Source organism: Perca fluviatilis, chromosome 24 (assembly GCF_010015445.1).
Source record: "Perca fluviatilis chromosome 24, GENO_Pfluv_1.0, whole genome shotgun sequence".
In the NCBI taxonomy this organism is placed as follows: domain Eukaryota; kingdom Metazoa; phylum Chordata; class Actinopteri; order Perciformes; family Percidae; genus Perca; species Perca fluviatilis.
Genome location: NC_053135.1, coordinates 19,881,736 through 20,025,914, shown reverse-complemented (window position 1 = coordinate 20,025,914; position 144,179 = coordinate 19,881,736). Strand labels below are relative to the sequence as shown.

At 41.2% G+C, this 144,179-nt stretch overlaps 1 protein-coding gene across 2 annotated transcripts; it reads right to left on the bottom strand.

Moving 5' to 3' along the window:
* Nucleotides 1-39,185: 39,185 nt before the first annotated feature.
* Nucleotides 39,186-128,823, bottom strand: nlgn4xa (neuroligin 4 X-linked a). 2 transcript variants are annotated; one of them, XM_039793626.1, is made up of 7 exons: nt 128,435-128,823; nt 111,902-112,620; nt 106,097-106,156; nt 97,561-97,713; nt 51,536-51,721; nt 47,233-48,022; nt 39,186-43,216 (listed from the first exon to the last, which is right to left on the bottom strand). In XM_039793626.1, exons 2-7 carry the CDS (start codon nt 112,320-112,322, stop codon nt 42,310-42,312), a joined length of 2,517 nt encoding a protein of 838 aa, XP_039649560.1. In that variant the 5' UTR covers nt 112,323-112,620; nt 128,435-128,823; the 3' UTR covers nt 39,186-42,309. The 2 variants fall into 2 exon arrangements, with proteins under 2 accessions (XP_039649560.1, XP_039649561.1); XM_039793627.1 differs by lacking the exon at nt 106,097-106,156 and having other exon boundaries at nt 128,435-128,819.
* Nucleotides 128,824-144,179: the final 15,356 nt, after the last annotated feature.

The following is a 144,179-nucleotide window of genomic DNA, read 5'->3' as shown; positions in this document are numbered from 1 at the left end:
TGTTCAGAATCTTTCGATCCAGTGCCAATTTCGATACCGATTCCTAACGATACTTTTTTTCGATACCATATGTTTTAAAATCCATTTCAACATCAACAAAAATACATTAAACACAAAGCTTTTATTTTCAACCTTAATTGTGAATCAAAACAGTTATCAAAATAAAAAAATTCTGGTAAAACTGCTCACTCAGAGTAACATTAATAAAAGTGCCTTGCCTTGCAAGCTCAGCCTGTCAGTCAGTCATCAGGGCAGAGAAACCACCGTTGTGGCTGCTTGTTAGAGGAAGTGTAACGTCAACAGCACCGCGACCGCTTTCGGCTCGCCATTAATATCATATTACATATACAAACGCTGTCTGCGTGAAGTTTAAAAAAACACTAACCACACTTGAAACCAACCGTGACTCTGTGACTTCAACAAAACTGCAGACAGTTTACTCCGTCCGCACCGCTCCGTGTGTGTGTGTGTGTGTGTGTGTGTGTGTGTGCGTGCGTGCGTGCGTGCGTGCGTGCGTGCGTGCGTGCGTGCGTGCGTGCGTGCGTGTGTGTGTGTCGGTCGGAGCTCCGCTCTGTGTCAATATGCGGAGAGGACAGATAAGCTTGCGCTTACGCGCTCAGGCGCTTTTGGAACCGAAATTTGGCACCGAAAGATAAAGAATTTTTCGACGTTCGGTACCCAGCCCTACCTCTGACCCAAAAAGACTTTTCATAGACTTGCATGGAGAAAGAGACGTCTGTAAATCAGGGGCAGAGCTTCTTTTTTTAAACCCTTTTTTGACACTTTCATTGACAGTTTTTGACACTTCTTTAACGCTTTTATTGACACTTTTTTGGTGCATTTTTTTGTTGCTTTTTTGATGCTTTATGGAGACTTTTTGAAACCTCTTTTGACAATTTTTGATGCTTTTTTTTACTCTTATGGTGCTTTTTTGATGGTTTTGTGCACTTTTTGATGCTTCTTTTGACGCTTCTTTTGACACTTTTTATCGCTTCTATTGGCGCTTTTTTTGACAGTCAAAAAAAATTCTATCAAAGGTCTACAGTCCTGTTTCCCAAGTACAATGCAAAGAGAACAGCATCTACAGTGAAGCTGTTGACTAATTAATTAGTCAGAATCATTCAACATAATGAATAATGTCAAGGACGGACACTCCAGGGTGTTAATGACCGAACATTTACAATAAAAGCTGCTCTATAATAATGAATGCAAAGCAGCCTTTGGAAAGATGACAGCGATCCCGTTGGGCCGAGATGATCCAGCAGCTGAGTTACACAGCCAGACAGAGTCGTCATTATGCTGCTGTTCTGCCAGATGGGTTCGGACAGCCTGCTTAAAAGCATCTATTATGCAATGGATATACGACTAAGTGATAGCCAGGCAGATTGTTCTGTACATCTGTTTCCAGTTGGAGATGATTATGATGTTATGGAAAAGTGCTGCAGTTATACAGAAAGGGCCCATAAGCAGAAAGGATGTTTGTATCATGGATGTATTATAAGAACTGGATACTGTTCCGGTTTAGCGATCTGCTAATTTGAATGGGGATTAAATGATTCAACTGTGCCAGTGAAATGAAAAAAATGAAATCACCAAAAAAGTGTGAATAAAAGCATCAAAGTAGCGTAAAAGATAGAAGATAACTAAAGCTACAACATTACTCCTGCATCGCTTCCGCATTTCCCAAACTACGGAGCGACCCAAGGCCCAAATCAAAAAACGTGTGTGCGTTATTCGAACATAAAAAAACATTAGTGGCATTAAAAGGATTTTGTGTCAACTCGTTATTAATTTTGACAGCCCTAATGGAGATGCAAGGTTTCTGTGCGACAGCGACATTATGGTATTTGTAATCTGGATGGTCAACAGTTTATTTCAACAACCTTCAAGCTGGCAAGTTACACAGCATTACACTGGTAGGCGCAAATTAAGTTTAACCATGTATCCATGATGGGACAGGCCAGATAGAAAGTAATAGAAACGTATCAACACCAGTATTTTATTGTGTATTGTTCTTGGGCTTATATATTATGTCTAGTTTTGGATGGGTTATTATTTGGTTGGATTTAACTGACAGATGAAACACGGATAGGGAATAGCTGGAATACATGGAGGTAGGCTTCCTTTGGAGAACCAATTGGAATGCCAGGCTGCAGAATCCAGGCTCATTTCTCTGCAACTTTTAAAGACACATGAAGCTCTTTAATTCAAAAGCAAGAACACACCTCAGCCAATGCTCCAGAACAGATTTTACACTTGAACTAAGAGCCTTGCCGATACGCCAAGGGCCCAATTACAATACTTGCTCTGCTTTGTCGCTGTCGAGAAATTTCCGAAGCTCCGAGGCTTGATCCTTCCAGTAAAAATATGCTCAAACAGGCAACACTTGGGGACCCCCCCCAAAACGTTCGCAAAAGCTGCTGAAACTTAGATGCCACCATCAAATATTTAGCAGGAGGTGAATATTTCACACGTAGTGGGAATACGGGTCAGGTCCTGTGGATGTTTGCAGGATAAATATTTAAAGATCAATATTTTATGGGTGTGAAAGAGAGCAGGGAGTTCTTGGGGGAATAGCAGGGACGTACAGATGAAAAGCAAACATTGACTTAGAGACGGCTCTTAGTTTGACTGTAAAATCTGTTCTGAGGTAGAGACTCAGGTGTTTTCTGCTTTTTGAATTAACAGATCTTCACCTGTCTTTAAAGTTGGAGAGAAATGAGTATGGATTCTGCAGCCTGGCTTTCCAATGCCATCTCACAAGGAAGCATTACCTCCATGTATTATAAATGATTAGGTCGTCTTTTCAAAGCCAGCTAATAAAACGGAGGTGCAAGGCTGAATCTACAAACCCTCTGCCGGAGACTGAAAGCAGGGATGAAGTCTTTCCTCGCCTTCTTTGGCTTTGTCTCAGCTTTTGTGTCACTTGATATCGGCATGCTGCTGAGAGGTTTATCTGCGTGTAAACTTAATTAGAAATGAAATTGATTGGATCAGGAGCAGATGTAGGTCTCGGGCTGGAGGTAATCTGAGTGGACGCGGTATTTGACGGGCTATTTGTTCAGTTGTTCACTCCATAGCAGATGTTTTAATCCACTTCTCCCGTTTAGTTTCACACAGCGAAGCGTCGTCTTTTGTTTCAGACTTTGTTTGAGTGGTGGCTGTTTATTTAGGGGATTATTTCTTCAGAGGTGTGGGGTTGGGGTTATTCGGGGTACTTGGTACTGAGTTGGACAACATGTAAGTGAAAGGATAAAAACAAAATAACAAAATGAACGACAAACCTTTATACAACAAATATACATAAAGGGGTGATAGAATGATTATATAGGGTATTTCACACTGTTCCTTATGGTCTCCTAATGGGGTATGTAACATTGGTTGGGCTGAAAATTGCCTGGTTGATATTTTATTGGCCCTTATGCATCCCTGTGTTTTGGCACTATTTGTAACAAGAGCTTTTCTTCCAAATATGGTATGCTCATATTTAGATGAGCTGCACACTGATTGGTTGAGCGAATTGCCATGCGCACACATTAGAGACGCGCGCTGATTGGTTGAGCGAATCCCCCATACACACACACATTAGAGGCACGCGCTGATTGGTTGTGCGAATCCCCAATACACACTCATTAAAGAAGCGACAGAATCTCATATTCCAAACACTGCAATGTTTCATTACCAAATTCACTTCTGAGACTTTTTTATGTGAGAAATCAACGATATAAAGCTCAAATATGGGCCGTTTTACAAAAATTTATGGCTAATTGCAAATTTGGTAGGCCGTGTCGGACTTTAGGAGCTCCACACAGTCTGACGAGAAAGCAGCAGCCTGCTGGGCTCCATACCCAGGGCAAAGTCACCCTTTGTGGATTACTGCACTACGGGGCTCCGCGGCCAGCTGCCGGCATAACTATAATATATTTACAGTTTGAATTTAGTCACGCCACTTATAGCACAGCTACCCCAAGGTCTTACAAAGCTAATGTTGTGTCCGTTTTCAATGTAAGGCATTTTTCTGAACGTCAGGCGTTTCTTTTAGGAGGAGCAGCTAGCTAGCTATATGTCCCATTCAATACAATGGGAAAAGATCGCTGCTAGCTAGCTACACTTTCAGCATAACTATAGTAGCTATATTTACAGTTTGAATTTCATCACGGCACTTATATCACAGCTATCCCAAGATCTTACAAAGCTAACAATGGTGTCAGATTTCAATTTAATGAATTTTTGTGAACACTAGCTAGCTAGGGGTTTCGTTAGCTGCAACTGTCCCTTCAATCCTATATGTACATTTTCGGCATAATTCGAGTATATTTACAGTTTGAATTTCGTCACGCCACTTATACAACATCTACCTAAAGGTCTAATAAAGCTAACAACGGTGTCCGATTTCAAGTTAATGTATATTTATGAACTGTAAGGGTTTCGTTAGGTGCGGCTGTCCCTTTAATCCTAGCTATGTGTAGCTACAAATCACAGATAGTTAGCTTCATTTTTGGCTTAATTCATGTATATTTACAGTTTGAATTTCGTCACGCCACTTATGTAACCTCTACCCCAAGGTCTTATAAAGCTAACAACAGTGTCCGATTTCAATTTTATAATTTTGTGAATTTCAGAGGAATTCTAAGAGGAGGCTAGCTAGCTCTCATTGATAGAGCTCCATCCAGCCGCAGGCTCTATCAATGAGACTCACGGACAAGAGGCGTTTATTTCACCGATCGTTTGTTTAAATAACTCAACACATTATAATTACACACATTAAAAGATTAACCGGAACCTGTGGTAAGAGATTGCTGGCGTAACAAGCTCGCTGACCGCGCTCTCACTCACATACACCGGGCATTTAGCTAGCAGGAAGAGGGGAGCTGCAGGCCCTGGAGCTCTGTCCAGGCAGCGGCGTTTGGTAGTCCATTAGCCCCAAAAACGGTGACTTTGCGCGGGTATGGAGTGCTGTGGGCTGCCAGGCGCTACGGAGCTCAATCTACCTCACAGCAGGCCAGGGTCTGTGAAGGAAGGCAGGCCAGGTGGCGAGGCAGCTACACAGGCAGCACCGGCCGCTGAACTCCGACACACAGTCGGACAAAATTTGCAATTAGACATCAATTTTCGTAGCCTATGCAAATGTTGAGGCGTGACAAACAGAGACTAGAGCCAAATGAGGAGGAGCCACCGAGTTGACGTCAACTAGGCGGCTTGTTGAGATTCGCCCGTTTTCAGAGGCAGTTTCAAATAGTGAGATTTGCAGAGAAAAGAGGTGTCAATGGGATTTAGAGGTTCTATGTATGTCCTAGTTACCCACTAAACTGTCATTATTCAACTATGACAAGGTAAAATCGGTTTTGCTTTTTATCACCCCTTTAAGATCAATTTTTTATTTATTTTCCATTTAAACAACAAAAACGGAACAGACAAACACACTTGAACAAGAACAACCGCCCTCTCCCACCCCCACCCTCCGCTGTCTCGAGGAAAAGAAAGAAAAAAAACAAAAACAGAAATCCCACCTTGCCTAATCGCTCTCCTCTACTTCTTGTGATGCTGAGGTCATTAGGACTGATACCTGTGCTGCTGCACCTTTCCATAGGTCTATAGTGGATGACTTGGCTTTGTTAATCCTTGCTGTAGAGAGCTCAAGCATAACTATGTCTAGAAAATACGGCAACCACTGTTTTATACAAAGTGAGTGGGGGGGGGGAACCAGCATTGAGCTATCATTTTCTTGGCCGCGGTTGATCCAGCTAACCAAACTCTCTTTTGTCTCCCAAACAGATGTAATTTAGAGTCGTCATTAAGTAACAAAACAATCGGGTCAGTGGGAATTCGACATCCTATCGCATCAGATATTATTGATGTCGTTTTATTCCAAAACTCATGCACCTGTTCACACTCCCAGACCATGTGCAGGAAAGTTCCAGTTTGTTCAGGTTGGCAGAACGCGCAATAGGGAGTAGGAATGCCTTTGGAGACGTATCTCTTCTGTGGAGTCCAATATGTCCTATGGCATATGTTGAAGTGGATCTGCTGGTGATTTGGGTTCTTGGAACAGTGGGAAATGTTGTCCCAAACTGTCTCCCAATTAATTACATTACCCTCCGGGCCCAGCTCTCACTCCCATTTTCTTTACTATTGGGAGTTCCCCTTGACCCCTAACCCTAACCCCGTGGTACCTCATAACATTTTAGGGCTGACCTTAAGCGAAGATAAAGGAAGAAGGATGTCTTAGGGACCTCAAAGCTAGCTCTCAGGTACTCAAAGCTCAACATACCTTCCCCGTTGAATAACTGGTCTAGAGTATAAAAGCAACAAAAGGTTTGTTACCAGACATTAAGTGTATGTTGTGCCAAATTGGGGTGTTCAAATGCCACTTATTGTTGTAGCATAGTTGCTCCTCCACCTGTTTAAAGTTTGTCAATGTGTTGGTGATAATAGGGCCATAGGCTAGCATACACTTTTTTGGACACACACCTGCAAAGTCGAGGTCTTGCAGTCTTAGACTTCCAATGAGGTTTTGCTCTATTTCTCTCCATGGGACTGTAGATGAGGGGTCCATCCACACTCTGAGGGCCCGTAGGTGAAAGGCTCTATGGTACACTTTAAGGTTGGGGAGGGCCAGTTGTACGTTGCAAGGTAGAGTATTTTAGCCTAGGTTTTTTACTATTCCAAATATACTGCCGGATTACAGTATCAAGTTTCTTCCAGGGGGTAAGGGGATCATTGTAAGTTCACACAAGGAACTATGTTCATTTTAACCACAGCAATCCTGGACCATAGTGATGCCGGCAGCACAGACCAATTAGAAATACACATACTTTAATAGCTGTACAAAAACAAGTTTCTTTATATTAATTAATACTTTCCTCTTAAATTAGAACACATGCTACAATAGAAATACCATAGCCTGCTAAGCAGGGCTCCAGACTGCGACCAAATAGTCGCATTTTGCGACTGAATTTTACATCCAGTCGCACATGTGCGACCAGTAAATGTGCCCCCTTTTTTACACGTTAAACGTTGAAATTTCTGTACTTGAGAGCGCGTAAGCGCAAGCTTATCTGTCCTCTCTGAAAATTGACAGAGAGCAGAGCTCTGACACACACACACACACACACACACACACACACACACACACACTCGCACACACGCAGAGCTGCAGATGATGCAAACTACGTCAGCTCTGCAGTTTTGTTGAAGTCACAGTGAGTCACGGAAATGCCGATAAAGTGGTTTCAAGTGTGGTTACAGTAACTTCACGCAGACAGCGCTTGCTGCTATATGATATTAATGGCAAGCCGTAAGCGGTCGCGGTGCTGTTGAGGTTACACTTCCTCGGAGACAAGGAGGCACAAGAGTGGTTTCTATGCCCTGTTGACTGACTGACAGGCTGAGGTTGTAAGGCAAGGCAACTTTATTTCTACAGCACCTTTCAGCAACAAGGCAATTCAAAGTGCTTTACATGAAACATTGAAGAGCAATTAAAAACGGTCATGCTAAAAATAAAAAAGGCAATGAATTTTACTGTCATGACAGCGATGGGGCTGTTAGTTTACCTTATATGTTGCATCTTGCAAAGTGACACTGAATTTGAAACAGCACATTGTAATTTCTGCATCTATTATCAAAGTATTTATTAGTAATACAGTGGAAATTAGTAGAAATGTGAATATTTGGTTAGCATGTTGATTTACGGTGTGTGCCCCTACATTTTCTGGTTGTGACCCTAACATTTTCAGTTGGGGGCCACTATGCTCCTAGTGAAAAAAGTTAGTCTGGAGCCCTGCTGCTAAGGCTGCGCAATTTTATAGATTCTGCGATATAAATGGATATTTTTTTTTTCCAAGAAATCGATTTTTAAGCCACGAGTATCGATACATAAGTCCCATTCAAATCCCCCGTGTTTACCCCCGTTCGCGTTGCAGGAAGAGCGATTTGGTCAGCCAGCCGCTAGTGTTGCTGTAGAGCAAGTTACCCGTACTAACTTCACACAGACGCCGGCATCTACCTCTTCCTGTTTACGGAGTCAGAGTGAGGAGATTCAAGAAAATGGCGGAGAATATAAATCCAGCACCTTCATGCTTAAAAGCAGACGTGTGGGAGCACTTTGGGTTTAAAAAGAAGAAGGAAAGCGACGACTTAGACAAAAGCATCTCGGTTTGCAAGCTGTGTGACACAAACGTGAAATACTCTGGAAATACCAGCAACCTACGAGCCCACCTAAAACGTCACCACCCGGACAAGGTAATGCTAATGGAGGACCCCAAGAAGCTGCGGCTGCGTGACCCAAAACAAACCATGCTGGACATCGATGGCGGTTGTTCCCACAAGTTTCACCAAGGTCGCAGAAAATTACAGTCAATTGCCTACTTTATTTGTCAGGATTTAAGACCGTATTCGGTGGTGGAAAACGCCGGCTTTAGGCGCATGGTGAACGCGATGGAGGCCCACTATCCTATTCCAACCCGTGAACACCTCACCAAGGTTTGCATTCCCAGGCTGCATGCTCAGACAAAGGCACACGTCAAAGCCTCCCTGGCCAGCGCGGAGAGAGGTGCCCTGACGTGCGACGGCTAGACCTCGCGCACAACTGAAGCATATGTCACCATCACAGCCCACTTTATCAACGAGGAATGGGAGCTCGTTACGTAGGTTTTACAAACCAGGGACATGCCCGAGAGCCACACCGGACACAACCTGGCAGAACATCTGAGAAAGGCCCTCGCTGAGTGGGGAATCACAGAAAAGGATCCAGTAATCGTCACTGACAATGCGTCAAATATGACAATCAAAGCTGAGAAGGCAGCATTCACACTTCATGTCAAATGCTATGCTCACACACTAAATCTGGCTGCACAACCTGTCCTGAAAATCACAGCAGTTGCACGCCTGCTGGGAAGGGTGAGACGCATTGTGAATTTCTTCAGACGGAGCACCACAGCCAAAAACATGCTGAAAGAGAAACAGAGGCTTCTACGACTACCAGAGCACAAGCTGATGACGGATGTGGTTACCAGGTTAATAGTTTATTGTGTTTTTTATTACTAATTTGTTTTGTCATTTATGTAAAGCAGCATTCTGTGCATCCATGCAGTGAAGTGTGAAGGGCGCTATAGGTCTATAAATAAAGTATGTTTCTTTTATTTAACTACAGGTGGAATAGTGCGCAAGACATGTTGGAAAGATTCCTGGAGCAACAAGCGGCCATCTGCACAGCCTTGCTCTCGAGTGAAGTCAGGAAGACCAAGAAGGATGTGTGCACACTGACTGAGTCAGACGTGACAACAGCTGAAGAAGCAGTCAGCGCGCTGAAGCCCATGAAGGAGGCTACACAGTATATGTCCAAGGAGAAGACCCCCACACTGTCAGTCGTCGGACCCCTCCAGGACACACTGATCAACGGACTGAAACCGATCGAAGGTGAATCTGCAGTCATAAAAGAGATGAAGGCTGCCTTGGCTGGGGATCTTCAGAAGAGGTACATTGACCTCAAGGCAACTCTGCATGCATGTTCAGCGATGGATCCAAGATTCAAAAGTCTTCCCTTCTTGACTGAAAATGAAAGACAGGAAGTTTATGATGGATTGATTGTAGAGGCTACAAGACTGAGCATGCAGCCATCAGAGGTAAGGCAGTGATGGTACTGCTAGGTTTAACCTTTGGCCTTGTACCCTATCTGCGATCTCCTGGCGAAAGTAAGTATATAGGCCTAAAAAATGCATTGTTCAAAGCTTAAAAAGGCAAATCCTACAACGTTAACAGTCTAAAATGGATAAATATTAAATAGTTTAAAAAGCATAAATACTATAATGTTAACAGGTTTAAAGGCGTATATTAAATATAGTAATTAAAAGATTAATACAATAAAAGCTCATGAATTTCATTTCATTTTGACTTATTTAATTTAGTCACTTTGGAGTGTGGATGAAGAGGGGACAGCAAATGCTCATGCTGATGATGAGGGGATGGCATCTAAAGAAGACGAAGACGCTGTAGATGAAGGAGAGCAATTCATGGAAGGAGAGACCAGTCAAGGTCAGTATCACCCATTGTTATCCAGTGAAGCACACTGTGTTGTCTGAACCTCTGTGTAGGAATTATGGAATGTGCTTAACTATAAGTAATGCGTTTTTCTTTTTATTGTTTATTTATTTGAAAGTCCGCGTCCTCCACCCAGGAATCGAAGACGGTCTTGTCCACTGGCTGCCCTTCTTGGTGAACGATACGGTGGTGGTGCAGCACGACCCAAGAAAAATACCCAAGAGGACGAGGCCAAGGAGCAGATGACCTGCTACAAGGAGGCAGATCTCCTGGAAGTGAAAGAAGATCCACTGGTCTGGTGGAAGGAGCACCAGTATCAGTATCCACTCTTGTCACAACTTGCTAAAAGGTACCTCTGTGTCCCCGGCACTAGGGTTTCCTCAGAGAGGGTCTTTTCTACCGCCGGAGATATCAGCACTGCTCAGAGACGTGTACTTCTCCCAGAGCACAGTGATCAGATTCTATTCCTGAACAACTCCTACAGGCCTTAAACTACTCGGATAAGACGGGTACATTTTAAGTTAAATGTTTAAATGTTTGTCTTAGTGACTTGAATTATTGGATGTTTTGGAGAAGCCATGGTACTATGTTTACTTACCTGGTGGCTAGACTGGCTACCTCATATGTTCAGTGTCAAGCTAAAAAAGCTGTCAAAGAAACTGTTCAGAACAGGCCACTTGCTGCACTTTTTAACTCTCCATTGTTAATTGCAATACTGCACTTTATTTACTTTTCAAAGGCTTGTAAGCTACAGTTTGCACTGTTTCAATAAATGGAACTAATTTTCTCAACACATCTTTGATTCATTTTGTCCAGCATTTGCAAGCTGTAGACTCTCTGTCAAGTCAGAGACATATATTGTGTAATTGATGTTTTTAGTTTTCAGTTCAATTAATTAAATCCAAGTAAATGGAGCTAGGGCTGAAACGATTCCTCGAATAATTCGATTACAAAAAATCCTCGATGCAAAATGACTTGCCTCGAAGCTTCGTTAAATCAATGTTACCAACGTTGTATCGCTGATGGACGGTGTTTCCGCACACATCTTTATTACTGTCGCACACCAGACGCTGCTCAGTCTGCTGCTGGCGACACATGTTAGATATATCCGTAAATAGTGAGGGGCTAAGAGGAGAGACAGGCTGGAGAAAATGACAGAAAGTGTCTAAAGTTTGGAATCAGTTCAAACGTAATTAAAACGAAAACTCTGTACCGTGTGTCTACTGCAAAATCAAACTAGCTTACCACGATAATACCACGACGTAAGTGCTTTAGCATCTCAACAGAAAACGTGGAGTCTAACTTAATCCTCCGTTCCACGAAGCGGACCCGACAAAAGTAAATCACAGAGTCGTATGGACGATGAAACTACACCAAACACAACTACTACAAAGACAAGAAAATATGTAGTGGTGACCACAATTTGATCTAAACAGCTGATTGTTGCGCACCTCTCTCTCTCTCTATATATATATATATATATACGGAGAAACAGCTGATCAACGACCTACTAGCATAAGTGTAACAGAGCTGTTTAGCATTGTAATCAAATATATAAATGAAACTAATATTTACATATAGGCCTATATACAGATTAGTCTCAGGTTGAAACTGAAAGTTAAGTTGCACAACTTAATGTAATGTTTATGTATGTTTATTGTATGCTTATGCCTTAGTTTGAGGTTGATATCATTTAAAAAAATGTTTTCTTTAAAAAAAACAATGTAATATGGCACTCTAATGCACTTAATATGTTTAGTTTTTTGAGATATGATATTGTAAGCAATGTAGGCAATAAAAATGTTGCTTTTTCCGAAAATTTAACCAAACTATTGTTAATTATTGCTCTTCAATAAAACAAAAGTATTTCTTATCCGATTACTCGATTAATCGATGGAATAATCGGTAGAATACTCGATTACTAAAATAATCGATAGCTGCAGCCCTAAATGGAACACTCACAAGATGTCACCAAAATCACTCTGTCCCCTTTAAATCTTTCAAAAGAGCGTTACGTTACTGCTAATGAATCCCCAAAATGTCCAGATTTTGCTGCTTCATAATAAAAACATTAAAATGCAAACATAACGGAGGACCTTTATTGTGAAGAACTTACAGGAAATGAAACCGTTCACAGCCGGGGCTTTGACCACACATAGTCGAGTAGCTAGTTTTCAGCGCTAGTCTGTGACACATGTAGCTAGCTAGCTGAGCTGAGGTACAGACGAAAGGAAAATTATCTGTTAAAAAATGTGGCGACATATCCCCGGTGTTAAGAGGCCCGCCACGGAGTCAGCAGTAGCTATGGCTGTACAAACAGTTGAGAGCGAAGTAAAGAAAAAGAGAAGGTACTTCTCGAACAAGTGGCGCATTGACGTACAGCGAAAGACCGTTCAAAACATTTCAGACCGTCCTGCCAACCTGTAGACATTTTAACATCAATGTAGACTAACGATGTTTAAGGAGCTGCTGCCGTTTTAATCCTGTCAGCTCTCTGCTGCTCAGTTCTACCACACACACACACACACACACGAAAAACCGGAGATGAGACTACAGGATGACCTAAATTGAGGACAGCTACACTTGTTATTGTAAGATAAATGATAAGTTTAAGTCCAATAAGTCCTTTATCAAACCGTATGAATGTGTGTCTCAGGCCAGGATAGGAAATTAACTAACAATGTAAAGATCAACAAGCTACTGACACATAATAAATAAATTTATATTAATAAAATATGTATTAATAACAAGTAATTTATTAAAGCAATTAAAAGTATAACAGTGCACTTTCTTTTATCAATTTGAATTCCGGAAAAAGCCCACTTTGGCTAGTGGGCAAAAAAGTTAATTTCCCACCCTGGTGGAGAGGCAGCGGATGCTTGGATGTTAGGTGCATCGGTGCGACCTAGGAAAAATCTTAGTGGCACCCTTACAAATTTTGGTCGCATTAGTGACCAAATTGGTCGCACTTAAAGCCCTGCTCATGATAAATTTGTCGATTAATCTAATGATACATTTTTCGATTAATCGAATGATTAATTTTTCGATTAATCGAATGATAAATTTTTCGATTAATCTAACGATTAATTTTTCAATTAGCGATTTTTTTCCCATTGCTCAATTATTAACAATTTAAACAAAGCAAATTTCAATAAGGTTCAAATCTCTATTAATTAAAATTGTTTAACACTGCACTGTTCAAGTAAAATGACACAACCTGAAGCCAGATGTAGGCTATCAATCCAACCACAAAATAAAGTCACTTTCAGGAGGAATACAAAAATAAAAACTTAAAGTAAACAGAGCAAGTGCAAAAAGAGTAGACTGTATTTGCTTTTTTGAACAGTAGTAGGTAAAGTAATGAATAAGCTCTTGTTTAACATCAAACCTCTTCTCCCTTTAATCTTACAGTAATAAAAGTGCAATTTTAGCAACATATGAAATCAGATGTATCAAATAAATCCAACAATAAAACTAATTCACCCTTTCAAGTCACTTTCAGGAGGAATACCCAAATACAAAACTTAAAAAAAAAAAAACGTTAAAAAAAGTGCTATTTTTTTCTCTCCTTTCTAAGGGAATTAAGAGCACGAGCACGATTTAAAGCCGACATTTTTTTTAACACGTGGGCCGTTAGCTATAACTGACGTTATAAAGGACTCGTGAGATATCTGAAACAATCTGGCCTGGCAGTTATGGAAGACAGTGTTACGGTGTTTTGCTGCTGTTATCCTGATTCAGGGATCCTTTTGACAAAGTCTACAGACTACCACGTTGTTGCTGTTGTTGGCATTAAGAGTAAAATACTCCCACACTTTAGAAGACCGTGTGGGAGCCTTTTTCCTCAACGGGTTGTTGAACTTGCGAGGAATCCATACTTTCGCTGTAGCTGGAGGCAGCCATGTTATTTTTAGATTTCTATGCGTGATGCGCATAGACAGTTAAAGACGCGTCGATGCAAATTATTTGTGTCGACGCATTTACGTAATCGATGACGTCGACTACAACGACAAATTGTCCCAGCCATATCTGGCACCAATCTTGTTGTTAATGTTTTCTCAATAACTGTAAAGTTTTAATCAAGGTTTTGCTATAGAGAAACATACTAAATTTGTTTGGGAGGCTGTGGCTCAGGTGGTAGAGCGGTCGCCTGCCAATCAGAAGGTTGGTGATTCGATCCCTGGCCCTGTCGTCCTTGGGCAAGACACTGAACCCCGAATTGCTCCCAATGCTGCTCCATCGGTGTGTGAATGTTTATCTGATGAGCAGGTGGCACCTTGTACAGCAGCCTCGGCCAGAGTGTGTGAATGTGTGTGAATGTGTGTGAATGGTGAATGGTTTCTGTACTATGTAAAAGCGCTTTGAGTAAATGTTAACACTCAACACAGGTTTGTAACAACAGCATTGAATGCCTCAGGCAGGTAAGGGGGAGGGAGAATCATTAAAAAAACAACAGACAGGTTATGACGTCACTGATGTTTTTTTAGACTTGGACTGAAGTTATAAGGTTGTGACAGGGTCACTCAGATCAGACGCTCACAGAACCCAGGACTGATGAGGAAGAAATTAACAGCTTTGTTTCTCGACACTTGATGGTGAAAAGAGTCTGTAAATCGACCTGTAGTGAGTTCAGCAGGTGAGAATCCGACCAAAGTAATCTGTAAATGTCTGATAATCACATTGTGCTGTGTCACTGTTTTAACTGGACAGTACAAAGTTTTCTTTATTGGCAGATTCAAAATATCTGTTTAAAATTTGTAGAATTCCTCTGTGAGTTAAAGAACAATTATTTTAGAAAGATTTACATGTAAAGTTGTTAGTGTTTCTCAAACGGAGCAAACAGCACTTTGATTGTAATCTGAGGGGCCATCCACACGGAAACGTTTTTTTGTGCAAACGCACGTTTTGCATCGTTTGGGCCGACCGTCCAGACGAATCCTGCAAACGCACTGCCTGAAAACGCACTTTTTTGAAACCTGGTCTCAGGGTGAAAAAAATCCGAAAACGGCTCTCGTTTGGCTTCGTATGGATGGTGAATACGGATCCGTATCGATGATGTCATCGCCACACCCCTCTTTTACACCCTCTCCCACGGCCGCTGACGCACACAACTGCGTTGAAGCTAAGCGAGTATGGGATTAGTTTTGTGACTTTAATTCCAAGCAAAACTTCTCAAGTATCAAACAAAAAACACTAACTCAAGCAAAAAAATTGTCACCTCAAAGGTAAAACTTAAAACTTGCAAATAAAACATTTGTGTAGTTGTAAACTATTGGTCTTTTATTTGTTTGATATTTTGTCCTTTTGTTTACAGTTCCCTCTGCTTCTTTCTCAATGATCAGTCTTTTGCTCTCTCCATCACGTTTGCAGTCATGCTCTTAGCTTTCTCGTTTGCGCTTCCTGACTTTTTGCTTGCGATTCTGACACAAACATCTCGCGTGGGCGGGTCTTACAGGGGTGCGTCCCCATTGGCTAATGAGACTTAAGGGGAAAGTTTGAGTGACAGCTCAGCCTCAGTGCAGGTAAACTAACGTTAGAGACTCAGAGTCTGGTCTGGAGGACACACAAGCCACTCCACAGGGGATTCCTACAAGATTAATAAAGTGTAAGTATTATTAATATATATATTATCTGTGATCTATGTTGCAAGCATGGTTACTAGACATTTGTTGTTTCGTTGTGTTAAGTGACTAGCTAGCTAGCTAGTAAAGCTTTTTTAAGTTAGCATTTAACATTAGCTATAGGCTACTGCTAACGTTATCTAAGACTTGTAGCCACCGGCTACCTTACTGAGCTAATAATTTACCATGGGAATCATGTATTCTTTGTGAGGCCTTACTCAATGGAGCTGTATTAATTATCGTCTTCTCTCTGTAGAGACCTGCAGGACCCGAGCAGAGCTACGATGCTCTCCCAGGTAACCTAAAGGTTAGTAACGTAGCTATATTATGGTCTATTAGGAAAAATTATTATCCAGCTAACTACTAATTGTTGTGGTTGCTATTGGCCTGATAATACACAATGCTAGGGTATTAAGTTGCACCAACAGGGGTAGTACCCTTTAGTTTATCTAAATATAGTGCACTAAACAGTGGGTGCTGCAGCACCTCCGGCACCCCTACTTCCCGCGTCTATGAACCATCTTGATGTCTTAAAAGTTTATAATTATCAGAATGTATTTTAACATCAAACTCACCAGTTTTATTTCTTTGTTCGTTTAGGAACTAATGCTTCAGTGAGTCACCGTAAACTCAAATGTAACCTGCAGAGGATGTTCCAGTGTGTGTTTGAGTGGATTGCTAAAGCCGGAAACCCAACCCTACTGAATCAGATGTACACAGAGATCTACATCACAAAGGGAGGGACTGCAGAGGTCAATAATGAACATGAGGTTAGACAGATTGAAAAAGCATCCAGAAAACCAGACAGACCAGAATCAACAATCCGACATGAAGACGTCTTTAAAGCCAAGGGGGTAAGCTTCGCTTCAGAACTCGAACCTCCTATGGCGCCATTTTGATGCTACAAAGCCATCACCTCCCGTCCATTGACTCCCATTCATTTTGACGTCACTTTGACAGCAAATAACTTTACATCTGAAGCGTTTAAAGACTATTTGTCCATTGTTTATTTCTAAAGAAACACGACAATGTATAAAAGGCTCCATTACCTTGTACCTCACGTTATGGCTCCGTAGCAGTAAATCTCATAACCACGAGATTTACTGTCGCATAGTAGAGGAATTACCATATAGTACAGGAGAAGCTCACAGGCAGTTTGAACTTCCATGAGCTGTTAAGGTTTAATTACTAATGTTAACTAGCATGTTAGTGATCAATAATTAGCCTGTGCCTATGTTATCTCCTTACATATACCTACGCTCTCCGTCTCTGTAAGATTGGGAATGATTGAGATTTCTCTCGGCACAGCTACCAGAAGACTTCACACTTTCAGACAGGTTGCTCACGTCACATCTACGTCGTCTCTCTCAGTTGGAGGCTGCTCAGAAACGCTCAGTGCTTACCGGAAAAGAGACTTCTAATGTCCTTCACTGGTCTCCGTCCAGAGACACGGAATCTGTTGGTCCATTCTTATATACTGTCTATGTTTAACCCCTTAACACTCCTGTAAAATTAGCCAAAAACGCCTATCCAAGGCATACCCATAGTAAATTGGAAGCTGTTCTTGAACCATTTGTTCTACATGCATGTTTATGGTTTCATTTGAAAGGTAACACTCTGAGGCTTCTTTCCAGGCTTCAACAGTTAGAATTACTGTAAGTGCTTTTGGCTTTGAATAATAGAAGTTTGAATATACTGGAAAATATTTTTTTTATGTCCGTCTGCATTATTTTTTTATAGAAAAATGCCTGTAGATGACTTTTGCTGGGACCTATTAGTCTGAAAACATAATGGGGCTATAGCAAGAAGGCTCACATAGTCCCAGTTGAAATTTCATATCAATATCTCATAAAATGAATATTTTACACCCGTTTTTTTGTATGGGTATATGTCTAGGCGTTTACGAAAACGGCCATTTTGGTGACCCTAAAAGGACCCTTGGGAATGATGGTCACATACCTAGACTAAAAAGACTGCTACCCATGAACATTTGACATTACAGTTATCATTCAGGGCTCTATTGAAAGGTTACATTATGAGCTATCCTATCTCATATCCAGAATCACTGTCAATATTTCTGACAAAGAGTAACAGAAGCATAAACACAATAAATTGCAGTTTTGTAACTTTGTGTGTAAAAAAAGTCAAAACAAGTGGTAAGGTGGAAAAGTAGTGTATAAAAGTGTATAAACAAAATATTTACAGCTATTAACATATCTAAATACACATATTTACAATTATGTATGTACAGGTTATCTGCTACATGAAACAAAGCACAAAGAACGTTTGAAAAAACAAAAATGACCTTTTGGTAAAAAATGTCAAATAAGTGCTATGGTGAAAAAGTAGTGCAAAAAAGCATTACTATATAACTATTTACACATCTAAATCCATATATATTTACAGGTTATTGGCAACATGCCAGAGATTGTAAAAATCGCAAGTGACAAAGCACAAAGGACATTTGAAGACCCATAAAGGAACCGTTGGTAAAAATGGTCAACAAAGTAAAACAAGTGCTATGCTGAAAAAGTATTCCGGGTACTACTTTATAACTTTTTACATATCTACATACACATATATATCTATAAATTGCAGGAACCCAGCAAATCAAATCCATACTTCACTGTTAACCGTCAAGCCACTAAATAAACCTGTATGGAAAATGAGCACCTCTGCTGATGTGTTAAATTTGTTAACGATCATATGACATGAGACTACACCATCTCTCCCTCTCTCTGCGCTCATAAACAAAAAAGTCCCATGTATAACCGTTCCTGGAGTCTGCCAGAACAAAGAGTTTATAACCCCAGCGAACAGGCTTGTTTTTCATATACTGTTTCAGACCAATGCAGGCTTTTGAGGCAACCATTCGCTCATCAATGGCGATTTTCTGGCCAGGGTGATAGTTTCTTCTGCAGGAGTCCCTCATCTCTCCTGCGGAGAAGCGGCCAAAGGCGGGGGTCGTGTGGCCTCTCCTTTTCATCATTAGCAGCATCACAGAGCTGCTGAGGTGAAGGGACTGGGAGATCCTGGGAGATCCTGAGGAACTTTTACCAGTCATTAACAGTCTCGGGAACGGCAAGCTATAAAGATGACCCCCACGCCAGTAATCAGTGAAAGAAAAGCATTTGACTACACCCATGTAAACAATTAAAGACATGAATGCAAACATGTCCTGCAATGTCAGATCAATCCATGGGATAGAGGGTGTTGAATGATGTGTTGAGCCACAGTTGTTGGTGTTTTTTGAAGTATTGTCTTCAAAACAGAGTTGGTAAAAAAAGAGTTGAAAAAACTGTAGGGCTGTGTACGTAGCAGTACGTATGAGCTGGGGTCCTGGGACATTTCTGGGTCAGAAGGTGGGCTGTGGTGGTGTGATGTCTGGAACTGTCCTGCTGCTCCACTCCATGTGGCCACTTGCTCACTGGTGCAGATGTAGCTGGCTCCCAATCCATATCTACATCACATTTCCTATAATGTGAAAATAAAGAAATAACAGTAATGCCACCGAAAAATATTAACAAATGTGTAGATATTACCATAGATATTTACATAAATATAATACATAAATATAATAATAAAAGGTGCAAACTTGTAATGCAGTATTTACTCAAACGTTTTCTTTTGCAACACTTCTTGCAGTAAATGTGGTGCAACATAAATGTGTAACATTAGCTGTGGAGCTCTCAGCGAGCAGAGTAGAGAGCAGGGTTGCCTTTAGATGAGAGACAACTTTGTCTGGCTCATTTAGTGTAATGTTAGCATGATAGCTTGGTGAAATTAGCAAGCTAAGGTTAGCTTAGCGAACTATCCATTCTCTAAATTAGTAAACATTGAAATCATCTAAACACTCTTCAACAGTCAAACTGAAGCAGACGGTGAGCTCCAGGTCACAGCCTGTCTAAATATACAGTAACGTTATATACGTAAAATACTCACTTGTCGAGAGTAATGTCTCCTCCCTCTAGGAACATGTCCTCTGCCACGGAGTCGATGCAAGACATTTCACTGTCTTTCTCAGACATTTCCTCCTCTGACTTGTCGCTTTCACGTTGCCGAGTACATTCCTCTCCGCAAATTTTCGCCATTCTCAACTTCTCGTTTGTTTTGGTTTAGGATGCAGAAAGTGGTGGGGTGGCGTGTTTTTGCCGGTGTTTGCACTACACAGATAATGTTTAAGATTGTACTCATTGAGATATATAAAACTGTACTACCCGCGAAAGCATCAGTTCTCCATATTAAAAAGTTCATTGGCTATACAAAACGTCAGTTATCGGCACAACCGGTTGCGATTGGCACAAAATAAAAGGGCGTGCACCTTCTTTCACCGCAGGCACTCGTTGGCTATTCTAGGCTGTAGACGAGACCAGGAAGGTCCTATTGGTTCAAGTGAGGTGTCAATCGAAAGGTCAGAGTGCAGGGGCCATTTTGATAGTAGATACCGGCAAAAAAATATATGCAAACAAGATTTACTCCAGGAAATACAGTAAAATATTAAATAACTGCCGCAAAATTTGAAATTTAAAAACAGCTGTCCGTGGATATATTTTAATGTCATAATATGTTTGGACTAAATTGTTTACTGGATTTGATCGTCTGGACCTTTGTCAATGTAACAAGAATATTATATTATGGATCTGTGGATTACAATGAGGCTTCAAAGGTGAGTTACCTCAATTTTGTAGTTGTTTGTTACTCTTGAAATAGTTTGTATCAGTGAAATCACAAGAGTTGTAGCTTTCCAAAGATGTGTTGCATGAGTAACTACTTAAAAATATGAGTTGTATACATAGCATCACGTGTTAAAAAGACGGAACGTTAAGGGGTTAAAGCCCCACCTGGAAGAGAAGAACCAATCAGAACAGTGATGACAATGGGAGTGGCTGGCATCGGGAAAACACAGAAGTTCACTCTGGACTGGGCTGAAGACAAAGCCAACCAGGACATCTAGTTCATATTTCCATTCGCTTTCAGAGAGCTGAATGTGCTGAAAGATTAAAAAAAAAAAAAAAAAAAAAATACAGCCTTGCGGAACACATTGATCGCTTCTTTAGTGAAACCAAAGAAGTAGGAATCAGGTTTGAAGATTTCCAAGTTGTGTTCATCTTTGGCAGTCTGGATGAGTGTTGACGTCCTCTGGACTTCAACAAGACTGAGATCCTGACTGATCTGAGTAACAACAACCTGCAGGACTCAGTAGTGAATCTGCTGTCTGCTGGCCTGGGGAATCCACACTGTACACTGGGAACCCTTAGGTCAGTTTTTAGCTGTAACAGTGCTCTGGTTTCCCCTACCATCAAAACATGTAGATTGGGTTATCCAGTCAGTGGCCTTGATAAAGGCACTGGCTCAGATCTTGAGTTGGTCCCTGGGGGACAGTTGAATCATTGCAGTGTCTGAAAATGTGGTTATGAAACAGGATAGTCCCCTTCGGCCTATATAGGGGTGCTAAATGTCTGATTTTACATTAGTAAATTGCTTGGTTTTTCGTAATAAATCATGATATACAGCCTATTTGGTATGAATATCAGCCTGTTATATATTAATAATATTGTTAACAAGTAGAAGTAAGGGTACTCATGTGGACAAAAATCAGAAGTATTGGTATTTGGTACTGGTGAGTACTGGCCCATTTCAGGCACTGGTTTCTCTACATAGCATTCATTCAAGCAGCCCATCCCTGCAACATGATTTTAAGGTAGTTACATGTGTCTTGGATATATTTATATTCATTCATATATCCTGAAGGGGTGACCCCGAATAGATCAAGGGTTAAAGTGTAAAAAAGCTTCTGCCAAAAGCTTCTGTAGCATAAAAAAAGGCAAAAATCATCAAAAAACACATCAACATTTTTTTGTTTGTTTATTAAAAGGATCCCCATTAGCTGATTCCATAGCAGTCAGCTACTTAAAAGCATCCAAAAAGCATTAAAAAAAGTTTTACAAAAGAATGGCAAAAGCATCAAGAAACGCATCAAAAAAGCATCTAAAAAACATTAACAAACTGGCAAATAAGCATTGAAATTGTAAAAAAAAAAAAAAAAGACAAAGCAGTACACTTGAGTAGAATAATTCTCATTTCTAAAATAGCAACGAATCGAAATGCTTCAATGAAACGTGACAATTAGGTGTCTGTGAAAACTGTGTTCACCGAACACTGTACGAATTACCATTCAAATTTTCTTACTTCCTAGTGCCCTTCTAGAAATTAGTTTATAGTCCCTTGCAACAAAATGATAATCCACAAAGGTTTGAAGGAGTTATTACTGTACATCAGGAAGGTTCATGAATAATTTCTGTGAAATGAAGAACTGGGACACTGTCTCTTGCTGCCAAAAGTGGGGAGGAGAATCTTTGTAAGGTAATTTAAGTGGATACAAGAGCCATGTCATTAAAGCAGGTCATTACACTGCTGCCTGGATCGTCTGCTGAGATCCAAAGATGAGGTAATGTTGGACCTAATGAAATGCTCATGAAAAGAGTACCAGTATTTCTCATTTCTTTCTTAATATATGAGGCAAACTACTGGGGCAAACATGGGACTCAGAGAATGCAGGACTCAGACACGCAGTTAAAGTCACAAAAGGGGATTTATTGTACAAAAGCGGTACAAATATCAGGCACGGGTTTCCAAAAACAATAGGCAGAGACTTTGGTCAAAAACAGGCAGAAATGGTCCGAAAAAAAACACTTAAGAAAACCACAGGGGGAAAAAAGGATGGTACGCAAGACACAAGGGTACAAGACGTTCTGGCAGCGAACGAAAGGCAAAAGGAGTGATTATATACACATGAGGGAGGAGTGGAGACAATTAGACACAGGTGCAGGACATAAGGGTGATCAGACAGACAAAGACTGGAAGGAAAGTGACCTGCAACACAAGTAGTATCAAAATAAAACAGGAAGTGAGCAAAGTAAGAATGTGAAAGACAACTAACAACATGAGCTGGGCGTGACACAGGAGACAGTTGATAATAAGATTTGGGCAGTGTAGGAAGCTTGGTTACTGGCAGGGTTAGTTGATGAAATGTAGCTGACGAGCTAAGCCCTTTTCCAGACAATGTCTGACGACTCAGGTCCAAACATTGTTCCTTGTCGCCATGTTTTGGTATGTGCGGTGTATGACACATTGTACATTAACCCTGTAATCAACGGGTTTCATAATGATAGAAATAGCTCAGTTTTATTGTAGTCCAAAATGGGATTAAAGCTACAGTTTTGGATAAGAATGAGAGGGTTCTCAGTGAAAGCACATCCACGGCCAGTGCCAGTCCAATTAAAGATCTTAACTATTTTCTATGAATCGCCGGACATTGAGCTCTTAACAGCCAATCTAAATGACAAACAAGCACATTCAACTGTATATTCCTGCAGGATTCATTGCGTCTGATCAGTCCTGATACGTGACGTGCACATCTCGCCGCTTAACAGTGTGTCAAACTGTCGCTGCCACAGAATTGGCCCTGCAGGTGTCGCATTAGAGAAGTCAAGGACAGGATTGTGAGCCACAGAGAGCCATTTTTAAATTAACGGGTGGATGACACTGAGAGAGCTGCCTGCGTCTGACACTTACAACATCTGACACTTCATCTGTGGGGGTAGCGGGAGAGGGGAAGGGAAGTTTGAGCCAGAGTTGGCAGCGTTCTTGGGGAACAAAGGCGATGTGGTGCTGAGGGAGGCCACCCAAAGAAAAGGTCAAGAGAGATGATGAAAACGATGAAATGAGGAATGGCCCCTCGCCAGGAATTGACAAGACATAAAGACGAGGAGAAGGAGGAGGTCGGGATCTTCAACACCTCCATTGCTAACCCTTTTATCTATCCTTCCATCACACACACACACACACACAGATTTTTATCCTCTTCGACAATTGCCAATTATCAGATATGCTGACTTGGTTCTGTTCACTTAAAGCTGTCAGTCTCTGCAGACGGGTGGTTAACCGGCCCATTTAGCCAACGTTGTCAGTGCTGTGGATGGGGGAGGTTGGAGAGCACACCCGCTCTGCTGTGTTCATCTGCAGACATTTCTCTTGAACATTTCAAGAGGTTTGTACTGTGGCTAAGATGGTTAAACATGAATCCAAAAGCCTTAACGCAAACGCAGAAGCCTCAACAGAAGTCATTTTGTTTTAGCCACAACAGAAGTGAGCGTCTACGGAGCCCAGTGTCAGTGGTTAGGGTTACGGAAAAAATAAAGAGTATTTCCATATCTGTGCGCAAAGTTTTCATCCATTGTTTTTTTCATTTTGACAATATACAGTCGTATGAAAAAGTTTGGGCACCCCTGACAATTTCCATGATTTTCATTTATAAATGGGTGTTTGGATCAGCAATTTCATTTTGATCTATCAAATAACTGATGGACACAGTAATATTTCAGTAGTGAAATGAGGTTTACTGGATTAACAGAAAATGTGCAATATGCATCAAAACGAAATTAGACAGGTGCATAAATTTGGGTACCACAACAGAAAAATCACATCAATATTTAGTAGAGTCTCCTTTTGCAAAGATAACAGCCTCTGGCTTCCTATAGCCTCTAAGGAGTCTCTGGATTCTGGATGAAGGTATTTTGGACCATACCTCCTTACAAAACATCTCCAGTTCAGTCAGGTTTGATGGTTGCCGAGCATGGACATCCCGCTTCAAATCATCCCACAGATTTTCAATGATATTCAGGTCTGGGGACTGGGATGGCCATTCCAGAACATTGTACTTGTTCCTCTGCATAAATGCCCGAGTAGATTTTGAGCAGTGTTTTGGGTCGTTGTCTTGTTGAAATATCCAGCCCCGGTCAACTTTGTGACTGATTCGTCAACATTATTCTCAAGAATCTGCTGATATTGAGCTGAATCCATGCGACCCTCAAATTTAACAAGATTCCCAGTACCGGCACTGGCCACACAGCCCCACAGCATGATGGAATCTCCACCAAATCTTACTGTGGGTAGCAAGTGTATTTCTTGGAACACTGTGTTCTTTTGCCGCCATGAATAACGCCCCTTTATGACCAAATGACTCAATCTTTATTTCATCAGTCCACAACACCTTATTCCAAAATGAAGCTGGCTTGTCCAAATGTGCGTTTGCATACCTCAAGCGACTCGGTTTGTGGCGTGTATGCAGAAAAGGCTTCTTCCGCATCACTCTCATGTACAGCTTCTCCTTGTGCAAAGTGTGCTGAATAGTTGAACGATGCACAGTGACACCATCTGCAGAAAGATGATGTTGTAGGTCTTTGGAGGTGGTCTGTGGGCTGTTTATGACCGTTCTCACCATCCTTCGCCTTTGGCTCTACGATATTTTACTTGGCCTGCCACTTCTGGCCTTAACAAGAACTGTGCCTGTGGTCTTCCATTTCCTCACTATGTTCCTCACAGTGGACACTGATAGCTTTCACCTCTGCGATAGCTTTGTGTAGCCTTCCCCTAAACCATAATGTTGAACAATCTTTGTTTTCAGGTCATTTGAGAGTTGTTCTGAGGGCCCCGTGTTGCCACTCTTCAGAGGGGAGTCAAAGAGAACAACAACTTTCAATTGGCCACCTTAAATACCTTTTCTCATAATTGGATGCACCTGTCTATGGAGTTCAAGGCTTAATGAGCTCACCAAACCAATTGTGTGTTCCAATTAATCAGTGCTAAGTAGTTACAGGTATTCAAATCAACAAAATGACAAGGGTGCCCACATTTTTGCATAGCCTATTTTTTACATCTGATTTAATTTCATACAACTTAATATCCCTACATTAAAAGTCTTTGTCTGGAAAATACCCCAGTACTCAGCTTTTATTAGAAAATGAATGGCATGCCACTGTGATACTTTTCTGTGACAAATTATTATGCAGCCTCAGGGGGTGCCTAAACGTTTTCATATCACTGTAACTTGTGACAGCACATGGGTTAAGTTCTTAAGGGGTATGTAGTTGTAATGGGTTTTGGCCAAAAAGCATCACAAAAGCCACACAAAAAGGCAACAAAGATGTTGGAAAAAAGCAACAGAAATGTCAAAACAATTGTGAAAAACCTTGAATAACCCGACAAAAGCATTGAAAAAGTTGTCAAAAATCAAAGATTTTCCACTTCCTGTCACAGAGGAGAGAAGAAACTAGAAAACATTCACATTTAACAAGCTGATATCACACAAGATTCACTGTTTTTACATAAAAAATGATTATTTAAATAGTTGGAGATTAATTTAAAAGTTGATAACTAATCCATGAATCTTTGCAGCTCTAGTTCCCTTGGTGCTTTTAAGTCCCTGAACAGAACCATGAAACACATTTGCTCCTACACCGTTTTCCTCACTGTGGTTTCTGTGGTTGCCATGGTCACGCGGCGAGTTTAAAAGGTTGACCATCATCAACTCGGACAGCAGCGGCAGATAGCCGTGCATGTTCACAAGAACAGCAGACATCTCTCCGTTACCCCGCCATCTGCTAGAGCAGATCCAAACATTTCTTTATTTAATATTTAATTGTACATTAAAGCAGGAATTAATAAATTGATTTTCAAATTCATTCATTAATCCATTATTTCATAGAGGAACTATAAAAGGAGTTTCAAATTGTTAAACTTAAAAACAGTTAATCAATACATCAGGGGTTCTCAAACTTATCACTCAAAGGTCTTCATCTGATTTTCATTTCAGCTCTATTTTAGCAAAATGTTGAAAAAGGCGATAAAATAGGCGATAAAAAAACCCGACGGAAATGTTGAAAAGGCCGCGAAAAAAGCGCCGAAAAATGCAAGAGAAAACAGAAAAAGGCGAAAAAAGGAAACAGCATATAAAAGGTTCCCTTTAAGTTACTCCACTGCATATGTCAACATTATTCTGATCCATTTCGAATTTCTTACTTCTAAAACCTTTCACACCCGAGTGTCTCGAGACCTTCCGTATAATTAGAAACCAATTCCACTCAGCGTCTCCTAGACTCCTGCTGTGTCTGAAACTCTCTCAGATATCGCTATGACAGATGTCTTTGTAATTTCAGAACCCATAATCCATCACGGGGCGCTGCGGGCGTCTGGAGAAACAGCTTCCTTGTTGCCTTTCAAGCAATCACTTTGGTAACTGGCAGCGGGTCTCAGGTCAGCTAGTGTTTGGATTGCAAATTTGCCGAGACATAACCGCATAGTTTGTGCCGAGACTGGCTGATGTAGACGTTAAAACTTTGATACACTTTTATCAATTCTTCTCCAGGTTCCTGGCATTAAAAGCTCCCCCGCCCAGAATGGAAATGATCCAAAAAGAAGAATAAACTTCTTCTTTTTTAACTAACGGGCAGCCGTGAAACAAGCTGTAATGTAACCCTACAGGACAAATGTTCAGCATCAGTTAGCATCCACTAAAAGTTCTGTATTGCCGCTGACAGACTCAGATTATTATTCTAAGTGTCTGACAACATTATGAAAAGGATCCCTACAGAGATAGACCTTTTAGTTAAAGAGTAAGATCCGTTTAGTTTAACATGAAACAGCCCCGAAATCATCATCTACAAACTCCACTAGACTCCATGTAAATAATCAGTACTTTTAGCGTGTATAGAGCCAGCATATCTCCACCAGACTCCATGTAAATAATCAGGACTTTTAGCGTGTATAGAGCCAGCATATCTCCACCAGACTCCATGTAAATAATCAGGACTTTTAGCGTGTATAGAGCCAGCATATCTCCACCAGACTCCATGTAAATAATCAGGACTTTTAGCGTATATAGAGCCAGCATATCTCCACCAGACTCCATGTAAATAATCAGGACTTTTAGCGTGTATAGAGCCAGCATATCTCCACCAGACTCCATGTAAATAATCAGGACTTTTAGCGTGTATATAGCCAGCATATCTCCACCAGACTCCATGTAAATAATCAGGACTTTTAGCGTGTATAGAATCAGAATCAGAATCAGAAATCACAATCAGAAAGGGTTTTATTGCCAAGTACGTTTTTTAACACATACAAGGAATTTGTTTTGGTGTTGTTGGTGCACATCACACAATGTAATATTAAACAATATAAGTATAGGTATAAACAATATAAGTATAAGTATATGTACACAGTATGTATTAAATTAAAAAGAAAGATAGAAATAAAATAAAATAAAATAAAATAAATAAATAAATAAAGAGCAAAGAGCATTACAGCAGAGAGAGCACAGTGGCATGAAGAGCCAGGTGGAGAGTCAGGGTGGTTTCCGGGCCTTGTTAATAAGGCTAGTGGCGGAGGGGAAAAAGCTGTCCATGTGACGTGAGGTTTTGGTCCTGATGGACCTCAGCCTCCTGCCAGAGGGGAGTGGCTCAAAGAGTTTGTGTCCGGGGTGGGAGGGGTCAGCCAAAATCTTTCCAGCACGCTTCAGAGTCCTGGTGGCGTAAAGGTCCTGGAGCGGCGGCAGATTGCAGCCAATCACCTTCTCTGCAGACCGAATGACACGCTGCAGTCTGCCCTTGTCCTTGGCAGTGGCAGCAGCGTACCAGATGGTGATGGAGGATGTGAGGATGGACTCAGTGATGGCTGTGTAGAAGTGCACCATCATTGTCTTTGGCAGGTTGAATTTCTTCAGCTGCCGCAGGAAGTACATCCTCTGTTGTGCTTTCTTGACGAGGGAGCTGATGTTCAGCTCCCACTTGATGTCATGGGATATGGTAGTTCCCAGGAAGTGGAAAGATTCCACAGTGTCAATTGTGGAGCCACAGAGGGTGATGGGGGCAGGTGGGGCTGGGTTCTTCCTGAAGTCCACAACCATCTCCACTGTCTTTAGAGCGTTGAGAGCGTTGAGAGCCAGCATTTCTCCACCAGACTCCATGTAAATAATCAGGACTTTTAGCGTGTATAGAGCCAGCATATCTCCACCACACTCCATGTAAATAATCAGGACTTTTAGCGTATATAGAGCCAGCATATCTCCACCACACTCCATGTAAATAATCAGGACTTTTAGCGTGTATAGAGCCAGCATATCTCCACCACACTCCATGTAAATAATCAGGACTTTTAGCGTGTATAGAGCCAGCATATCTCCACCACACTCCATGTAAATAATCAGGACTTTTAGCGTGTATAGGGCCAGCATATCTCCACCAGACTCCATGTAAATAATCAGGACTTTTAGCGTGTATAGAGCCAGCATATCTCCACATGTAAATGGGTGAATTAAGGGTTTATTTCAACCAGACCAGAGTGGTGATTGTTGGAACAGTGGAAAGATGAACCAAGACGGCTTTTGATAGTTTTATTTTGTTTCTGTCCACTTTGAATGAAGTGTGTTTTACGATGATAAAAGTCCTGATTATTTACATGGAGTCTGGTGGGTTTAGTGATAGCAATTTTGTAGATGTTTTTATGTTTAAATAAGGATCTTACTCTTTAACTAAAAGGTCTATCTCTGTAGGGATCCTTTCCATAATGTTGTCAGACACTTATAATAATAATCTGAGTCTGTCAGCGGCAAAACAAGAACTTTTGTGGATGTAAATTGAAGCTGCGCAATTGCCCAATAACTTACATTGTAGCTTGTTTCATCTCGCCTACTACTGGACCAATGTCAAAGATTGTTGTTCACATCAGTCACTTAGACACAAAAACAGGAAAATAGGGTCCAGGCTGAACCCCCCGCCCAAAGTAACCCTGAAAGTAATTTACCTCTTAAAATCAGTTATCAGCAGGCGTATAAAAGTTAGGCCTTATAAAACACCAGATTAACTCAGATATTGACATATCTTTATGTCCTTCTGTCAATCTGCTGTGTGCAGGCGATATGAAAACCACCAGACCGGTAACTTTGTTCTTTACCGGAGCATCGTCAGGGAGTTCGAGGTCCACTCTCGCCAGTGGGACTGCGGCAGCCGACACTACACGGTCGCCTGCAACTGCGGCGTTGCGGCGCGAGAGGGGAACGACATCGCTGTCTTCGACGTGCAATGGCTGACCCTGAAGAACCTCGGTGACGCGGAGGGGAGTCATACATGGAGTCTGGTGGGTTTTGTGATGGTGATTTCGGGGCGGTTTTATGTTTAAAAAAAGGATTTAAAACCCTAGTTTGAAGTATTTTTTAAACAACAGTAAATCGGGACGTTGTAAGGAACAACCCAAACAAGGGTAGAAGTTAATTTTCTATTTCATATAACAAAAAATAAAATCACTAGAGAACAGAAATATTCATATTCTGTGGCAACAGCGCTGTTAAACAAGTGTTGCCCTTGCCTTTTTTTAGTTGTTGTCAGGGCAACGAACAGAGTGAGAATTTGCACACAAAGCACCACGTAGCCTACTGGAAGATGTAGAAGGAGACAAAGAGACTGTTGACATGGCGAGTGTCGAGTCGATTATATTAGCCCCCTGTTGCTGCCTCCCGATGAAACAACTCTTCATATAAAGTGTCACCTGGCCCGGTGGAGAGAAGGGAGAATTAAGGAGATTATTTCTGAAGATCAGTCACACAGTCTGTTGCTGTTTTTACGCTGAGTCACTCTTTATTCTGTTCACACATGGCCAATCTAAAGCAACAACAGATATCACAAAAAAGGCCACGAAAAAGGCAATGAAAACACTTAAATTGCGACTGAAAGGCGACTGAAAAGGTGATGGAAACAATGAGAAAAACAGACAAAACCCTGGAAAAGGCTACAAAAATGTAATGAAAAATGTGACGAAAAAGGCAACGAAAATGTTATAATACTGTATACTGTAAGTAGGTGACGGAAAAGGGGACAAAAACACTGACTAAAAACCTGGAAAAGGCAACTAAAACAGTGACCAAAACACTGAAAAAGGCGACTGAAAATGGGACAAAAACCCAGTGAATGGCGTAAACATTTTGAGAAAAGGCATTGAAAAAGGTGACGAAAAAGGCGACAAAAATGTTGAAAGAGTCGACGGCAGAATTAGACTCTGAGGGAAGACGACAGGTGGAGGAACTGTGACGACTGGAGGGTTACTATTCCTGCTAGGCAGATTCACAGCGGCCCAGTGGGACTCATTTACCCCCCACCACCACCCCCACCCCCCCCACCCCTCCCCCCCGTGGCTCTAACCGCCCGGATCAATGATTGATTGACGGATTGATTGATTATGATTCATGCGTTTCAGGCCCGGTGTGTGTGCGGCGGCTGGCAGCTCATTTGTTAACATTAGAGCTACTTTGCATTTTAAGCAGAAAGCTGTTGCAGCTCAGATCAGCTGTGGCTGGCGCTCACACAGTGTTTCATCAGATTCACCAGATTCAGGGTCGCTGGGCCCAATGGAACACGTCATTTTTTCCAAACATGGTTTTGTTTAAATCATGTGAAATGTTAAAAACAGGTAGGACACCTGCACTGTACACAGTAATACTGACTGGACATTTTTGCCGCTATTTTCGGCGTTTTTGTTGCTTTTTCCGACATATTTGTCTTTGTGTCTTGATAGGATTGTTGCAGATGGTGATAACGTCACCCTGTGTCTCTCTCGGCCTTCTCTGACTCTGACACCATCTGTAGCCTGATATCTCAACCCCTCAAAGTCTCGGTCTAGACCCCTCAAAGTCTCGGTCTAGACCCCTCAAAGTCTCGGTCTAGACCCCTCATAGTCTCGGTCTAGACCCCTCAAAGTCTCGGTCTAGACCCCTCATAGTCTCGGTTGAGCATTTTTTATAGACCGTGTTTTGCTGTTATCACCTTTGTAATGCAGAATGTTGCAAAGTAAAATTTTTCAGTTTGCTTTGCTTCTGTTCTTTTTAAGGTTAAAGTTTTTATAAATCAACGTTTTGGGCTCTTGTTACTACAAGCGTTGCTTGCAAGCCGCGATGCAGAAAGTCTTCCCACTTTGTAAAGCCGAGCAGCTGCCATTATATATTCTTGTTTTGTAAATAATGTCAGCTTGAATAAAACCTCTCAAACACATTATTAATAATCCCTTCTACGCCTACTCCGAGTCTCGAACTAAACTATGTAGGATTCAGGTAGTCAATGCAAACATTATAAAGACTACATTGATGAAATAAAGCGATGTATTCAATCAAATGTATGTGAATAAAATGATGTGACACTGAAAAACTCACCCGTCCACCCACTTGTCTCCCACAGTAAAGTGTTAAATGGTAGACGGACCACATTAATGTAACGTTAGCACCTTTTCTACCTTTACAATCTCTCTCTCATTCAAACACAAACACAAGGACATTTAGCATACAGACAGGAGGTGTCACAACATGCTCCGACACACAGCGAACATCATTTACATGTAAATAAACAGTACAGTAACACTACCATTTGTCCTATAGGGTTACATTGCAGCTTGTTTCTTGCTCAATACTGGATCAATGTCAAATACTGTTGTTCCCATCAGACATTAAGACCCAGAAACATAGGAAAACAGTGTCCAGGTTGAAAAAACAATCACAAAAACATGCAAAAAGACTAGAAATAGATGCAAAACGACCACAAAAAGATGCTAAATTAATCAAAGTACTCTCTTTAAATGTGTGTCTTGTTCCTCTTCTCCTAGGGAAACCACTCCTACTTGTCAACTGTGAAATGATCATGGCGTTTATTGATTTCTCCTAGCAGTTTTCCCTGATGAAATCCTAAACAGGAGTCGACGTTTCACTGTTCCTCAGCTGCACGCTGCTTGTTTCTGAGGCATTAAAGTCGCCGCTACCCTCTGAAAATTGGATTATAACGGTATTTGCTATATAACTATAACTGCAGACGGCGTTAACAGTGGCAGAAACCAAGTCGACTTAAAGGATCAACAACTGAGTGGATTTCACAGCGAATGGGGAAAGAATAGCGGCAGCACGGTTCCTCATGTGATAAGACTTTCTCTGCCATGTTCTGATGAGCAGGGAGAGGAACAGAAAAGCTCCAAAGTACCTTTACCCTTTTATTAAAACTCAGCACTTTTCAACCTTTTGGATGCTTTTACTGACATTTTTTTATTTTATTTTTGGACATTTTTTGACGTATTTTGTTTACCTTTTTGACACTTTTTTCAATGCTTCTGACCCACTCCCTTTTTTTGACAATTTTATTGTTTGTTTACGTTTTTCAACGTTTTTGTCAGTTTTTGCATTTACCCCTTTTTACATTTTTGGTTTTTAGACAGTTTTTTCACATTTGTTTATCCATTTGACGCTTTTTTCCATGTTTTTGTTGCTTTTCCGACATTCTTCTTTTGGACAATTTTATGTTTTTTCACCCTTTTTTGGAAATTTTCTTATACCGACATCTCTTTGGACAAAATCGCATCGTCTATTATGTGATGTTTGCATTATGTTTCTTCTTTCTCAACAATAAATGTATCCTAACAAGTATTGTGAATAAGCTCCATTGTTGTCTTGAAATATTCTAGGCATTAGAGATCTGAACTTTTGGTAGTTAGACTGCCATTTTTTCGTGTTTTGTGCCCACAAAAACAACTCCAATGCTCCTCAGAGAATGCTGTTTGTGCTGCTGAAACATCAACAGGACTACATCTGCATCTCCCATAATGCTTTGTGTTTCTGTGACAGAAACATCGACAGGACTACATCTGCGTCTCCCGTAAAGAGGCCCGGTGAGATGAGAGTCCTCTGTAATCTAGCAGTATTAAAACAACCTGCAGAGGAGGAAGGCCATGATTAAATTTGTTAGTCTGAGATGGACCCTTTACATTTTGTGAGTAACCCAATTTCGGCGGTGTCTGCCGGGACCGGAGAACGTACGGCTCCCTGCGCTGCTGCCATCCAGCCAGCCACCATTAATCATCCGTGCTGTTTCATCTGGCGAGCCAGCGGTAGGGCAAAATATCATCCGGCACTGACCTCCACGTCCTACATGCTATGGTTTCCATCAGAGAGAGACTCACTCTCTCCTCTGTTTTCCAACAACACGCTACACAGTATATATATATATATATATATATATATATATATATATATATATATATATATATATATTTGTTTACCACTATTTTCACTATTTGTGATGACACTTTTCATGGATCTTTTGCACAGTAACAGATTTTTCAATCCAGCTAACACATGCTTTTCAAAGTATTTCAAGTATTTTTACAGACATTTTCTACGCTTTCATCAACATTTTTGGTTCTTTTTTCGACAATAGTTGCTAGCCATTATCCACATCATTGGTTCATGGTTCTGTATAATATCCTGCATGCACTGTAGAGTATTATTGCCACTTATTATTTTTATTCAGTTATAAAACTCCAAAGACTTCAACCTAATGAAATATGGAACCTCTGAAGGCTTTAATTAAATTTAAATCAGATGGTTGACAAGCAGCTGAAGATTTTGCTAATATTGAGCCCAATTGGCTCCAAGCCCAAAAATGATTTTAATATTCTGCTCCAGATGCTTTTACTGGGCTGAGAATCTGTCATTGTTTGTTGGCACACCTTTGACTTTTCCTCTTCTACCAAAACTTTGAACATGAATTTCACCTGATTCCCTTACTCAAAAACATGAGAAACAGTCATACAAACAATGATCTGGCTGCAATTTCTTTGACTAGGCAAAAAATGCTTAAAAGGCTGACTCCATCTGCATCCTTTTCCGTGTTTTTCAAATGGAAACGTCCACTCAGCAGAAAGCAGAAAGCATTGACGTTTATTACGTACGTGCTGTGTAGTTGGATGGGAGCCACCGTACAACAGCACACAAGATGGCCGTACATCTGCTCAGCAGTCACACAGCCACATTCAGCAGTGTAATTACACTGCAACCAGAAGCCTGTAAAGTCAAAATCTGTACATTATTTGGGAGAAACACTTATAACATACTATTTTTTTCGACATTTTTGCCGTCATTTTGTGCCCTTTTTCTCCTTGATATTCTTGTCAGTTTTTCGATATTGTGTTGCTTTAATTTCTTCAACTTTTTTGTTGTTTTGTCTGCCACAGTGGAGACAGTACCTGAATCATTTCGCAGCATTGGTTTGGTATTCCGTATAGTATCACTCAGGCACTGTAGAGTATTTATGCCATTAACTCTTTTCATTCAATTATAAAACTCCATAGACTTCTCTCTTTGCTTTCTCAGTTCACACTGTCGACTGTAAACATTTTAATTCAACGGCATTGCAGTCACTTTTTAAGATGTCGTATTGTCTGTACATTCATGTGTCCTTCCTTTATGTCCTAAGATGCTTCGTTGATCTTATGATCTTTTGTTTATGTTTTTATGTTGATTTTAGAGAGGTTTCTCTGTTAAATGTTTGTGTTGTGAAGCACCAGATTGTAACACTATGCTCAAGACAAATTTTCCCTCTAGGACAATGAAGTGTATTCTATTTATTTCTTTTCTATCTGTTTGATGTGATGAAAAAAAGTCCAAGTGAACAGAAACAAGGCAAGCTGCTCCATCACCAGGGACCTGCTGGCCAGTAGCCTGACAAGCCAGACCCACACCCAGATGTTGGGTCTGGGAACTCACCATTAACAGGGCTCAATCTGAGGGGCGGGATAAACGGTTGTCTTTCAAATTCCCTCTGCACGCTACAACCAGGCAGAGCAACGAAGAAGATAGCCGAGCTAGTTGATAGATTAAACTTTTGCCGTATCCAGTCGGCAAAACTCCGAACACATCTTCCTTTTTTAAGAATGACTTCAGTGCCGTTCTTTGTTCTTTTCTCAAAGAAAAGTTTAACTCCAAGTCTTCCAGAAGACCGCTGTTCCCAGCAGCAGCAGCCATAAGCCCGCCCACCGACTCTATACATGATGTGATTGGCCTGACCAGAGTTTGGTTTTTCCAGCTCACAAGCCAATGGAAAGTGCCTAGACCCCCCCTGGCTGCAAAATACATTTGCTGCCCCTAGGGTGCGTCTAGATTTCTAGGCTAACTGGCCAGGCAATTACACACAAATAAAGCTCATACAAATGACTGGATCAAAGTCCAATTTTAGTGCAGCAAATTGCAAAATAACATAATTTCCAATTGAAACCAGCACAAACAAATATATAAAACAGGCCACCAGCCTGTATGTTTAGCCAAATCAATCTTATTTATACACAAAATAAATATTTCTGCTAATCACAAATCTCTAGTGATGGCCAAATAAAGCTTCATGAACCATTTTATTTATTTTATGAGCCCACTAGATGGCGCTCTTGGTTTAAACCATCATTTTCTTAGCCAAAGTTTTTAGCCTGCGACGGACGATGTGCAGATGTGTTGGTTTCCAGATGTCCCAATGACAAATGGGGGCTTATTCCACCATTTAGGAGCCAGGACAGCAAACAGTCTGGGTTTTCGTTGAGTCATTAGGTGAGTTTTATGGTAGCCGCGGTGTTCCCAGTGCGAGGTGCGCCAAGGCTCTGCAAGCTGTCGCGGCGCATGGTCGTGAACTGCTGAATTGTTGTCACTATGCGCCCATCTAGTGCGCCATCTACGGTGTCACGTGCGAGTATAACCAAAGCTTTAGGTGTTCCTGGCACTGAAGATGTAAACCAGGGGGGTCACAGTATAGGACCACATGTTGGGTTTGTTTTTGGGGGGTCTGGGTGAAATATAATAGAGCTCCCATGGGAGGACTGCTGTGCCTGATATTGTGCTCGACATAAACACAATCAGAGTGGGAGGAATTGGGGATAAAAATGGAGCTCCATTTGACTCTGGGACCACCTACCGTGTTAATCCAGCCCTGGATAAATTATATTTATACATATTTATATATTTAGGTATTTTAAAATCTCTGGTTATGACAAATAACCTGCTGTCAGGAAGCTTGATGGCAAAAGAAATTCTAATGGCACACATTTTGGATTCATTAATACCAGGCATGCATGTTGTAGAATATTTTTGTAGGCCCATGTTGTGGCAGGGAATATCAAAATTCAGCTGGCATAAGACCCATAATCCTTTGCTGCCTTCACCTCTGAATCACTTCATTTACATGGACAACAAGTGATGTGGAAAAGAACGATTGAGGAGGCCGAGGATGTGAGTTGAGGGGCAATACTGTATTTTCCAAAGTAAAAGACATTGAAGGGGGATTTTCTGCAGGCCATTACTGCTACATCGCTTTCTCAACACTTAAGTGCATGGATATATTGACTCTGAAGATTTCATATTCATCTATTAAAGCTCCAGCTACCCAGGGAGGGGAATGCAATCAACTGGCTTTGCCGCTGAGGTATTTACGTGCATTTTAATTTGTGTTTGTGGAACACAGCAGAGGTTCTTTCTGCAGCTGCAGGCTTTTGTGTGACGTTCCAACCTGTTCTCACTCCCAAATCATAAAATAGTGACGCTTGGTCAGTGGCTCTCAGCATCGGATACCAACAATTTGCACCTTTTCTGCATCAATTTATGGTGTAGTCTCCTGTATTGTTCAAAACATCACACGTGTTTCGGGATGCTTTTTTAGGAATCCTGTACATCTCAACAACAAATCTGTAGAGAATAAAACCTTTTTAAAAGGCAGAAGCTTCAAAGTTTAAGTCTATATAAATCTATCTTTATTTTTCATGCTCCTGTTCTTTTCTTTAACCCCCTGATGTTGCACACTTCTTGTTTTTCGTACATGCTTTGAACCCCCTGAATGGTTATTTTTACCTCTTTTGGAGAGTGAATTGTCCATATTTTTTGAGGTGGACAAATCTACCTCTTCTAAATATTGGGCGGGACATGTCCCCTGCTTCCCCCCCAAAACAAATCTGCGCCTATGCTCACACGCACACACAAAACCTGCATTTCTGCACACTCCAATTTGGTGCACTACCTTGTCACCGTGGCGATCGATATGCCTCAGTAATGGCTGCTTGGAGAGCCGTGCTCTTGAATGACAGCTCTGGGGCGCCGTGGTTGAGTGATGGAGCGCGTCTGCCAGGTTAATTAACTTCCAGTTGAGTCTCCAGTATTCGAATTCAGCCACCGACACCTCCACAGCATTACCCTAAGCATAAAAAACACGCCAATTAAAGAGGGTGCCTGCACATTCACGCTGCTTTGTTGGCTCAAAATAAATATTCATCTCAGAGAGTATAAGGCTTGTTTTCTGGATCATATATTATGGATCAAACATATTTTTGCTAATTAAAAAGAGAGTGTTACCCCCATCTGATGAAAATAATTTTATACATCAGCCTTCACTTATTTGGGAGCTTTGCAAATGTCACAAGAGATCATATAGAGACATCGACTGCGCCTCAGTAACTGTAGATTACTATTAAAGATTTCAATTTTCCCCCTGTCACATCAGGTTTAAGTCAAAGGCTAATTTGCTTGGCTTGTTGCAAAAGGGATCGATAGATTGAATAGTGAGAAGGGAGGTAGGGTGGTGGTAGTGGGGAGGATTCTCAGAGCTTGGATGCAAGTATTACGGGGAGGCACGGAGGCAGCACTCTTTGCTATTCAGCTCAGAAGTCTTGTTTTCCCTTACGGAGCACAACAGCAAATCACAAAGGGACGAAACAGTCAAAGAATTTAGCTTAGCTGGCAGAGCCCAAACTGTTTGCAGATGCAATCCAATGTTTCAAAAAGTTCCAAGTGCGAGATTGCTGGCATTGATCGAGTCAAACTCAATAAGGGGCAAACAGCTGCATCGCAGCAACGAGAGTCAATCTGCCTTCTTTGAAAATGAGGGTTTTCATTGAGTCATAGGAAAAGCTGGAATGCAAACATTCAGCCTGATCAATACCCCACACATGGCTCATGTTAGTTAAACTTACACTGTCAATTCTCAAATGCAGGCTGTTCTCATGAACCACTTGTACATATATCGAATATGTAATGCACTGGTATTCCTCATATTTATTACTGTCAGCAGCACATTGACTGCAGCTGTATAAGAGGGTGAAGATCCTTGTAGGGGTGGGGGGGAAGCGGAGTTCATGTCCCAGAAGAAGTTAAGGAGAATACATGAGACTTTCACCCAGGAAACGGCTCTTCATTGTACGTCTGATATAGTCTTCTTACTTACAGTTTGGTCCACATGAAGCCCTAAAAAACCAAAAACATTTTTTTAAATCTTAACTAGTCTTTTTGGTGTCTAATCTTAACTGTCATCAGCGTTTAATCGGCTTAACTTAACTGTAAAGATCGCTAAACTTAATGCGTCTGTCGTCACATGACCGTAATTTCTTAAGATATACGAATTGTTGTGCATACGTTTTCATTCAATATCATACGAACCCATTAGAATGAGTTGATACTGAAATACAGACTTAGCAGACCACAGAATGCTGTGATTAACCAATCAGAATCAAGTTTTCAACCCAGCCGTGTAATAAGAAATTATAAAACAGGGAGACAAGTATAAATATCAAACTGACATTAACACGTTCAGACATCCAATCCCATATACAGTACAGGCCAAAAGTTTGGACACACCAAGGGTGGCTACTTTGAAGAATCTAAAATATAAGACATGTTTTCAGTTATTTCACACTTTTTTGTTAAGTACATAATTCCACATGTGTCCATTCATAGTTTTGATGCCTTCAGTGAGAATCTACAATGTAAATAGTCATGAAAATAAAAAGGAAACACATTGATTGGCCTGTACTGTACACACACAACCATTCAAATCAAACCCAATTCAATCTTCCATGTTTGTTTTTTCTCTTTTTTTTTTTAGAAAATACTGTGATATTTTATTCAAAAATGTTGCAGAAAAAGTTTATACAGGTGTCCAGCCAGAAATATCTCTATCATCACTTAAGGCAAAACCGCAAACAAAAATAAGACAAACTAAGGATTTTTAAAGTCTACATTTAAACCCTTGTTAAGTTGACTGGTTTAGGGACCAAATGGCAACAACAAACCTTTTATAGAATTTACAAATGTAGCTTAAAATCTTCTGGATGTACTTCCATTTTCTTTTTGTAATAGGATGCAAAACGGAAAAGAGAATTAATGGTATACTCTTGTTGTAATTTTATAATAATATTAATATTTACACTCATTCACTTGCTTTTGTAACCCAAAATATCACAAGCCTGGCACAATACTTTACATATTGCTAGCGTATGACAATTTAAAATATTTAACATATATTTCTTTACAAACATCTCCAACTAATATTGGTACAAAAAATCCACTGCCTTTTTTATTTCTAAATAATACATTGCTGGTCACATTGTAAGCTCAGGCAGTGCTGAGATTGCAAGACAGAAACAAAGCCCACAAAGAAAACTATCAGAAGTGTAACAGGATGATAAAAGGTGATGGAATCAAGTCAGTCCACATTCTAAGACAGGAGACGTGTCTGAAAATGAAGAGTAAAGCTCTTCCTTGGACGTGCAGTGTCTGAAATGAGGAAACAATACACCGCATGAGACAGTACGGTCTGATGTTTGTGATAGGACCTACAGGCGCAACAGTGTGCAACTCTCCGAGGATGGGATTGTGTTCGCATTTTGGTCGTTTTGTGAAAAAAAAATAATGAAACACAGGTTGTGATCAGGAAAAAAAAGAAGACTGTTTGGATATATTTACACGCAGCTAAACAGAAAAGCACAAGCTGTTAAAACCCAAAAGATCTCAGCCAAAATAAAAACAATTATAGAAGGTATGGAAACTGAGACCGGCCGTGTTCGCAAGTATGTTTTTAATATCATCAAAAGATCACAAAAGATAGTTTTCTCTTATTATTCATAATGTATATCAGCATTCAAACGGCCCAGCCAGATGGAGCTGACCGGACTTTTACTTTGGAAAATCTCTTAACTGATGCAATAAAAATGCTTCTTTTTTTTCTGTATGTAGTCAGAGATGTTCTCGACTCCATCCTTTTTTTTGCATTTCAAAATAAAGTCAAAATGTCGAGATTAAAGTTGAACTTTCAGTGTAAATATACGTAAGCATAAGCATAAGAAAAAACAATAAACTTAAAGGAGGGAGTTGTTTTTTGCATTTAGAGAACAAGGTTGAAATGTCAACAAAGTAAAAATTAAATATTGAGAATATAGAAATACAATGTAGAATAAAATCAGAATGCAGAGAATAAACTTGAAAATTTATATTTTTTATGTTTTTAAAATGCAAACTAAATAAAAAGTCCGTCACCGCCACCTTGATCTGGCACATTTGAACTTCTGATCTCTGATAAACATTTTAACTAATAAGAGGAAACAATCTTTGGATTTTTCTCGAATTAAAAAAAATAATTACAAGATAATTACAAGGACGGCCGTTCTGGGCTTCCATAAGAAGAAGCTCTTTTAATACAATTTTCTCTTTTAGATTTTTAAATTTCCACGCACAACTATATACTTTTTTTTTTTTTTTTTTTCTTTTTTTTTTTAAACAAAGTTTTCATAAATACATTTCAGGCTGGGGTGTAGAATTCTGTGCCCAAGTCAGGAGTCTGAAGCATGAAGATTGTTTCAGACGGTCAATTGTTGCTTTTCAACAACAGTTCTTCCTGTTGTGTATTTATGGCACAAAAGCCTCTCTCACAAAAAAGTCACACTGAAACTGTTCACATCATATTTTAAGAATATTAATAGTCATCCCCTGTTCGCCTTTTTCTTTTGGTAAAACTCCTCGACAAACCTTCAATGAAGCTTGGCTCCGAGTAGAGTTATTACTATGGTAACATTCACTTTGAATAAGTTCAGGATCAGTTTATATATGCTTTTCAAGAAGGCATGGTAGCAAAATAGCATCTGCTAAGTCTGTGCTTCCCCACAGTCAGTCACTCATATTTCCTTTGCGAGGTTACATCGAAAAGGACACGCAGCGCCATCCAGTGGACAGGGGCGGAGCCAGATGTTGTAAACATTGGGGGCTCAGCCAACAAAACATTGGGGGCTCGGCCGAAAATCTAGGGTGGGGTAGATTTTCCCCAGTTACGGCAGCTATGTGCCCTATTTTTCAAGCAATTTGATAAATAAATGCCTAAAAGTCTGTACATCATACAGAAAACCAGATTGTAAGATAGTTAGCCGAGGAAAACGTTCATCCTGTCGAGCCTATGTCCTGTTTTGTATCTAATTGTTTGCCAACTGTCTTCATCATTCTGAAATCAGAAAAAAACAAATGTTGAGGATGCAATACAGTCTCTCTCCCAGCACAAAAAACATGACACTTGGTCAGGGTCCTTTGGTGTTAGTTAGTTACTGACGCAAAAAGTTTGCTTTAGCGTCTCAGTCAGACACAGGGGTCTTTCAGCTAATTCAAACGTAATCCCATCCGATATTTGACATTCTGGGTAAGTCTTTGCCATCATTTTTTAACACGCTTTGTCTGGACCCTTGGCAGTTTAAAAGGAAGAAAAAGGGTTTACGGTGAAAACAGATTAAAGGAGTCAGGGTTAGGATCAGACGCTAAAAGGTGCTTTTTGCGTCAGTATCTGACGCTGAAAGCCACTGACCAATGTTGACGAGTATTTAAAGAGTTGGGAGTGAGAACAGGTTGCAGGATGACACATTTTTCACTCCTGCCATCTAAAAAGGGGCAAGAATTGTCTGATGTTACCGTTTGTTAAGGCTACATATCGTCGGTAGGGTAGGAATTTAGCGTAAACAACATTACCAATCTTGAAACCTATTTTTAGAAGAGTTTACAGAATGAATGCTGAACTTTTTCTGCATTGATTTTGCCGATCCAGTCTGAGAGACTGAGGAAAAGTGACACAAAGTTGAAGTTATTTTAAAACTCTAGGTGTCAGGGCTTTGGAAAAAACATTCTGGGCTGATCCCCCCCGCCGCCGCTGCGCCCCTGCCAGCGAAGCTATACCCGCGTGGTGGAGTGGCCGTGGGGTAAGTTGGTACTGTTCTGGCTGCCCCCGAAAGCATTGAAGTTGTGCAGAGGCTGCATGCCAGCCAGCGCGTTGGGAATCATGGTGATGGTGCTGGGCGCCATCAGCGGTATGTCGTCGGGCGAGCGGCGCAGCGTCAGCGTGTAATCAGGAGGGCAGGCGAGGCGCAGCGCGTCGTGGCTCTGCAGCGACTCACACTCGTGGTGGTGCTCGTGCTCCAGCTGCTGCTGCTTCATCTGCAGAGACATCAGCTCCTCACTCTGCAGGTGGGCCACGTCATTGGCGTTGGCGTTGGTGGTGGAAGGCGTGTTGGTCGGCGCCAAATTGCGCTGCGGCGTCGGGATGCGCCGGTTGGTCTCGTGTCGCCGCTTGTCTTTCTTGTAGTAGAGCGCGGCAAAGGCCAGGATGTTGAGAAACAGCAGCGAGGCTCCGACTGCGATTGTGACGCTCAGCTCTGTAGAGTAGTCCCGCTTGGTTTCTATAACAACGGTCGACTCGTCGGTCAGATCGCCGCTCTTTCGCTGGTCAGTGGTTTGTTTGGTGTTGGCGGGTGGGACCCCCGGGTGCCTTGTGGTTGACGGCCAGTTGTTTTTGCCCGGGAAGCGTTTGGTGTAAGGGTATGGAGTGGTGTCCTGCGGAGGGATTTTGGTCGTGGTGGACACGTATTGGAAGAATTCGTTGATGTTGTGCAGATGCGGAACCAGTTCCAACCAGAATGCCACCTTGGTTGCGCGGTAGTGGTCCCGCACTCGCGGTTTGAGGCCGATGTGAAGGTACAGCTGGTCTTTGGGGTTGTACTTGGTCCAGGCCACCTCCTCGAAGCGGTTGGGTTTGGTGTGGATGAACTTTGTGTCCTGCGGGACCGGTTGATTTGGATCCCTGAAACAGAAAAAAATAGAGAAGAGATGAACATCAAAAAGGAGACAAAATGCTTTTTATGTCCCTGTAAACTATGGAGTCATATGAGTGGTTTCAAAGGTGAAAATGCGACAAAAACGTTGGAGAAGGCAACTAAATTGTCGAGGAAAACACGACCAGAACACTGGAAAAACTGGAGTCGTTAAACGTGACAGAAGCGAACGTCAGAAAAGGTGACAAAAACGGCGAGACAATGTCAAAAACGTTGGGTAACTCTTTTTTATGTACCTGTAAAAAAAATTTAAAAATTAAAATACATGATGAAATATAAAGGAGTAAAAAACTAAACAAAATGAATAAATATGAAGACAAATATAGGATACAAAATATTACAAATACAAAATACTTGAAAAAATATTTGATATAATTTTTTTCTGTATATTTAAAAAATACATTTTGATATAATATTATAAATTATAAATTATTATTTTTTTCCTGATTGTTTTTGCTTTCTGTCTTTATGTTTCCACATTCACTTAATCTTTTATTTATTCCTATTTATATTTCCACATTTATTTTCTTATTCTTTTACAGATGTATTCTTTTGTTGGCACTCTTATGACTCTATATTAAGCCTGGGCTAGATAATATAAGGTGGTACTTTACTCCAAATACATTGCGACACATTAAACTTTAATTTTAAATTTGTTAAAGGGGCATAAAAAAACAAGAAACTAAATATTACATTCACCTTCATCCCCCTTTTAAAACACAATCATTATTCTATTCACTTAGCACTAATTCCTGACATTTCCAGATGAGTCATTACTCCGAAAAGTCAAAGCCTTTCTTCTTGTTCCTTTTCATAGCTAATGTGATTTGACGCGACTCTGAATCTGAATGTTTGAGCTGACAAAATGTTCTGCGTGTTTTATATGCAGATGACACATTTCCAGGTGTTTTGTCACATTTTCTTAGTCCTAAATCTCAGCCTTGGTGTTATTTTCCTGCAGTTTGGAGGAGAGCTGCCTCTCCGGTGACTTTGTTTCATTAACTCTGGAGCGGTGAGGGGGAGGGAAGGCTAGACAACAACCTTGGAGTCGACACACTGGAGGGTTTGTGTGTGTGTGTGTGTATGTGTGTGTGTATGTGTGTGTGAATACTCAAGAGGAGGGACTCATTTTGAATCATGCATTGCATTTTAGGGGGCACCAAGGAACACTAATGCACTTCTGCCTCTTTTTACTCCACTACATTCATCTGAGAGTTGAATGATTTAATGATCAAAACAGAAAAAAACAGAAAAGTAGGGACAGGCAGAACTTCTGGACCTAAAGTGAGACACATAACTGACAAAGAGAACTCAGACTAAACACACGAGGTAACAAAGTGTTTGTGTAACGAGAGACAGGTGACACACATCGGGGACTAATCAGACCCAACAGGGAACAAAGCTAGACAAAGACACGAGAAACCCAACACTACAAAATAAAACAGGAAGTAAAGCATGCAAACATACAGAGGAATAGATCTAGGAAAACAAAACAGAGAACAGGGAGCAAAAGAACATTTATATCACGTCTGTTGAATACATGTTGTGTAGAGTTTTTAAAAACGGCAATTAATTGTATTTTAATTGTGATTTCTGATCCTAACGATCACAAAATGTAAGTAAATGTAATCAAGAAAAACGATAATTTTGCACGGTATGTTTGGCAGGTAAATTACAGTTCAAGTTGTTATCATTGTTAATTTTAACACACTGGAAAATGAGAATCACATTGAGGGCCAGATTGACATGCTTTGATTTCATTGAAAAATATCTAATACCTTTGACTCTATTACTGCATGTTGCTTTTTGACCTTTTTGTATTTTTATTTTTTTTAAATTTCAGCAAGCCAGCAAAGAAGTTCCTTAGCCATCATAGAATTAACAAATCCCGTGGGCCTTGAGTTTAACACATGTGGTTTAGGTGCTGAAAATGTTCAGGGCCCCAAACGTTACAAGTGTACCAAATGTCATGCTTTTTCACGTATCACCTGGGCCTTATTCAGTCTTAAAGTGATTCTCTCATTAAAAAAAGCTGGGCTGCCTTTCAACTGGTGGCTACATATGGAAGCATACATATGGCTGTGCTAGAATGTGGTGGGCCTGTCATCTCAGCGCAAACATATGCTGGAACAATATGTACCTCACTCAGCTCGAGGCCTTCCGTGCTCATTGAAGTGCAAAATACGTGTTTAGCTCGCATATGTTTCCATCCAGCATCCAATCTGTTGATAATAACCCTGACTCTTGCCATAGGTTGAGATACTAAATATGTTCTCCTTTCAGTTTGACCAGTGTAAGAAGACAGAAAATGCACAGATGCAATATGTGGAACAGAGGCTTTCATGTACTTACCAAGGTAATGTATTCAGTGTTAGCGTGTGCCAACAGAGCAGCTTTTACGTTGGCCAAAGCTAAACTGCAAAGCTTTTAATTTTTTGTCATACGGTGTGGATGTGGAAAGACAGCAAATTTCCATGTTATGTTGTCAGAGCAGCACTTTGCAGCCTTAGGCTGAGCATGTATGAGTTTTGTTGACTTTTTCAATCATAAAAATACATGTCAGAGCAGCACTTTACAATCCTTTTCACTATTACTTTTCGCAGTACGTTTCACGTAGATGCAAGGGCATAACTTTGGGTTCAACATCGGGGGGGTTGAGTTCTCCACTTTTTGAGTCAAACACTGAATTTCCTGCATTCCAGCGAATGTTTCTGCAGCAACTTATGGTGGAAATGTCTTTATTTATGTAAAGGCCAGTTTTTATTATTGGGGGGGATGTAACCCCCCTGCACCCCCCCCATCAGCCCTGTAAATATGCCTATCCGTAGATGTATGTAATTGGTTGGGAATATGTCCAGATTTGTTGAAAAATGGCCATTTTCACTCGCTGCTTTATTGGAAGCACATTACAAAAAAAGAAGCAAGATAAAAGAGCCTTCTCAAAATGTCTGTAAGGCAGCCAATCCCCCCCGATCAGGCAACAGAGACAGGGGAGTGAACGCTGCAGCCTCTGAAGCTGATCAAGACTTTATTTATTCAACTAAAAGTGAATTTTCAGTGTGACTGGGCTGCAAACACCCTGATACGTAATATCAAGGTGCGTGAAAAGAAAACGTGATCCAAATATAAACAGTGAGCAAATCCTCTCATCAAATCCTGCGTTGCCGCAGCACCAGGGGAAGGATTTGACTTGTTTTATTAACCTCCACTTGATCTCTTTGACTCATGAGTTCATTAATAAAACACTAATCATAACAAAACCTTCTGTTGATACCCAACTCCAGATCTATATTTGGAATACCAGATAGTTATTCCCTATAGGTGTAAAAGGTCATTTGTACCTCCGCCAAGGAGTTTATGTTTCTGGATCGTTTGCTTGTCTGTCAGCAGGATTATGGAAAAACTATCGGCCTGATTCTCATGGAAAGTGTTGGCAAAGGTGCAAAGGAAGAACATATTAAGTGTTTGAGTGGATCCGGATCACTTTCGTTAACATGGCCAGATAGGGCATGGCCTAGGTCTGTGCTCTCCGAGCGTCCTAGTAATAACTAGTATTCTCCATGCAATCGAAGTTAGTCAAGCAAGAGCACTGTAGTTTCCATGATTCTATTAATTAATACATTGGAACGTTGAACCTGAACAACCAAAAGTATCTGCAACAACCACTGGAATACTTTTAATACTAAAGAAACACTGAAACATGATCATTATATAGCAAGGCCATTTACAGGATTTCTAAGCAGATCATGGATGTTTGTTGTGACAGTGTAAAGTGTAAGTTACACTAATTCCAGAAGTGTGAGATTTTATGTTTGCATTTCAACTTTATGCAAACAACGCCCCGCTTCTCGAAAGTTGCTGCAATGCTCCCAGAATGCATTGCTCGGCTTGTAGGAATAGATTGTCATATGAATGATGATATAACATTCATACAAAATGCAAGAAAACCCAACGAAAGACAAGGAAAAAGAAAGGGAGCACTCACCCTGTTTTAGCAAAGTTCGTCCAGTAGGTCATGACGACAGCACTCAGCATCACGTCGTTCTTCGAAAAGTTGCAGTTGAAAAGATCTGTGGGGCCGATCATGGGGATCCCAAAGACGTAAGGTACTTCATCGCCGTGCGCCGAGTCGGCCCAGCTGGGCTTCATGTCGCTCTGACAGTGGTGGTAGAAGGCGTAGAAGTAAGTTGGCGAGCCGTACTGAGCGTGCAGGTCCGCCGTGGCCACCGCCGGCGCCACCCACTGGTGATCGGTGAACAGAGCCACCAGAGTCTTGCGCCGGGTCTCCGGGTTCTCCTTGTCCGCCCAGTCCGTGTACATGAATTTAATTGTCTCGCGCAGAGTGTCCTTGCCCTCCGGGTAGCCGTAAAGATGATCCACAAAGTCCGACACGGCAAAGTCAAAATCATTGGCAGACACGCCGTCCTCGCTGTCCACGATGCCGTCCACAAATTTAAACCCCTCGCCCTGATTGACCCCAAGCATGATGTCGTAGTTGAGGAACTCGCCTTGCTCCATTAGGATTTGGGGGTCGTCTGGGATTACGTCGCCGTCAATCACAGGCCCGAAGGCGATGTGGTACTTTGCAGGTGTGATGTACTGCTCGATCAGCTCCTTGTAGTTCTTGTTCTGCAGACACTCCACCAGGTCAATTGTGTCCAACATGTTGCAGCCCACCTTCTCTGCCAGGGCCCGCGTGTACTTGGCGGGCTGGTAGTTGACCGCCCAGCTGGACAGCGCCGTGCCGCTCTGGATGATGGCTTTCTGGAACAGATCTGAGGTTGGAGACACAAAAACAAAAGAAATAGACACACACGTTCTTTGTTCAAGCAGCAATTAGGCCTTATATTTAGGTTTATAAACGAATAAAGTGACAAAATTGTGACAAAAAAGTGACAAAGACATCGGGAAAAAATGTCAAAAACAACAGAAAAAACCCTCAGAAGCTTAATTTTCTTTACACTTTACACTATAGGTCTATATCATTTACAAAGACACAACAATTCCCCCTAACGGCAAGCATATGGTGCGATAATAGTTAGGAAAAACTTCCTATAAAACAGACAGAAACCTCGCTGACAGCCCACAATGTAAAATGTTTGCTGTTTTGTAAAGCAAAACCTGAGGCAGTTTTTTACATCCTGGAATATTGATAGCACAGCTTCCCGGACTGTCAATCAGCAAGTAGGCCACAACACACTGGGAACACTGGAGTTCTGGGTGGTTTTTGTTTCAGAGAGCTATTTATACTTGTGCAAACACACCGCGGCGGTGACTCAACCAGGCCGACTTGAAAAGTATGTTTTGAGCACACATTTCCCACAAGGCCTAGTTAGCAGTGTCTGCTGCCGCAGTTAGTCGAATGTGGAATATCTTCGAGTCAGATTACAACTATACATACGGAGTGAGAGCTTTTTCATCATCTTGGTATGTTTGCCGTCGTTATTGCTGGCGGTAGTCCTGTCTTCATGGCACCCTAACAACAACAGAGCTCAAATTTTTAAGAAACAAATGCAAAAAGAAGCATTTACAAGAATTAGGGCTGTCAAAATAAATGCGATAATAACGAGTTAACACAATTTTTTCTTTTTTTTTTAAGATTACTTTTTTGGGGCTTTTCCCTTTATTGACAGTGGATAGACCAGAAAGGGGGAGAGAGACGGGGGATGAACCGCAGCAAAGGGCAGCAAAGGGCAGCTGCAGGACCAACATGGGGCGAACGCTCTTGCTGGGTGAGCTAGAGGCCGCCCAATGTAACACAAATTTGTCGTTTGCTCCGAGGATCTGTTGCTTTTTTTAGACATTCTTTTCATTGTTTTTTGCGTGGAAATGACGCTTGTCAGTGAACACGTACCACAACAGTTTTTATGATCTTGGTTTGTCGGTAGAGCTCCAAGTTGAAGGAAGAAATACAAAAGGATCGCTTAAAAAAAAAAAAAAAAGAAAACCTATTTTTTTGACACTTTTGCCGTAATTTTTCTCGTTATTTCCCACTTTTGTTGCTTCTTTCGACTTTTAAAAAGTTAAAAAAATATCACAGCTTACTCTGGCAGCTAAACAACAACAGACATGATTTCTTTTGAAAATATTTTTAACAGCAACCTTAATATGAAAACTCGGCTTCTGGGGCAATTTCTGAGTCTCAAAGTCAGTTAATCTGCCAAATTCTGCCTTTTGTGTCACGTAATTACAGTTAGATGTTATAGTTTCCTGTCTTTTTGGTTTGGCGCACGACTAGGCGGGCCGAAATGTAGTGTGAACCTAAATTGATATGCAGGCCGGATCTAAATCTGCGAGGGGTCAGATTTGGCTCGCGGGTTTGACACGTGCATACAAAATTTTTTTGTCAATTCTTTGATATTTTTTTCTGCATTTTCCGACACTTCTGTCACTCTTTTGGACATTTTTGTTACTTCTTTCGACTTCTTGGTCCCTTTTAATCTGAAATTTTTCATCTTTTTTGAAACAATTTGAGGCTTTTTTACGTTTTCAGCGCATTTCCTAATGTTTGACACTTTCATGGCACTTTTGTCGGGTTTTTTTTAAGTTTTTTGTCATATTTTCTGACGTGTGACACTTTTGCTGATGTTTTTCTCCCATTTTTTTCCCTGTTTCTCCCTTTTTTTTTCCTGAGGAAAGAACATGGGCTCCTTTAAATGAAAGGGGTTTATTCGCTGTGCACGCTTGTGCTCAGCAGATTTAAAGCTAATCCACTCATTAGATTATATCTTGGGTTGCAAAGCTGCATTTCTCCCTGAAGGGTTTCTTCTTCTTCCGTAGCAACATGCAAATTACGTTTCATGGCAATTTGCCTAATACATTTCAATATTTCTTGAGCACAAGTAGAAATGTCTTCCTGTTTTCCTGATGGTCGATCTACAAGACCACAACACAGTCTGGTTTGGGATTTAAAGAGATATTTATACATAGGGCTGTAGTTTACGATTATTTTCATCATTGATTTATCTAATTATTACCCCCAAAGATGAATCAATCATCTATTACATAAACCGCCAACTATTGTGACAATCGATTAATTGGTTTGGGTCATTTTCTCTGATTCCAGCTTGTTAAATGTGAATATTTTCTAGTTTCTTCACTCGTCAATGAATCCATTAATCCAGAAAATAATCCGCAGTTTAATCAACAATGAAAATAATGAGTCGCTAAAAGTAAAAAAAAAGCAACAAAAGCATCAAACAAAATTGTCGAAAATCAATAAAATAAGCTACAAAAGCCACAGAAACTTCGGAAAAAGAGTCAAAAACGTCACCATAATCGACAATGGTCAAAAAAGGTTCAATTTAACTTTAGCGCATTCCCTTGATGAGCAAATATATAACACAAAATGAGAAGATTGGCGTGTGAGCGTATCTCCGTGTGAGCGCATCTGTGTATCAGCGTATCTCTGAAACAATGCAAAAAAAAACAGACGAAATGGCAGAAACAACACAAACATTGGAAAAGGGTAAAAAAGAAAAACGTAAAAAAAAATTTGAAAAAAGCACCAAAAATGTAGGTGAAAGCACTGAGAAAAGCTTCAAACAAACAACACAAATAATTTATTTTTACCTCTAGTTTCATGTAACTTCTTCTTGCTTTTAGTTATACTGTACATTCCTTGATGAGCAAATATATAGCATAAAATTGTGTGTGAGCGTATGTCTGTGTAAGCGTATCTCACTAAACTTTATGAATTAAATGAATTATGAATTAAACTTTATGAATATGATTAGAACTCTGTACTCTCTCTATCTATCTATATATATATATATATATATATATATATATATATATTTTGAGCGTATATAGAGATATGCTCTGTGTGAGCGTATCTCTGTGTGAGCGTATCTCTGTTTGAGCGTATCTGCATTTGAGCGTATCTCTGTGTGAGCATATCTCTGTTACCGTATCGGTGTGTGAGTGTTTCTGCATGCAAGTGTATCCCTATGTGAGCATTTCTGCGTGTGAACGTATCTACGTGTGAGCGTTTCTGCGTGTGAACGTATCTACGTGTGAGCGTTTCTGCGTGTGAACGTATCTACGTGTGAGCATTTCTGCGTGTGAACGTATCTACGTGTGAGCGTTTCTGCGTGTGAACGTATCTACGTGTGAGCGTTTCTGCGTGTGAACGTATCTACGTGTGAGCGTTTCTGCGTGTGAACGTATCTACGTGTGAGCGTTTCTGCGTGTGAACGTTTCTACGTGTGAGCGTTTCTGCATGTAAGCATATCTCTTTGTGAGCGTATCTGCGTTTGAGCGTATCTGTTTTCAGCATGTAGACTTACCTTCTGAGTAATGTGAGAGGGTGAGCAGGCTGACGCACGACGCTCCGGCCCCCGAGCCAAATATGGTCACTCTCTTGGGATCTCCTTTGAAAGCCTGGATGTTTTCTTTGATCCAGCGTAGAGCGTGTATCTGATCCAGCAGGCCGTAGTTGCCCTTGGCTGCCTGGTCTCCTGTGCTTAGAAACCCTGTATGGATGAAAACAAACAGGATAGAAACAGATCGCAATGTTACCCCTGAGAGCTTTCTGACATTGATTTATTGTACACTAAGAGTTCAAAATAAGAGTCTCCAGGCCTAAAAGCCCCCTAACATGTGCCCTTGACTGTTAAACTTAGTTACATTGATAAAAATGAAGAACTCTCATCTTCAGTATTTTATGAAAATTTAAGGTTGTACTCTCTATATAATAGCTTTATTATTGCATTAGAGTTGTATTTCTTTGAGGGTTTTAAAATAACTTCAACTTTGTGTCATTTCCCCTCAGTCTCTTTTACTGGAACGGCAAATCAATGCAGCAACCCAAACTATGTTATGGAACTTAAAATAGAAACATCAGGCAAGCGCAAACAATTTAGAAAAAACGGCAAGTGTCGAAACAAACTTCAAACAATCTTTATTTTGAACGATTACAAGAAAAAACTATCTATCTATCTATTATCTATCCATCCATCCATCCATCCATCCATCCATTCATCCATCCATCTATAGGGAAAACTGGGGGGCTTGTCCGTTTGCCAGGGCCATTTTGTCCCCAAACTTGTTGACAAATTAGCAAAAATGTGCCTAAAAGCCATTAAGTGGCTTTGTAAATGCTGCCACTTGGGGAAAACTGGGGGCTCGTCCGTTTGCCAAGCCTGGAGGCTCAGTCGATGGCCAAGCCTGGCAGCGACAGCGCCTGTCCCCAGCCGAGACAGAGTAAATGACAAATCGGATGCTGGGTAAAGAGAGGAGAAATAGAGGGAGCCTGTGGCTGTTGGATAGAGAGCCAATCTGGTTTGTCATGGTGAAGTGGAGGGGATGATAGAGAGTAAAGGAGGGCAGGAGGTGGGGTAAGATTACAAGGCCTATGGCAGCCTTATTCACCCTGTAGGACAACCACAGGTTCTCTTTATCGCCCTTCTCTTCCCTCTTTACCTTAAAGGAGTCGAGTAGAGGAGATTGCCAGGTGCTCCACCGGGATTTGAGATTAGTCAAGGCTTCATTTCAAATCATGTCCCTGAAATTAGACCGAATACATAACTAGCCAATGGAGATCCCTTCCAGTCCATTGCCAGACCAACCAGCGTAGCATCGAGCTCAACATCCCAAAAACTCGTTGACAAATTATCAAAATGCGCCTAAACCCCATTGAGTGGCTTTGTTACAGTTTTTTCCAACTGCTTACACACAAAATCTTTTCATGTCACACGATTTTCTAAACCTCTCACTCAAAGTGCAAAACTACACAGCAAATCTCCAAAACCATAAGCTATTTCTCAGCCTTTCACTCAGTTTTCTATTGCATAAAAGACTTTTTTCAAAACACTACACACAATTCTCTACCTAAGACACAAAAATCTAACAGGAAGTGACTTGCTTTCCTTTTCTAAACACAACCAATCAAAATGCTACACTTATTTACCAGGGCATACACACACACACTCCTCACATTTGCAAACACATTATGTCATAACTGAACACTAACCAATAACTGCTTTAGTATAGGCCTATACAGAGGTCAAAGGTCAGATTACCTGTTTGGAACAATGGATGCTAACTTTCAGACTTTGTTTTGCACAAAGTGCATACACATTTCCTCCGACCAGTGTTTGGAATAACGCCGTTTAAAGAACGGCGTTATGTAACGGCGTTATTTTTCAGTAACGGGGTAATCTAACTAATTACTTTCCCGTCGTTATAACGCCGGTGACGTTACTGGACGTTCAATGCGGTGCGTTACAGGCACTGATTGAATAAACTGTGTAATCCAAACGCACCCCTGGCTCGCAGCTAGTGAGGAGGTGGATTAATAACGAGGTAAGCGATTATGATTGGCTAAGGCAGAGTCATGTTTCATGGTAGCCAATCAGAGCCAATGTTTTTACACACATGCCAGCACACGCGCCACATACACACAACAGCTAAACAGATTCAGCAGAGATGGCGAGTCAGGAGCAATCCGATGAAAAATTGGCGTTTTCAAGGTGGAGATATAAGCACTACTTCTAATCCATTGTGGTCAAAGGCAAGAACGTGCATGTAATGTGTACATTATGTCCAGGAGCGAAGACTTTGTCGACATCCGTTGTAAGCAACTCTAATTTAATGAAGCATCTCACAACGACACACGCATCTACAAAGCTAGTGGCCAAAACCAGCGATACCTCTACCACAGATGATAGCTCGCCATCCACTAGCAAAGAAGGACTCGGAGCAAAGTCCTCCAAGCAGCAAAAGCTAGATCTGTCTGCCTCACAACAAAAACCTATGACACAGGCTGAAGTCAACCGTATGATAGGCAGGTATGTTGTTAAAGTATATGTGTCATATAAGTTTATATGGTGTCACTGTTTACTTTTCTTACCAAGATAATACTTGAAGTGCAGGATAAACCTCTTGCTGTCTGTCGACGTGCTATAAATATCGAAAGTTATGTACGTTAAACACCTGTCTGTTCTACTCATTTCAACTGACTTGTGAAAACTGCTAAAAAAAATCAAAATTCTTTGACATATAGCAACTTTTTTTTAAAGTAACGCAAATAGTTACTTTCCCTGGTAACGAGTTACTTTTATTATAGAGTAATTCAGTTACTAACTCAGTTACTTTTTTGAACAAGTAGTGAGTAACTATAATTAATTACTTTTTTAAAGTAACGTTCCCAACACTGGCACCGACACACACACACATATTCTTTATTCTAAAAATGATACCTTTGGTTTTCATGTTTGTACTTTGGTTTTCTAGTTTCATACTACTGTATACAACCCTGTGCTCCTCTTACTAACGTGATGTTTTGCCCAATCAATATTTTCTGTTTTACTGTAACATTACATTGTTTTTTACAGTGCACTTTTCAACCCCTCTCAGCAGATGACTCTCTCTCTAGAACATTGTAAATGTAGATATAAGCCTATGAAAGACAAAAGAGCTTTAGATTTAGAACAACGTGTACATGGTATATCCAAAAATTTACTATTATGAAAAAAGTGTTTGCCATTTGATGCAAATGCTTTATTTTGAGATGTGTTTATGGTATTTTGAATGCATTGTTTCATTTTGAAGGAGATGTGAGGCATTTTGCATTTTGTGTGTACAGTTTTAGGAATTGTGTGTAGAGTTTTGAAAAAAGGAGACATGGTTTTGAAAACGTGAAAGCAGTTGGAAAAAACTAATACATTGAAACAAATTTGTTTATACATCCTTGCTGTGATAAATGTTATATACAAAACGACATATACAACACAAAGGTTTTTATTTGTACACCACAAACATGTAGTTACGTTTCTAAAAGATTATTAACTACATACTTTCCTCAGATTGTTCAGCACTATATGCAAGTGTTGGATGGCAGCACTTTAAAGTATTTCTGTGTTCTGACATCAGACTGGTATTTATTGAAAAAGAGCCGTACAAAGTGATGAAAGTCATTGAGTCCACTGACAGGTTCATAATTTAAAAAGACTGTTTCATATGTAAAGAGGGGAGCTAGTGAAATATGTGCTGCCTGGAGATTTGCGCCCTGCTGCGTCTATCAGAAAGTCCTGAGTGAAATAAAACCCAGAGGAAAGCTGTCAATACAGAAATGGAAAAGCACTCTAATGGTACATGTTACAAATATGCTGCAGGGTTAACTACATGAAGGAAATGCATCCAAAATCCATCTACCCTATCAACTGGATTGCTCAAACAAATGGTGTCAAGTTTTAGTTTCACTTGACAGGCGCCGACAATGCTTGGCTAATGTGATTTTATAATAATACTTGAGGAATGAATTCTTCTTTGGCACAAACTGAAAGGTTAAGGCTCTTTAGTTCAAGGCTCCCATAGTTTCCCAATTCATTCACATGAAGTGACACATTTTATTGTTCTTCAGTTTGGTACTTTTTATACCTGCAGAGTCTTTACATCAGTGCACCGGTTAGCTAAAAAAACATGTTTGTTGTTTAGTTTAGCTAAAAGTAATGAATAAATGGTAGAAATAACTAACTGAAAGTAATGACTAAACAGTTTGCATGATTAGCTAAAGTAATGGAGAAAATAGCTAAAAGTTAGTTAGCTTATGGTTGAAACTAATGGTTGAAATAGTTAGTGGAAATAGTTAACTAACAATAGAAATAGTTAGCTAATGGCTGAAATAGTTAGTTGAAATAGGTTACGGATTATCGCCAACTAAATATTTCAACTGATACCTAAATATAACAGTTAGCAAATGGTTGAAATAGTCTTTCTCCTGAGCAAATTGAAGATCTTAGAAGGATATAACCAACATAGAAATATAATCTGCTATAAAAAAACGTTCCCCCTCAAAAAAGCTCCAGGAATGGACGGCTTTCCTATATAATTTCACGCCACATTCTGGGCTAAGATTCCTTATTCACAGAAGTGGTTAACTCAGTGCAAAAAAACAATAGTCTTCCTGAAACAATGTACCAAGCGACTATATCTGTTATACCAAAACCAGGTAAGACGTGCGAAACACCTTCTGATTATGGGCCTACAAGCTTAATAAACTGTGATAAGAAGATCATAACTAAAGTCTTGAATAATAGACTGGTACAAATTCTACCAAGCTTAATTCATTACGACCAAGCTGGTTTTATACAACATAGGGATTTAAGAACTAATACCAGAACATGTATCTCCCTCACACAATATGCAAAGAAACATAAAATAGATTTAACATTAATGGCAGTTGATGCGGAAAAGGCCTTTGATAGACTAGAATGGTCCTACTTGTTTAAAGTATTGGAGGTATACAACTTCCCATTAAACTTTATGAATATGATTAGAACCCTGTACAAATCTAAAGCATATGTATATACAAACGGAATTCTATCAAAACCTTTCTCATTAATTAGAGGTACTGCCCAAGGATGTCCTCTTTCACCATCATTGTTTGCATTAGCAATTGAACCCTTGGCTCAAAAAATTTGAGAGACAAAAGAGATAAGAGGTATTGAGATTGGTAAGAAACTGTTTAAAGGGAGGTTATTCGCAGATGATTTATTACTTTACTTAAGTAATGCAATCACCTCAGTTCCACACGTTATGAAAATAATTACAACCTTTTCAAGGATCTCAGGTTATAAAATGACTATTGCAAAAACGGAGCTGTTGGCAATAGACTCTTGCAAAAAGGACTTGGAGAATATCACACAATTTTGGATACAGAAAAAAAAAATATATATGTTAGAACTTATATTAGCCATGATAAGACCCAGTTGTATAATGATAACTTTCTTCCAATTGTGAAGGACTTTAAGAAGGATGTTAGGCAGTGGCAAGACTTGCAGATTATTTTAATAGGAAGAGTAAACCTCTTTGAGATGATGTGGCTACCGAACTATTCCTATAACGCCTCCTAAAACCTTTTTTAAAGAGGTAAACTCAATAATTTCTTTGTTCATTTGGTCAAATAAAGCATGTAGATTGAAAAGGAAACTTTTGTATCACCCAAGAGCAGAAGGGGGTCTTAATCTCCCTAACTTAGAGTTCTCTCATGTAGCAGCTCAGTCATTTTATATGGAACGCATAATAAATAAAACAAACGAAGATCCATGGATAGATATAGAAAACAATCAATTACAGTGCAATGATTTACTGCTAGCACTCTTTTCTAAGGACAACATCAAATCAACAAATGTTGTTATTAATAGTACATTAAAGGCCTGGAATAAAATAAAAATTCTCCATCAAGAAAGAGGGCTTCCCAGGCATATACCTATTTGGAGCAATCCATCAATAAATATACAGCGCACGCAGCTTTACTGGGAAACATGGATAAAAGGTGGAATAAAGCAGTTGTCAGATGTCATAAACCACGACACTGTTGCACCATTCACTGAATTAAAAAGCAAATATAACCTAAAAGATACAGAATTATTTAGGTATATGCAACTGAAAAACTGGATTACTTGCAATTTTGACTTGGAAAAGAACATCAGCCCTGAAATGTCTAACATGTTAAGCCAAAGCAACAAAAAAAGGAGGCTGATTGTCTCTATGTACAATTTACTGATAAGCATGGAAAGCAGTGATACATTATTACAAAATATATACAATAAATGGACGGAAGACCTAGGGGTTGACGTTAAAGAAAAATGGAAAGAAAGCTTGTCACTAACATACAAATTAACTACTAATGAAAATCTGCGACTAATACAGTTTAAGATAATGACAAGAATATATTACACTAGAGATAAAATAAATAACACATCATCAGATATAGGTTTAAAATGTAACCATTATGGTGACTCCCTTATGCACGCCTTTTGGTACTGCAAAGGAATTAAGAAGACTTGGAAGAGCATAGAGATTTGGTTATCTAAGTATACTAACAGAAAAAAATCATATTCTCTCCAAAAATGTGTATTTTTCAAGATATAGAGGGAATAAGATATCCAACTAGCTGGCAGATACCATTTTCCTCTCTTATCTTATTAAAAAACTAATATTGCAAAACTGAAAAAATAAGGAAGCACCTTCAATAAGGATAAGCGGACGAAGATGGATGGATGGATGGACGAAAGATCAATGTCAGAGGACAAAAATAAAAATAAACAATTTGATAGCCAATGGAGCCAAATTTGTAATGCCCTCTAGAGCAGTCTTTAGAACGCCCTTTATTATTTTATTTTACTTATCTTTATTTATTTTATTTTGTTGTTGTTGTTGTTGTCATAGTGTGTGTGTGTGTGTGTGTGTGTGTGTGTGTGTGTGTGTGTGTGTGTGTGTAAGCGTGACCTGTCTTGAATGAGGACCAGCAATGTGAAGGGTTGGCAGGTAAATGGGGACGGGGGTGCGAGAGATGGGCTGGGGGAAGGGAGGTTAGTTGGTAGGGGTGGGTCGGTATAATCAATAATAAAAAGTATTGAGGGAAGCATAGTATGTAAAAATAGAGATGAAATTCTGACAAAACTCTGATTTTGATGAAAGGATTTTTTTGTTGTTGTTTCGCCTTGATGTATTTCCTGGTACCTAATCATGATGACCCACAGAAATTTATAAAAATTAAAAATTAAAAAAAGCAAATGGTTGAAATAGTTAACTAAAAGTGATGGCTTAAAGTAACGTTAATAGATAAATGGTTGAAACATTCAGTAGTAGTCGCCTAGAAGGATAGAAGTAGGATTGCTGACCAAACCATCCTTAATATTGACAGTTTAATTAAAAACCTTTATATAACAATTACTGTTCTACATTCAGAACATACAATGTGAATTGATTAAGGGGTACATGAGTTCATCTGACAGAAATGTGGGGGGACCTCAGACCAAAAGCGGATGGGAACCACTGTTGGGATGCACCCATAAGAATTGTGTGTTCGACCAAGCATGCATCACAAAATATGTTGTTATCAGTAACTGCTCCACTTAAAATAGGTTATAAACTAATGAGTGAGGTCTGTCGTTAGACCTCCTGTAACAACACATTATGTAATAACAACGGATTATGTAATAACAGCGCATTATGTTCTCCATGAACCATCACCTTATCGTGGTGGAGAGGTTTGTGTGTCTCTGTGAACCTGAGGGCTGTGTTGTCTGGAGCTTTGTGCTCCTGGTAGGGTCTCCCAAGGCAAAGTGGTCTCAGGTGAGGGGCCAGACAAAGAATGGTTCAAAAACCCCAATGGAAAAACAAGGTAGAAATGGAGTGACCCTGCCCGGAGGAAGCCCGGGGCCCCCGTCTGGAGCCAGGCCCAGACGGGCGGGCTCGTCGGGCGAAGCCTGGTGGCCGGGTTTGCCACGAGCCCGGCCGGGCACAGCCCGAACAAGCTACGTGGCTCCCATCTCTCCAGCCCATGGGCCCACCACCTGTGGGAGGAACCGCTGGGGTCGTGCGCTGCCACATGGGTGGCAGTGAAGGTCAGGGCCCTCGCCGGCGACCAGACCCGGGCGGCAGACGCTGGCTCTGGGGACGTGGAACGTCACCCTCTGTGGGGAAGGAGCCGGAACTGGTGCGGGAGGTGGAGCGCTACCGGTTAGATCTGGTGGGGCTTACCTCTACGCACAGTCTCGGTTCTGGAACTGTACTCCTGGATAGGGGTTGGACTCTTTTCTTCTCCGGAGTTGCTCAGGTGTGGCGCGCCGGGCGGGTGTGGGGATACTAACAAGCCCCCGGCTGAGCGCCGCGCGTTGAGTTTACCCGGTGGACGAGAAGGTCGCCTCCCTACGCCTGCGGGTTGTGGGGGAAAAATCTGACTGTTGTTTGTGCATATGCACCAAACAGGAGTTCGAGTATTTGGCCTTCTTGGAGACCTTGAGTGGAGTCCTGCATGGGGGCGCCAGTGGGGGAATCCATTGTTCTGTGGGGGACTTCAACGCACACGGGGCAATGATGGAGACACCTGAGAGGGCGTGATTGGGAGGAACGGCCTCCCTGATCTAAACCAGAGTGGTTGTTTGTTGTTGGACTTCTGTGCTAGTCATGGATTGTCTATAACGAACACCATGTTCGAACATAGGGATGCTCATAAGTGTACCTGGTACCAGAGCACCCTAGGCGCGAGGTCAATGATCGATTTTATAATCGTTTCATCTGATCTGAGGCCGTATGTTTTGGACACACTCGGGTGAAGAGAGGGGCAGAGCTGTCAACCGATCACCATCTGGTGGTGAGTTGGGTCAGGGGTGGGGAAGACACTGGACAGACCTGGTAAGCCCAAACGTGTAGTGCGGGTAAATTGGGAACGTCTGGAGGAGGCCCCTGTCCAACGGACTTTCAACTCGCACCTCCGGGCGGAGCTTTTGGTTTGCATCCCTGTGGAGGCTGGGGGCATTGAACCCGAGTGGACAATGTTCAAAGTTTCCATTGCTGAAGCTGCGGCGAGGAGCTGTGGTCTTAGGGTCTTAGGTGCCTCAAGGGCGGTAACCCACGAACACCGTGGTGGACACCGGTGGTCAGGGAAGCCGTGCGACTGAGAAGTAGCCTTTCCGGGATATGTTATCCCAGAGGACTCCGGAGGCAGTTGCAGGGTACCGAAGGGCCCGAAGGGCTGCAGCCTCTGCCGTGAAAGAGGCAAAGCAGCGGGTGTGGGAGAAGTTTGGAGAAGACATGGAGAAGGACTTTCGGTCGGCACCAAAGTGCTTCTGGAAAACTGTTCGCCACCTCAGGAGGGGGAAGCGGGGAACCATCCAAGCTGTGTACAGTAAGGATGGGACACTGTTGACCTCAACTGAGGAGGTAATAGGGCGGTGGAAGGAGCATTTTGAGGAACTCCTGAATCCGACTAATACGCCCTCTATGTTAGAGGCAGAGCTGGAGGATGACGGGGGATTGTCGTTGATTTCCCGGGCGGAAGTCACTGATGTAGTCAAACAACTCCACAGTGGCAAAGCCCCGGGGATTGATGAGATCCGTCCAGAAATGCTCAAGGCTCTGGGTGTGGAGGGGCTGTCCTGGTTGACACGTCTCTTCAACATTGCGTGGAAGTCTGGAACAGTGCCAAAGGAGTGGCAGACTGGGGTGGTGGTTCCCCTTTTTAAAAAGGGGGACCAGAGGGTGTGTGCCAATTACAGGGGTATCACACTTCTCAGCCTCCCTGGTAAAGTCTACTCCAAGGTGCTGGAAAGGAGGGTTCGGCCGATAGTCGAACCTCAGGTTGAGGAGGAACAATGCGGTTCCGTCCTGGTGCGGGGAACAACGGACCAGCTCTTCACTGCTCCAGGATCCTGGAGGGGGCCTGGGAGTATGCGCTCACCGGTCTACATGTGTTTTGTGGATTTGGAGAAGCGTATGACCCGGGTCCCCCCGGGATACTGGGGAGGTGCTGCGGGAGTATGGGGTGAGGGGGTTCTATTCTACCAGGGCCATCCAATCTCTGTACGACCAAAGTGAGAGCTGTGTCCGGGTTCTCGGCAGTAAGTCGGACTCGTTTCAGGTGAGGGTTGGCCTCTCCGCCAGGGGTGCGGCTTTGTCACCAATCCTGTTTGTAATATTTATGGACAGGATATCGGGGTATCGAGGTGGGGAGGGGTTGCGGTTCGGTGGGCTGGGGATCTCATCGCTGCTTTTGCAGATGATGTGGTCCTGATGGCATCATCGGCCTGCGACCTTCAGCACTCACTGGATCGGTTCGCAGCCGAGTGTGAAGCGGTTGGGATGAGGATCAGCACCTCTAAATCGGAGGCCATGGTTCTCAGCAGGAAACCGATGGAATGCCTTCTCCGGGTAGGGAATGAGTCCTTACCCCAAGTGAAGGAGTTCGAAGTACCTTGGGGTTTTGTTGGCGAGTGAGGGACAATGGGAGCGGGAGATTGGTCGGAGAATCGCGGGCGGGGTGCGGTATTACATTCCATCTATCGCACCGTTGTGACGAAAGAGAGCTGAGCCAGAAGGCAAAGCTCTCGATCTACCGGTCGTTTTCGTTCCTACCCTCACCTATGGTCATGAAGGCTGGGTCATGACCGAAAGAACGAGATCCAGGGTGCAACGGCGAAATGGGTTTCCTCAGGAGGGTGGCTGGCGTCTCCCTTAGAGATAGGGTGAGAAGCTCAGTCATCCGTGAGGAGCTCGAGTGAAGCCACTGCTCGCTGCGTCGAAAGGAGCCAGTTGAGGTGGTTCGGGCATCTGGTGAGGATGCCCCTGGGCGCCTCCCTAGGGAGGTGTTCCAGGCACGTCCAGCTGGGAGGAGGCCCCGGGGAAGACCCAGGACTAGGTGGAGGGATTATATCTCCAACCTGGCCTGGGAACGCCTCGGGATCCCCCAGTCGGAGCTGGTTAATGTTGCTCGGGAAAGGGAAGTTTGGGGTCCCCTGCTGGAGCTGCTCCCCCCGCGACCCGACACCGGATAAGCGGACGAAGATGGATGGATGGATGAACGCATTATGTAATAAAAAACCTGAATACAATATGGAATACATTTCACAGGAGTTTGTAATAACTGATTTCATAATGCTGTTCTTACAAAATGTGGGGGTTGCACAAATATTTTATAATATGGTGCATGATGTGTGTAATATCAAACCAAAATGAAGGTCTTCAAAAGGTAATAAATATAGTGTCTTTATTACAAAAGCAGCAGATTATTACATAATGCGGGTGTAACTACATAAGTGAAGTGAATACATACATTTCAGAAGTGAACATGTATTACATTTTGACATATTATTACATAATGCGTTGTTAGTTTTAGTGACACTTTCCATGTTTTATTCCATTTTGCAACGATTTTGGTGTCTATAGGTCGTAATTGCTGCTTGAACAAAATGACATATTTGACCGTTATTCAGGGGAAGCACAGTCTCGCGTGTTGAGTTCGACCACATATGCCCACATCAAGCAAACGTCACAAAATATAATATATAGTTTCTAATCCCCACTTATAGTAAAATAGGTAAAAACCAATGAACGCGTCCACTCTTTAGACTTCCTGCCTCAGTGCTGTTCAGACCGTGGGGTTGTGTCCATCTGTGCTTTGTCATGACTGACCTACATTACACTCTGAGCCCCTGTTAAGGCAGAATTAATACAAACAGGGGGGAGGGGAGGGACTTAACGCTTCCTCTGTGCTCATTGACAGATCACAGTGTCACTGACAGCACAGGAAAACAATCCTCTATCAGTTATAATAACTACATCTTGTGTTCAAGAGTATTTTGGTCCAGACATAAATGGTAACAGGTGAAGAAATGTGTTACATTCTCATACTATTAAAGAACTGCTCAGACACCAATATTATATGAAACACAATGGTGACCAGTGTCTAAAATTAAAGGGCGGTCAAAGAGCAAAAATGCCCCAAGAAATCTCAGAATGTCCTTTTAAAGGGGTGATAGAATGCAAAACTGATTTTACCTTGTCATAGTTGAATAATGACAGTTTAGTGGGTAACTAGGACATACATAGAACCTCTAAATCCCATTGACACCTCTTTTCTCTGCAAATCTCACTATTTGAAACTGCCTCTGAAAACGGGCGAATCTCAACGAGCCCCATAGTTGACGTCAACTATTGCTGCTCCTCCTCATTTGGCTCTAGTCTTTCTCTTTGTCACGCCCCAACATTTGCATAGGCTACACAACTGACCTGAGATCAGTTAGTCTTCTGAATCTAGGTCGTGCAGATCTCAGAAATTGTATACATTGTTCATATGCTATTTTACCATTAAATTCACTTCTGAGACTTTTTTATGTGAGAAATCAACTATGTAGAGGTCAAATACGGGCCGTTTTACGAAAATTTATGTCTAATTGCAAATTTTGTCCGACTGTGTGTCGGAGTTCAGAGGCTGGTGCTGCCTGTGTAGCTGCCTCGCCGCCCGGCCTGCCTTCCTCCACAGACCCCGGCCTGCTTTGAGGTAGATGGAGCTCAGTCACGACTGGCAGCCCACAGCACTCCATACCTGCGCAAAGTCACCGTTTTGGGCTAATGGACTACGAAACGCCGCTGCTCTGACAGCGCTCCAGGGCCTCCAACTCCCCTCTTCCTGCTAGCTAAATGCCCGGTGTATGTGAGTGAAAGCGTGGTCAGCGAGCTTGTTACGCCAGCATTCTCTTACCACAGGTTCCAGTTAATCTTTTAATGTGTGTAATTATAATGTGTTGAGTTATTTAAACAAACGATTGGGGAAATAAACGCCGCTTGTCCGTGAGTCTCATTGATAGAGCCTGTGGCTGGATGGAGCTCTATCAATGAGAGCTAGCTAGCTAGCCTCCTCTTAGAATTCCTCTGGAATTCACAAAAATTCATTAACTTGAAATCAGACAGCGTTGTTAGGTTTATAAGACATTTAGTTAGATGTTGTGTAAGTGGCGTGACGAAATTCAAACTGTAAATATAATCGAATTAAGGCGAAAAGGAAGCTAGCTAACTATCCGTGGTTTGTAGCTACACATAGCTAGGATTGAAGGGACAGTCACAGCTAACAAAACACTTTGTCTTCACAAATATTCATTAACTTGAAATCAGACACCGTTGTTAGCTTTATAAGACCTTTAATTAGATTTTGTATAAGTGGCGTGACATGTGTGTAACATGTGGTAACAGATTGCTGGTGTAACAAGCTCGCTGACGGCGCTCTCACTCTCACACAACGGGCCATTTAGCTAGCAAAGAAAGAGGGGGGGTGAAGGCCCTGGAGCTCTGTCAGGGCAGCGGTGTTGGTAGTCCCTGCTGTGGGCTGCAGCCGTGACCGAGCTCCAAGTACCTCATAGCAGGCCGGGGTCTGTGAAGGAAGGCAGGCCGGGCGAAGAGGCAGCACCGGCGGCTGAACTCCGACACACAGTCTTACCAAATTTGCAATTAGCCATCAATTTTCGTAAAACGGCCCATATTTGAGCTTTATATAGTTGATTTCTCGCTTAAAAAAGTATCAGAAGTGAATTTAATAACGAAATAGCCCGATAAACAATGTATAACTTTGCAGTGTCTGAAATATGAGGCCTGCTGCTGTCGAGTCTCCCATGTGTTTCTATGTAGTTTTTGGTCAAACCAATCAGCGCGTAGCTCATTCTGAATATTCATTAGCATACCATATTTGGAAGAAAAGCTCTTGTTCCAAATAGAGCCATATTCACAGGGTAGTTAAGGGCCTAATAAAATAGTATTCGGGCAATTTTCAGCCCAACCAATGTTACATACCCCATTAGGAGACCTTAAGGAACAGTGTAAAATACCCTATATAATCATTCTATCACCCCTTTAAAAAAATTATCTAGGTGCAAACATTGCACCCAGGATTTTAAAAAACAGGAAAATTACATTTACTAGTTTAGGCCAATATCCTAATCCGACAATAAACCATAAATTGGTTTTCATTCAGTACATTTTAATCTCCAACACACACTCACACAAACAGCAAGGTTACATAAAACTGCACTGATAGGATAATAGCAATAGTGTGCTGGGATGCAGTTGTATGTTAGTTTTTACTTTTTACTGTACACATTTCAATCTGGGCTCATTTTACATTAAAAAACCAACCAACTATTAATGTTTATGCCCCCAACATTCTGTTAATTCATCAGATTTTTTAGACATTGGGGCAAGAGTTGTCCCCCAAATATTCTTCAGATTCCCTACACTGATAGTGAGTCAACATTACTTTAATTTCGTGATGTCCAACTAAGAGTATAAATCCTTTTTGTTTAGTGTCCAAATTGGCAGTAAAACACTGATGTGGTTAGTACAAAATGGACAGCAATTTGGACAGTGCTTTATTCCTCCAAACCTGCAAATCCCACAGGATAACATCCCAAATCCATGTTGAACAAATTGAACAGGTTAATGAAATGTTGGCATTTTGGTGACACGATTTTTTTACCTTTACAACAGAAATGTGTTTTGCAGAGCCAAATATACGAGCCCAGTCACTAAACTAAACCGCCTTAATCTGCATAGGACATCTCACATTCAAAATGATTTTTTTCCTGGAAATACCATTAGCGTGTTATCTAAATGCCACAGCGTGTTATTGTGCAGGGTTTAATGTTAGGGAGTAGCAGCCTTAGACGATGGCAGAGTAGTGTGAGCGACACAGATGACAGAGTGAAATGGCACGGCAGAATGCCAAACGTTCAAGTTTTATGCACAAAACGTTCACAGGGCAGAGAGCAACTTGAGCCGATGCCTTTAATTACATTACATCACTCACTCACCAGGGGCAGAGAGGTGGGGGGGATTTCTGCTGGGGCTCCAGCCCTGAATGTTTTCAACCGAATCGATTCAACATTGGATCAAATTAGGGCTGTCAAAACTGGCCAAAAATTACGTTTGAATATTCCTTCTAAAAAAAAACAGAGGTTTGAATACATTCATATATCTATTTTTGCGCATTATGTCCATAAGAGGGCAAACCAATACAACGGGAGAGAGACAGGACTCAGCAGATTACAATGCCATCACAGAGCCTTAAGTATTTGGGCCATAAACAACCAAGTCTCTTGCCGTTCCATGTACTGTATTTTTCCAACGATATTTTCTCATTGTCTCCTAACCCTCTTATAATATTGGAATATACATTTTCATATTCAAATGTTTGTTTCTTTTTTACTATTTGAATATATAATCGAAGCTGAAGCACTAGCTGGTCCAGCAGAAAGCGGAGGCAGCGGCGTGGAGTACCTGCCTGCAGTCTGGAAAAAAGCTACGCTGCACCTTACACTCTAGTTTCTAGTCAGCAGTTTATCATTTAGTTCTCTGATTCATAATGTACGATGCAACCAATCTCTGGAAAACAGCTAGGGTTGGTTTATACTGTCACATATCTTTGATAGTTATGTTAAAATCTGGCCCCTCGCAGATTTTGATATGACCCACATATAAATTTAGGTTCACAATCATTTTTGGCCCACCCAGTTTGTATTTCTGAAGTTTTTTCCTGACTTTTTTTGGTTCTTTTTATCCAATGATTTTTTTTTCAATGATGTTGTCACTTTTTTCGGCATTTGTTGGGTTTGTAAAGTTTTTGCCACCATTTCTAAAGTTTTTTTTTCCCCACTCTTTCCGACGTTTGTTTTGCCGCTTGTTTTGCCGTTTTTGCCACTTCTTCCAAAAAAACTTTTCAACGTTATTGTCACTTTATCTTTTACTTTTTTCTATGATCGCTAAGGAACTTTTTTTAAGACTTTTTTAGGCCTTTTTATCGACTAAGCTGTGAGTGAGAAGACTTTATAAGATATGCAGTAATACAGTCAAAGATATTTTACTTTTTTGATGAAATAAAAGCATGTCAAGCAACTAAACATGTCTGTCAGGGCAAGCATCGCTTAAAACTTATAATTATCATTCCTTGAGCCTTTTTCTTTAAACCAAGAGTGCCATCTATTGGGTGCAGTAAAAAAAAGAAAAATGGTTCATGAAGTTTCATTTGGACATCACTACATGTTGACAAAGATTTTGAAATTGGGCACTGTCGCAGAATTGTAAAACACCCTATATTGACTTATTTGAATCAGTATCAGGAGAGAAAAAGTCTAATTGTTGCCCTACCCTAATATGCCTGTCCATTTGCCACATCACAAATTACAATTTACACTTTTGTCAACATGACGTGCACAACAAACACTTCCCAGACTCTTCCTAGCTGAAACAAGATACTCCGGTAAAACGGTTTGTTTGGACTGTGATAGAAACCTCGGGGGATTTGTTTTTTAGGGTTATGGACACTTTTCAGTTGGCAGCACTCGCTGACATGAGACATCATCATCTGGGTGTAACTGCTCAAACAAACACCCTGCAAGTCCGCACAGCACAGTCGGTGGCTAATTAATTGTAAATGGAGCAGGCGTTTGCTTTTCCCAATGTCTCAATTTGGAAAAAACAGATGGTTGTAATCACAAAAATAAAGTGACACCAGCAAATGGTCTGCGCATTTTAATGTCATCTATCGCTGTAATTCAGCAGGAAGGGAACATTCGGCGGTCTTTTATTACGGTACGGAGAGAGGCAGAGCACACTGACAACATGACAGTAATAGTGCTTAATTGTGCTCCCTGTCCAGAAGATAATCTCCCCCGTGGCATCCCAGAGGAAATCTTAATTATCAAAAGGGAATGGTGGGAAGGGGATGGTTTGGGATAAGCTCAGCAAGGTCACAACTTTGTCAGGTATGAAGTGGCCCACCAGGCTTTAAGCATTCAGCATTCACCTGCAATTTCTGCTGGAAATGCATTTTCTAGCTTTTTTTTTTTTTACATACTATTTTGCTTAGTTTTACTAAATTTTTTGGGATTTCTTAAGCTTATAATATTTGTTTTTACTTTTTTTTATGTAAGTGGTTTTCTTATGTAAGTGCTCTCCAACTGTCTTCATCATTCTGAAACCAGAACACAACAAATGTCATTTTCCCTCCTGCCACCTAAAGACAGGCAGAACATGTCTGATGTTTCTATCTTTAAGTTCCATAATATAGGTAGAAACGGTCTGTAATTAGACTGAAGCATTGACGCACAGCTGCTGTTAAACTTAACCTCCGCACAGCTGGCAGAGGGCGTCACATTATGTGGCAGATTTTGGACAAATCCCACTAAGATTGACACTTTGATAATGCCTGAGAAAAGTAAAAAAAAATGGACATTACTCTGCAACTTTTCTTTTTTCCACTTAAGCTGCAGATTAGCGGCGGTTGGCTGGGCTGCGTCCTGTCTCCAGAGACTAGACGGTATTTCAGAGGATGACACCAGTGTCATTTTTTTCCTATCATCATCATTAACGCCCGTGAAAAAAAAAGAAAAAAAAAAAGAATGTGTCAGACGGAAAAGCAGGTTCTCTTTACCGCACAAAAATCCATTAAAACAACTCCCAAAGACAAAGCTGCCTCCACTAATGGCATCAATCATGTTTAACAACACATGCTCTGCAGTCTTGTCTTGCTGCGACTTTATTAAGCAGCTAATTACCAGTTTAATGGGACTGTTTTAACTTTTTTTCCCATTACTGTGTGCTCTTACTTGTTGTGGCAGTGACGAGGCCAAACATCTGTGCACAAGTTCTGTGTAATCTGTAGAAAACTGCTGTGGCAGAAACAATACATGTACTAATATAATGGTATGGGTGAAAATTGATTGGTGAATTCTGATTGGCTGCAGAGTGTCCATTGAAAATAGGGGTGTGGATCTCTCCCTTATTAGACGATCCAATCAACACATTCTCACTCTCATTACGTCAGAAAGCGATGCTTTGTCAGGTATCTTTGGCTTATGTTATTGACACAAAAAGTCTCCTTTAGCGTCATATTTAGACATGCTTGGTCGGGACTCTTTGCATCACTTTTTGACACTCTGGGTCGGGACATACACTAGCGGTCAAAAGTTTTAGAACACCCTAATTTTTCTATTTTTTTACTGAACTTTTAGCAGTTCAAGTCCAATGAATAGCTTGAAATGGGACAAAGGTACGTGGTGAACTGCCTGAGGTTAAAAAAAGTAAGGTTACGCAAAACTGAAAAATAATGTATGTTTCAGAATTTTACAAAAAGGCCTTTTTTTGAGGGAACAAGAAACGTAAAGCTGACACCAGAGCAGGGGGAATGAGAGGGGGAAACACGAAGAGCAGGGGGAATGAGAGGGGGAAACAAGAGCGGGGGAATGAGAGGGGAAACGCCAGAGCAGGGGAAGTAAAGGGAAGCACCAGAGCAGGGGGAATGAGAGGGAAAACACCAGAGCAGGGGGAAATGAGAGGGGACACAGGGGAGGAGAGGGGAATGAGGGGGGGAATGAGAGGGGGGAATGAGAGGCGGGCAGAGCAGGGGAATAAGGGGAGCGGGGCAAAATATTGGATAAACCTTTCAAAACCTAAACGTAGTTGTGAATGTAGAGTTTTCAGCCACATAAAGATGTTGCCCAGCTTTTAATCATTTTCAAGGTGAAAAACATAAATCTGTTGTCTGGGTTGTTCTCATTATAGTGAGAAACTCTTTGATGAGATGTGACTTCTCTCCCAAAAACAAGACTTCTCCCTGTTGTTTCCTTTGACGATGAGAGATGTTTGTTTCAAGGCATCAAAGGAAAAAATTGCTGATCTGGGACAAGCCATCTTTTGGCACAGATATACAAATCTGTCTGTATTCTGTGTATGTTCACTGGCTGTATGACAGTATCAGTCTGGGGGTATGAAGGCTGCCTTTACGTAAAGATGTTAAAAACTAAAAGGAGTTGAACAAGCTAACTTGGCGTCCTCATTGCCCTCGGCAACATGCTTCCTGGGATTCACATGCAGAGTGAAAGTCATGGACATGCGGTGGAAAAAGAGAGTGTGGTAGCGAGAAAAGAGTGATTGGTTACACATCACATTAAGCTAGGGCAGGGGTCTTCAACATTTTTTAAGCCAAGGACCCCTTAACTGAAAGAGATGGAGCAGGGACCCCCTACTACATGTATTGTATAAAATGAAGTTGCATATTAAATTGGGCCTACAATAACTGGTAGGGTGGCCTAAAGCCTTTATACATAGCTATTTTGGAGTATATGGTATAATAAGCTATTAAAATTGTTGGAACGATTTTATAAATCATGTTTAAATGTTAAACAAATACATGTGGTACAGTGAATCCTTAGGATGAACTGGATCTGTGGATAGCCTTAGTGACTACCTTACCTATAGGCCAGTAAGCCTATCAGTAGTCAGATTTATAATTTGCTAATAATATGTTGGATTCATTTAGGACTTTTTAATGTTATGAAAAACTTAACAATAATTAGGAGGCCCCCCTGCATTGACTCTGAGGACCCCCTAGGGGTCCCGGAAGTTGAAGATCCATGAGCTAGGGCGCTGATTCAAGAAGAAAAGGCAACAATAACATCGAACAAAGTGACAAAAATGCTGCAAAAAAGTACAAACATGTCAGAAATGTTGAAAAAAGTATTTTAAAAAACGTTAAAAAGAAATGGGGAAAAAAAATAAAAAAGGAGCCAAAGACTTAAGGTCAAATGACAAAGATGTTGGAAAAAGCGGGTAACACGTAAAAAAAAAACATTGAGAAAAGTGATTAAAGGAGAATTCCGGCCAATTTTTACGTTAATCTTGATCGCTATTCACCTTATTCCGCGCGTCAACAAGGGGGGCGCCATGTTTGTTCCGTTTTGTCTTGGAACTTCCGGTTGAGCAACTCTGTCCATTGCAGTAGCTACATTAGCAAATTAGCTAGCTAGCTATTTCGGAGAATATGTCCAGCATTACGTGTTCGGTGCGGGGCTGTCACAACAACTGGATAAAAAGTCCACGGGAAAACCAGGGAAGAATGTTGTGGGCCAGCTATTCATCTTTATCCTCCGCCATCCAGCGATGAGGACCGGCGTATGTGGCTGAAGGCGCTAAACCTGAAGAAACCTCCGAAAAAGCCCTACGTCTGTTCCTATCATTTTGTGGACGGCAAACCATCAGACCAACACCCATACCCCGAGAAATGGTTGGGGTATGTTACTCCTCTGACGAAAAAGGCTTGTTGGATACTTGTTAGGCTCCCAGGTAAGATAACATTTTGCTAGCACTAACAGCTATCAATATTGCTAGTCGTTAGCCAGCTAGCGGCTAATGAGTATGATCAGCAATATCACATCAGTACTTTTTTTCCAAAACTATGTACAGGTTATGCTGTCTAACATTTTCGTTTGGTGAGGGCTTGTTACGACGTATGGCTTGAAACCTCCTAGTTAAACCGAGCTGAATCCATACCAGTATGCTCGCAAAAAGCGATAGCAAATGCTATCGTCTGTTAGCAGTTGTCTGTTGTTAGTGATTGCTACGAGATTTAGTGATACAAGTTCCTAGTTACGTTTCCTCCCAGTTAGTCACGTAGACACACTGAGAATAGTAGCCTACGAAATTGCACAGAGCATTGTTGTGGGCAGACTGACAATTTCTCCTTAATTGCCTGTTTGTAGGCTTTGGGATGCTGCCGTGGGGAAAATATTCAGAATAAAACTCTCACTTATTCAGATATGCAGACATCATAGGCTACACCCGTAACTATGCCTTGACTTGACCTCAATAAATAAACAGCATTACAACATAGGATCAGGTCGAGGCTTTATAATTTGATGTCCAGCACTGGTTATGTTGGAAGGCAGCAAAATGATTAACCTTATCATTGGTTACTTACTGATGCTGTGTTATTTCTACAGAAACACCCTCAACCAGCTCTGCAAGCCAGTAGACGGATGGGATAAATGAGGAGATGACTGATAAGACACACCTTGATGCTACTATACAGTGGGAATGTCTACACATGGAAGATCACGCCTATGCTGTCAGTGACCCACTCCATTGTCCTCAATGACCAGGCAACACAGTGTCCTGAATGTCTAGTACACACCGAACTTCTCCTTCTCTTCTAACCCTAACCCCATGGTTAAAATGTTTCTATTGTTGTTTCTATTGTTCATTTTTACAAATCTATACAAAACTTGGAACATAGATTTAGTGTTAAAGTACAATGTTGTTTCCATTGTTCATTTTTACAAATCTATACAAAACTTGAACATAAATTTTAGTGTTCAAGTACATTGTTGTTTCTATAGTTCATTTTTACAAATCTATACACATTTCAAACAATTGTAAGCATCCACCATAACTTTTGTCTGCTCTTTCTACTTTGTTGATGTGAAAATAACAGCACCTTATGCACACCATGTATGTACAACTTTCTTCTTCAAAATGATCACCTGAGTATGACTTGTACTAGACTCCGCCTGGACGTGTAAGTGTAGGTGCTTACACAGGGATACAACAGCAACAAATATGGATGAGCTCCAGGTTATAGTTTTTCCTTTTAATGCAGAAATGTGATGTACATGTTTTGTGAAAAGGAGCATTGCACAAGACTAGAATTAATATTTTTTAGAAGTTTTTCCATGTTTACAACGCTATACAAAACTTGAACTGATACCTGTGTATTGTAATATACAAACATGTCTTTGTCAGAGGGGGTCAATAAACGTGACATTTGCAGCATCTGTTATTTTATTTCATGTATGAGTTAATGCTTTGACAGAGTACAAAACAAATTGCATTAAAAACGATAGGCATTAATAATTACAAGTAGTTTTAAATAGTTAAGTAGCATAAAGTAATAAAATGTAAGGCTGCAGCTATCAATTGTTTTTATAATAGAGTATTCTACTGATTATTACATTGATTAATTGTATAAGAAATACTTTTGTTTTATTGAAGAGCAATAATAAACAATAGTATGGTTAGTATGGTCAGGCGAAGTGGAAGAGAGCGTGTCATGGAGGATAATGGGAGCCATGAGAGTAAAACAGTAGAACTTTTTTTTAATAGTTTAATGAGCTTAAAATTGAAAAGTTATTTATTAATTATAAATTATTATTGAAATGTAATGCTTAGTGTATTAGTGTAACTTTCATAAAAACATATTCCTCAACCTCGCAATGCAAAACACGACCGAACTTTCCACTGTGTAGATATTAATGCGCATCCGTGCTCTTGTAATTTGTCATGGCCGCCTCATCGATAGCCATCGATAGCACAAAATAATTAAAAATATCCCCATAAGGCACCTGAGTCCACCGCCGCATGTCATCTATCCACTCGGTGGAGTTCATTAGCCTCGGGTGGCTAAGTATAATCCCGCCATCCGATCTTTTTATGATGATTTTCGTCTCTTTCCATGTTAGCCTCTCCATGCTAATTTGCTGGGGTTTTCAACGTAGCTAACTAGCCGTAGCTAGCCAACCGGAAGTTTAAAGACAAAGCGGAAGCCAAGACATTTTAAAGGGGTGATAGAATGCAAAACCGATTTTACCCTGTCATAGTTGAATAACGACAGTTCGGTGGGTAAATAGGACATACATAGAAGCTCAAAATCCCACTGACACCCCTTTACTATGAAAATCTCATATTTTGAAACTGCCGCTGAAAACGGGCGAATCCCAACAAAGCTGAGTTGCTTACGCAAGCGTCTCAAAATCCGGAACCTTAAGAGAACAGTTACGCCCCAACATTTACATAGGCTACACAACTGACCTGAGATCAGGTAGTGTTCTGAATCTAGCTAGGTCACGCAGATCTCTGCTATTCAATTACAAAATTCACTTCTGAAACTTTTTTATGCGAGAAATCAACCATATAAAGCTCAAATATGGGCCGCTTTACCAAAAAGGATGGCTATTTGCAAATTTTCTCCGACTGTGTGTCGGAGTTTAGTGCCGGTGTTGGTGCTGCCTGGGTTGCTACATCGCCACCCTGACCGCAGTGTCAGCGAGCTTGTTACGCCCGCAATCTTTTACCACAGCCCGCAGGTTCCAGTTAATATTATAATGGGTATGTGTGTTGAGTTATTTAAACAAACAATCGGGGAAATAAAGACTCTTGTCCGCGAGTCTCATTGATAGAGCCGCGGTGAGATGGAGGCCATCAATGAGAGCTAGCTAGCCTCCTCCTAACTCTGACATTCACAAAAATACATTCAATTGATATCTGTTAAGAATATTTACAAAATGACGTGTTCTTCGATTTCTGAGGACGAAGGAGAGGCTAGGGTCGAATTTGAAAGATTAAGCAAGATGGTTTAATAAAACAACATGAAAAATGACAGTCAACAGAAAACACAAATATTACACTGCAGCTGACAGCGGACTGCTCTCATGCTTCTCTTGTGGAGTCACAGAAGAACAGTCCTGAGATCGTCTGAGGAGCCCCCATTTATCCTGTCCCTCAGGATAAAGACACACCTGAATTTAGGTTTACTCCAGGTCACAGACAAAGGTCGTTTCACATGGTAGTGCCGATTCGGTTCAAGTTTACATTTCCTTTGTTCTAATCACGTCTGGCCCTAGCAGGGAGTGGCTCCCCAAAAGCAGAAACAATAGTTACCTTTCCTGTGGGGACAATGAGTCTTCTTCATATGCTAAATGTCAGACATGACCTGATTAATTCTTTAGAAGCTAGATTTTGGGTGAGGCAGTCAAATGCTGATTAGTGTAGTTATTTGATTAGATCTACCTGCAAGCTGCATAACCAAAAGTACATTGTTTTAACTTTTTTAACTTCAACATATCCGAAATCGGGCAAGTGTTAGCTAAGCTTTGTAAGACCTTGAGGAACCTGTAATATTCATGCCGTGACGAAATTCAAACTGTAAATATACTTTAGTTATGCGAAAGTGAGCAAGCTGCGGTATTTACCCATTGTAATGAATGGGACATATAGCAAGCAGCTGCTGGTCCTACAAAGACGCCTTGCGTTCATAAAAATGCCTTAAAATCAAATCGGACACAACTGTTAGCTTTATAAGACATTGAAGAATGATGTAATATAAGTGGCGTGGCGAAATTCAAACTGTAAATATAATTTAGTTATGGCGACAGTGTAGCTAGCTAGCTGCGGTATTTCCCCATTGTAATGAATGGGACATATAGCAAGCAGCTGCTGGTCCTACAAAGACGCCTCGCGTTCATAAAAATGCCTTAAAATCAAATCGGACACAACGGTTAGCTTTATAAGACATTGGGGAATGATGTTATATAAGTGGCGATCGAAATTCAAACTGTAAATATAATTTTTTATGGCGACAGTGTAGCTAGCTAGCTGCGGTATTTCCCCATTGTAATGAATGGGACATATAGCAAGCAGCTGCTGGTCCTACAAAGACGCCTCGCGTTCATAAAAATGCCTTAAAATCAAATCGGACACAACTGTTAGCTTTATAAGACATTGGGGAATGATGTTTAATAAGTGGCGTGACGAAATTTAAACTGTAAATATAATTTAGTTATGACGAAAGTGTAGCTAGCTAGCTGCGGTATTTCCCCATTGTAATGAATGGGACATATAGCAAGCAGCTGCTGGTCCTACAAAGACGCCTCACGTTCATAAAAATGCCTTAAAATCAAAGTGGCGTGACGAAATTCAAACCGTAAATATATTATAGTGTGTGGAGCTCCTAAAGTCCGACACGTCTTACCAAATTTGCAATTAGCCATCAAATTTTTTAAAACGGCCCATATTTCAGCTTTATATAGTTGATTTCTCGCTTAAAAAAGTCTCAGAAGTGAATTTGGTAATGAAACATTGCAGCTAGCAGCTAACAGCTACTACCGCACTACTGTTTTTTTTAGGGGGGAAAACACTTCAAGACGTGACATGACCTGTTCTCTGGAGGACATAGCCACACCACCGCTGCTCCGTGGATTGTTATTGGGATGATTATCACAGAAGCCTGTCAGAATACACTCACCGGACGGCAGCTAGCAGCTAACGGCTATCAGCTAGCAGGGCAAGCTAGCTACCGGCAGGATCGAGACAGGGACCAGGGTAGGTGAATTTAAACAATGTCTGAGTTGAAAACGCATATTGTTGACACGTAAGGGCCCTGTTCATGTGGCACAGACATATTAATTGCATTTTGTGTCTGTTAAGAGGCACAAAGGCACTCTAAAACTTGCCCCGACCACTGCCGTTTTAGCTCAGGGGACGCTTGTAGTACGTAGCTGCAGCTTCTCCGTGTTACCTGCACTGATTCGGGTCGGGGTTTTTTCTATCGAAAGTACTCGCGTAGCTATAGCGATCAAGATTAACGTAAAAATTGGCCGGAATTCTCCTTTAAAAACGTTGCAAAAAGTGCCAAACATTGTAAGGCATGGACATACAGCAATGCATGTTCATGAATGGGTTTGTATGATATCATACGAAACTAGAAGACCGCCGGCTGGTCACGTGACATCGGCTACAGAGCTTCCTGCCGCCAGCTACAGACCTCCGTCACAGCTCGTCATATCAGCAGCAGTTAGTAGATGTGTAGCCGCTACAGAGCTCTGCAATGCCGGCTACGATGCTCTGCATGGTGCTGACAGCAAAACAAACGCGGAATGCTTACTAATTACAGTGCTTAACTTTTCATAGCTTTTTGAACGAATGGTTCATGAGAACAGGCTGCATACAGTCGAAAAATAGAGAGTGTGAGTGTGCCAGAGAGACATTCTGCTGCAGCGAGCCTTCCTCTCAACGTTGGAAAAGTGTGATTGGTTACACATCTATCTATCCATTCAGCTGGGGTGCTGTGATCACCCAGCGTATGCTCATTTACTCTGCAGAGATAATTAGAATCTGTTTGACATCCGTGGGGAGACATTTGAACCGCTCGCAGAAGCTGCACAAACAATTCACGGACACAAGCAGCCGTGCACACTGCGGGTGTTTTAAAATGGGAAAAGATGTCACAACAGCATGCAAGGTATGGTTATGTAGGTAAAAAGAGTTTACTCGACTTGAAATGTCTCGTTAGCCATAGCTGTGCATGTAATAAAAGTGCTAGTATTCCTCCCTAAACAATATAAGTCAGCCTGACAGCCAATAGTTATCAATGTTCATTTGTCTGACTGCTGACTCGACTCCTCACTGAACGACCGCTACGTGATTTTACATTTCTCAAGCCTTGTTCACTCAGATCTTCATTTCAAGCTTTAAATTTGGACCGACACAGGTGGAAACGCCTCGAGGTCTGTATCTGTAGGGTGCAGATTCCAAAAAAACACCTTGCAATTAATCAAATTACCCAAAATGCAGCTGACATACAGGGTCAAGGGGCCAGGGGGAAGGTTAGCAACCTGTAACGAAAAAAGAGCATTTTTTGGCAGGAAAAAATTAAAAGAAATCTGTCTAGAGCCGCAAAACATGTTTGAGCCTTAAACTGAAGGTAACACAGATAATTTAAAAGTAACCTATCAACATTACTTACAGGTCTAAATGAACATGTATTAGTTCAATGATGTTTGTTGCCGTTTTTATGGCACTGGATGGTCCTTGCAACACAACCCCAACGTAATGATGTAAGCATGCTCTGGCCCTGATTGTTTAATTGCAGTTTTCTTTATGGCATTAGTTTTAGGTGAAGGGAGTGTAAAGCGTCCCATGAAGGCATGCCTAGTGTTGTGATAGTGCCTGTCGTGTGTGTGAGTGTGTGTGTGTGTGTGTTAGCTGTGAGTACAAGTGTGTTGGGTGCACCTTTTTTCGGCATTCAGTACAGATTTTTCTTAACAATACACTTTCATATTATAGACAGGTAGAATTCTGAGTCAATATGTTGGGAAATAATTATAAACGTGCTGAGATCCTGCCAAAAAATGAGAACAGACATGAGATGGGACAGACAAACATTTGAAACAAGTAGCCAATGGAGACGTAACAGTACTAGTGTCCATAAAGGTTAACAACACAAAATGAATCCACATTCACATCCCCAACATATGGAGCTTTGGAGGATTTATTTTTGACTAATTGCTAATTTTAATTTCTTTTTAAACCTGATCTCACTTCAAATCTGTGTTAAATGACAATACTCTATAGATTGTAGTTTTCTTGTTTGAGTTGCAATAACAGAACAAGTTTTTTTATTTGGTTTCGCAGTTACAGTAACTCATCCAACATCAGCACGGTCCATTTCCCCCCAATGTTCGTGGGAGTGCACAAGTCACATTCTGCGACTGTCCTCACCACATTTTAATCAATCACTCATCACCTTCAAATGGAAAATATTAAATTCCACACACATGTCCCTATGTCATTTCCTCAAAATATGTGTTTGTCCACATAATGGGCCACTTATGTTGTACGTTTCTGCGGGCAGCACACTGTGGGTAAGTGGCAGCCATTTCCTATAAGTGTTTCAATTTTAGGCATGATTGGTGTCTGTATGAAACAGGCATCTAACTGTGACATTGTTGTCTGCACAATACCTCACACTCAGCCTAAATAACAACACAATTTACAATGATTCTGACTCAATAAACCATGAATAAACACATCTGTCAAATCCAAACCACTAATACATGCAGCTTATACATCTGATTTAGTCAAGGACATTTCTGCAAAACCCCAGATTTATAAATTATTAGGTCTAAGGGCATTTTCACGATTTTTACATATCTTCTTAAATTCACCTTTTTAAAGGCACTTATATATAACCAATCCCCATGTGTTTCATATCAAAATGTTCAAATTTATCCTAGAGTAACTTGTGAAGAGATAATTTGGCCCTGAAGCTGAAAAGTTTGATTCTTTAAATTCTTCAAGTCTCTTGTTAAAATGAAAATCTTCACTCATCTGGACGAATCGTCTTGGTGCAGTTCATAGAAGTAGTTTAATATATGAATAAAATGGTAGATAAATGTATAATAACTGTAGTGATGTCTAAATGAAACTTCATGAAGCATTGTCTTTATTTCTGAGCCCACTAGATGGCGCTCTAAAGATTTGACTATAAAGATAAAGGCTCAAGGAATGCCATTCAGCGTGCTTTCAACTGTTCGTTAAACAGAGAGCACCATCTAGTGGGCTCAGAAAATAGAGAAAATGCTTCATGAATCAAACTCAGCTTACTTTTAATGAGGCCCAAAAAATGTTGGCAAATGTCGAAAAATCACTTTAGACGCTATTCTGAAGCGCCTTTTCAAGGCTTCTGTCGCCTTTTTGTCATTTTTTGGGATGTTTCGGTCAACATTATTGTTGACTTTTTTGTAGTTTTTCGCCCTAAAGCTGAAAAGTTGAACATTTTAACATTTGAGTGATGGTCCTCTTAGGTTTAGGATACTTTCTCTCGTAGTACTTACTCACTTCAAACAGTATCTGATACCACTACAGCTTGATCAGCCCAGTGAACAAAGCTTTCTTTGTACTGGTTTGTTCTACACTTGGGGACTAAAAACCTCCGTCCGTTGGGAAGAAGCTTGAAATCACTGTGAAAAGGGTGGGAGTCATCATTTTAAAATAGAGGTAGCTATCCTATGTAACAGTGGGACGCTGAATAAAGCTGTGGCTCCCCAATCAGCTGACTAACAGCTCTCTGTTCAACAAAGGGTTGAAAGCACTCTCAATTGCCATTCCTTGAGCCTTTTTGTTTTTTTATTCAAGAGCCATCTAGTGGGCTCCAAAAAAAAGAAAAAAGAAATGGTTCATGAAGCTTCATTTGGCCATCACTAAATAATTGCTACCATAATCCAGAACTCTTGGTTTAAAGAAAAAGGCACAATGAATGGCAATTCAGTGTGCTTTCAATCCTTTGTGGAACATGTAAAATCTTAATTTATTTTCCTGTGGTCAACCTTTACCTTCAGTACTTTAGTTTTTCTGCGTCACAATTTAGCCATTAGCCTGACAAAACATCTGATATGTCAATGATATGGCATTTTATTTTCAAAGCACATTCATCTGCGCAGTTTAAGATGTCACTGAGCCCTGGAATCTCAACGACAACTTATGTAACAGCCATAATGTGAAACGTTGAAGAGAGATGACTTGGCTTGCAGCTTTGTTCCAGACGACTCAAAATGTGTCAACACACAACTGTCATTGTGAAGTTTAAAACCACACTTGCTCTCTGTTGTGGCTGAAGATCAGGATGTCTGCACAAAGGCTCGGTCTACCTTCATTCAGCTCCCACAGACAGTTAGTACATCAAAGAAACTCGCAGGAAGGCTAAAGCTGCCGTCACAGGATATTACTGAGGTTCTCTTATCTGCAGGCTGTCATATCTTACATTAGGGCGGAAGAGGTATGGAAATGAGACAGAGATAGAAGGAAAAGAGATGAGGATAGGCAACCAATCTCACAGTTTAGGGATTAAATGATCAGCCAGTGAAATAATAAGTTATTAGCATACAAGCAAAACAAAACCATTTTCCAATTCAAACAGGGTTTCCCACAGAAAAGTTGTTAGGCCTGGTTGGCAAGTGTCTTTTTTTTTGACGAGGGCCCGTCTGGGGCCAGTCACAGACTGATAGCAGCATTAATGTAGAGCCCAATAATTTCTGCGATAAAAGAATCATGGACGGAATCGCGAAGTTGAGAATTTAAAAAAAGCTAAAAGACAGATTCCATAGGTCCCTACATTTAGTCAGTGCTGAAAGCTAACTGCGGTATTGCAAATATGACTACATTCTGTAATGGAAAATGTCTAATCTGTTAAACTGTTGCTTAGACTTTCTTCTGAATCTGCAGTTTCTACTTTTATACAAATGTTTCAGACAGAATGTTCTGATGTAAGCATGCCCTGTTGACCCTGCTCACACCACAGGTTTTTTCCTACATGACAACTGCAGAGCTGGTTCAACCCCCCCCCCCACCCACCTTTCTTTGACCTTTCAGTTCTGTCACAACCAGGCCTTTTCTGCCCAGCAACAGGAGTACATAAGTACCCTCTGCTTTCTAGTTCCTTTGTTCATTCCCTCAGACTCTTCTGTGATGTACTGAACATTCTTTGGCTCAATTGCCTAGAATAGCTAAGAGGCTAACTACAACTCTTTACAAGTTGTAAAAGACAAAAAAATCAATACTTTCTAAATGACCGTTCAGAACCATCCGTTCTTTCGCCAGTTGGACATTGGGGAGCCTTGGCAATTTGCAGGTCAAAGTTCAAAGACATTAAAAAAGAATGAGACAGGGATCAATTCAGGAGAATAAGCGAGTCTTGTCTTAATTGAAATCTTGACAAATGAAGTCCTGGATGAACTAAACACAGACAGATGGTCTAAGAGTTTTTGTTATATATATATATATAAACTATCTTCTGTTTGTTTTCTTCTGATGACCAACATTTTAGAAACAAGATTGGGATTCACTCTTTCAGGCCACAGACACCAGCCACCAAGACTTTATTGAAAAAGCTGTGGTGAATGTATCCAGAAGTAAGGCATTCAGTGACCCACAGAAAAGATCACTTTCCAGCTCCATCCATCTGGAAACAAAACCACAAACAAATGGGCTCTCGCCAAAACTGAATTGAGGCTTAACCCTATCTTCCCATGCTTTTGTGTCTAAGTGACTGGTTACAACAATCTTTGAAATTGGTCCAGTATTGAGCATGAGACAAGCTGCAATGTAACGTTAATGGGCAATTGCGAAGCTTCTATTTCTATCCACCTAAAGCTCTGAAAGGATACCTACAGAGATATTTTCTTTAACATGAAACAACCCACATATGTTGGCTCTATACACGCTAAAAGTACAGATTATTTACATGGAGTCTGGTGGGTTTGGTGATGGGGATTTTGGGGCTGTTTCATGTTAAACTAAAAGGATCTTACTCTTTAACAACAAGGTCTATCTCTGTAGGGATCCTTTCCATAATGTTGTCAGACACTTAATAACAATACATAATAATCTGAGTCTGTCAGCGGCAAAAACAGAACTTTTAGTGGACGCTAACTGATGCTGAACATTAGTCCTGTAGGGTTACATTGTAGATCAGTTCACGGCTGCTGGTTACAGCGTTCTCACACAACACTGGACCAATTTCAAAGAGTTTTGTTCACATCATGTTACGTGGACACACAAAAGGGAAAATAGGGTCCATGTTGAAAAATATCTTCACAAATCCAATCTTACATAATGATGGCATATTCCAGCGTTGACTGCAGAGGAGCAGACCCCCAGAATGCATCATGTGCTGCTCCAGCAAAGAGGAGCTGGCTCATTTGCATGATGTCTTTGGGGCAGAGCGTTCCCCAGATGCAGAGATGATTAAAGAGTGATGTCACTCAACAACTCGAGGGCAGAGAAAGAGAAGAGCGAGATGGCCGAGCACTAAGCTTTGATGTTCTGAAGACACGAGCATGGAGGTGGCAGCTGCTGCGTCTCTACCTAATTAACCCGTATGAATCCTGATGAATGTGCATGAATATAAGATCCTCTACCCATTTCCCAGGTTCTCAAGTCTGTAATAGCCACTGTTTTTTTTCAACATGATCTCTAACCTCCCAAACAGTCGCGTTAGATGACTGTCCACCAAGAACACCCTGTTCTCATGAATTCGTACATATAGCTATGAAAACAAAAGCTCTGTAATTGGTATGTATTCCACGTAGTTATTACTGTCAGCAGCAGAAGTTAAGGAGAAAACACAATACTTTCACCCAGGAAACAGGTGTTCATGTCCCGGGACTGTTTAACTCCAAACCAGGATCCTTTTCCTAATCTTAACTAGTCGTTTTGGTGTTTAAACTTAAATTTCGTCGCCGCCTGACGCTCACTGTAATGGCCTCAGTCACCTCACTGTGCTCTGTACCTGGCTCATAGTCACCTTTTGTCGGCTAAATTTAACTGTAACGACCGCTCTTTAACTGTTGGCGGTCGCCTAATTTCGTAGGATATCTTACGAATTGTTGTGCATAACTTTTCGTTCCATATCATACGAACCCATTCATGAGAATGCATTGCCAAGAGCCAGGTTCTGCCTGTTAAAAGGAAGTTTTTCCCTCCGTTGTCACCTTTTGACGTCTAAATTTAAAAGGCAGCGTTGGCAACATTGAAAGCTAGCAAGACTTGAAAGTAGCATTTCCTCGGGGCTCCGCTGCTTCAGAGCGAAGAAAGGACCGCATCAAAGCAAACACCTAATATTATCATACCAAATCTTTAAAACAATCATGACTACTGTTGGCAATGTGGCGACCATGTGCATTAAGCTCAGGCTCTCACACGGGAGGGGTAGAGTGCGCACAGCGTTTCATTGGTTCATTCCAAGCAGAGCGCGAGGCAGTGATTGGTGGGCGTTTTCAGAGGATTACAGCAGCTACGGATGATGGATCTTTTTCAGTTTTTTTTTTTTAGAGCCCATAAGTTATTTATTGCTGTTAGGGTGTAAAGACCAGTTCAAATAATATATAAAGAAGTGTTGGAAATATTGGAAATAGTTACCAACCTTGCCTTTAACTTTAAGGGCCGCCACCATGTGGCTGAATCAGGGCGTTAAACTGTATGGCCATATATGTCATTTTTAGGAGTCTTTGGCAATTTACCAATTGTGTCATTTAGGTGTGTTGTAAGTGTTGGTTGAATTATAGGATTTAAAACAAAAAGGACGGTTTGAGAGTTGTCAGTGTGCAGCTCCTCTTTCATTTGAGTTTCAGAACATTAACAGTAAGTTAGGAGGACATCCTCTTAAAAATAGCCCGTCACCTGATGTCCCGTAATACCTGAGTTCCTCCCGTGTGCCTGAGTTGAGTGATGTCCTGTTCTCTGTTAGCACCCGGAGGAGTTCACCTGTCACAGCGCCGCACTTCACTGCACTCATGTGTGATAATTACTAAAGCAGCCAGGAGAAACTCAGGGAAAATGCATTTCAGTCATCCCAGGGTCAGAGAAAAGCTGCATATTCGGTCTTATAACAGTAACTATGACAACTTCAATGCATTTAAAAGAGAAGGGCTCTCCACTCAGACAATTAAGATCCATTATTTAAGAGTGCAGTAAAACATTCTGAGCAGGTTTCTTGAGTCAAAGAAAAGAGAAAAAGCTGCATATTCCTTTATAGTAATAGTAGTGTTATAGTATGCTGTAAAAAACATAAAACAAAAAAATCATAGTACAGTTTGCCATAAAATGTCAAAAGTCTGTCTGCTGTAGAAAAGTTATAGTATGCCGTTAGAAATGTTAAAAAAGTTAAATCGTCAAACATTATACCGTAAAAATGTGAACTACATTGTAAACCTTTGATGTAAATTTACAGCTAAAATCTCACAGCATCTTTCTGTTTTAATGCGTTACAGGATCACACTAAATGGCAATGCATTCTGGGAGAAAATTATAACATTACAGCACTATCTGCGAATGCTACAGATTACAGGAATTTCCTATTAATACCAATGCATCTTGGGAAAATAAAGGAAAAGGCGGGAATTACAATGCAGACAGAATATTACTGTAAATTCAAATAATACAGTAAGAAACTATTTACAGTAAAATAACAAACTTTGAAACCAGTAGGCATGCGGTTAATAAACAGTAGTTTACTGGCAACGCAGCTGCCAGAAAATTACTCTCAATTTACAGTAAAATGTTTTACAGTGTATGACAAACTCAACGCGTTAAAACGAGCAGGCCTCGCCACTATTTAAGAGCGCAGCAAATCTCTGAGCAGGTTTCTTGAGGCAAAGATTAGCTGCTGCTTTGACATGCTTGTGTGTTTGCTTGGTATTGATTACTTGTGTTATTTTTTTCCTGCTTTGCAACCGATTTTTCTGTAGACTTAGCTCAAAGTTTTTTACATTTTTGTCAGGTTTTTGATGCTTATGAAGGAAGCAGCAGTCATTTTGATGTGTAATCACAGATCTTGATTGTTTACTATCACAGATATTGATTTTTTATACTATAGGATGTCTACCCTCAGCATATAAAGCTGTCGAAGCCTGAACACAACAGGCTGCATTGCGATTGGCTTCTCCAGAAGTGTTGAGGCGTTTGTTGAAACGGCTCCGTGGCTCCACATCACCAATAAACGGGCGAATGCTCAGTTGAACAGAATGTCTGCCGGTGTGGCGCTCGGTTTGTTTTCTCCTTCTTGTTTTGTACTTGAGGTCAGTCTTCTCATCTCCCTTGATTGATTTTCTGAAGTACGAATGAACATCAGAACAACTGAAGCATTTTATTGTGGAGTTCGATGGACCGGCTGGAAAAAAACACCAGCCATGCTGCGGTTTTATCTGAACATACACCAAACACGGCTGCTTCCTCCTGATGTCCTCTGTTGGGTTTTCTTCTCCTTCAAAGAGCTTTTATCTCTCCATCTGTTCTGCTTTTTATGGCTGCTTCCATCAGCCTGACGACATTACTCTACAGCAGTCTAACCAAGAATGGTAAGGTTGTAATATGCAGGCTTTCCTCTATGGAAGATCTTTGCTGCCAGAAACAACAATTTAAAAAGCAATGGAAACTATTTTTCTTTGCAGGTTTTCCGCCAAATTTTCCACAGATTTTTCGCAGAATTTTCGCAGAATCTATTAAAAAAAAACTCTGAATGTTAAGAGATAAACAGTCCGCATTCTACTATGTAAGACCATTGCTCCCAGAACATTTTTTATTAAAGCATTTAAGGAATTTAACCCTTTAATATCTTCACTCATTTTTATACTCAATAACCGGGGCCACACCGGCTCGGCGGATCCAGAATTCCTCTGAATTTCCTCGCCGATGTTTCAGCAAATTCTCCGCAGATTTTCAAACAAATTTTAAAAAACAAAAAAACAAAACCCAAGCAGAAAAACTGTCCAAATTCCCACTATGGAAGATCATGCCACCAGAAAAGCAAATTGTTATTAACCCGTTAATGTCCACACTAAGAAAAAAGCAAAGGAAACAATTTTTCTTTGCATTTTTTAAGTTAATAACCAGGATCACACCAAATCTGTGGACGCAGAAAACTTTCAGTAGATTATTCAGCAGGTTTTCAGCCAAATTTCCCAGCAATTTTCTGCAAAAAAAGAATGGTAATTGTATAAGTTACTGATGTTATTTTCCTGCAAATGTAGCATGTGCAAAACATCCTGAGTTGAAGGTCTTAGCAACATCAGATTCTCTTCATACCACAAACGTTGGATACGTTTTTATTGTTTTACATCTCTATTACATTATGTAGTATTATACATATATAATAGTATATAAATTACTTCCCCCAAAAATCTTATTAAAGACCGCTCCATCCCAAAGTCCCATGACAAATGTTTGTCCAAGTATACTATCCCTGGTGATCCCATCTACTAAATATAACTAAATGTTATGAAACACGTCACCTGGATTGCCTGCTGTTTTCCAGGGTTCAAGAATGAATTTTCATGCTCACTTAAATTATGTCGTTATTAGCATACGGAGGAAACATTTAGAGTGGACGGAGGTGAATTGTCTTCCCTTAAATTACATTTTTTTTGTAGGAACAATGAAAATGAAAAATGCTCAGTATCATCTACTAAATATAGCTACATGTCACCTGGATTGCCTGCTGTTTTCCAAGGTTCAAGAATGAATTTTCACACTCACTAAATAATAAAAACTAGACTAGAAACGCTTCTGGTAGTTTCTGTGTAATAACAGTGAATCAGTGCTGCAAAATGCAAAACTACCTGTTTCTATTTCATTTCATGGTAATAATAGAACATTTCCAAGTTCAATTAAATCATGTAGTTATCAGCATACGGAGGAAACATTTTCTAGTGAATATACATTGTTTGAGAGTTGTTCCCTGGCTGTGGTGAAGGGCGTTTCTGTCAGCAGGCTGGTTGACCTGCTGGACCCTGATGGATCTGACAGCCGAGCTTTAGGAGGACAGATGGTGTGTGTGTTTGTGTGTGTGTGTGTGTGTGTGTGTGTGTGTGTGTGTAATGGCAGCTGATGAACAACCGGATTTAATGACTGTTGACCCAGATCCAGCCGGAGCAGTGATGTGTGTCTGGTGTGTAGCTCCACATGCTGCAGGACAGTATTTGTGTACACAGCATTATCTGCGTTTACTGCACAACAAACAGGCCATTACTTTAACAATGAGGCGATTGAACGATTACTTGGGTTTTTCAGTTAAAAGACAATCTGTCAATTAAACTTCATATTGAATGTCTTAGGAAAAAAACTCAGAATAATTAATTGAATTTTGATCGTAACAAGCACAAAAGCACCTAGCACAAAAAATTGCACATTACTTATCGCAAGTAAACTCTGTTACAGTGGTTTCACACAAAACTAAGTGGTAATACGACAAACCTACGACAAACTGAGACTTTCCCCGTTTACTACTGGACATAGATTTTCTGAAATGAAGTCCAATGGCGTTTCACCGAAAGGGGAGAACTTTCACCTCTGTGTATTTTCTGGTAAAATAAAGGTAAAATACATAAAACCTTCAACCTTGTCAGCAGTGTAGAAAGTCTACAAGACAGCAAAGAAAAGCAGTGAGTAGAGTGTGTGTTGGAGCTACTCCCCAGCTACTCCGACTGAGACCTCCCCCCCTCTCCTTTCCCCTCCAGCCCCCCGTTACCTCCCTCCGTCTTCGCCACAGTCGGGGGATTTTGCGGCACACAGGCTTGATACCTGTGACAGCTCTGTCACACATCATGTCAGACCCCTCCCATATGAGAGGGGGGTCAGGGGGCATACTCCATTTACAGCAGCTATAAGAACTATTCTTCAAGATATCTGATAAGAGAATGCCTACAAATCTGAGAAAAACATGATAGTTGTTACACTTTACTTTTATATACGTTCTTTTGATGCTTTTAACAGTTTTATTTGACATGTTTGTCGCTTTTTCTGAGTTTTTGTGATTTTATTCAGAGTATTTTTCATTATTTCCGGCTTTTTTGACGCTTTCAAAGTCTTTTTTCAACATTTTCTGTCTTATTAACGGTTTTCTCAACATTTGTCGAATTAGTTTTTTGCTTTCTTGGACATTTTTGTGGCTTTTTTTACATCCTGTTTTGGGGGGAGCTAATTTAAGAACTACATTTTTTTTTTTTTCAAAGTTTGTTTACGATGTTTGTTGAATTTTTCAATGTTTTTGTCACTTTTTTTACACCATATTTAGTTTTTCTGATGTTTGCCCCTTAAATAGAGGCAAAAATTGTCTGATATTTCTGTTTCTATAAGTCCCATAACATAGGTAGAAACTGTCTGATGTTTTTTATTTTTAAGTTCCATAACATAGTTAGGGTTACTGTATTGATTTGCCGGTCCAGGGGAAATGACACAAAGTTGAATTTATTAAAACCCTCAAAGATCCAGGGCTTTGGAGGAAACATTCCCGTAACTTCCCTCTGTCCTCGCCACAGTCGGGGGATTTTGCGGCACACAGGCTTGATACCTGTGACAGCTCCGTCACACCCCCCTGCCATATGTACGCCAGCGGCTGACGGAGGCGTCGGGGGAGCGGCCGAGCACAGCTGGGGTCGGAGCAAAAAGCTTGTTAAGCCTCGCTGCCGGCTCCACTGTCGACGCCACAGCCTCGAATTTCCGACAATATCCGCCAATTTCCTTCTTTGCTGCCTGCTGTTTTCCCCAAGTGTAAAATGTCGAGATGACATCCAATCTGCACCTCGTTGTCACAACGTGTAAAAAATGACAAAAGGTTCTGATCTTTAGGAGTTTAACTATTAATATCACTGAGGAAAAAATACTGTACAAGTAAAATGTTTCCTTGATAAAAAAGAAAAGGAAGAAAAGAGGAGTGTCAGATTTTCAGGTTTCACCTTGGGTGACATTAGTCTATGCATTTAGATAAGTTGTAGAAAGTCACCCAGCGTTTAAAAAAAGACAAAAGTCGGAAAAAACGTTGAAAGCATCAAAAACAAATTTGTCGGAAAAACTAAACAGGATGTAAAAAATAAATAACTAAAAAAACATTGAAAAAAAGCTACAAACACCGAAAAACTAAATGTGAAAAAAAACCTTCGAACATCGAGCTATCCGCCTGTGTGACAAAAAGGGGAACACATTACAAAAAGGAAGAAAGAAGGGAAAGGTTGAAGGTACAAAGAAAGAACGAAAGGAAAAAATGAATGATTGCAAAAAAGGAAATGAGAAAGGGCATGGGTTTCACCATAGGGTGACAGAAAGAAAAAAGAGAAAAAGGGAATGGTCAGGTCTTACATCAAATGGAAGGAAGGAGGAAGGCAGAACAGAAGAACGCAAGGAAATGGAAAGCGGGAAGGATAGAAAGCAAAGAAGCAAAGCAAAGGGAATTGAAAGGGAAGGAAAGGACACAAGGAAAGATGAAAGAATAGGAAGGACGGTGGAAGCAAGGTTGGGATTAAGAAGGGTAGAGAGGAAGAAAAAAAAGTTCTGACTTTGATTTGAATTCTCATGTTTTCTATCAATCCTAAAGAGGCTCCTTTACATGTTGAAATGCCCACACACTGTACATTGGTGCAGCAATAATCAAATCATTGCAAGTCGCATCCTCGTCCTTGCACAAGTATCCTCAAGGTCTGCTTTTATCCGCCCGGTATGACTAAGTGACTCCTTCACCCTGGTTTTCCCCGGGAGGGCTATGATGCAAAAGAAACATCTACATGTTTCATTTTGGGAATGAATTCCTTCTCCGTGTGCCCTCATTCCGTCCGTCCTCTGCCGAATGCAGATGTGCCACGGCTGGCTAGGTTTCGGGAGCAATTTGGACAACTTAGAGGAGGCTGACAGCCTCGATCAACTCAGGCGCGTGACGGGAGATGGGGGTTTATGGTGGGCAAAGGCAGAGGTAGATGGAATATATTTAGGAGGGGAACACGCCATGTTGGCCTTTTTCTTCCCTGCACCAGGCACAGACGTAGTAAACATTGGCGGCGAAGCCAGATGTTGTAAACATTGGGGGGCGGAGCAAGACGCTGTAAACATCGGGGGCGGAGCCAGACAATGTAAACAAAGGTGGGGAAGCCAGACATTAACATTGGAGAACTCATTTTAAAGATATTTGATAAAAGAATGCCTACAAATCTGTACATCATTTGGGAAAAAACATAGTTGTAATTATTTATTAAACATTCCTTTGATAGTTTTAACATTTTTATTTGACATGTTTGTCGTTTTTTTATATACGTTTTTGTTTTCAACATTTTTGTCGCTATTTCCATTGGGGAAATGAGAAAAAGTTAAAGTTCTTTTAAAACCCTCACATATTTGGGGCTTTGGAGGACACATTTGGGGCTGGAGACCCAGAAGCTCTGGCCCTGAACAAGACAGCTTTGAATTGTAGAGATTTACTCAGCTGCTGACAAAAAAACAAACATTTTAAACACTGTCCTACTTTTAAGCCATTTTATTTCATGTCCATGTATAGGTTGTGCCCGACAGGGAAAAACCATCTGCCCCTTAAATCCATCCAGTGCATCTGTTGCGTTGTGTACATGATGGTCTGTATACTCCCAAAGCCACTTAAGGCTAGAAAACATGGGCTCCAGCGTCGAATGTTTTCTCCAAAGAAAAAAAGAATCTTTGATGGTTTTAAAATAACTTAAACTTTGTATCATTTTCCCCTCAGTCTCTCTGACTGGACCTACAAATCAATGCAGCAACCCTACCTATGTTATGGAACTTAAATAGAAACATTTGTTTCTGCCTTTGGACAAAAATGTTTACTAATTGAAAAAGCAGCAAAAAACGTAAAAAGAATAACGACAAAAACGCTGACTGTATGACAAAAATATAGAGAAAAGCATAAAAAATCTTTAAAAAAAAAAAAATAAATAGGATAATTTATATATATATATTTTTTTAAATGATGTACAGATATTTCGACATTCTATTATAAAATGGCTTGAATAATAGTTTATATAGCTTCTGTAAATGGAGCTCTGAATGTTTACAACTTCTGGTGTCACCCCTGGATAGAAAATGCATTTCCTGCAGAAACTGCGTGTGAATGCTGAAATTGTAACCTTTCCCCAGCCAACACTGACTCCGCCAAGCAACATTTTCATTTTTCTATCCCTTCTAGTGCATCTGTTGCATTCTGTAGATGACACGATACGGACAGCAGCTCCCAAAAGCTAATAAAGGCTAAAAAAAAAAAAGCATTTTCCTACAGAAATTGCGTTTGAATGCTAAAATTGTGACCTTTTCCCGGGCCAACACCGACTCCTCCAAGCAACATATTTGTTTTGAACCAACATTTTTTCTAATCCTTCACAGTTATTTCAGACTGCAGAGTTAGGAGAGAATACACAACTTCAATGTGAATATCAATATAGTAGTTTCTGTGTGGAATCACAATGAAGGCTGCGTGAAGGACTATGATAACGCTGACCTTTAAAAGACAGAGATGCTGGGGTTATATAAGGAAAGGCTTTCCAGCAAGTTATAAAAGAAATAGAGAGAAGTAAGAGATCGCTCCACAGAGAGGTAGAACCACACTCTACTGCCACCTACTGAGGTTTAAAAAAGGCTCTAATGGCCGACAGTTAGCGTTTGTTGCCCTCGTTTTTGCGGTGTCTCACCGTTGGCACTAGTCAACCCTAGTCTGCTTTCTTTGGGCCAATTCAGCATGTAGGTGAGAGGGATCACTCTTATTGGCTTTCACTTGCAATCCTCACTCCACTGCCCCAAAGTGGTTTCAAAGGGGTAATGAGCTCTTCTCAACCACAGCTGTCCTTGCAGAGGCCGAGGAGTCATGAAGGGTAAGGAAGAGGAGGCTGCTGGGAGTCTGAGTTCCTGCCCTACGGCAACTAAAGCGGCCACTATCAGACAGCAGTAAAATTATGCAGAATGACGTTGTACTAAAATATACCAAAGAATGCAATTTCTGAATAAATTTGCTGCTCAGTTAGTAAATTTCTGAAATGAAGTCTGTTCTTTAATTATTAACCCTCTGAGGTCTAACGGCATTTTTAGATAGCTTCTTGAATTCTCCTTTAAAGGGTTTTTGCATATAAACTGATCCCTTGGTGTTTCATATAACAATGTTCAGAACAAACTCTCCTTTCTGTATAGTGATGGCCCAAATTTTACCAGAGTAATGTATAAAGAAAAATAAATGTCTAAAATCAAATTTTGTAAAATTGCTTGGATTTCTGGCTTGAATTGTAAGAAGTAGGTAAAGTAGTATGAAAAGTTGAAAAAGTGGGAATGGGTTTAAATAGTATGAAAGTCATTGAAAAGTAGAATACCAATACCATTTGATGTTTCTTTTATGCTACCGACGCTTTTTTTTTTTTTAAAAAGGTTTTTGGTGGGGGTTTTTCTAACAAAGAAAGAAAGGAAGTAAAAGCTAGTGAGCTGAGGCTGCAGGGTTTTATTTTTTTCTCTCCCAACACATCACTAGTCATTTCACGTCTGGCAGTGATGGCCGGTGGGGGGTTAGGACGAGAGGAAACGGAGAGAGCCATCATGTGCCTCTGACAGATCCGTCGCCGTCACTCAGCGTATGTGACGGCCAGATGGCCCTCGCCCCGTGTTATCCAAGAGACCTCCAGCCCAAAATCTGATGACCCTCTGCAGACAAAATGTGGACAAATATATTCACGTGCGACAGAGCGAGAATGGTCCGTCAAATGCCATAAAATGGACGCAGCACTCCCCTCATCTCACTAGATTTCTGGCTGTTTTAGATTAGATTAGATTGTAGATAGACTTCATTGATTACAGATTGGGAAATCTCAGTGCAACAGCAGCAAACTATAAGACCCACAGCACACATACAGAATATACAAGAAATAATAAATAGGATAGAACACAAGTACAATTATTTAAAATAAAGATTAAAAAAAATACAATACATACTACTTCGATAGTATGCTAATGGTAGTTTTGAGGTTCAAATGATTCAGTGGTTCAGCTGCTGGGGGGATGGTGCTAACGTTGCAGTGAATGTGAAGCAGACATTTGTGTGAAGAGACAACGAGGTTTGCAGGCCGAGCAGCCGGCGGGCTGATTCATGTGTGAGTGGAGTGAGAGAAGTCATCAGACACTCATCACCCTCCATCACTCCCTGTTGGACAGCTGTCACACGGTTTCCCTCAGCTCACTTGCCTCCGGTTTATTCAATTCAATTCAATGTACAGTGTCATATCATGACAGGAGTTATCTCACGACACATTACAGATATGGTAGGTCTAGGCCACTCAGTAATTTACAGTGACACAATAATACCCCCAAGACCAAGCATTTGGTGCGACAGGGGCAAGGAAACTGTCACTAACACTCAACCCCCCCCCAGCCACTAGACTTTGCACTGACCTCCATCCTGGACTATACATCTGCCCATTGCACACAGTGCTTAGAGTACTTAAACAGCCATTTTGTATATACAGTACAGGCCAAAAGTTTGGACACACCTTCTCATTCAATGCATTTTCTTTATTTTCATGACTATTTACATTGTAGATTCTCACTGAAGGCATCAAAACTATGAATGAACACATATGGAATTATGTACTTAACAAAAAAGTGTGAAATAACTGAAAACATGTCTTATATTTTAGATTCCTCAAAGTAGCCACCCTTTGCTTTTTTGATAGCGCTGCAAACCCTTGGTGTTCTCTCAATGAGCTTCATGAGGTAGTCACCTGAAATGGTTTTACCTTCACAGGTGTGCCTTGTCAGGGTTAATTAGTGGAATATTTTCACTTATTAAAAGGGGTTGGGACCATCAGTTGTGTTGTGCAGAAGTCAGGTTGATACACAGCCGACAGCCCTATTGGGCAACTGTTAGAATTCATATTATGGCAAGAACCAATCAGCTAAGTAAAGAGAAACCAGATGAATGCCACACAGAGTTCTAGCAGCAGACACATCTGTAGAACAACTGTTAAGAGGAGACTGCACGAATCAGGCCTTCATGGTCAAGTAGCTGCTAGGAAACTACTGCTAAGGAGAGGCAACAAGCAGAAGAGACTTGTTTGGACCAAGAAACACAAGGAATGGACATTAGACCAGTGGAAATCTGTGCTTTGGTCTGATGGATTCTACATGCCTGGTTCCCACCGTGAAGCATGGAGGAGGAGGTGTGATGGTGTGGGGGGGCTTTGCTGGTGACACTGTTGGGGATTTATTCAAAATTGAAGGCATACTGAACCAGCATGGCTACCACAGCATCCTGCAGCGACATGCCATCCCATCCGGTTTGCATTTAGTTGGACCATCATTTATTTTTCAACAGGACAATGACCCCAAACACACCTCCAGGCTGTGTAAGGGCTATTTGACCAAAAAGGAGAGTGATGGAGTGCTGCGCCAGATGACCTGGCCTCCACAGTCACCGGACCTGGACCCAATCAAGATGGTTTGGGGTGAGCTGGACCGCAGAGTGAAGGCAAAAGGGCCAACAAGTGCTAAGCATCTCTGGGAACTCCTTCAAGACTGTTGGAAAACCATTTCAGGTGACTACCTCTTGAAGCTCATCAAGAGAATGCCAAGAGTGTGCAAATCAGAGCAAAGGGTGGCTACTTTGAAGAAACTAGAATATAAGACATGTTTTCGGTTATTTCACACTTTTTTGTTAAGTACATAATTCCACATGTGTTCATTCATAGTTTTGATACCTTCAGTGAGAATCTACAATGTAAATAGTCATGAAAATAAAGGAAACGCATTGAATGAGAAGGTGTGTCCAAACTTTTGGCCTGTATTTGTCTCAGTTTCGGTATTTATTGTATTGTATTTAAATGTTTGTTTGTTTGTATGTACGCACAAAATCAGCAAGGCAAATCCCATAGAGTTCCACTACTGTGGCAATAAGCTGCTTTCTGATTCTGAAAAACTTTCTTTAAACCTCTGAGAGAACCAGACTCTTGGTGGGCGGCCATATGAAACAGAGACACTGATAAAGATGTGCAAATATGATTCATAATAATTATAGCAGTTGGTATGTAATGTAATTAGTCGTGCGATAGTTTTCCTTGTGTCTCTCTCTCTCTCTCTCTCTCTCTCTCTCTCTAACAAAGAGACTGGAGGACCACTCTTGGTTCCTTAGCGTAACGAGGAGTGAACCCTCTTGTCAGTCACATGGTCTTTGTGTGGGGAGGCGGGACTCCTGGCGGAGAGAGAGAGAGAGAGAGAGAGAGAGAGAGACAGAGACAGAGACAGAGAAAATGCTAGTTGAGAGTTGGAGCAGGGCACTTTGCAGTTAAGTCGCCTTAAAAAGAAAAGTATTTGAGCGATATCCGCCGTGTTACTCGGTGTCCTGTTTTCTCAATGCTGTTTTGGCTCACAGTCTTGAGTTTTGTCACTTTTCTGTGCACAGATGTCTTCACTCGAGTGACATTTTAAAACGTTTTTCTAGCAAACAGTACTTCAACTTGTAGACGGCCAATGCCAGTTGTTTAGTTTCCGGTTAGCAACCTCTACTTCTTCGAAATATATAGCGCCAACTTCTGAGCAAACAATGCGGTATCCCAGTTTATTCGCTCCAAACCAGTTGATGGAAACATATCTGCTTTACATTCCTTTTTTGCAACATTTTAAAGGTTCCTTTGAAATTCGCGTGACGATTGAATTAAAACATGGCTACTGTTTGGATCCACACTCCTCGATGCCGTTTTGGCTCACAGTGTTGAGTTTTGTCAATTTCCTGTGCACAGATGGCTTCCCTCGAGTGACTGTGACACCACAAGACAAGAATTTAATATGAGCACACTGTGTGTCAATTAGTGGAGATGGAACACTCTTTTCCTGTCAGAGCCACGTGCACTTTATGATTGACTTTGCTTTAACACAGAAATCTGCAGCCTCTCTCTCTCTCTCTCTCTCTCTCTCTCTCTCTGCGGTGCACACTTTTCCAGAACACCTTTTCCCCCCGGCTCTCAGGCAACTAAATATAGAGACTGGTGCAGACAGCTCGGCCGTCTGACAAATTGTAAGCAGAGCAGAGCGGCGGCAAGTAGCAGGAGCATAAGGATCTACTGCTGCTTCACTTCAACAATGAACCACATGCAAACAGGCAGATACATCCAATTTTAAGCTGCAAACAATGAAGATAAACAGAAATTCACAGGTAATGCCAGGACAAGTGCTGCATAGGAATTAAGTCAAGTCTTTCCAAGTACATTTGCCTTGAAAGAGGAACATAAGTACATGCCAATATCATCATCGTACAAATTTAATGAGTGTCAGTTACTTTGCACTTGTTACATGTGCAAATATACTTTCTTAGAAACATTTTCAAATGTTTATTCCAGCCACCATTTCCAGCACACAGTGGTTCAACTTGAACAGAAGTGGAGCAATGCTCGGTCAGGAAATGGCCACAGATATGCTCCCTCCAGCTGGAATCTCAAAACGTTTGATGATATCAGCCTCCTCTCAGACTCAAGACATTTATTTGGCCAACAGACATTCAGAGCCCCAAAAACCTTTACGTCAAAGGCAAGATAAAGTATCTCTGCGTGAACCAGAAACCACTTTCATCTTCCAGAGGGAACAAAAATAAGATGCACAGCACTGCGGTGAAGATACCGACTCAGATCACAACGGATCAATTTTCCCAGCATGGGATATTTTGATGATTAAAGTAGATGAAAAGGCAATGTATGTGAGTCTTCACTTAATTTGCATTCACTTATCTCGCGCTTTGGGGGTCATTTTGAGGCTGCATTTTAAAAAACTATTTGAAACAAAGCGATGAATGCAGAAAACTATGTCCGACACATCAATTAGCAGCTGAATAAGAATGAAATGACAAAGAGCAGCATGCATTTTGTCCACCCTAGCTTTCCTTTACACCAAAACCGGCCATTTGATGAAATAATGGGACTCAACTAGTCTTTTAAAATCACTTCCTGAATCCTCATCAGCCTTCTGCAAACTAATCAAAGGGTAGCTTCATTTTTTTCCAACCTGGACCCTGTTTCCCAGTTTTTGTGTGTAAGTGACTGATAGCAAAAATGTTCACTGTCAGTTAGTGTCCACTAAAAGTGTTGTTTTTTATGCTGACAGGCTCAGATTATTATTCTAAGTGTCTAACAAAAAGGTCTACTCTGTAGGGATCCTTTCCATAATGTTGTAATCTGAGTCTGTCAGCGGCAAAAACAGAACTTTTAGTGGACAAAAATTACCAATGTCCCAATTCCTAAATGTTATGTTCCCATCAGTCACTTCACGTCATCACAAAAAAATGGGAAAATAGGTTCCAGGTTGAAAAACAATTAAGTTGCCATTTAAAGCCACAGATTGGAGGACTCACCCAGAACGCCGAGCCGGTAGTTGATTGTGATGACAATGACGTTCCCGTAGCTGGCCAGGATGCTGCCGTCAATCATATTGCCCGTTCCCTCCATGTAGGAGCCTCCGTGGATGTAAACCATGACTGGCTTTAACCCGTTCTCATCGTGGATATCTGCAAAGAAGAACATGGAAATGTTTGCGTTTAGTGCTGCCAAGAATAATCAATTAGCTGTCAACTGTTACATGAATCACCAACTGTTTTGATAAATCGACTATTTCTGCAAAGCCGAGGGCAGAGTTCATAAACTTTGCATAGAGATTTGGAAATGCTCTTTATTTTTCTCAGCTGACACGGCTGCATAGATGCTCACTTCCATTGTTGCTTTTGTATTTGTGTTGTAACTTTTTTGTATTTGTGTTGTAGCTTTTGTATTTGTGTTGTGGCTTTTGTATTTGTGTTGTAGCCTTTGTATTTGTGTTGTAGCTTTTGTATTTGTATTGTGGCTTTTTTGTATTTGTGTTGTAGCTTTTGTATTTTAATTGTGGCTTTTGTATTTGTGTTGTAGCTTTTGTATTTGTGTTGTGGCTTTTGTATTTGTGTTGAACTGTCTCAGCCATGGTTCAATCCCAATGTTGTAATCAACAAGCAAACACAGTTTCAGCGTCTACCCAACAAGGAAAATTGTTTGACCTTTCCTAATTTAACACAGATCACTGTTACAGTGCAGCTCATGAGAGGGATAGATGGCTTTAGACACTCCGATAACTTTAACCCCGCCATCTCTACATCTGCCTCCATCCGTTTGCTGCAATTAAAGCCAGATGAAAACGTTGTTTATGAGGCTCTCCAGTTTGTGATTAAGCTGAGTGATTAGTACATGTGTAGGTGGTGATTATAAATTTAGAGTGGGCTCCTTATGCATGAGAGAAGATGGAGGGGGAAGATAGAAATCCTCCCAACAAGCAGGGTTCACAATAAATCAGCTGCCAGCTGCATCTTCATCATCAGAAACCCTCGGCTGATTGTCTGTTGGGTGCAAACTGCTCTGCCAGGATTCAAGCTGGGCTTTCACAGGCAGCTGAAATAACGGTAGAGTAGAGCGATTCAATTTATTCCCTATGAGAACAGCGGTTTGAGATCAAGTGCCAGGAGGTTCACTCAGAAACTTGTCGCTAATCCAATGGTGTTTCCAAAACCGTGGCGGTAATTCAAGCTTTCAGAAGATCCTGCTACAAATTACATTTTCCCTAAAAAAATAAGAGGTATCACTTTATAAAAAACATTTGGATTTCAGCTTACATAATCAAATTATTAAACAATAGTGTATCATTCAACCAAACCCTCCAAAGATATGGGTTGTTTGTTCTCCCCTCTAATACGACCCACAGGAGCGTTTCCTAAACTAGCACCCCCTAGTGGTGGCAGGAAATACATCCTCATATCTAAACCAGAGAAGGTAACAGTGGCTGTTTTAAACACGTGGTTAACGTTGTGATACGGTCCCAGTGTGGTTAGGTTTAGACACCAAAACTACTGAGTTAAGTTGATAAAAAGATGGAGGTTTGGGTTTAAATCAGATGTGACTTCACTTCCTGAAGGTTACCACGTGACGCAGAACGTAGCTTGTTTGTTCCCTGATATAAAAAACTTTTCTTTTCAAAGGGGACCTTTCCTGGGTGAAAGTCCTGTGTTTGTTTGACCACCCCCCCCCAACCTGCCTCCTGCCTACTGGAACATCTGAGGAACGTTACACACTGAAAATGTCAAGTTTTGAAGAACATTTGGATGGTGCAACAAGACAGACCTGCTTGGTTCTTTCTGGGAATGATTGTAAAGATTTACAAAGAATATGTTTAGGTCATTTCCTCTCTAACTGGGAGGTTTTATAAAGAATATGTTTAGATCATTTCCTCTCTAACTGGGAGGTTTTATAAAGAATATGTTTAGATCATTTCCTCTCTAACTGGGAGGTTTTATAAAGAATATGTTTAGATCATTTCCTCTCTAACTGGGAGGTTTTATAAAGAATATGTTTAGGGCATTTCCTCTCTAACTGGGAGGTTTTATAAAGATTATGTTTAGATCATTTCCTCTCTAACTGGGAGGTTTTATAAAGAATATGTTTAGATCATTTCCTCTCTAACTGGGAGGTTTTATAAAGAATATGTTTAGATCATTTCCTCTCTAACTGGGAGGTTTTATAAAGAATATGTTTAGATCATTTCCTCTCTAACTGGGAGGTTTTATAAAGAATATGTTTAGATCATTTCCTCTCTAACTGGGAGGTTTTATAAAGAATATGTTTAGGGCATTTCCTCTCTAACTGGGAGGTTTTATAAAGAATATGTTTAGATCATTTCCTCTCTAACTGGGAGGTTTTTATAAAGATTATGTTTAGATCATTTCCTCTCTAACTGGGAGGTTTTATGAAAGAATATATTTAGATCATTTCCTCTCTAACTGGGAGGTTTTATAAAGAATATATTTAGATAATTTCCTCTCTAACTGGGAGGTTTTATAAAGAATATGTTTAGATCATTTCCTCTCTAACTGGGAGGTTTTTATAAAGATTATGTTTAGATCATTTCCTCTCTAACTGGGAGGTTTTATAAAGAATATATTTAGATCATTTCCTCTCTAACTGGGAGGTTTTATAAAGAATATATTTAGATCATTTCCTCTCTAACTGGGAGGTTTTATAAAGAATATATTTAGATCATTTCCTCTCTAACTGGGAGGTTTTATAAAGATTATGTTTAGATCATTTCCTCTCTAACTGGGAGGTTTTGGGAGTGATTGGTGGGATTGCTGTGGACCAAGGCCTACACACGGAGATACACTGGTAAGAGCCAATGAGGTTTAACCATGTATCAGCTCATTTAAATAGCTCACGTTACTGTGTTGTGTCAACAGTTAACTTCATTTAATATTGGATGAGGTGTTTTCTTTTGCGGGGTGCAAATGTTCCACTAGAACCAGTTCCTTCCTGAGACTATTTAGCAGAGCCACTGTCGCTGTGTCTGGAGCTTGGCGCCGCCCAACACTGCTGTGATTGGTTTAAAGAAATGCAACCCAGGACGTTTTTATTCTCCTATCCAGGAGTGTATCTGAGGTCTGGCAAGGCGAGACTAGTCCGTTGCAGAAACAGAGTTTGAGGCTTGAAGAATAAGGATCCTTGTTGTCCTCACATGGCCCAGCGTCTCTCACATCTCTGGAACTACAGTGAGCTTTGGTTGCCTGGAACCAGCCGCTGAACGAACCCATTATCCCCATCGCCGCCGACTGGCCAGCTCGGAAGTCTCTGAAATGTCATTCGAGAGCTGCTGAGGAAAAAAAAATCCAATGTAAGGGGGGGGGGCTGGCTCGCTTGTGTGCTGCTAGAGTGAGAGATTTAAAGTCACAATATTGCTCGGCCATTATGTGAAACAGGTTTTTTGCTGAGCCTCCATGTTTCCTGATCAAACAGTCACTAATACCTATCACTCTGCTGCTCACATAATTATTCTTTTCACCATTTTGCTGTTTTTTTCCCTCTCTTTTCAGCGGGGTTAAAGTTAATGAGGTTAGGAGCATTGAAAACGATCACACAGAGTTTTGCATTTGTTTTTAGTCATTTTAAATCGGTTTCTATAATATGTTTCTACGTGGTTGTTTTCTGTCTCAATGTGGGCGTTTTTGCCGGGTTAGAAGGTTCACTAAAGCCGGGAATTGTTGAGAATCCTGGCTACCATTTTTCGAGGCCTTCAAGTATCTTAATCAAACAAAAAGAGAAACTCTGGTTGAGTCTGACATGACTGCTGTGGAATAAGGCATGGATACCCGACCCGAGGGCGACGGGTCCCGACGGGCCGGGCCGGGTTCGGACAGATATTTAGAAATTATGGTCGGGGTCGGGTCTATCAGCGCGATAAGGCATTTGTTGTAAAATGATGCTGCGGCTCCTTTTAAGAGAGCTCAGTGCGTGCGTGCGTGCGTGCATGTGTGTGTGTGTGTGTGTGTGTGTGTGTGTGAGTGAGTGTGTGTGGTAAGTGGGCAGAAGAGAGATAGCCTTGAGAAAGAGGAAGCATGCGTGTTGTAGATGCAACCGGAGCAGAGTTAGTGGTTATTCATGTTCTAACGTGCGCCCTGGAGGTAACCAGTCTCTGCTGGTTTTCTGATCACGGTCGGAAACGAAGCGATCAGGAAGGTTAACCCATTGAACATGTTAACAGCTGATTAACGTGCGCTCATCTGTTGACATTTCCGAATGCCTTCCTACAGTTGCTCAATAAAAGCTTTCCACAAACGTAGCCTACATGTGTCATTAGTACGAGGGAAAACAATTAGATTTTAACTGTGTCGGCTCGGGTCGGGCTCAGACACAAATTTCTTAATGCATGTCGGGCTCGGACACGGCTCTGTCGGACACGGCTCTGTCGGACACGGGCCGGCCTCGGACAGAAAAATTCGGCCCAATCCGGACTCTACTGTGGAAATGTACATTATGTTTTACAGTACAGGTACTTCCATCAAGGTTCTTTACTCTGCTCGATATCAGACCATTTGTTCCTGCTGAGCTATTATTTGAACACAGGCTTTTAGTAGGAAATGTAGTGCTCAGAACCATTATTCAGTCTGTGCTGTGTAATTAGACTAAAGAGGACGCCTGCTGCCCACACCAGTTACGGTTTCCTCTCGCCATCGCCGCCGGCTGTGTCCAGATGCACCGCAGCTTCGCCGAGCACCCGGCAGAAAGCAGCCTGGACGGCGCCGGGAACAGGGAGTGAATCATTCTCCTCCTCCGCAAAACAAAACAGTGAGGCAGGGAGTGGAAAGCGAGCCGCAGTGACAGGTTATTAATCTCCGCTGTGCTCCAAGTGGGCTGATAATCCTGCACACAAGCACTTCCAAACAGTGAAGACGTCCCGGGCCGACCTCGGACACTCCCGTTAATGGCTCATTTGTTTGTTTTTATAACCTGGACACTTATTTTCCAATGTTTGTGGTGCTTTAAAAAAAGTTTTTGACGCTTTTTCCCACATTTTTGTCAAGAAATTGGTTCATGAAGCTTTTTTTGGACCTCAAGACTTATTGTGTGTCCACAGGAGAAGGTTGCTTAGCTTCTGTGCCGCTAACATTCCTGCTTCTCCCCAACTGGGGGCGTGTAGACCGCCATCTTAGTTCCTGTAGGCAACACAGTGACTGGGGATAAGGATATATGGAGCAATGTCATCAGAAACCTACGTCAGGTCACGTAGGGAAAACGTTTTTTGAAGGACTTGGGAAACGACATGTTGATGTAAAACATACGTACTTTCACCAAAATATGAATGTTTCGATTTGGATACATAAGGAACACTACTGGGAAGCTCCTGGACTCACCTTAAAATATATTTTCATAAATGGCCACATTCTAGAGCCTCCAATTACCGCCATTTGTATTCAATCCAGCAAAAATAATGAAACTTCTACAGATGGATGCTTCACAAGTTTGTCTGGCTGTGTGCACACTATGGATGTCTTAAGAAGCCCCGTTCATTCCAATGAAAGACCCGGATCTTCCGCGTTGACTGGCCCATGACATCTCGATGGACATTATGCATAATAAACATAATCGTATTATGTTTATGTTGTTGTAGCAATAGCGCTCGTTCATGAGCTTCTCTCTTGTGGATACAACAAGTATACGTGGCAAACTCACTGTTTCTTGTCTAAAATGTAACCCTAAGTAATGCTTATCAAAATAAATGACTCAATCATTATGTCGAGCTACTAGCTACCGCTAACTTTAGCTACTAGCCGATAGCCACTGGCAGTTTGGGAACAGAGACGTTAATAACATTACATCCATGTTACAGGCTTTACAGCATACAGCGCTCGGATATATCATAAGATAATACACATGATGAATTACAGCCATGATATCAATTATTACAGATACAGGACCTCAGGAGAACCGCCATATGAGCCTGCAGTGCAGGGCGATGTCCCGTGGGTCGGCTCGCGTTCATCATGCCTAGTTTAATAACTCTGGATTCGGCTATTACACTGTTAAAAAGGTCCATAGAAATATGTGCTAATATACTGTATTAGTAGGTTTTTTTTTTCGTTCTTAAGATTAACACAAATGGAACACTTAATGGAAAACGTCATTTTCTGACAGGACATTTTCCATTTTTCTATGATTTCTTACAGTGAAATGCATGTTAAATTTTTTTTCTTTCCCCATGTAAAATCTACGGGAAAAGTCTTTCTGGGCCAGGCGCTGAAGTTCCACCGATGGCCGCTACGCTAACGGTTGCTTCCAAAGCCAGATGGCGTTGTTCCTAAGCCTCCATTAACCGCCATTTGTAGTCAATCTGGCTAACTTTTCAACATTCTGTCTGCCTTTTTGGACATTCATGTCAGAGTTTTCATTGTCTTTTTACATATTTGTTGCCTTTTTAAATAATGCTTTTTTGGACATATCTGATGCTTTTTCAACATTTAGTTGCCTTTTTGAACAATGTTTGTCATTTTTTTGTTTTAAACGCTGGAAGCAACGGAGAATTCAGATAGACCCCCTGGAACAAGCCCCCCCGCCCTCACCCAAATAAAGATGAGTAATGTGTGCAGCCAGCAGAGGGATATATTATCCCCCGGGTCCTGGTGGCAGTGATGAATGTCAGGGACGAACACAGTCACCCAGGCAGCGCCACCGGCCCGACAGAGAGACACACGCAGTGAGAGAGAGAAGAAGAGCACAGGAAGCAGTTTGCTTTCTTTAGTCTGAAGTGCCTCGAGACCAGCCTCTCCATCCCCAGACATAAAAATCTAAATCTGCCGGGCATCTCCTGACTTCTGACTCCATCGCTGCACCAAAAGAGATGTGTAGTAAGAGTCACTTTGCTTTGTGTGTGTTTGATGGAGACAGAGAGCCAGCCGAGTAGTTTAGTGTGAGCCCACAGAGTCCTGCAGCGACCATCAGATGGGAATCAGTCAGAGACTTTATGACAACTTAACGGCAGCGCTCTTTGTTTTATGTTCCCGCCGCCCCCGCTGTTCCACCGTGCCTCCAATAATGTGGAACTGACCCACAAACACAAAGTCCTTTGTGTGGCACATCTTGCAGAATTGACAATAAAGTAGACTTGACTTGGCATTTGCAACTGCACCTTAAATTCACATCAACTAAAATTGCAGTTTTTGCCACTGAGATCATGTAAAATACAGTCTTTCATCCAGGAAACGGGTGAAAGTCTGACGTTTTTGTTGTTTTGTAGCCTTTTCCAGAAAATGTCGTCCTTTTCAACATTTTTCTTGTTCCGACAGACATAATGGGGTAATTATAGCTGAGGGTGCGTTTGCTTCACATGTAACAGCACAGAGGAAAAACTCAGAGCAGAAAAAAGTGTGAGCGAGGTTTCGCTGCAGTGCTTTTTCTTTCCTCTGCAGAGGTGTGTAGGTGGAACCACACACACACACACACACACACACACACACACACACACTGGTGTGTAGGTGGAACCACAGGGGATCCACAGGGTAATTCATCGCCACTGCAGATGTTCAAACAGTCTCAGAGCATCGATCCTGAAAACACTCTCTATCCACACCTTTCACCATGTTTTCTCTTCTTTAGCTTCTGTCTTCATGACACTAAAGCTGAGTCAAGGCGACAAAAACTTAGAAAAAAGCGAGAAAAGTAGAGCAACATCTGTAAAAAAAAAGCAACAACTGGCCATGTTATTTACAAAAACGGTGCCCTTTGACGGAAAAACTTTGACGGAGAGTCTTTTTTTTTTTTTTTTTACAGATTATCCAGCACAGTGAGGGGAAATGCTGCACTATTTTGGTTATTAGCATGCAGAGGAGCGAGGGGTTAATTGGTTTTTTTTGTCTCTGAGCTACAGATTGTCAAAAACAACATGGGTTAGTGCTCATGCTTCAGCGAGCAATGGAAGAAGAAAAAAAGGAAATATAAAATAGGGAGGACAGGGACTTGATAGGGGACAGAAACTGCTGCTGAACATTAGTCCTGTAGGGTTACATTACAGCTTGGTTCTGGTTTAATACTGGACCAGTCTCACAGATTGTTGTTCACATCAGACACTCAGACACACAAACATGGAGAAACAAAGTTACCCTTTAATTCAGGAGGCAAAATATCATGCACAGCTAAATTTAGATCGCATTTGAATTGGAAAAGACAGGTGAGTAAAATGTTAGTGCCCGTTTCAAACCCTGGGATTTCCACGACTCCAAAGAGGAGACAAATTAATATATATACATATCAGTTTTACTAAAGGAAGGAAATATGGTGTGACAGAATGTAATATACAGAGATAGCCAGCCCAAAAAACTTGCACTCAATTTATCTCATTTTTTATAAAAAAAAATACAAAAAACAAAATCCTCAATCAACTTCATTCTCAAAATATTCCAACTTTTTCTATCTGAGAGGAGTGAGCTCAGAAGCACTTTGCGGGGAGGAAGGGGGTTCAAAAGAAACTATAAAAAAAGGTCTGCAGGTTTGCTATCATGCGGTCAGGCTTTTATTTTGTTGGTCCAAAGGGGGGAAAAAGGAGAAAAATACCTTTATCAGCGCCACCATCATTACTGTTGAAATCTGCGCCATGCGTGTTTGAGTTGGCCCCTAGTGTTGAGGAGAGAGGTAGAATAAAGGGGAGAAATTTCAAAAGAAAAAAAGAGAGAATAAAGAAAAAAGAATTTCAGCCCAAAAAAAAAGCACAAAAAAAAACAGGCTGTTTTCCGCCTGGATTTTGTCACATTCTTGATCACTCAGATCAGTTGAAAGAAATAAAAAAATAAAGTACCTGCAATGTTAAAAGTATCATTTCTGTGCCATTCATTCTCATAGTCAAACTCAACTCTGGAAGAAGTATTAAGATCTTTCACTGCAGTAAAAGTATTAATACTGCACTGTAAAAATACTCTGTTAACAGTAAAAGTCCTGCATTGAAATGTTACTTAAGTAAAAGTGTGTAAGTATCATCAGGAAAATGTAGTTAAAGTATTAAAAGTAAAGAACAATCCTCGGAGTCTTCCCATTCTCCCTGCTGATTCCTCACATCTGTTTCCACTTTTGTCTTCATAAAGCTCAGTTTTTCGGTTTGGTAGCTTATGAAAACTTAGGTTCTGGCTTTACATTTTACATTGTTGGTAGTGAAGATCAGCACAGAGCAGCTTTAAGGCATGTTTCTGTTGTTTACTAGCAGACGAAATTGAGGAACCTTCACACAATACAAGTCTATTCCACAACGCTGTGGAGTAAGGTCTGGCAACCCTAAAGCCACGTTGGCCAATCAGAAGCCTGGAATAAGCTATTGCTGGAAGGCTACTAGGCTGCAATGGCGGAGAGATTCTGCGTAGCATTCTGATGCATCGATTCTTCAATATAGTGGAAGAGTTTTTGGACTGTATCAGCCTCCGTGGTGTGTGCTGTAGCTTCACCAATCAACACAGGGCTGGTCTCAACAGGCTCATAACAGGGGACGGGGACGGGGGGGGGGGGTGTTTGCTCAGTATCGCTGCTCACTGAGAGGGCAAGCTTCACAAACACGGGCTGGTGCCATGTCAGGGAAGGTAGGCCGAGCGTGAACATCCACATCTGCTCAGCCTGTTCACACACACACACACACACACACACACACACACACACACACACGCACACACACACACAGTCAGCCTCACTGTTCCACGGTGGTTTAATTGTATGAACGTGTGAATGCTGCTCAACAGTTCCCTTCATATGGCCGAACAAACAACGTTTTAACAGCCATGATTTATCCCAAACCCCAAACCAGAAGACATTTTTCAGTGTTCTGTGCGAGCTGTTCCTTAAATTAAAAAGCTCTTTGCTGTGCTTCATAGTGCGGAGATAAAGAGAGGTAAACCGAGGTAAACAGAGGGAGAAAATGGCTCCAGCGCTGCATTTTCAGAACTACTGCAGCTCAGTTTTATTTACTGGCATCTCGGTGCCAAACACATCAAGGGATTATGTAATCTGTAGGGTGTAAAGTCAGCGTTTTTATCTGGTGTAGCCTACAGCCCACATCTGTGCTCGACTCAGCCTCAGTCTGCCCGCAAATCATCCAACCATTTCTAGTTTTTATTTGGTAGTTTTCAAGGTTCTGCTGCTAGAAAACTGCAAGTAACTCGGAGAAGAAAGCCACTGTGGTTTTGCCTCCTTTCTGCACAGTTAGTCTGGACATTAACAGAAACACTTCACTATGCTCCTACTACACTTTTTTAGAAGTTTGTGGCTTTTTTGCTATTTTTTTGACGCTATTTCCAACAGTTTGACGCCTTTTGTTTTGCCCTTTGGTTTGCCGTTTTTCAAAGCTTTTCACGACATCAGTCGCTTTTTCAGATATTTTTTGGCACTTTTCTTCAATGTTTGTTTTACTTTTTTGACGATTTTTGACCCCTTTTGATGCTTTTTATGTACGCTTAACATGCTAATATATGCTAACACATGCTAACTGTTTCCTTCCTATGACACACTGAGCTGCACTCTCATCTATACTTGTTACTTTTGTATGCATCCTGTCCCAGAATTGCTTGTTAATAACCTAGCTCTGGGGAGTTTACTCCCCGGAGTCCTTATGTTTCTTCTTCGCAGAGCTATGCTCTGTGATTCTCTGCAAATCCCGGCCGCATCTCCTGCTGCGTCCTGCTGCATCCGCCGCATCCACCCATGCTCTGCAGCGCCACGTTACATCCCGCAACACCCTGCTGTGATGTTCCTATGCACAGAGTAGTCAGGATCCGGTATAGGAGACTGCACTACTCAGTATGACACGATGTGCCCTGCTATGACATGAACTTCCACGATGACCTTCGAAGTCACCGTGACCTCTAATGTGACTATTATCGTCACTGTTCATCACACCCCCAACCGGCCCGTCAGACACCGCCTACCAAGAGTCTGGGTCTGCCGAGGTTTCTTCCTAAAAGGGAGTTTTTCCTCGCCACTGTCGCGATAGCCACTGCTAATGCTTGCTCTTGAGGGAATTACTGTAATTGTTGGGGTTTTGGAATTTATAGAGTGTGGTCTAGACCTACTCTATCTGTAAAGTGTCTCGACATAACTTTTGTTATGATTTGATACTATAAATAAAATTGAATTGAACTGAATTAACATGCCAATAGGTCTTCATTAACAATTTAATCTCTTCTCTACTTCCACACTCTGTCTAGATATAATATATACTTATATATAATAGTAGTAGGCTATATAATATCCCCGTAGCCTCTTTCCCTCTTTAAACACCCAAATGAAAAGCTCTCAGCGGATTCAGCAGGAAATCTAAAAACGCTACGATACTCTACAGTCATTGGCTGGATTTGTTCTTTCAACTTCTAATCAGACGACCTCGTTTAATCTGTCGGCCCACTGGAGGTGAAGTAAGAGTGTAAATCCCAAACTGATCCTCGGCTGGCAGGATATTTTGACATTACAGCGGATTTCTGAAAAGACCAACTCGGTGATATAAAGATGACTCTGCTCCTCAATCTGCACACTTTTGTATCTCTGTTTTGCAATAACGAAAGATTATATTAAAGCTTGACAGATTAATCGATTGAGACTGACAAAAACGTTGAAATAAATGGCCAAAAATGAAATTTTTTAAACGTCAAAAAAGCTTTGAAAAAAACCCATCAATAAATGAAAAGTATGAAGGGAAGTGACTTTTGTCTCTCTGTTAAAGATGAAAAGAGTAATCAATTAAGATGCTGAAAATGCACATAAAGCATCAAAAAAGTGCTTAACATTTAACAAAAAATATTGAAAATGTCTGTTTGCAATTACAAAAGATTATAATAAGACAAAAACATTGAAAAGAGCGCTAACAACTTGAACAATAAATGAAAAGAAAGAAGGGAAATGTTACAGTCTAAGGTGTTTTCACTGTACATTTGTTTGACTGTTTTTGAACTTTAAACTTTATTTAAAAAATAAATGCAACATCTTTCCAAAAGTCAACAAGGACTAATAATGTTAAATAATCAAGATTTCAATGTTGACCAAAATAACTGAGATTATAATATTTTCCAGAATCGTGTTTGACACTCTAAATTTTAAAAACTTACTATGTATACTGAGACAGGAAAAACTGTTTATTTGTGATTGTAGTACAAAGTTGTGAGATCTTCCGTCTTGTGCACTTGTCTAATCTCCGGTGTGCTGGAGAGCTCGGAGCTGTCAGAGATCTCAGCCAGACACACACGGTAATGGGCTTCCCTATCTGGCCTCAAACTGCAAAGTGTTATGCCCCCACACGCTCGACTTTTTACACACTTAACACTTATCCAGTCGTTTCCATGGTGATATGACACCAACCGGTGTATCACATGTCAGAAAAACGTAAAAAAAAGAAATAAAAAGAAATGACAAAAATGTCATAGAAAGCAAAAAACATCGGCAAAAGCATCAAAGGAAGCAGCAAACATTGAAAAAAGCGACAAAAGTAGAAAATAGCATTTCCAAAAACGTTGAGAAACCGTACAAAAACCTCTGAAAAAGCCACTAAAACTTTGTAAAAAGCCTCAGGAACGGCGAATCGACATATCATGATTTAGCGGGGTCGTATATCTGTTTTTTTTTTAAGGTTTTCAAGGTTGCTTCCTCTGCGCCTTTTTATCCCTCTCGCAAACACGGATATGGGATGGTGGGGCCTGCAGACGCCCCCTTTCATGGCCAACCTAGACTGGACCGCTGCACGACCGGAGACCTCCGTCCCCGAGTCGACACGCTCCCCGCGGCTTCGTCCAAGGGCAGACGGCGATGCTGTGTGGCTGCCACCGCGGCGTTGATGATAGGGGAAGTACCTCTGTAACCTCTACCGGGCCTGGCGCACAAAGATACAGAACCCTGGCTCAAGGGTGGCGGCCTCTCCCTGGCCGTCCTCCATGCGCCTCTGGGTCCCCAACACTCCGGGGACCCAACTCTAGTGGTAGAGATAAATCAGGAAATTTGAGTAAAAGCAAGCTTAGCTTATCCCAAGGGAATGCGCTACACGAAACTCAGACGAGGGGGGGTAATTTCTAAATCACACCAGGTCCCCAGATGATACTAATCCCGTGCAAAAAGGACTTCTGACGCTCAAAAAAGACCCCCCGCTTCAAAGGCCCATTCTGAGCCAGGAAAAACCCTGCTTGCTGCTAAACCTGAAACTGCTCCCCCGACCTCTGACCGCTGTGTGTTCTGCTCCACACACTCTGCTTTTTACACAACACACATGGGGTCGTGTTCTCCGCGTCTGGCTGAGTAAAGAGCTCCCAACACTCACTTCATGTCACAAGTGGTCACTCAAACAGAAAACCTTCAGCCTGAGAGCTGCTGCTTTTATTTGAAAAGGGAACTCTCTAAGTGACTGATGGGAACAACAGCTTTAAAACTGGTCAAGTATTAGGCAAGAAACAAGCTGCAATGTAACATTAATGGTCAATTTCCATCCAGTAAAAGTTCTGTTTTTGCCGCTGACAGACTCAGATTAATATTCTAAGTGTCTGACAACATTATGGAAAGGATCCCTACAGAGATAGACCTTTTCCAACCAATCAGGATCAGGGTTAGTAAACACAAACTGGAACATTCGTTGTGTGGCAATGAACTATCAAATTGGAGTGCTGTCCTAGTAGCTAATGTTATCCTCAAATTGTTCATTTAAACATTGTTTTGGTATTGGCCCAGAATTTCACAATTGGTGCAACCCTAATTCCTTTCAAGATGAATAACAAATATCAAGTAGAATACTTGTTCCTGTGAGTATAATCAGAAGATTAGGGTAAACCCGCACAAGCAAGTGTCAAACACAAAAGTTTAATTACTTAAAAACTTCACGGATGTATTTGGTATTGGCCCAGAATTTCATAATCAGGGCAACCCTAATTCCTTTAGGATGAATCACAAACATAAAGTAGAATACTGTGAGTACAAAATGATGAAGTTCAGTTTAAAGTTCAGCGACACAAAAGAGGTTAAAGGAGCCACTGGACAGGACGGTCATTGGGAGTTATATTACTTAAAAACTTCATGGATGTATGACTTTAAACTGTTCAGTTATTTGTTTTTCATAATGAGATTTCTCTGTATTTCTTGGCACAAAATGCGACAAACATCTGTATCGGCCAAATTGTTAAATTTAAACATCGTATTGGTATAGAATTCCAAAATCAGTGCAACCCTAACTACTTTTAAAGACGAATCACAAGTCAGGTAGAATGCTTTGTGAGTATTAAAAGTGACGAAGGTCAGTTCAAAGGTCAGGATAAACCCACACAAGCAAGTGTGAAATACAATAGAAACCAACACAAAGAAAAACAGGAAGGGGAGAAAGACAGAGAGAGGGTAAGAAGGCATCAGTTGACCTACCGTCCTCCGTGGGGACGTAGATGTTCAGGTAAAGGCAGTCCTCGCTCTGCTCCTGCACGTAGGTTACCACGGTATCCAAGTTGGCGGTGAACCAAACGGGGAGCATATCATTGAGCAAAAACCGGTCCTCTAAGAACTGAGGACAAACTGGCGCAAACTGAGTAGCGTTCCTGATTCCCGGCCAGGACATTGGCGGCTCTGGCGGCTGGAACCGCCGCTCCCCCGTTGGGGCCAGCGCGTACGGGATCCCCAAGTACTGTTCCACTGGTCCCAGGATCTCATTCGGTAATGTAACCTTTACTCCGCGCAATTTCCCGTAATTGGTAGTGACTATGGGGTGCTGCTGGGCGTAACAGATGGAGGCCAGCCCCGTCCAAAGAAGAAGGCGACACATCCATGAAGGGCCTCCGAGCACGGACATATTCCCGCTGCGTTTATCCGAAGCCTGAGCCTGGCAGGTCGTTGTTATGGTCCACCGTCGGGGTCCTCGGTGCCCTCCCCCTTAACCCCTCCACCGAGATACTTCCTGCTCGTCCTCAGGCGGCACACTGAGAGAAGAAACCCCGGCCGAACACAGCAGCTTTGTCAGTGCTCCCCATTCTGAGAGCCGGCGTGGAGATGGGGGGCAGCGGTGGCTGTATGACTCCTTCCCGTCCCGAAAAACAGAAGAGAGCCTTGCATGCTCTTTGGTTACCTGGGCTCCAGCTTGATGGGATATCCTGAAAGGAAAGGAGTTGATCAACTAAAGCACCATCAGTTAATATTTCACTGGAAAAAAGTAAAAGAACAATGAATACCAAGGGTTTTCTTGCTAATACATAAAACATCTGCCAATGGAAGTAACAATTCACATTTAAAACAGAAGATGATCCATCTTTTACAAATTAACATGCAACACATATTGCAGCTTAAAAAACATCATGAGATGTCAAAAAAGCTTATTTCCTTTGAGATAGGACTCAAAACAAGATGTGTCCAAGACTCTTTTCACTAAACAAGATATTTAACCCTTGTGTTGTTTTCTTCTTTTTTGACTTTTTTTCACAGTTTGTTTTTGCTTTTTCTAACGTTTTAAATTGTTAAATTTTTCTTCTATACATTTTCAGCGCTTATTTCTACATCCCATATTTTCTGATATAAAACAAAAATTGAAAATGGGTCAATTTGACCCAAAGTCAAAACAAGGGTTAAGATGCATCGTCCAAAAACAAATCCCTATATCTCCCTGAAATATCACTCGTTAGGTGGTTGTCTTCTATTAAAGGTGCCCTGCCATACAAAACCGTTTTCACTTGCATTTTTTGAAATATGTTAGGTCCATATGTGTGTGTTATGTGGTGAATGTGAAAATGAACTGCCACCTCCTCTGTCAGCTCTAGCCACTGAACAGAAATAAGCAGAGAAATCAGGCCAATCACAAAAGTTGGTCAGTCTGACATCATGTTGCCTGAGCTCATTACTATTCATGAGCTCGCCCAGTTGGGCTGATTAAAGGATTCTGACAGCCAGGCTCTCATTGGCTAGTTAAGCTAAACAGCTTAGCTTGTTGAACATTAAAGATGCAGTAGGTAAGTCTTATAAAACTAACTTTCTGTCATATTTGCTGAAACTGACCCTATGTTCCAGTAGAACTACATGAATTATGTAAAATAAATAAAACCCAGCTCCTCTGGCACCTCCTATAGCCTGTAGTGCCATTGGCAAAATTCCACCGCTCCCGGTTGATTTTCTCCAATCAGGGCCACGGGGGGGGGTCTATCTGCCTGTCAATCACTGCTCAGGCATGTACACGCATATAAGAGCATTCCCCCCCTCCCCGCGCACGAGCTGCAGAAAGGTTTCCCAAAACTCCGGTGGATAATGGAGAGGCTTCTCAGAGGTGGCGTGAGCTCCGGGATTTTAAAGATCTGAAGAACGATGCAGACGTAGCCACATTTCATCTCAACAGGTAACATAATTACCATGAATGATTTATATTTCACTTGGTTATTAGTAGTCAAAAGTCCACAAAGCTACGTTGGTGAGCATGATAGTAACGTTTGCTCAGTGGTCGGTCTGATGTGATGCTGAAATGGCTAACGGTAGCCTGCTAGTTAGCATCGTTTTACTGTTGGTGAGTAAAGTTAACGTTGTGTTGGTGTTTAGCTATTGAACATGTTGTCTGACATGCCGGCAGTTCTGTCAAACTTCGTTGTGTGGGAGGGGCTTAGGAGACGGTTTGGGCTGCAGCAGAAAGGGGGGAGGGACTGAGAATGTCGATGTTCAAATTTGTTGGCGAAGTCCTGGATCTTCACAATCTTACCTACTGCAGCTTTAATGAGAACTGGCAGAAATTGAGTCTTCCTGCAGGCTTTCTATACCACGCTAGAATGGCTTGAAACAAGGTAACCAAGGTTACAGAGTCCATGGTAGACCTTCAGACATTACCACAAAGTCATGAAATACGTGTGGCGGGGCACCTTTAAGTGTTAGATGAATATACTTGGTAAGAGTTAGCTTTTTTGCAGTGTAGGAAAGGAGGAAGAATTATGACCAAAAAAGTCATGAAAAGAAAACATATCCAGGCACTCAAGGTTGCTTATAAAAAGTGATAAAAGGCCTTTAATTCATAAGGCATTCATAACAAACCAAGGCGTATCACACGTGTCAAACTCAAGGCCCGTGGGCCAAATGCGGCCCCTCGCTGATTTTTATCCAGCCCAAATTTCAATTTATAATAAATTTATAATTGGTGCAGAGGTGACATGATTTGTTTTGCCTTCAGGGGCTACACTATAAATATGACACAAAACACATAAAATTTTGTCAAGTGACAAAACTTCAGAAAAAAAAAAACAACAAAATGTATTGATATGCAGGCCGGATCAAAATCTGCGAGGGGTCAGATTTGACGCCAAAAACATTGAAACAAGCGGCAAAAGTCATCAGTAAAAAGTGGCGTAAACTTCAGAAAGCGTGACAAACGCTAGAAAATGCAACAAAAAAATTGGGGAAAAAATTCGGAAAAAGCAGCAAAGGTAAACAGCGTCAGAAAAATTGGTAAAAACATTGAAAACAACAACCAAAAGCATCGGCAAAAAAAGACAATAAATTCAGAAAATGCGACAAGATGTGGAAAAAAGTGAAACTAGGCCAAAATGTATTATGAACCTAAATTGATATGCGGGCCGGATCAGAATCTGCGAGGGGCCGGGTTAGGCCCGCAGGCCTTGAGTTAGACACATGTGACTTATCGAGTTAGATGCTGAAGTGAATTATATCTTAATTTCCAACGTTAACTTGTGATGTGACAATTGATTCATTTTTGTGGGTTTTGTGCAGAAAAGTAATTTAAAAGTAAGCGGCGACCTGCTGAGGGGTCTTGAGATTGGTTTAAATGATTTGAGGACAGTTAATTCTCATCCCGCTGATTTAAAGATTGTCTCTGTGGGTTCAGAGGTGTCACGGTCTCACGGTCAAAACCTTCATTCCCTGTCCTGATTGAGATCTCACCCCATTTCACCGCCCGCAGGGCTGCAAATATATATTCTTTACATACCTTAAGTGGAAAATCTCACATCTGATTGCTCCAGTCCAAAAAATATTGATTAATTAGAGTCTCACTCACTAAAGTCAGACATTTGGTCTGGAATCCGTGCCGGTCAGCATGAGATTTAATAATTGATTTGCAATTATTAAATCTCATGCTGACCGGCACGGATTCCTTTCTGATAATGAAATAGAAATTAAAAAAGGCTGCATGAATAAATGAGAGGAATCCTGCTGATAGAGTCAGAGTGCATGCCAATCTGTTTTTAGGGTTAGAGTTTCACTACTCTTTGCTTTTTTTCTAAGTTTTGGGCATTTTTTCTTCTTTGTGTGGGGAAAACAGAAAGGATTCAAGCTATTCCTGACTAGGGCTGCAATGATCTCTCAAATACACACACACAACTATAAACTGGGTGCTAAAAATCCACCTTCATGTCTTCAACCTGAGCAGATAATCAGCCAGAATAAGTGACAACACCTGGGTGGCTGTTGAGAGGCTTTAAGACTACAGAGACTTATATCGACAACAAAACTACGTACAAATGAACACAGAGAGACACAAAACAACCCCAGAGAAAAGTGAAATGAGAAACAACTCCAAGACGACACATACATTAACACACAGAGACACAAAATGAGTACAAAGAAAAGTAAAACTAAACATACACTCAAAATGGAAAAAATAGATGTAAAACAACAAAAGATAGAACACAAAGAGACACAAAACGACAACAATTTAGACACAAAAGTAGGGGTGGGCGATATGGACAAAAAATAATATCTCGATATTTTTGCAGATTTTGACGATAAAATTGTGTTTTTAAAAGTCTGAGTTACTTAATCACCGATTATAATAATGGGCACAATGTTGAATGAAAACAATTCTTATTTATTTTCTTTGAAAGTATTGAAGTAAAAACAATTTAAAGACAAAATACAAATACTATACTAATACTAATTGAACTAGTATAGGAACATTGAACTCTGAGTAAACATTCAGTTCTACACCTCTGCTGTAATCTAAATTGTGCAGCATACAAACAAGATTAAATCCTAATAATAAAGGGCTCTGTTCTGTAACATATTGCACACAACCATGTCCTTATTGGAAGCAGTCCTGGAGATGAGACAGGGCAGTGTCAGGCCAGGTTCTGATAGTCCTTCTACTTGGCTGTATAGTCCTTCTGACCAGGATTTATGCTGGAATCAGAAATAGTTGGATGTGACCTGATTGGCCCAGGTGAGGTAGAGGCGCAGTTCTGTATGCTATGTTAGAGTATACATGGTCTAGTGTGTTCTTCCCTCTAGTAGCACGAGCTGCATGCTGGAAAAAGCTGGGGAGTACAGACTTTAAAGACGCCTTGTAAAAGTCCCCTGCTATAATATGTATCCCCTCCAGGTGATCGCGCTGGAGTTTGTTCATTATGGTAAGCAGTGAGCCAAACTTGTGCTAACGTTAGCATCGGGGGCTACGTAGATGGCAGTGTGCTGTTTTCGTGGTAAATAAAATGGCCTGTATATTACCGACGGGGCTCCAGGTGAGCCGTGCTGGGCAACGATCCTGCGGTTGGTACTCCATTCATTCTGCACAAAATGCAGTCCTCCGCCTCTGGTCTTGCCGGAGTTATGTTCTCATCCTGCCGGTAGCTAGCTCGGCGTGCTAGATGCGGACAACAATCCACGCAGCGCCCGGTCTGGCTATGTCCTCCGAGATGTTATGAGCCGCCTGGAAGGCTCTCGTAACGGCTGTGTTGTATCGTAGTCCTATATAGATTATTTCAGTGTGGCTGTACTTGTATAAATATACACCGACAGGAGAGCTAGCAGCCGCTGCACAATAGCGCGCCGCCATCTTTGTTGACATGAGTGAATGTGTAGCGTTCCAATGCTGTTTTGAAGTGTTTTTTTCTAAGTAATTTAAATACTTGATAATGTCAATTTGCACATTGTTAACACAACAATGACGATATTATTGTAAACGATATATAACGCCCACCCCTACACAAAACCACCACCAATGACCCAAAATGAATACAAAGAGACACAACGAACCACAAAAAGAAGTAAAACGACTAAACATTGATGCAAAACTACTCCAAAGAGACACAAAAATAACACATAAATAATACAAAAGTAGACCAAAGATGTACACAAAGAGACACAAAACCACCACAAACAACTGTATGTGTGAAACGACTAAACATATGAAGACGCAAAACACGTCAAACTGACATGAAGTGACAAAGAACAACTTTACCACGCATCATGAGTACAAAGTGAAACAGAACAACCACAAAGATGAAAAAAATGACCAAATAAAGATGCAAAACGACAAAAAACAAACGTAAAACGAACACAAAGAGACCCAAAATGACCCAAAATAAGTAGGCCTAAAAAGAGACACAAAGTAAAATAACAATATTAAGAGTAATGCCAGCCTCAACTTTTAACTGTAGAGTTGAAATGCCCCCCGGGTTAGTTGGAATTTATTTCCTTGTAAATTGGGTGAACCAACCGTTAATTGCTTGCTGTTGCACCCTCAGGCTCGACACAGAGCTGTAAGCCGCGTTTCCATGGAAACAATCAATGACACATGCTGACAAGTGGCAAAAAACAGAGGTGAAAACATCTCATCATTCATTCCTGGAGCCGGCAGTGAGAAGGGGAAGAGAACACTGCAGTAAACAAACCCCTCAGATTTATTTCGCGGGGGGGGGAATAGTTTCTAAAATGTCTGGTTGTTACCCAGGAAAATGTCCTCGTATAGCGCTCTCTCCAAACTATTCCACCGGAGTGAAAGAGGCCGAGCTGCACTCATTTTACTTTGAAGAGAGAATACCCAGAATACACTGCAAACTGACATAGTTTAGAAGGAAATGAATAGACCTTTTTTTGAGGGGAAAGACAATTTTGTTGACTTAAATTACCAACTATTTTCAACTGAAAAATGAGTCGGTCATTTCACCACTTTGGTCCGGACTGAAATACGGATTGCCATGAAGTTTTGTACAGACATTCACGGTTCCCCTACCGACTTGATTTGGTCATAAATTAATTTAAAAAAACCTCTGTGATACCTTAACTTTTCATCTAGCACCGCCATCGGGTGAACATTTGAATCCATCCAATACTTTGATTTATTAAAGTGATGTCCAAATGAAGTGTTGACTTTATTTTCCGAGCCCACTAGATGACGCTCTTGGTGTGTGCTCTCAGAGTGCTTTCAACCTTTTGTTGAACAGAGAGCGCCATCTACTGGGTTAAAAAAATTAAGAAAAAGCTTAATTTCATCAAGATACCGTTTTTTAAACACGCTAAGTAAGTGAAGGTTTAATTCAGCAATCGTCGATTTCATAAGTAGGACTGACTATTGAATGTCTAACCTTCAGGAAGTAAAGTAACTAGAGCTGTTCCGATCCTGATTCCAGGATCGGAAAAGCCTCCGATACTGCCTAAAATGCTGGTATCATTATCGGCGAGGACTGGAGTTCATGCACCGATCTGATACGTAATTTAGCCCAGAAGAAAATCTACTTTAAAGTAGTTTATGTTCTTTTTTCCGTTATGACTCGCTGTCAAACTGGATGATAAAAGAAAGTTCTTTGGCGTTCATTGTTTGTGTTTGTTCATGTTTCACAAAGAGTTCAAGTGTTTTGTAATGCACTGGTATCGGATCGGTACTCAGTATTCAACCTAAACCACAATCCTTTTCTGTTTGTTTGACCTACGCCTCCATCCATAGAAACATATTTGGATGTCAAAACAAACCTAATCCAAGAGAAAACTAGTTTTGGTTGTATGGTAACATAATGTTTATGAGACAGGGCTTTGTCGAGGTGTTTTACAACATTATATACCGTTGAATAAAGGCTTAAAGACTAATGTCGGCCAAGATCGATGGCGGTCCCACGGGTCTGCTAGTTTAAAATCAATACAGTGTTTTCAAGAATCGATATAGTATCACAAAACATAATATTAAACCCCTAATGGGTATTAGAGGATGTACAGTCCCCTTCAGCCAGACAAAAGGTCATTTTATAATTAGAAACCAAATTAGTTGGAGTTGATTCAGCACACATTTATGTTGTTAAAAGGGAACATGTAAGCACAGACCTGTATGGTAACAAAGTTTTTTTTCCTTTAAGGCTCTTCATTATTTCAGTCTATAATGTCCTTTAGTTGTGTATACAGCTTCAACAGACACACTTTGCAATTAATGTAATTACCACTAACTAACTGCATGGTGGAGTTGGAGCCTTTGGATCCCCTGAGGGTCTGGGGCAGTTGGTAATCCAACCCTCCCTGCCAGGAATATAGAGAGGGGGAATAAACAGCTGAGGCTCCTTATCATAGTAGTTTCCATATACCGTACGCGCCTTGCACGCTAGATGTTCTCGCCACCAGTTTCTCTTCACTGACCAATGACGAGCAAAGAAAACAGGCTCCACCCTCCTTCAACCACCATTTGGACGAACGCTGATTGAACGAACGCGTCACATGGGGCTGGCTGCTCCCGAATTTCAAAACTGACTGTAATGGGGGGTCGTTTGGAATACGATCTCTTATTTTATGAAAATAGTTAATAATCTGTCTTCATTTCAGATTGACAACGGTCAGTTTAAAAGATTTCCGTCAGCTTTTGAGAGGTGACGAGCCGAGCCAGCCGCTCCTCATTTGCATAAAGTGAGCTGGATTCAACTTTCTGCAAATAAGGAGTGGGGGCCTTGACGCCCCACTTCTCCAAAGTCCCAGCGACGGTCCCAGAATGCATTGCACGGCTGCTCCCATAGAAATGAATGGGAAGCGTGGAAATGACGCTGACAATTGACACACACTTTGAGGGGAAGAATCGTGCTGTCCCATCAGGAGAAAATGTGCCAGACAAATTGCATCCTGCATACTCTGAAAGCCACGCCCACCGGCGAACAATCAGAGGCCCGGAACAAATGGCAATAACAAAACATTTAATCAAGTTACTTATAACTTTTTACGCAACATTCAAGTTGAGTTCTCTGTTTTCTTGGTCAACTTTTGGACCTGTTACGTGGAATTCCCAACCCTTTTTTTCGGTAGCCTACTTTGCCGCTGTAATAACAAAAACATTTTTCAGTTGTAAAGCCATTCATACTATTAAATGTTGTTAGTTATTTAGAACATTTCTTCACAACACAAACTAAAACCCCTCAACATGCAACTAATGGCTAAAACGCTAACATAGTACCTGTAGATAGCTACAAACATCGAGTAAGCATGTCAAAGGATTATTTTAGCTCCCTTTGTCTACCAGAGAAGGAAAGTTAGCTGTTAGCTAAAGTTAGCTATGTGTTAGCAGGCTAAGACATTTGCAAACACAGTACCAAAGCCTTCTGATTTATCCACATCCCACTACAACACAAGTTTTATTCTATCAACTGCTTTAGTTAGCCTCAAACTGACATTTGGATGTTTTTACTTGGTAAAAAAAATGCATTAGCTTAACTTAGACATATAGTTAGCCTAAAACTGACACTTGCTTTGACAATGCTTGCTGCACATGTAATGTTGGACATAACGTTAGCTCAAGTTCTGGGTTCTTGACCCTGTTGGTAGTGTACATCAGCACACATAGACATGTTTCTGTAATGAGGAGGAAACCTTTACACAATACAAAGTCAATGGAGAGCAGAAAGATGCCCCCCCTTAAATGCTTTCTGTCACTATAGCATACGTATCCTTTAATAGTAGTATTTACCCCAGGTTTCCTAAATTCCAGGAAGCCCTGGTATTCATCTGGCGTTAAACTACGGGAGACGCACATTACCAATGTCTCTACTCAGTGTTATTATGACCATGGGTTACTGATCACAGGAACCCAACAGTAGAACATTATACATCTTCATAATTTCCCCTACAGCATCTCCACTGATTACATTACACACATTTGCATTTTAATAAGGAAAACTGATTTTCTTGGGCTTTTAACTCCTAAATGCTTGGAGCTCATGTTAAAGGAGACCTATTATATACCCTTTCCCTTTTCAGATTTATACTTCTATTTTAAGTTTCTACTAGAACATGAAAATCGTTTAGTCAACACTGACAATTTGGAATGCTACAAACTCCAACACAAAAGTTAGATTAAATGCTTCAAGCAATTATTTAATAAAACTGAAACTTTAAACATAATACGGTGTTAAAAAAATGAATAAATAAAAACAAAAATCTGTTTGTTTGCAGGTGTAGCAGACTTTTTACAGAGCCGTAGTGGAACCAAAGTAGCACACTTTTTAATTAACTTTATTGGTTTTCCTTGGATTAGTATGGCACCTAAATCATGGTTGCAGCCGCCGTGGTTGTGGTTGTGCTCGGTGCCCTGCCATGCCCTGCTACCCCCTACAGTGCCCTGCTACGTCCTGCTACACCCTGTAACGCCCTGCAGTGCCTAGCTACGTCCTGCTACACCCTGCAGTGCCCTGCTACATCCTGCTACACCCTGTAACGCCCTGCAGTGCCTAGCTACGTCCTGCTACACCCTGCTACGGTACGCCCTACTACATCAACAACTAATATTGGATTTACCATAGTTCCATTATCTTTAAATTACTTATTATATTTAAAAACCAAAAAACAAAAAAAAAAAAAAGTTCTTTCCCCTAAAAGGGAGTTTTTCCTTGCCACTGTCGCACTAAATGCTTGTTCTTGGGGGAATTACTGGAATTGTTGGGTGTTTGTATATTATAGAGTGTGGTCTAGACTTACTATCTGTAAAATGTCTTGAGATAACTCTTGTTATGAGTTGATACTATCAATAAAATAAAATTGGTTATCGGTCAAATAAAACACCAATACAGATGATCTGCAAATATGTCTGTCTGAATACACCTGTATCCCGCCTCTGTCTGAGACGCTCTGTTGGGGGCGCCTGTTTCTTTAAAAAGAAAGTCTGCTCTGAATGGTCGGCATTTACATACAGGATCTATGGAGTCTCTGTACAGTCCGCTTCAGCCGGAGACTGGTTGTAATGGATTAGCAGCACTTTCGAGCATCGAAAATCATGAATAAAGGCTTCTAAACCAAAAGCTTTCCAACAAGACATGTTCCAGCAGGAATGTGACTCGAAATTTGGGTGAAATTAATAACATTTGCAGCCAAGATTACAGGTTTCTCTGATGTTAGCATGTAGCTACATGTAGCATGAATATGAGTTTATGCAACTGTGGTATAGCAGCACTTTCTACCGTCAAAAAGCATGAATAAAGGCTTCTTAACCAAATACTACACAACCGGACATGTTCCAGCAGGAATGGGACTCGAAATAAAGAGGAAATTTACAAAAATGGCAGCGAAGATTACAGCTTTTTTCGCCGTTTTTGCCACTTCTGTCATTTAAGATACCCTAGCAACAGGAGATGGACGGCCTTGATAACGTCATTTTGTTTGTAGTGTAAGTGCAGCCGCAGGCTGTTCATCATTGGCTGTTTGCCTACAGGGGCTGTTACATAACCATGAACTTCTATCTGAGAAACATCAGCGGCTGTTTGCAGCCAACTCACACGGCGGCACTGTCACAGATGCAAAACCCACCACAAAGAGAAGCTAAATGACTGAAAACAGACACAAAACCGTAAAAAAATGTGTAATAATGTGGTGTTTTTTGGATAAGCGGTTGCAGAGTGAGCATTGTGTTTCTCCGGAGCACACAGGAGATTGTGAACATTGTTCTCACTCTTAACGATTACAGGAGATAAAGTCTCATGAATACCAACAAAGGTGCTCCGTGTCGTTTGCATTTCAATCATTACAGAGTGATCCTTTTCTCCCAACTGTGAAATGTCACAGCAGATGATAATTACCACGTATACAGACGGTATATATTATACATACTGTATATGTTGGGGCTGTGCTTCTGAACGTGGATGGATTACCAAACACAGGCTTACTGGCCCCATAGGACCATGACTCACACAATGTTACTGATAAAAAATAAAAACCATGACAAATGACCCAAAATGACTACAGAGATGCAAAAAGATGCTAAATGACAAAAAATACACAACTACCAAGACACGCAACATTACTAAAAATGGTCATTTTCTTAAAAAAAAAAAAACTTTGTTAATGAAACAAACAGAGCTCCGTTACGTCTGATTTGAACCCAAACCACCATCTTTTTCTAAACTTAACTAAGTCGTTTTGGTGCCTAAACCTAACCAAACTGCGAACATTAACGATGTGTTTAAAACCTTGAGCGTTACGTACATTAGACACCAAAACTACAGAGTTAAGTTGATAAAAATATGGAGGTTTGGGTTCAAATCAGACGTGACTTCACTTCCTGAAGGTTACCACGTGACGCAGAATGCGACGTAGCTCCATTTTTTCCCTAAAGTAAAAAAAAAGCAAAACTATTTACTTTTCTCTTGAAAAGGGACATGAACCCCGGTCTCCTGGGTGAAAGTCCTGTGTTTGTTTGACCCATCCACCCCCCACCTGCCCAAACTTCCTCACCTTTCTTTTTGCTTTGCTCCCGTCAGAACTACTACGGCCACTAGAGGGCGCCGCCACTATAAACCTAAATATAGGTCAGAATGATGCTGGAAAAAAACACTTATGGGGGGCGTTTTTCAGGGAAGGACAGAGTCAGAAAAATATTCACCTGAGGCTGCTAAACTCTCTTCACTCCTCCAAATATGGTTAAACATATAGTTAACAGATCTATACACAACAGAGGAATCTTAGAGTAACTAGAGAATGCATTTTCGGAAGAAATGGCAGTGTGAATGTTGTATGTTGAAAAGCTGATGCTAAACTGGATTGCTGGCTTGAATGTGTAAGTAAAGTGAAATCGTAGGAATAGTTGAAAAAAAGTGGGAATGGGTTTCATTAGTATGAATGTCATTAAAAAGTTGAATAATACCAATAATGTCTGAAAGATGTGGAATATTTAAATAGTTTTTAGAAAATCTGCCCCTTCACTGGAATGCTGGCTTGAATGTGTACGATGTAGGTGAAGTAGTAGGAATAGTTGAAAAAATGGGAATTGGTTATATTATTAGAAATGTTGAAAAGTTGATTAATAGGCTACCACGTTCTACACACAACAGAGGAATGTTGGAGTGATGAAAGTGTGTGGGATTTGCATACAACAAGGACGTCTCACTGTGCAGTAATCCCTCCTTCAGAGCTCCAGCGGCTCTGCTTACACAAAACAGGCTACATGTTACACAGCTGCTGCTGTTTCTACCCGTGTTTGGACAAATCAGGAAACAACTGCCTGCTTAACATCAACCTGTCCCATGAATGTGTTGATGTAATACATGATGGGAGGCCTGCAGCTGACATTGGACTAACCCTAACCATAAGGCTGATTATTTAAGGGGCGCTTTCATACCTGCCTTATTTAGTTCGGTTCAATTGCACTAGAGTTGGTTTTCCCCCTTGGTGCGGTTCATTTGGGCAGGTGGGAATGCAGCAATCGCACTTGGATGCACGCCGAACGCGGACCAAAACAAGCGTACCAATTCGGAAAAGCTACGCTTTCACTTAAACTCTGGAGCGGTTCGTTTGTGGTGAGAACGTGATTCGATCTTGTACCACACCAACTATATTTACTCCTCTAGTCTGAGCTAATGTCTCCTGTAGTCAAGTGTGCTTTGCAATCTGCGATGCGGCAGAGCAGCGACCTGTAGCAGCTTCAAGGTTTCTCTCACAGAAAGAGACTACAGGCAAACTCGCCATCCGCTACTCGCATCTCTGTGGTCAAACCAGCCGCCGCTGAAGTTGGAGACAGACATCGGCAGAGCAGAGCGAAGTCTCGTTGACCAGAGTAGATATAGTGACGTCGCTCGCCAAACAATGTCTGATTATTTAAATGAAATGAGCTGGTTTGACCATGGAGATGCAACAGATATGCACTAGTCCAGAACATAGGATCTTCTTCCTGTATTTACTTTCTTGCTCCCGCCCCAGACACATCTGACCAATTGGTACACTTGGACTTTTCCAGGTGTGATACGATACCAAACCAAGGGGAAACAGCTCCAAGTTTACTAACTCATCAACTGATTCGGAGCGAAGCAATCAAACTACAGGTGTGAAAACGCCCTAACGTGATTACTAATTGACTTAATCATCATATGTTTACATGCACTTAATAATCCGTTTTTGCTTTTATTCTGAAAAACAATACTCCAATTAAGCTGTTTCCATGGCTAATGAAAGGGATTATTCAGCTAATATTCCCTGCAAAACAGGATTCTAAGTGTTCCAGCGGTGGCTGACTCTTTCATTCCTTCAACCAGCTTCTTGAAAAAGTCGGCTCATATGCAAAAACCTGGGGGGTTAAAAGAATTGGTAAGAAAAAAGGTGACTAAAAGAAAAATCATTAACGATTATTTGCATTATCGATTATTCTACAGTCTATTTTCTCAATGAATCGTTTGGTGAATTCAATTTCAGAATTTTTTTTAAAAAATGTCCATCCCAGTTTCTCAAAATCCAACTCTTTAAATGTCTTATTTTGTCCAAAACCCAAAGATATTCATTTTAATAATATATAAAACAGAAAAGAGCAAGAGACCTCTATATTTGATAGGCTGAAAACATTCTGCCATTTTTATATGAAAACTGCAACATTTGGGCCAGATTTAGCAGGGAAGACTGGGGGTCAGTGGAATTCAAAATGCAAAAGGATATTGAAGGTAAAAGCACAAGTGCACATTTTAAAGGCCAAAGATTATTGTCTGACAAAAAAAGAAATAAAACCAATTTCCTGCATTTGTGTCCTGACATGTTCCAGAAATCCTCCATCTTATTTGGAACATGCAGGAGGAGATTACGGAGTTGCGTGTGAATGTTGTAGGCCTAACTTTCATTTAAAATGACTTTGCTCCTGGATTAACAGTGCAGTTTGTTGAAAAAAGAACAAAAGGAAAAGGATTAGACATAGGAAGACTGTTTTGATTGGACACAGAGCTCAAATGTTTTTAACATCAACAAGCAGATTCCTAGACGTCAGACACATCTAGCTCTCTCAATCACTGTCAGACAACGATTTACCATAATCTTCAGATGTAGTCGTTGGCTGTTAATCCTACACCTGCAATGTCCCCTCCCTCTCTGTGAAAGACTGAGTGAGTCAAAGCTGAGCTGCACTGGAGGAAGATATCACGCTTTTTAGGAATTTGTCATTAGAGATGGATTTATTATCAGTTAGAGCAGGCACACATATTTAGAGCTGCAAAGATGAATCGATTATGAAACTACACCACAATCTATTTTCTAATCCAAACTAGTCGTTTTGTTGTCTAAACTTAATTGTCATCGCCGCATGACGCTCACTTTTTGTCAGCTAACCTCAACTGTAATGACCTCTGAAAGGACCGCCACCTCGCGGTGCTCTGTACCCGGCTCACAGTCACCTTTTGTCGGCTAAATATAAAACTGTAAAGACCAATAAACTTAACGGTCATGTGACCTCTGTGATCGCTGTAATTTTCGTAGGATGTCATACAAACTGGTGTGCATAACTTTTCGTGCAATATCATACAACCCCAAAAAAAAAACTGCTCCTCAGATCTCTGCAGGGTAAATCCAGACAGCTAGCTAGACTATCTGTCCAATCAGAGTTTTCTGTTACGCGACTAAAACGTCTTTTGAACGTCCACATGTTCCACCAAAACAAGTTCCTTCCTGAGACCAGTTAGCAGAGGCACCGTGGCTCCGTCCGGAGCTTTTAGCTAAATGTCTGTGCTAGCTTGCTAACTACCCTAGTTTTCACATACTATTACATGTAGCGTTCAGGTGTTACAGCTGACTTCCTGTTGAGCTACTCTACGATCTTTCCACGTAACATTACCCAACGGCAGAAGTAGGCCTACCCATGCGTGGTAATCACTGCTCTAGTGGACAGAATGTATAACAACCAGTATTGTAGTAGCCTATATATTAATAATAGGCTTAATTTGAGCATTAAATATTTAAATATAATTAGAATATTAAAGCCAAAAACAAATGAAATTTGAATGGTATTGAAGAGGAAGGTTGACAGCTCTACTAAGGACATCATTTCATCTTGGAGACATAGATAAAACCCACACACACACACACACACACACACACACACACACACACACACACACACACACACACACAAGGTCATACCATGTTAAACCAGCAGCCTGCCTGTGTGAATGCCACCCAGTGTGAACACAAGCTGAAAATCATAGCATCTAGCAGTGTAGATGTAAAAAAAAAATAAAAAATCATGAAAATCATGCAAAGCACAAACCCCACTCAACCCTGCCCCCCATCCCCCTCCCTTCACAACCCCTTTACCCGCCTCAAAACCCACATCGAGATATCTACACCACCATCTTGTGGCTGCTTGGAGAGAGAGAGAGAGAGAGAGGAGAGAGAGAGCGAGCGAGAGAGAGAGAGAGAGCGAGCGAGCGAGAGGAGAGAGAGAGCGAGAGAGAGAGAGAGAGAGAGAGCTGGAAGAGAAGATGCTGCACCTCAGACACAAAAGAGTTGGGGCTGAAAAACGCAGGTGTGAAATGGTTTTAAAACGCTTTCTGCATGTTGAGAGAAAAGCGCTGTGTGCGACATCACACACACACACACACACACACACACACACACACGCCGCTCTCCTTTTAAAGTTAACCGAGCTGTTGCTTTTTTTGGCAACGAGTTTTATAGTTAAATCGCCAAACACTGATTTATAAATGAGCATTTGTTCCCAACTGGAGTCGAGGTAAAGTGCGCAAGAAGCTGCGTAGCTGTGCGGATTAAAACCTCTGTATCACGCCTGTTTTATGATGATTTTATAACAAGTTCGGATTGTCAAAACGACAAATGTCTCTGGATGAATGCCCTGTTTATTGTGCTCCTTTTCTGGGTGAGTGAAAAGCGTCTGCAGAAGCTGTCAGCGAGGGTCTGAGAGAGGATAGATTTGTACATTTTTATAGCCATGTTTCCCTGCTGGAAGAAAATCTGCGCATCACATGCAGCCTGCAGCACACTTACCTCAGCCTGTATCTCCAGCCGTCCCACTCTTTATGTAAGTCCCAAAAAAACACAGCAGGAAAAACAAAACACAAATAGCCTTAAGTGCACGTCCAGCCAGCCAAGGCAGACAGCCTCATGTGCTGTAAATCTGCAAATCCAAAGTACAGAAGTCCCGATGCACTGAAAGGCAGCCCTGCTACAGCCAACGTCCTGTGCGCGCGCGTGTGCGTGCGTGTGTGTGATGGGGGAGAAAAAAAAACTGCGGCTCTCTCTATCAGGACATAAGATGTTTCAATGAGTCATTGCAGAGGCTCTGGGAACCGTGCTGAATCTAATTGCTCTCATAGAGAGAGTGTATTGCGAGGGCAAGATTAGTGTTAGAGAAACCAGGTCTCTCGCTCTCTTTCTCTCTCTCTCCATCCCCCCCCCCTCTCTATCTCTATCCCTCTCTCTCTCCCTCCATTGGACTACACAGTCTGAAATTTACTAAACCTGCAGCCAATAGATTGCCGCATTCTCTCAATCACCCTTTAACCAGCCTTTGTGTTGTGGCAGCTCTGGCACATGACACACAGCAGGGGCGGAGCCAGACCTTGTAAACATTGGGGGGCTCAGCAAATTGGAGTTAAAAAAATAAAAAAAAAAAGAAATGGGCTGGAAAAAAAAAAAAAAAAAAAAAAAAAAAAAAAAAAAAAAAAATGTGTCAAATCTGGGTGTATATTCATGATGAATAAACATGGAATGTTGTGACTGTAAACATACTGGCTGATTGAGCCTCTATTGTTCTCGTTTTCAGCATCATATTGGTACTCTTGGTCTACTAGAATAGGTTTACATGTTGTTGAATTCTCTGATTGGTCAGCTAGCCCACTCTGTTGTGATTGGTCAACAAAATTCAAACAAGTCACTGGGCAGGCTGTGCTTGCTCAGGCAGCACCTATGAAAAAGTGGGCTGACTTTCTCAATCTGTGACATCACTAATGGAGGAATTTCAAACAAGACTGAGGGTGAGCCGTTTTTAGGCAGTTGAGAAAACGTGCTCTCTGGGACAGAAAGCTCCATTTGGAGTGAAATGTGTTAGTGAAACATCTATTGCAGGGGTTAGCAACCTTTGCTATTAAAATAAACATTTTTACAGAAGTTCCAAAATGTCTCTCTGTCATCCCCAGCCGAATACTTTTCAACAACTGCCGTGTGCTTGTTCCAGAAATTTCTTAATATTACTTTTTTGTTGTTTGCAAAATTTCTCGCCTCAGATCAAGCACATAGTGGTAAGTTAGGAATTTGTAATTCATAGCTAGTACAGAAACTCAAATTAGTTGCTGAGGTTTGGCAAAATTTACACAATAAAATAAATAAATAAATGCACATTTGAGGTGAATGAAATGCTGTGGTAGCCTAAATAAAGAATGTAAGAATCACTCAAGGCCTTCAACAATTATTAAAAACAATGCAAATGTTAAAAAATAGCCTTGTTCATTTGCATAAAACTATTTGTTAAAACCACAGGGAGCCACTGGAGAGAGCCACATAAGGCTCCGGAGCCGCAGGTTGTAAACCCCTGCTCTATGCATACACAAAACACTAGGCTACATAAAAGCATAATAGGGGCTCCTTTAAAGATCATGGTTAAAAAAAGGGCTGGGAAAAGAAGCCATCTGCTGGTAAGTATTCTCTAAAGAGGCCTCGCTCGTTCTCGTCTTCACATGTCAACACCAGAGAGCTATCTGCTCCAGAGGAATCCTATCGTCATGCCTCAGCGTTTACAGCCTTCATGTTTCTGTTTGCTTCCCTGAGGCGACAGGAATCGTCTGGGCTTACACACAGAGGAAGAGGTCTCAGATCCCCATGTTTCTCTCTGCATACTGTTACTGCCACTGTTTGTCTAAATCATCACTTGCAAGCGTGTCCTCTGTGAAGTATTGAATGGCTCACTTCTGGCCCTCGACTCGCGCCACTGTTGTACGTCTAACAGGTCTGACAGTCTCTTCATTCTGCCAGAGAGCACACGGCCACGCTCGCCATCCATCCACACACACTCGAACCACGGCGGGATTTATAGCGGACTATACCTCGTCTCCTGCACACACTGACTGTCTGACGGTCATCAGGGTTAGATCAGCTTGGATTGTTTGGCAGATTTATAACACAGAGTTACAAAGTGGACGAGTGGAGCTGGAAGGACATGGGTGTTTTAAAAACACGTTTCCCACATTTCCCCCTCTCATTCCCCCTGCTCTGGTGTTTTCCGAGCCCCTAAACCGGAGACATTTGGAAACACTTCTGACCCGTTTTGGTTTGGAATCTGCGGGGTTGTGTTGCAGTCTCAATGGCCTATTTATGCAATTCACATACACGCTGTAACCGGCAGCCGTGAACTGGGCTGTAATGTAACCCTACAGGACTAATGTTCAGCATCAGTTAGAGTCCACTAAAAGTGCTGTTGTTGCTGCTGACAGACTCAGATTATTATTCTAAGTGTCTGACAACATTATGAAAGGATCCCTACAGAGATAGACCTTTTAGTTAAAGAGTAAGATCCTTTTAGTTTAACATGAAACAGCCCCGAAATCACCATCACCAAACTTACAACATCACACATTATGGCACTGATCTTTGTCTTTAAGTTTCAGCTCCTACTACAGGCGCGTCTCTGTATAACATAGTTTTTCCTGTGTGTATCTATGACGTGTTACGTTAGACAGCCAATCACAAACAGTATTAGATCTTGGTAGGAGCATGCTGCATGCTGATTGGCTCTCTGACGCTGAGAAGATTTATTCCTTAGGGATTGAAATTGGTTATTGAATTATGAGGCTTTTTTCCACACTCAATACTTTAAAAGGCAATTCGGTCAGTGCCTAAAAAGTATTGGATTTGCATACGTAGCCCTAAAGGTCGCAGGTGGGTTTGTAATCTCAACCTGTTCTCACTCCGAACTCGTAAAATACAGACTCCTGGGCAGTGGTTGTCTGCGTCAGTTCCGACGCGAAAAGCACCTTTCAGCGTCTTTGTAGAACACACTGAGCAGCAGCTACACGGTGCTTGAACATGATGTAGTATTAATAAAGACAACAGAGTAGTATGTAGACAGACAACAGTAGAGAGTAGTATGTAGACAGACAACAGTAGAGTAGTATGAAGAGAAAAGTATGAAGAGAGACGACAGTAGAGAGTAGTATGTAGAGAGACAACAGTAGAGAGTAGTATGTAGAGAGACAACAGTAGAGAGTAGTATGAAGAGAAAAAGTATGAAGAGAGACAACAGTAGAGTAGTATGAAGAAAGACAACAGTAGAGAGTAGTATGTAGAGAGACAACAGTAGAGTAGTATGTAGAAAGACAACAGTAGAGAGTAGTATGTAGAAAGACAACAGTAGAGAGTAGTATAAGAGAGACAACAGTAAAAATAGGTATGTAGAGAGACAACAGGTAGAGAAGTAGTTGTAGAGAGACAAAGGTGAGAGTAGTATGAAGAGAAAAGTGAAGAGAGACAACAGTAGAGAGTAGTATGTAGAGAGACAACAGTGGAGTAGTATGAAGAGAGACAACAGTAGAGAGTAGTATGAAGAGAGACAACAGTAGAGTAGTATGTAGAAAGACAACAGTAGAGAATAGTATTTAGAGAGACAACAAGTAGAGAGTAGTATGTAGAGAGACAACAGTAGAGAGTAGTATGTAGAGAGACAACAGAAGTAGAGTGGTATGTAGAGGAGGACAGCAGAGTGGTATGCACCCTCCATTCCTCCTCCTCCTCCTCCTCCCCCCTCCTCTCCCCTCCTCCTCCTCCTCCTCCTCCACCTCCTCCTCCTCTCCTCCTCCTCTCTCCTCTCCTTCCTCCTCCTCTCTCCTCCACCCTCCTCCTCCTCCCTCTCTCCTCTCCTCCTCCTCCTCCTTCCTCTCTCCACCACCTCCTCCACCCTTCCTCTCCACTCTCCGCCTCTCCTCCTCCTCCTCTCCTCCTCCACTCTCCTCCTCCATCACTCCATCCATCCTCATCATCTCTTTCACCATCATCTCAGCTCGGCTCATCCATCTCACGCCAAATTTCCTCCATCATCTCTCAAGAATCTCATCTGCATCATCTCCCGTCATCCACTCCTCAAAATTTCTCATCCATCATCACGCATTTCATCATCTCATCCACGTTTCTCATCATCATCGTAATGCTCTCCCGTCTTTCATCATCATCTCTCACGTTTCTTTCATCATCATCTCCACGTTTCCTCCATCATCTCTTTCATCATCTTCCTCAGGCTCATCATCATCCTCATCCGTCATCTCTCATCATCATCTCGTTTCATCATCCCGTTTCTCATCATCATCTCACGTCTCATCCCGTCATCTCGTTTCTCGTCGTCGTCATCGTCGTCTTTCGTCCGGCTCGTCGTCGTCGAGTTTCTTTCGTCGAAGTCGTCTCCGGGTCTTTCGTCATCGTCATCGTCGTGGATCAGATCTTTCGTCGAAATCTCGTCTCGGGCTCGTCGTCGTCTCGGGTTTTCGTCGTCGTCTCGAGGTTTCTTTCGTCGAAGTCGTCTCCGGGTTCTTTCGTCGTCGTCATCGTCGTCTCTCCTCCTCTCTCCTCCATTCCTCTCTCCTCCTCCCTCCTTCCTCCACTCTCCTCCTCCCTCTCCTCCACTCTCCACCCTCCTCCTCCTCCTTCCTCCTCCTCCTCCTCCTCCACCTCCTCCTCCTTCCTCTCCTCCTCCACCTCCTCCTCCTCCATTTCCTCCACTCTCCTCCTCCTCCATCCATCCATCATCCATCATCTCATCCATCATCTCTCTCAAGCTCTTTCATCCCATCATCTCAGCTCTCATCCATCCATCCTCTCCCGTCCTCATCATCATCTCACCTATCCCATCATCCCCTAAATTTCTCATCATCATTTCTTTCATCATCTCATCATCGTCTTTCATCATCATCTCGCGTCTTTCATCATCTCCGCTCTTTCATCGCGTTTCTTTCATCATCATCATCATCCTCTTTCTTTCGAAAATGAGTATGTAGAGACAACAGTAGAGTAGTATGTAGAGGAGGCAACAGTGAGAGATGAGTATGTAGAGAGAGACAACAGTAGAGAGTAGTATGTAGAGACAACAGTAGAGTATGTAAGAGAGAGTAGTATTAGAGAGAAGAGTAGTATAAGAGAGACAGATGAGAGGTAGTATGAAGAGTGTAGTATAGAGAGACAACAGTAGAGGGAGCAGTATGTAGAGAGACAACAGTAGAGAGTAGTACTTAGAGAGACAACAGTACTGAGTAGTATGAAGAGAGACAACAGTAGAGAGTAGTCTGAAGAGAGAGACAGCTGAAGAGAGTGAGTATTAAGAGAGACAACAGTAGAGAGTAGTATGTAGACAGTGAGTATAAGAGAGACAAGCAAGTAGAGAGTTAGTATGTAGAGAGACAACAGTGAGAGTGAGTACTTAGAGGAACAACAGTAGAGAGTGAGTATGAAGAGAGACAACAGTAGAGAGTAGTCTGAAGAGGAGACAACAGTAAGAGTATGTAGAGACAACAGTAGAAAGGTATGTATAGAGGCAACAGTAGAGAGTGAGTATGTAGAGACAACAGTAGAGAGTAGTATGTATAGAGACAACAGTAGAGTGAGTATGTAGAGAGAACAGTAGAGAGTAGTATGTAGAGAGACAACAGTAGAGTAGTATGTAGAGAGACAACAGTAGAGAGTAGTATGTAGAGAGACAACAGTAGAGAGTAGTATGTAGAGAGACAACATTAGAGAGTAGTATGAAGAGAGTATTATAAGAGAGACAACAGTAGAGTAGTATGAAGAGAGTAGTATAAGAGAGACAACAGTAGAGAGTAGTACTTAGAGAGACAACAGTAGAGAGTAGTATGAAGAGAGACAACAGTAGAGAGTAGTATGTAGAGAGACAACAGTAGAGAGTAGTATGTAGAGAGACAACAGTAGAGAGTAGTATGTATAGAGGCAACAGGTAAGTGAGTTGTATAGAGACAACAGTGAGAGTAGTATGTAGAGAGACAACAGTGAGAGTGGTATGTAGAGAGGCAACAGTGAGAGTGGTATGTAGAGAGACAACAGTAGAGAGTGGTATGTAAGAGACAACATTAGAGAGTGAGTATGAAGAGAGGTAGTGAAGAGACAACAGTGTAGAGTGAGTATGAAGGAGGTATAAGGAGACAACAGTAGAGTAGTACTTAGAGAGACAACAGTAGAGAGTAGTATGAAGGAGACAACAGTAGAGAGTAGTATGTAGAGAGACAACAGTAGAGAGTAGTATGTAGAGAGACAACAGTAGAGTGGTATGTATAGAGGCAACAGTGAGGAGTAGTATGTATAGAGACAACAGTAAGAGAGTAGTATGTAGAGAGACAACAGTAGGAAGTAGTATGTAGAGAGGCAACAGTAGAGAGTAGTATGTAGAGAGACAACAGTAGAGAGTAGTATGTAGAGAGACAACATTAGAGTGGTATGAAGAGAGTAGTATAAGAGAGACAACAGTAGAGTAGTATGAAGAGAGTAGTATAAGAGAGACAACAGTAGAGAGTAGTACTTAGAGAGACAACAGTAGAGAGTAGTACTTAGAGAGACAACAGTAGAGAGTAGTATGAAGAGAGACAACAGTAGAGAGTAGTCTGAAGAGAGACAACAGTAGAGAGTAGTACTTAGAGAGACAACAGTAGAGAGTAGTATGTAGAGAGACAACAGTAGAGAGTAGTATGTAGAGAAGACAACAGTAGAGAGTAGTCTGAAGATAGACAACAGTAGAGAGTAGTACTTAGAGAGACAACAGTAGAGAGTAGTATGTAGAGAGACAACAGTAGAGAGTAGTATGTAGAGATACAACAGTAGAGAGTAGTATGTAGAGATACAACAGTAGAGAGTAGTATGTAGGGAGACATTAGAGAGTAGTATGAAAGCCCGAAATGCTGCGTAGGGAGGCAGGTCGGGGGGGTGGATGGGTCAAACAACACAGGTCTTTCACCCAGGAGACCTGTGTTCATGTCCCACATTTCATGTTTCCTAAACCAAACTGTCCCATTCTTGTGCCGCGTGTCACGTCAATCTACCTTTTATAAGCCCACCCACCATCTTTTCCTAAACCTATCTGCATCAAAAGTGACGCCTATAGTCCCGACCCAGCGTGTTTAGAAAAAGCGCGTTTAGATATGACGCTAAAGGAGACTTTTAGCCAAAGGCACCTGACCAAGCGTCCGTATTTTACGAGATGGGAGCGAGAACGTGTTGGTAATCCTGCTGATTATTTGATTGGGCAGCAGTGACGTCCTCTGGAAGTCAATCTGAGCCGAGCCACAGACTGAAGCTGATCCACCGCTGAGGTTTCTTCTAATGTGGGGACGGGGAATAAAAGATGACGATATCAAAGGAAGCTGCAGGCCTGTTTTCACTTAGCAACATTTAGGATTTCATGCACGTTTGCTTGAACTTGACCTTCGCTATCACAGGGAATCCTATTTACACATTGAAAGCTTTTCATTTCCAGCCTTTTTATCATTATCTGAATTTAGATGCAGACGGTTGAAGGGAAAGGATATCATCTGTAGATTAAGATTCTGTCGTTGCTTTATTAAGATCAAATAAAAACGTGGATGTGTCCTGCATGAATAGATTTGAATCCTTACGCTACGTTGATTTGAATGAAAAAGGCCGTTCTCCCCATTTTAGTATGGTTTTAAACCTTTTTCACATTCTTTATCTACCTTTCTCCTTTCTGTCCCTTCTTTTTTTTTTATTTAGATTTTCCGCAGGCGTTTCCACGGTCTGTGTCTGGCATTAATATTTCCACCCTCTCCTCTTCTTGACCTGTCCGTGATCCTTTGCTTCCCAAACAGAGAAGTGCGCCTCGCAGACGTCCCATGTCACCCGTGAGTCTCATGAATTTGGATTGATGTTGCCTGCAGTTTGTCCCCGACCTTAGGGCGCGGAAGTTCCCCAGCGATCCGTTCAACTAGCCGGGCTTTTGATCCAAATGGTAAATGGCAGCCGGCGTTCAGACAGATGGGGTGTCAGGGATCACAGTGTGTCCAGGATGTCAGAACGTCTACGGTCAAGTGCATATTTCACAGCTGCAGCTGCTGTTTGTTGGGCGTTTTGATCAAAGTATGTCCAAGGCCACTGCGCCTTGCAGCACTTATGTTTCCATCACTTTTGTCGCCGTTTTTGTTGCTTTTTTCCCCTGTTTTTTTCAGATTTTTCAATGGTTTTGGCACTTTTTTAAGTATGTCATTAGTTTGAGGATAATTGATGTATTTGAGTAGAGAATTTGGTGTAAGTGCTACAGTTTTATCCATGACTCAGCCTATCACAAAGCCATCTCTTTCCTTTCTTGCTTTCTGTCAACATATAAGTCGCATTGTCACTCATTTCTTTGTGTCAATACAGCCTAACTATCTCTTTACATCTGTCCAATAACCTTAATTGGCTTTTGATTTGAATTTCTGAGTCTCAAAGTGGACAAATCTGCCAAATTCTGAATGTGATTTCAGTTTGAAAACAGTTTCCTCTCTTTTTCGTTTGGCGTACAACTAGGCCAGCCAAAATGTGTTTTGAACCTAAATTGATATGTGGGCCAGATCAAAATGTGAGCATTTCTGATAAGTTCCTCATCTAGATTTGTATGTTTTCTCAATTTCCCATAAAAAATGAATTAATATATATGTCTGTAAAACGTATTAGTCCTTGGACCAAAGAACAAAAGGCTTTAGTAGTAGTAGTAGTAGTAGTAGGCTTTGGTAATCTATTTCTGCATTTCCACCCAAAATATCTTATTTTAGTCTTAACTATGACGCTCAGAGAGAGGCCAGATCCTCCCGGTTGGTTCGCGGGGTCAGAAGCCAATTAAGTTATATCTAAGAGAGAGAAACGATGCTTCTGGGTGGATCTCCAGTTCAGTAACAGTTCAACCTTTATGGAGGTTTGCGCTCCGAGTGCCTTCTCATTAGCATGAGCGATGGAAACTCCTTCTGATTTTATACTTGGCCTTGAATTCATTTTCACCGCCTCTCCGTGCAAAACACTGTTTTACGCCCCCACGTTGGGAGAGCTTTCCACTTTTTAAAAAAGGGGGTGGCCAGAGGAGGATGATGCTGAGTTTACAGCTCAGATCACACACACACACACACACACACACACACTCCGTCCTTAAGGTAATGCTTCACCTTACGGGTCTGGATTAAGGCCTGCAGAAATGCTTTCCCTCTGCCGTGTGTTTTCTTAGCAGCATCGTAGCGACTTCCGTCCGTCTAAACTCCTGAAGCCTGCTGCCTCCTGGTCGGCTGCATGGACGGTTATTATCCAACCGGAGTTCAGCAACAAGGTCTGTGAGTGAGTAGTAAATCCAAGCAATAAAGGCTCCTCTCAAAATGGTTCCTTTTGAGTCAAGACACTCTGCTCTTTTCTACCTGCAAGCATTTTACTCACTTTATTAGCCATCCAAAAAGCCAAACCAAGGATTGAAAAAAGCGTTGAAAAAAAGTGTTGCAAAAAAAGCATCAAAAAGACTAACACTACTGACTCCACTCGAAAGGGTTCCTTCTAAAGACGCTCTACTGAGCGCGCCATCTAGTGGGCTCAGAAAATAAAGGAAATGCTTTATGAAGATTCATGAAGCTTCATTATAAGTGTGTGATATATATATATATATATTTATTAGATAGATAGATAGATAGATAGATATACATACACACACGTTTTTAGAAAAAACACACACTTGTAACTTACCAGTGACAATTAGTGATGTCCAAATGAAGCTTCATGAAGCATTTTCTGCTGCATTTTGCCGTCAGTCATTTCTAGTGGTCTAACTTTTCTTTGTAGTCATTTTGTGTATACAGTATTTGTGGTCATTTAGCGTCTATTTTTAATTGTTTTGAACTACCTTGCAATCATTTAGTGATTGTTTTGCATCTATTTTTAGTTGTTTTGCATGTCTTTGTAGTCTTTTGTGGTCATTTAGCATCTCTTTGAGACAGAACCCCTGACTCTTTCCAGTAATTCCGCTGAGTAGTCCATGTTTTACATAAACATTTTGCTTCACTATGAAGTTGGAGGAGTTAAGAATAAAGGGAAGCACTGACAGCGTATATTGGTGAATATGAGATGAAGACATTGTGGCGGTCCCTGATTGGCCGCTCTAGTGTTCAGGATAATGAAACAATTGAATGGTTTGCGAGTTGATGCTGGAAGTCCCTGGACGCTCTCTGAAAATAGTCTTCGACAGATAAATTAGCAGCAGATTGCTCCGTGCAAAACACAAAGGAACAACAGTGGAAGTTTCAGGCCGGCTGTAATGTGCCTTCGTTTGTATGCATTAAAGCTTCGGAGCTGTTACTCTGCGCTGAATGTGCTCGGCATCACAAGGATGACCGCCTCTGGTTTCCACGGATACTGACACTGTGGGCCGTTCTCAGTTCCCAAATTTGTACATCCTCGACTCCTCGACTCCTCGATCCTCCGGCTTGCGACCCGGAAATCATTCTCAGCACGCCATGTTGAAGGACGTCGCAATTCCTAAAATGCACATCGAGGAGCAAGGAACGAGGAACAAGGAGGCTCCGCCGAGGACTTATAATCAAAGATACACTATGTATCCTCTGCCGAAATCTTTTTTACCCGTGGCATGTAAACAAAGAGGTGGGATGGAGCGAAAGGAAGAAAGAGAGAAAATGAGAGAGAAAGCAATTTTTATAAACATATCTCTCTCTCTCTCTCTCTCTCTCTCCCCAGCCCCGGTAGTTAATCTAAAGTTACTGCTCATTGTTAACGTTCTCTAAAATGTGAACATAGCAGGGCTGCTGTCGGACAGACAGATTCATTTGTAAGTGTGTCTGAGAGACGCTTGAGAAACAGCTGCTTAACTTCATTAGGAAATATTTTAGAATCTAAAAAGGTCTAATTCTGTTTCCGCTGTCCAGTTTATAACTGCAGTTAGTTTTGCTGCTTAAGTGTCCGACGATATCAGCTGCAGTGGCATTTCTGCGCGCATGGAAACGTTTACAAGCAGCCTTTCTAATCTCCTAAAGTAAATCATTATAGAAAACACTCATACATAAAGACAATACATCATTTAAAAAGCAACAGAGCCTGCAGGGCCTGTAGAGGGACAGTGAAGTTTCCAGGCGGGTCCCTAAATCGGAGAACATTTTTCATTCAGGTGGGTGCAGGGTGGATTATTTTAAGCCTACACGCAGATTTGGATGAAGACCTGATTCCGCACATTAACAACAGATAGAGTGTCTGTGTAGGCCTAATATACTGTATATATTTGTTTAGGCTAGTTCTATGTTTTACACTAAAATAGCCTATAGGGCTATATATTTTCCTTGTTGCCTGTGTATATTATAATTCAATTACATTTTTCAATTTCATGATCATTCACACAATGTGCAGGCATACATCCAACGAAACGGTAAGTCAGTGGCTTCCAACAAGCAGTACGGGTCACATACACAGTAGATAAAAAAACAAACACACACAATACTATTAGCATTATTAACATTAACATTATCTACAGACTCAGGAAACAGGACAGCAGATGAGACTATAAACATGTACAATATATGAATATGTGTGTGTCTGTTAAATACAACCAATATACATGTGCAACATCCATACATTATACAAAAAGTGTCTAAAAACCCCATCAAAAACCATCGGAGATATTTGCTGTACACGACCCTGTTCATCACTGTTTTCCCAGTCATAGAGTACAGTGTGTAAGAGTATATAAAAGGAAGGGAGCGGGCATTGGGGGAAGGGTTTAATCAGCCACAGTCAGCGTGACTCAGGCCAGACCATCAGTGGCACTCAGCTGCCCTGCACATCCCGTGTGAGTGGCATGCAGCAGCCCTGGCCCACTTCATCCCCACTGAGAGACCATTTATGGGCCTCGCAACGGGGAGAGCACATGCATTAAACAAGGCTGCGCCCCTGGGGTGAGTGTGTGGACGGGAAAGCATGGGTGAAGAAAATTCACTGACACAGAAAGCCTCTTATGAAACCAGAGAGGGCAAACAGAGAGGAGAGGCACTGCTGGACACATGGAGAGGATGATGGATTACACCAGCGGGTCTCAAAGTGGGGTCCAGGGACGTGTAGCAGATCCTCAGCAAAATAACAAATACATTTCTGTAGTTTAATTCAATTTAAGAGAATATCCTAACATCTAAAATCTCCAAAACATCTCAAAAAAAAAAAATCCCCACATATAAACTACAGACGCTCCTGGTTCCCAACATATTTGGTCTGAAATATCGCCACAGCTTTTAGCTGACTATTTCAACTGTTTAGTCAGTACTTTTAGCTAACCATTTTAGCCACTTATGCACTACCTAAGCTAACTATTTCAACTGTTATCTATTACTTTCAGCTATTTATTTCTACCACTTTTACATAATTGCAATATGTAGTGTTCAGGTGTTACAGCTCATGTTCTTTTGATGAAATCTTAATTTCAATTCATTCAAATTAGTTGAGCTGCTCCACAATCTTCCCAAGTACCTCATGGGATACAAGTACCACTGGTTGGGAATCACTGCTGTAATGAACTGCAACATCGAGGGAAATCTAAATCTTTACAAACTTTAAATCGACTCAGGGGTCCACAGGCACTAACATATCTCCACTTGATCAATTGTAGTTGTAATTTATACAAACCAAAACACTTCTTAAATAAATAACATATACTTGTGCACATTTTTTCAGTGAACTCAAGTGCCGTAATGCAAAATGAACCAGATCAATCCTAACTTATCACATTGATGCAATTGGCTTTCCTACTTGAAATCCAGGCACTGATCCAGGGCTGGGATCATAATTTAGGCCGGGAATCTAAGCCAATATCCAGTCGCCAGGAACTTCAATCTGCTGGCCTGGTCATTGTATGTCAGCCTCTGACTCCAGTGTTCAGTCCTGCTGCAGGCCTGTTTTCACTCAGCAACATTGTGGATTTTATGCACGTTGACTTGATCTTGACCTTCGCTATCACAGGGAATCCTATTGAAACATTAAAAGCTTTTCATTTCCAGCCTCTTTTATCATTATCTGAATTTAAATGCAGACGGTTGAAGGGAAAGAATATCATCTGTAGATTATGATTCTACCGTTGCTTTCTTGAGATCAAATAAAACGTGTATGTGAATTGAATAAATAGATTTGCATCTATGCTAAGAAAAGTCATTAAAGGGTTTGGAACAATGGAGAAAATGATGAACGTCCAAGTGCACCGGACACATCTCACAAATACTCTATTCAGATCAAACAGTGACACGTCAGCAGTCTATCTGAATTTGTCAGTTTACCCTCCATCACAACCCTCGAGCACGGATGGCTGGCTTTACAACAATTGTCAGATGCAGCCCCCCCAGTTAAGACGTTGCACGTATAATGTTCACAATGTCCACCTTCGTAAGTCAGCATGTTAACTTTAGCATTTGCTAATTAGCGAATAACAACATGTTTGAATTCATTTTTGATCTGACTTAACTGTGGCAAAGGCAGTGACTCACAGTCTGAATCTTAGGACATAAACACATGGGACCTATTCCAATACTCACTGATAGAACTCCAGCACTTCAAACCCCCTGTTTCCTTAAAAGCACTGGACAAATATTTCCCCAACTGTGAGATTGCTTGCAGAATACTTCTGACAACCTCGCTGACTGCGGCATCTGGAGAGTGCAGCTTTTGAAAGTCAAAACAAATCAAGAACTATTTGCATACATCGTGTCTCAGGACAGACTGTGTGGGCTTGCTATTCATTGAAATTCATATTCACTCAAAAGGATGTTGCATGTTAGATGAAATACACATCTTACTGCTAAGTTTGCTGCCAAGAAAGTAAGAAAAGTGATTAAACGTAGCCCACGGTGGGTCCATCTCATTTATGTACACGTTAAACATGACAGGATTTCTAGTGATGACCAAATGAAACCTGATGAAGCTTTGTGAACCACTGTCTTTTTATCTTCTGAGCCCACCTCTTTGTTGAACAGAGAGCACCATCTACTAGCCTCAGAAAATGAAGAAAATGCTTCATTAAAGTGTGCATATTATGCTTTTTGGCTTTTCCCCTTTCCTTTATTGTGTTATATATCTTTTTTGTGCATGTTATAGGTTTACAAAGTGAAAAAGCCCAAAGTCCCCCCCCCAAAGGGACTTACCATCTCCAACAGAAAACACTGTTCACCAACTGCTCCAAACAGCTCTATTGTAGTCCAGCCTTTACTTCAGAGACAAACGTGGTCACTTTGGAACACACGTTATAATGCTCGCCTAGCTGCTAGCGTGGCACGCCCGCATACTCTGCTTCTGACTGGCTAGTAGTCCTTACCTAGGTACTGTCAGGGCACGACCTCATACTCTGCTTCTGACTGGCTAGTAGTCCTTACCTAGGTACTGTCAGGGCACGACCTCATACTCTGCTTCTGACTGGCTTGTAGTCCTTACCTAGGTACTGTCAGGGCACGCCCTCATACTCTGCACCTGACTAGCTACTTGTGCTTGCCTTAACCCTTGTGTTGTCCTTCGGGTCCCAGTGACCCAAAGGACAACACAAGGATTATGTACTTCCCTTTACTTTGTTGAGAATTGCTCTCTAAACAAGGGTTAATACAGCACCTTAGTTGTTGTTTGTACAGCATTTTGGTCAGCTTAAACTGTTTTAAATGTGTTCTAGAAATAAACTTTACTTACTTACTTTACAAGAAACAGGGTTTAGGTCACTGGGACCCGAAGGACCACACAAGGGTACTGAGCATGTGTGACTCCCAACAAAGATGGAACAGAAGTGAGAGGTCTCACTCTGTAGCTAAAACAGAGAGCTCAACACACAGGGTGAAAAGAGGAGCTGCAGCAATGTGCAGTAGGACACAAAGTTGGTTTTAATTAAACCATGTAAACCTATTCTGATATAACCTCTAAATACAATTATGAACCTGAAAATGAGCATAATATGAGCACTTTAATGATGGGGCTGCAGCCTCAGAATGGGAGTAGTAGGCCCAGGACTTTCTCGCCCGCAGGATTGCACCTAAATGAAATAGATTATAGGTTCAATACCATTTCACCAGTAATAGTATTACTTATGATTAAATATGAAATTAGTACACTATATTGGAACTTTGGAACTACTCTTGCAGCAGTTTTTGAAAATTCTCTCTCTTTTGCAGCAACCGCTGTGTGCGTCTTTTTTAACGAAATACTTCAAACTCGCTGTTTGTGCACGAGTATTTCTGCCGACCAGTTAGTTTGTGGTTGTTACCATAGTATCATGGCTCCATTCATGCTGCCTTTTTATTGTGGTGGTGCACATGCTTAACACTGAGTCAGCCTACTCTGAGTTGATTGAACCAACTCAAATCAGCTGTTCTGGAACCGAAAACAGAGTTTCCCATCTCAGGGTAAATCAACTCAGACATCAGGGTTACACTCAGAGTTTGTTAAACCTCCTTCCTGAAAGGGGACCCAGACCTCCATTCTCAAAGTAATGAAACACAAAAGAAGACAGCGGTGACCAGAGCTGCTTCAATCCCAGAGAGTCCATCCCTGTCTCCCAGCCTTCCTTATATACAGGGGGCGGGGCCACACTGACAATCAGGAATCAGGAACACCTGAGATGAACAGAGAGGAAGAAGAGAGCAGAACAGGGCTGCACCTAAACCTTCTAATGGCACAGTGTATTAAATACTCATTAAGTCTCTTTAATGCTTCCGAGTAAAGCTCTTAGGAAACAGGTTTGTTTTTCCAGTAAAGGATGGAT

What these genes read in the sequence shown, in the direction of transcription:
- nlgn4xa (XM_039793626.1), bottom strand. Translation starts at nt 112,322, where the DNA reads ATGTCCGTGCTCGGAGGCCCTTCATGGATGTGTCGCCTTCTTCTTTGG. An exon ending in CCTCTCACATTACTCAGAAG is followed by an intron (nt 48,023 to 51,535) that starts GTAAGTCTACAT and finishes CTCCAACCTCAG; the next exon opens with ATCTGTTCCAGAAAGCCATC. An exon ending in ACGAACTTTGCTAAAACAGG is followed by an intron (nt 43,217 to 47,232) that starts GTGAGTGCTCCC and finishes TTTCTGTTTCAG; the next exon opens with GGATCCAAATCAACCGGTCC.